The sequence below is a fragment of the Quercus lobata genome, chromosome 7 (genome assembly GCF_001633185.2).
Source record: "Quercus lobata isolate SW786 chromosome 7, ValleyOak3.0 Primary Assembly, whole genome shotgun sequence".
NCBI lineage: Eukaryota > Viridiplantae > Streptophyta > Magnoliopsida > Fagales > Fagaceae > Quercus > Quercus lobata.
This window is the reverse complement of record NC_044910.1, coordinates 34,205,143-34,317,493: the sequence shown is the minus strand read 5'-3', so window position 1 is coordinate 34,317,493 and position 112,351 is coordinate 34,205,143. Positions and strand designations below refer to the sequence as shown.

Here is a 112,351-nt window from a genome sequence, read left to right as displayed (position 1 = left end):
AGTCTGTGGACAATGAACTCGGGATCTACGCCGGGCACTTCATACGGGCTCCACGCAAAAACGTCCACGTTTTGCAATAAGAACAGCAACATATCTGCCCTTTCCCGGTCGTTCATGCTTGTACCTATCTGGAAATACTTGTCAGCATCTGGGAGAATCCTTACCTTCAGCACCTCCTCGGCCACGTCCGCCCCAGCTTCCCCCTGGGGTTTCTGTAATTGCTATGAATTTTCTTTCTCGTTCTCCTCAGTTCGACCGAGCTGTTCGTTCTCCCACCGGACCGCGGCGACGAGGCACTGCCTCGCCACCTGCTGATTCCCCCTTACCACGGCAACTCCATTCTCGGTAGGAAATTTCACTTTTACGTGAAGGGTGGACGGGACAGCCCCCATTGCGTGAATCCACGGCCTTCCCAGGATTGCGGTGTATGGTGCGAATGATCGGACCACTATAAATGTAACTATAACTGTCTTGCCTTCCATGTTCACTGGGAGAGAGATCTGCCCCTCGGGAATTACAACCCTCCCATCAAACGAGACCAACGGCGTGTCATACTTCGCCAAATCCTGGGTCTTTAACCCTAGCCCTTCAAAGAGATCCGGGTACATGACGTCGGCTCCGCTTCCTTGATCAATCATCACCCTCTTTACCAGGAATCCGCCTATCCGGGCTGTCACCACCAAAGCATCGTCGTGGGGTTGGACCGTCCCCTCGAAATCATCTTCTCCGAACGAGATGGTCGGCCGTCCACCTTTTTTCTTCTTTTTGGATGATTCTCCTTCCGCGCAGGCTACTGTCAGTATCCTTTTAGCCGCTGCTGCCCTTCTTGGTGCGGCATGGATGACTTCGATTACCCCCAGGGGTGGTGGAAGGGGATTCCTTTTCTGTTGGGATCCCTGCCCGGTTTCTCGGTTAACGGAATCTGTTACAAACTCTTTTAAGTACCCGGCCCTTGCTAGCTGTCCGAGATGATCTTTTAATACCCGGCACTGTTCAGTCGTGTGCCCCTTGTCTCTGTGATAGGTGTAGTATAAGTTTTGGTTCCTCCGAGATGGGTCGCCCCCCATTTTGTTCGGCCACCTGAAGAATGGCTCGTCTTTGATCCGTTCCAGGATCTTGTGAACTGGCTCTTTAAACACCACATTGACCCCGTCGATCTGCCCCTCTGGTCCCTGCATTCTGAAGTCTCGTTTCGGTTTTGCCGGCAAAACGTTTTGCCGAGATCTCCCCACTAACGGAGCTTTCCCCCTGCTTTGCAACCGGTCATCTTCCAGGCGTTTGTACTCCTCTATGCGTCTCATCAGTTGCCTCATGTCCTCGGGGGGTCTTCTCGTCAGTGACTCCCGTAATTCAGAATCCTCAGGGAGCCCCATTCTGAAGGTGCTTGCCGCAATTTTCTCATTTCCTCCACCAATCTCGTTATAGAGTTCCCAGTATCGGCTGGCATAACTCCGAAGGGTTTCCCCAATCCTCATCTTCATGGAAAGTAGTGCGTCAACCGGCTGTTGCACCCGGCTACATGTCACGAACCTGCTGCCGAATTCCTGAATCAGCTCGGCAAAGCTGTGTATGGAGCCCTTCCGCAAACCATTGAACCATCTTAGTGCCGTGGAACCGAGACTAGAGGGAAAAACCTTACACATTAATGCATCGTTGTGCGCATGCAAAGACATCATGTGGATGTAATGGCTAACATGCTCCACAGGGTCTGTCCTTCCCTCATACGAATTGAATGGTGGTCGTGTGAATCTGCTCGGCATAGGGGCCCGTTCAATTTCATCGGAAAACGGTGACCGGGCAGCCATCCGTAGAGCCCGGCTCATTGCGTCCATGGAGGCATTGTGGTGTAGACGTTCTTCCGGTGATTCTGATCCTTGGTGATCATAACCGTGCGACCGTGAGCGGTTCCGTCGATTGCGTGGTTCCCGTGATTGCCGGTGCGACTCTTGGGAGCGCGACCGGTCTCGGGACCGATGCGTATTAGACCGGCTGGAGGCCTCACCCTGGTTTCTCCTTTGCTGGGAGTTGCGATTCCTTTCATCTCGCCGAACCCTTGCTTCCAGCTCTAGGTCCATTACCAGTCTGCGTAACCGTTCCAGCTCTCGGTCCCTTTCGTCATGCCGCCGATGCGCCGAGACGTCCGAAACCGTCCAGTGTGTCTGAGCCGATCCTTCTCCTTGTCCGGACCCTTCCTCCCTTCTTGAGTGCTCCCTATCTTCCCGCCTTTTTTGCCTTCTCTCCCTCCATGTTGACCCCCGAGAAGATCCCATGGAGCCGCTTGGTGCACGCTCCTCAGACATCCTCGTCGTTTGAGTCCCAGTCGAACTACAGCTTTGTAGGAGGGCCCCACGGTGGGCGCCAATTGTGAGAACCAAGTACGAGGCCTATGGGCCTTGGATTATTATGGGCTCACAATCTATTTGTAGTGGGCTTGAAGATTTCCTACTATGGGTCGTTCTCGGCAGAGACTCAAAGCAACGCCCAGTTTGATGTTCACTCTTTCACTCTTTTCTCTCCCAAAAAAAAATCCCATTCTTCTCCCATCTTTCTTCTATTTATAGCCAAGGTTAGTGGGAAGATCATGATTACAGCCACCGTTTGTGCCATTGAAGGTCCAATATCATTTGATTTAAGTGGATGTTTAGGTGAGAGGGCGGTGCTGCATTTATGATCTTGGAACTTGATTCCATCTGGACCTGCTCGGCAGCACCGTCTCCCGTGCATACCACATTTTCCCGGGAATGACTCATGTACATGACCGGAAACGTTTGACCGAGCCCACCTTGGAACTTAATACCCTACACCTGTTTGTTATTTATGAATCCCCGGGAATGGCGTAGGACGACTGGACCTTTCGGCTGGGCCTGTGGCCAAAACCAGTACGGGACAAGGCCCAGGGCCTGTATGGGCCTGGGATCACCGCACTGTACAATTGGGGCAGGGCCCGGGGTCTGTATGGGCCTAAGGTCTTGGTGCCGTACAATATATATAAAAAATTAAAAATTAAAAAATGTGTCTTAGAATTTAGAAGTGGATTCTAGTAAAATTAGATTTATTGGAACTTTTGCTTTCTCACTTATTTTGTATGCTCACTTATTTTCAGCAAGTAATTTCAATATATTATTTTGGACGAAAGATTCACTTAGAATCTCAAAGGCTAGTAGAAGGTTTAGAGCTGTAATATTTCTAAACAGTTTCATCTTTTCTACTTGGAGGTAATGGGGCAATGATAGGTAACAATGTGAAAGAGTTTTGCACTTGTTCTGTGAGAATCCGTCAATGTTTGGGTATTTGATGAGTTACCATTGGCCTTGATCATTCAAGTCGTAACTGCAATAGGAAACTTCTGTATTTGCTCAATTGCCATTGGGCTGGTAATAGGTAATAGAAATCATTGTCATATATGGGATTCATCACAGGGGGCATCTCAATTTCTATGCCAACAGTTCTTTCTGTTACAAGTTAACTATGGGCAAGTCACAAGAATATGATAAAGGTGGTATTTCCAATCCTTTTATTATTATTATTTCCTTGACTGACATGACCATAATTATGTAAGTAGGTTGCTTATGGGAAATTGCTTAGGTCACCAATGTTGATGACTTTCATGTTGCACTCTTATGGCTATGCTCTATATCTGCAATTCCCTTGTTTAAAGATTTCATAGAAAGGTACAATATCTTATGAAAAAGATGTTTTTGTGCTAAACAGTTCCGAGTGGGCCCTTAATGCATAAACAATATCTCATCTAATATCCTTCTCAATTGTTGGGTATGTTACTAGATAAAACATTTTGTAGTTTGTGTCATAATGGTTACTCCTGCTTAGTTGGGTCTTCTTCAATTCCATCTTTGCTGCCACCACATCCAAGCTCACCACCGGCATATCCAGATTTATATGGCAAGCTCTGAGAAATGGTCAAGGTTCAAGTACTTAAAAGAGAGATCTGCTAAGGTCAATTTACTAGATAAAACATTTTGTAGTTTGTGTGCTAATGGTTACTCCTACTTAGTTGGGTAGTTCTTCTTCGGTACAATCTCTACTGCCACTACATCCAAGGTCACCATTGGCTTATCTAGATTTGTCAGATTTGTACAGCAGGCTTAGTGTACAAGAATTTTAAGTGTACTATTCAACAAATATTTTGTGTAGCATGTAGTGATTCCTATTTCAAATTTAAGAATGTAAATGGCAATAAGCAAAGTAGTTGAGTTGTGTTGATTTGTACAGTTTGTTTTATCTCATTAAAAGAGTAGTTTATTGACTGTTGTAATTCAATTTGGAATTGCACAATTATGTTTATGTTTATATTTTGAATTAGACTATTAAATTTTGATCAATGTGGAAGAGTGCATCCAATTTTTTTTTTTTTTTTTTTTTAAGAAAATGCCTATTTCAACGTTTGCAAACCATTGAAATCTATCTCAAGATACCCATACTTCGACATATATTAACCATCGATAAAAGTATAACATTTTTTTCAACAATTGCATAGGCCGTAGAAAAACATTTTCGACATAATTTTTAATGGTGGTTCTTGACGGTCATTTCAACCGTTGAATATTTTCAATGGTTTCAACCATTGAAAATAGCCAAATTTCTTGTAGTAGTGGATGATTCTAATTTTTAGGATTACTTCAATTTGTTGTAGAAATAATTCTAGAAATTGTTGAACAAGAAGAATAAAACATGAAATAAAGTTAGATGAAAAAAATAAGTAAATAATTAATATGAAAATTATTATTAACATGTGTAAAATATTCAATCTACTCAATAGTCAATATTAGCAATAGATCTAACATTTAAAATATTCATATTTGAGAATCTCGTCTCAAAGTTATATCGTCTGTATTTGCATCTATAATATTTTAATTTAATATAAATTATGTATACAATGAAATCAGGTCAATAAAAAAAAAATTAAAACCTAAATTTTTAGAGCTATAATCTATATCAAGTAAAAATTAAAGTTAGAATAACCAAAATTAAACAAGTTGAGATCAATCAAAATCAAACAATAATTGAATAATTCGGTGACAAAAAGGAACAAATACATGGAAAAGAGATAAAATAAATAAATAAATAAATAATTATGAAAAATGTGAAGAAAAATGTATACAACATTGGAAGTACTCTTCAATTTTATTGGAGATGCTGGTTAAAAGGAATATCACAGATATATAGCATATAATTCTATACCAAAAAAACATAAGCACCCTTAATTATATTCTTAACCTAAATCTCAAATATGCAATAGCCGATTTAGCCTTAATTATTAGGGCTTTTGGATGATAAATTAAAATTACTGTCAAGTTCACTGATAGCTAAATGCAATGGGAGATCATAGGTGCGATCCTGACAGAGGGAGATGGAAGCATAAATTGTGTCCTTGAACTACTAATAAGTGAGATTGAAGATCTAAAATCAGAAAATTAGCCACGGAGGAAAAAAGGAAAGATGAACGTTCTCAAAAAAGATTGAGAAGTGAATGGAAGAACATTTGTTGTGTAAAAGAGAAAATGTAAGATTTAAGGGCTAAAAAAAAGACATTTTCTCAAAAAATATGAGTTGACTTTTTTTTCTTTTCTTTTTTTTTCTTTTTTTTTTCATATACAGCTCTCTCTCTCTCTCTCTCTCTCTCTCTCTCTCTCTCTCTCTCTCTCTCCTTAGTAATGGTTATATCTAACCACGGTTAATACTTAATAGTATAGTTAGTTTATTTATAGTAATGTTTTTTAAAAAGCGAATATTCTGTTAGAAGATTTAACAGGGTTTAAGTGCGGGGATGTATTTATAATGCTTATGAAGGAAATATCATTTCCAAAAAAGACTGGAGGGGAGAGAGAAAGTCCTTTTCTTAGATGTTAAGAAAATTTTATGGTAATATAATTTTTTTTGCTAAGCAAGAACAACATTTCTCATATTATTTGGAAACCCTACCTATGGCACCACTTGCTAAACAAAATTAAAAGTACATACTAGAGTACAAATTCATTATTCCAAACAGTGATATTTTAGATTTCAGAATTATAGACAAATAATTGGTATTTTTTTTTTTTGGGTCTAATTTACATTATAGAATTTTTTATTTTTTATTTATTTCAAGTTTGATACGTACATTTACTAAATTATGTGTAACCCAAAAGTGGTTGAATGGTTTAAAATAAAAAATTATTATTATTATTATAATTAAGAAAGAATTAATGTGATTCGGCCTTATCTTTTTACACGTAAGCATAATATCGTAAATGGCTACTTCTTTATTATTCAGTTTTATATTATTATAATAAATATGGTTATGTCATTACTTTTTTTTTTTATTGTTTTTGGTAAAAAACATATTTACCCTTCAATTCTTTTTATTATGGCTACATCTTTATTTTTTTATAAATAAAAATAAAAATAAAAATACATCTTTACCATTCAGCTCTATGTTTTACAATGTGTCCATGATAAAAAATAAAAATAATAATAATAATATTACTAGGCTAATCTTATATTAAACAAATGATTTAATATTTTGGACTAGAACTACTAGTACAGTAATTCAGCATGCATGCATCAAAATTATGCACATAAGATGTAAGCAAAGGTCTTCATCTTCACCTTAGCCTTGTTAAATTAACTCCTCCTAATTATCTAGGTAATGAAGAACTACCTTCTTAATAATATCAACTTATGACAATCTAAGTTTTGAGAGCAATATTAACAAATTATATGTATACAAGATTGAAGTTGGTATGACTTAAAATAGGATTTATTACTTATGACACAATTTAGGTAGCCAAGGTGTACCTTCTTGTTCAAGATATACTTACCATGTATTCCAGATGCTATTCAATGGGCTAACCTAACTAACCATATTTGGGGCACTCTGAGCATGGCTTATCTCCTGCTTGAAACTCCTATATAACTAAAGGGTCAAGCAAGCCTTAGAAACACAAGCAAAATACTGCTCTCTCATTCAGCTTTTCTCAAGGTGGGGCTGTGAATGTTATGCCTTTAGAAGGTTTTGTCCTTCATAATTATTATATGTGAGAAGCATATTCTTACTTTAGTTTTGGTTTGCCTTGCAGGTTGATTTTATAATGGAGAATTCTCAAATGCCGAAACATAAGAAAAGCTCTTCATCTCCATGCATCAACATGGAGGGCTTGAACCTGAATTCACAGCCTAAAACTCTACGTCTTGGGCACCGTCGATCAGCTAGTGATTCAGCACTTGCTTCACTACTGAAAACAATTAACTTTGAGCTAGGTCCTGGTAAAAGTTTCAGTGCTGAAAAGGCTGATCTGTCTACTACCGGTGTCCAAGAGTGTAGTCATTTCAATGCACCTAAGAAATCTCCACCGCCATCAAACAAGAACAAAAGCATAGAAGATGATGTGCCCCTTGTTGTCAATGATTCAACCAAATGCGAGTCTAGTACTGCTGCTTACCATCACAAATGGGATCGTAAAATCGATCCAGGCATGAACCCCAAGAAGATGAGACGGTTGTTTTGCATTCTATCATTCTTTTTTTCTCATTCTTTTTATAAGATATCATTAATCTATATCCTGCAAAAAGAGATCTTATTTATCCAATATATATATATATATATATATACACATCTTCCATTAGTCCCATAATTATATAAAATTCGTGCACTATGAGAACAAAAATATATATATTAGATGTATAAAATAATTATTATAAAATGCCAATTGCCCTCAACTTACACCTTGTTAATTTTTATCTCTCCCTTTATGAGGTAAAAAAGGGCTATACAATGAAATATCTTTGGGATAAATGCAAAGAATATTGTTATAGATGAACCAAGCTAAAGAAGATTAATTAGTTTGTTTGCTAGCCTACTTGCTAATAGATTTGTGTGTATATATATATATATATATATATATATATACATCTTCCGTTAATCTCATAAACATATAAAATCCATGCACTGTGAGAACGAAAATATATATTAAATGCATAAGATAATTATTATAAAATGTCAATTGCTCTCAACTTACACCTTGTTAATTTCTATATCTCCCTTTATGAAAAAAAAGGGCTATAAAATGAAATATCTTTGGGATAAATAAAAAGAATATTGTTATAGATGAACCAAGCTAAAGAAGATTAATTAGTTTGTTTTGTAGCCTGCTTGCTAATAGAGAGTCCGCCCAGAGATCCCGGCTTCGGAAGATAGAGTACATCGAGGCACTCGAAAGAGAAATAGAAAATGAGAAGGTACGTACTTATATTTCTTTAGTGCGTTAGTGTGTGCTATTCAATATTCGATTCTATTAGTGTTATTTCTCTGTAACATTAATCTTATTTTTTTGGGTTCATAAATACAGGCGAAGATATCCTTCTTGGCACCACAGGTCACCTACTATGAGATTCAGCACATGATTATGAGTGAGGAGAACCAAAAAATAAGGGAGATGCTGGAACTTCTGGAGATTGAGAAAGCTTATAAAGATGGTATGTTATCTCGCTCAGAGAAATGATACATATATTCAATGTATAAAATCATTAATAATTGTCACGATGCAACAGTTTCTTGTAAACTCTAATATTATCATAGAGTAATGGATTTGTTTGTTGCAGCTGAATATGTGGCGCTGAAGAAAGAGATGGAGTCACTGAAAAAGAGCTTTATGTAGCACCAAAAAGACGAGTAGAAGCAACAGCTTTTGGACCCTTTTTGAAGCTGTGCCAGATATGACTTTCAACATGAACTTCGAGCCTAGGACCTTGAATATTTAAGAAAATAAGAATAAAAACTTTGCATGTTTCCTTTAATTTTGGTTTAGTTGTGACTTGTTTCCATTTTGATATCTATATATGGACCATGATTTGTTTCTTGGACCTTTTTTGTATTGTACCTTTACCTAGTATGTCTTTCAATATGAATTTTGTGGCATTGGACCTTGAATATTTAAACAGATGAATAAAAAAATTGCATGTTTCCTTATATTTTTGGTTTAGTTGTGACTTGTTTCGATCTTGATATGTATATGTGGTCCATGAATGTATGTGAAAATTCAAAGATAATTATAATTAATGTGGGAATTGCAACTGCTGCTAAAGCTTGATTTGCAAATTAAGTAAATCTAAACGTAAGACATAGGTCCATTAATTAATCCACAAACATTCTTATATTGTCTCGGACGGGATAATATATTTCTAGATAAAGAATGCTTAATTTAAGGAATTATAAATATTTATCAACTAGATTCCACTAGATTCCAAGCGAATGATGCCATTTGCAAAGTAAATGAAGCATACTTTAGCGATGTTTTGGTCAAAGAAAACAGCTGATGTTGAAGCCGCTTCTTTGTATTCAAAATGAAGTCAAAGTGGCTTCTCTTGTCCAAGCGACTCATCTCAAATTAAATTAAACTAGTCTAATTAGTGATTATTTGAAATACTATTTTGGTCACTAAATTTTACCAAAAATATATTTTTTATTTTTAAACTTTAAAGAGTTCATTTTTTGTCCCCAAACTATTGAAAAGTTCATCCCTAAACTATTGTAAATTTTTTATTTATGTTTTTAAATTTTACCAAAAAAAAATTTTTTCATCTTGAAACTATTGAAAAAAAATTATTTTTTATAATTATTTTTTTCTCTTAACCATTGAAAAAAAAAATTAATAAAAATTTTAGAAATGAAAAAAATAATTTTTTTTTTTTTTTTTTTAAAGTTTAAGAATGAGAAGCAAACTTTTAGTAAAATTTAGAGACCAAAATAATATCCTTATCAATTTATATATATACAATTCAATAATTAGGAGATATGAGATTTGAACCATGGACAATTCCATTCAAAACATTTAAAAAAATGTCAAATTAAACTACAAGATGGGTATGATAAATAACTCAAAACTCACATAGTCACATATACACTAATGGGATAATAATAAAAGAAAAAGGGGGGGGGGGGGTGTTCTCAACCCACATTAAAATGGAATGCCAGTTAGACCATGATTAGCCTATTAGTTTGTGAGTATACTAATGGATCAAATCTATGGTCTCAAGTCACACTAAAAGATGGGATGCTAATTAGACTATAACCTATTAATAAAGTAAGACATTCGAATAGATTTTTTTTTTTTTTTTTTTTTAGAAATAATTACAATATATTGCTAACATTGTAACTCGAACTATTGAAAAAATTTAAACTCATATTCCATTGGTATTATAAATTAACTCACTCATATGTACACTAATTGGATCAAAAATACATTCTCAAGCCACACTAAAGATGCAAACTACAATCTCAAACCACATTGACGGCATCAAGCCACATTAAAGATGGAATGCCAGTTAATTAGACTACAACATATTAATAAAGTAAGACAGTGAGGGCCTAAGGGGATTTGAACTCCAGTCACATCATCCTCCACCTCGTACTTATGGTGATGGAGGTTCCTTTAATTGGCAAATCATATTTTGTTGTTATAACATAATTTTCAATTATCATAATAATTAGACAAATTTGAAGTTTCTCCTCATTTATATTAGTGTGAATATATAATTCCTCGTATAACATATATACCATGATGTTTGTGTCATTGTATGTAATATAATAGTTCGATTAAGAAAGGCACAAAATATTCTGCCCATTCAATCCATCTTGTCCACTCCACCCCATCCGAGTACATGAATGTGTCATGTGTGTGTGTATATATATTTATAATTCAATATTTTTATACATTTCCCAAAACACTTCTCTTTCTCAACAATTCATACCTGCCCCTCTGACCTCTCTCTTTCTATCTCACCCTTATCTCATCAATTTCAAGTCACCTTATTAGATGCGATGAATTTTCTTCATCCCGTCTCATTCTGGAAAGGGAGATGGGATGGGCCATCCATTATCTGATCCCGGCTCACTCCTTTTCCATTTCTAAACTCAATATTAGTTTATCAAAACTGATGAAACCAAGAAAATACTTGGGCGCTTACTTTTCCAACATAGTAATGGAATGAAATGATGACTATATGATTATGTATATTATAAAACTGATTCTAGCCTGATATAGGCATGCATATATTATTGAATATTACCAAAAAAAAAAAAAAAACTATTAGAACAACATGAAGAACAAACTTTATATTCCTGAAACTATTGGGTGAGCCCAACAAAAGCTATTAAATAGTATATATCGTACCTACTTTCATCAATGAATATCACAATAAAAGCTCCGTTAGTGGCTTGAGTAAGTCTTATATTTCTTCATCAGTTGAGTCTTGTAAAAATGATCCATCTCTAAAATTTTCCTCCAGTATTGAATGGTTAAGCAATACAAGAGTATATGAGAGGGTTAAGCATTCTTTTATAAAATGGGAACACTATTTATTAAGGATATGTTTGTTTCAGATGAAAAACATATACGGAAAATATTTTTTACACTCAACAGGTGTTTGGATGAACCGGAAAATATAATCAGTTTGACCATAAAATAAGAGTGGGTGAAGTGTAAATTGTTTTAAACTTTTAGTTTCCCTACAACCATTTTAAGAGAGAGAGAGAGAGCATCTAGCGTATTTTCTAGATTATATACATATTTTTCAAAAATAATTTTACATGCAAACCAAATACTGAAAACCATTTTTTGAGGTATTTTCTATAACACAATCAAACAATTGAAAATATTTTCCTTTCTAACAAATATTTTCACCTAATAGAATTTTACACTCAAAAAACATTTTATATCGAGCCAAACCCAACCTAAGTGACACGATTTTGGGGTAGTCATCATTTGATAGGTTTATTGCTAATTATTCTCAATGTACTTGTTCCAGAAATCTAATCAATGTTAAGTAGTGAAGGAACTGACATTATAGTCAATAATATGCATAAGAAATGAGCAAAATTTTCCATATAAAGCATCTATATATGAAACATGTTAAAAACACATTGCTTTCAAAAAGAAAATAAAATACCTAGGTTCTTATTCCCCATTTAATGCTAAAGACATAAAAAGACAGCATGTTTAATCTTTCAAGTACCCATGTAGCAAAACAAAGCATTGTAATATATATGGGACATCTGTTGATATATTTCATTGATACGCAGATTGAGCTAGCGATAAAAGAAAGTAAAAATTAAGTGGGGCCGACTAAAATTTTATACGATAGTACAAGACAATCATAAATTGAATTATTTGGAACAAGTACCTCAAGATCTCACTTAGAATTGTTGCATTCATATAGTCAGATCCAGAGTACTTGCGCATTTAGCTTGCTCTTTATTACCATCAACACGTCCGTCCTTCAAGCTAGAAAGACTTGATGATGATTGAGAATACAAAGACAGAGACAGATTACTATGATCAACTTTGTGGTCCACCAAGCTTCTTCTATGGTTGTCATCATTCCTCGACGACGTTAGCCTAAGAGATAGATCCAAATCGAGGTTGCAATCTGAGGCTTTCCTTTTCAAGGTCTTCCACTCTTGTAGATTACTTGTTTTGTTGAATTCTGAAGGGACATTGCTATTACTAGAACTTCTATGCTCTTGTAGTAGTACTTCTGCTTTTAGATGGGTTACCGGGTTAAGATCAATAGGAGTCAATCTTGGTTGATTGTGCAAGGATTCATGGTTGTGATGAAATGACTGGAAACCATCTTTGAGTTCATGGGTTCTCCAACCTGATTGTTCACCAAAAGTTGAAGCTCTCCTATGGAAATTGTAATTAGTCCAACTGTTATAGTTGCTGCCAAAGATCTTCTCACTCACTGTACCATAAAATCCAGCACCATAGTTGTTGGTTGAGCTACGACCCCTACAACTCATCAAGTTTTCATAAGCTTTACTCCAAGAAGAATCTCCATGTCCATATCTTGGGAAAAGAAAAAAAATGTTATTATAAAATCAAATTCTTTAAAGACCAAAAGTTGAGACTTAATTTTTTATTATCATGCTATATATAGAGGGAAAATTTGTAACAAAATTAATATATTATTTTTTTGGGGATAGTAAACAAAATTAATGTATTCAAATTATGGTTAAATCTCATACCGGAAATTGGAATTGTGGCTTGGATTGTATCCTTGAAGCATTGGAAGTTGGCTGAGGTTATAAATATTGCGATCTCCACTTTCCACAAGATGCCTATGATCGGCTAAAACTGTCATGTGAAATAAAAAAAAAAAATTTCATCAAGAACTAATAGAAAACCCTAACTATTTTGTGTTGATCAAAAGAAAAAAATTAACGAACAAACAAAATGGAAATTTTGGTGTACCTTGACCCGGATCATCCACCTTCTTGCTTCTATACATCTAGAGAAATAGAACAAAATATTTAGAATATAATATTAGAAAGAGCAAATTATGCCATGCTAGCCATAAAAAGAAAGAAAAAAAAAAAGCTTTGTATATATAAATCATTGAAAAATCATGGTTCTTTGAAGTCAAATTACCTGTAAATGGCTCTTGACATGAGCAATACTTAGTCCTTTGATGTTCATAAGCTGAAGAACCATCTTTGGTGTGGCTCCTGCACCAAAAGAAATAAGAACATATGATAATAAGAAAATCAATTAACTTCCATATTTAGACAAATTCATAAGATATATATATATAGGGTTAGACAAAGAAACTCACTATCTTGACCACCAAGTCTTTCAACAGCATGAATAAAACGAAGATGAAGATCAGGCGTCCACCGGAGCCTAGGCATCTTGGATCTAACATATGGCCTCACTGATGATGATTTCTTCTCGCTCTCTTCCACCGTGCTATTATTGCTCGAGCTCCCTCCATTTTTCGGCTTATAATCATCATCATTCTCCCCGCTTTCGCTTCCATCTTCATTTGGGTTGGAAGGGCTCATCTTTGAACACTCACAGCCACCACTTTCCTCCATCTTTGTTGCTATTTCTCCTTTCTTTGCTCCCTCTATGTACAGGGTTTATGGTATATAGATGAGACAAAATCAACACTGTGGCTTTTAGGAATACAAAATAATTTGAACACTATAGAAGCAATAATTAGGGATTAGGGCCTTTTGGTATCTAGCTCTGTAATGAATTGAGTTTGTCATCTATTTGCTGTCTTTCTGTTTTTTCCTCCCCCATGCTGGGACAGATCTTAGCAAGAAATTAATGTATCAAACTTACCAATACAGAGTTGGCTTCGAGAAAGACATAGCTAGAGCTCTATACAGTAGTCTATGGGTATGGGAATGCAAACCCTAGATCTTGACATAGAAGACTTCTGTCTCTCTCTCTTTCTCTTTCTCTCTCTCTTGTGCTTTTGTATGTGGATATGTATAAATGATATTTTACATTACATTGTTATGCATGCATGTCATATATGTATGTATTGTGTATGCATGTATAAATGTAATACAATGTAAGATATATATATATATATATATATATATATATATATATAATTCGGGTCATGTGAGTCCAAATCCTTTACGTGCCACCTAGAATAGAAAGGCATCTCTCGTGTAGAGCAATTTCTTGACCAAGAAAAAAAAAAGAGGGGGTGTTAGGGTGTAGTATTCCTCACCTTAAAATATTTGCCCACTCTATGTTAATTTACTCATAGAGTATACATCAGACAAATACGTTTTAATCACTATGATAATTAGAAGAGGTTAATAATATTTTAATCTTTCTAATTAAACTTGGTGAAAAAGCAGTTTTTTAACACTTGGTATGCATTTGGATTTTGATGAAAATTATTAATTATTTTACTATTCAGCTTATTTTTGATACTATTCATTGGTCCCACTGCACTTTTTGGTATTATATATGAACCCCAATGTATTATTTCAACTAACTTTTACTTTTATCTATCCTCAAAAAAAAAAATTACCTTTATCTACAGTATTTTCAGTAATAAGTTTTCAATTTTAACAAAATAAGTGGTATCCAAACAAACCAATGGTATCTCTCTCTCTCTCTCAATTGGATGGATCACCCTTATCTTATCCTATTTGATTTGTGAGTAGACACAACAAGTTATACAATCCATATTCCATGATCAGTACAATTCATAGGTCCCACTGTACTATTTCAACTAACTTTTACTTTTATCTATTCTTAAAAAAATAAAAAATAAAATAAAAAACTTTTACCTTTATCTACAGTATTTTCAGCAATAAATTTTCAATTTCAATAAAATAAGTGGTATCCAAACGGACCCTTAGTATCTCTCTCTCTCTCAGTCGGATGGATCACCCTTATCTTATCCTATTTGATTTGCGAGTAGACACAACACGTTATACAATCCATATTCCATGATCAGTACAACACAATTGATTAATAATTTAATACTTCACAAACATTTTGATTCAAAAGAAAATAAGTTTTTACCCCAAATATAAATAAATGGAAAGTGTTGGATACACATATATAACATTAGAACTCAATTACTATTTTGTATTAAAAAAAATTGTTTAACCAATAATATGATCATTGATAAGTAATAAACTTTTCTTTTTTTGGAGTAAATAATAAACTATTTTTTAACATAGCAATTTAGTAGCAAATTAAACACCCTAAAATAATTGAAAATTTGAAAGTGTAAAAAAAATATATGAAGGCTTTTAACTAATACAATTTTTTAATTACTCTATCCTCTTAGGTTCTAATATAATTTAGGACTTGGCACGTGTAGTTGGTTTGTAACTTTGTGTCTATATGTATATATTTGTTTGGAGAGGTTAGTATTTACAGTGAGACTTGATTATTGATGAGTTACTAATTAACACAGCAACTCGATAGGCTGGTTGATGCATGTGTACGTGTGTGATGCTTTGCTGTTTCTGATTCAGACCCAAACTCAATTATTAATGGTCCAATGAGATTTTCCTTTCGTCGGGAATCACGGGTTTTGCTCCTCGAAGATTTTTCAAGAGTTCAGGCCATGTCACCTTGCTGGGGTTATTATTACCAAATTAGCTGATGAGTTCGAATGTGACAAATGAGCTTATTTTTACTCAGTGCTAAAGAAAAAACATACATATATAACTGAAAGTGTGAGTGTATGGAGTGGTGATCATTGATGACAACCTATTAATGTTTGGTCTGTAATTAAATATATATAAATAAAAAGAAAATTTTTCTTGTCTTTTTAATAAATAAGTGACTGTAAAGGGATCTGAGATCCATTTTATAAGATGTAATTAATTGCATTAAAAGAGCAATTTCCTGATCTTCAATATCTAATATGTTGTGGAAAAATCAGTTTAAGCAAGATAGAAAAAAGAGAGAAGAGAGAAATTAACACGGAGAATTTTACATGATTTTGGTAGTGTGCTTACGTTCATGGGAGCAAATGGCTAATAATCCACAATATAAAAAAATAGGATTTCAATAGTGTTTATATATAACATATAACCCTATTTGGTCGAAATTACCGAAATATCTATGTATCGTACGTAAAGCCCTTTCGCCAATAGCCCAACAATGAATATGCGCCAGCACCAACAGCAAAAAAGAAAAGAAAAAACAAAGTCTAAAACAAGTTACAACTACAAAGGAATTGAAAAAAAACTTATAAGTAAATACCGAATATGATAGTTTCTAAAGGTTATATTAACTACTCAAGGCCAAGGGGTCTCTTTAAGGTGTTTCTCTCCCCCAACAATATATTGTAAAATCTTTTGTGATTATGTAATTAATTTGAAGAGAAAGGACTTATGTTTTTGGGGTTTTTTTTAAAAAAAAAATTTATTTAACTACATAATGGGAGAGGGGGAAGTGCATAGGATTTGAACAATAAATACGATACACTATAAATAATATCATTTCCACATAAATGAATTATATTTTGTTAGGGATTATGGTAATAGAAAGTTAGGTATTTCTCACTAATTATGTTTTACCTTAATTCTTTTTTCTTTTTCTTTATTTGATATATAATACTTTGAAATAATTAATGTATGTTCTTATTTAAATTTTATTTTGAAACAAACACGTCTTAGCTTTTTAGATATTAAAGGCTCGTTTGGTAAAGTAGTTTGAGTAATATTATTTGTATTCTTTTGAAATACGTGTAGGTAAAAAAGTATGTAAAAATACGTATAATGGTGTTTAAAAACTAAAAACATGTTGCTAAAATGCTCTACCAAACATGCCCTAAATGTGTTGGGCTATTTTGTTGAATTTTAATATTGCACTCAACATGTAGAGACCTAAACCGACATATCTAAGTCAAACCAATCCCACCCCTATTGTCAATTTTAGGGCGTGCATATGAAAAACAAACAATTTTTTTAATAATTTGATAATTACAATAGTAAATGAGAGTGACTTTGAACCATAACATCTGTTTGGATTGAAGATGGAATAGAGAAGAGTAGAATAAAATTAGTTGAAAATATGTCAATTTTGGACTAAATCTACTCTACTCTACTTTATTCCCCTTCATCCCCTCAATTCAAACAGACCATTAATTCTTATAATAAATGAGAGTACATTATGCAACTAAATAACAAGGCTCTTAGGGCCAAAAAAAAAAAAAAAAAATGACTTTCAATTTGTGAAAAATCTACCCCTAACCTGGCCAAACCGATGAATCCTAATGGGACACAAGGTCAAGAAAACCATGGTTTAGGGGAGACAAACCTACTAGTTACCTTCGTTATTCTCAATTCTTTAGTTATCAAAAAAAAATATGTGGCGCATCACGCATGTATTATATGTTATCATATAGAAACAACTCAAACAAGCAATTTATTTAGGGTTTTAAATATGAAGATTTAGAGAATCTTTATAAAGATTATGATTTCGGATATATGCTAAGAAAAACATAATCCCAAAAAAAAAATTAAAAAAAAGAGTTAAAATGGAATTTGAATTCGAAGGCATTGACTAATCCAAATTGGGGCACTCACTTGTTAAGGACCCAAGGGTCCCACGACACACCAAAAAAGTGCCCTACCCCGCATGCATTATATATATATATATATATATATATATATATATATATCAGATATCAGATTTATCAGCTGTGAAAATTAATAAGATCATACTTTTAATTAAGTAGGAAGAGAACCTTTTCATTCCACCCACGTGTATAACCTTGTTTTCCATAGAAAGTGATTGGTTACACCAGGAGTTCTTTTTTTCTTTTTAATCACGAAGTTCTTGAGAGCAGGTTATATATAGTTGTGCTGCGCTATACTTTTATTAAGTGCTACACCAGAATCACTCCTAGTAATTGCTCCATAATTATAATTAACCAATGTGCTTATACTTAAAGGTCTTAGTATCCTTTGTTTAAGTATGTTTTTATTGATATTTTCTTTAAATTTTACGTGCAAAATGATTAATTGAATATCTGTTGGGGAAATAAACATTTTGAAAATCTTCAATTAAGTAGTTAATATAATATATAAAGGTACCACTTTACTTAAAAGACTTGAACTTATAAATTTAAGCCCATATATATTATATTAATCACTCACTTATTTTATTATTAAAGATAAGACAAGATTAGTAAAACTCAACCCCGTCTCATCCCTTTTTTAAAATATAGAAACCTGGAATAGGCAGATCGAATGAGGAGGGTCATTTTTGTTATATATCCCTAACTACACGCATGCATGCCAACATATTAATTCGTATAGAATGCTTTTGCAAGTAACATAATTGTCCCCCAATGCATCTACTCTTATATGTTCATCAATATGAAATTCATGTGATATACAGCAATGGATGGCTTTTTTTTTGATAAACTAGCAATGGATGGCTTAGACCTTCGAAAAACACTACTTTTGATCCTAAAAGACAGACCTTTCAAAAGACACCAAAATTTTTACATTAAAAAACTTATAGGGTAGGTCTGAAAAAGATTCATCCACAACACCTAGCTTGTGAGGGTCAACGCCCAACAGTACTCCTGCTCTAATTTTCTTTACATTTATATATTTTATATCCAATTGTTTAAGCTGCATGAGAATACGTGAGCCTATTAATGCGGATCTAACGCATTATTTGAGAATGAGTATGTCTGTCGTCTTATTGAGGTCCTTCTGGTTATAATAAACAATTTTTCATAGCCGTGAATCATGCATATATAAACAACATGAATGCATGCATGCCATGCTATCTTATGCTTAATTTTCATGCATCATTATAAAAATAATAATAATAATACCTATATATATAATATGATAAAATAGAAGGACACTTTCAAATCTCGAAGAAGCTTCATGACTACTTCACCAATATGCTTCTTGTGGTAGATAAAAGGTATTCCCAATATAAACTATTGTATTAGTACAAGGGAGAATATGCCATGCAAATTTTTTATAAATTAATTAAGAAAACCCGTAAACTTAGAATATAGACTATAGAGTAAAAGACAGACTGATGTTTTTTTGTGTGAAAGTCCATGCTCTAGCTCCACTTACCGCTAGCTGAATGTGAATCACAAATATAAAAATATATATCCAAGAGGACTAGATCGATGTTTTCGAGAGATGTGAAACACAAAACTTGTCTCTGTGTCTCAATTTTCTTGGCTTCAACTTTGCAAAATTAATTTGTGGGTCCAAAATTTCCACCACAACGAACAAACTTGATGACTTAAGTCGCTCTTTTCTCCTTTTTCTTTTCTGTCTTTGTTTCCATTCCTTATATTTCAGCCACATATGCCCCTTCTAGCTCTTTTTGGCCATTACAGATTGATCAGTACCACACGCATGAATAGGATGACTATTTTTTCATGTGTTTTTAGCCTTTCATTCCACACACACCAATAATTAAAGGAAGGATTTTTGAAAATCTTTAATGTCTTTTTTATTTTATCCTTACGAAAATAACCATATTACCTAATTGAAAGTAATTTAACAATAAGACGAATTAAAGACATAAAAGTAAACTGAAAATTTTAAAATTTCCCATCAAATTCTACTCCTACTAACAGTCTAGTCCCCACACATAAAAAGTTAAGCTACATGTTTATAATTAAATTATAACTATTTATCACTGCTACTTAAAAATATTATGTTAAAAAAAAAAAAAAAAAAAAAAAAAAAAAAAAAAACTTTAATAAAGGCGTGTATAGCGCGTGTGAAAAGACTGATGAATATGAATTGTGACAATGGCATCATTTCTTCTTGATTGTTGAAGTTTCAATGTCACAAAATAGTATTCTATAATCCAAGGTCTATTCTTTCATATTCTACTTCATCTTTTCTTTTCTTTTGTGCGACACACACACATGAATATAAGAATCGTGCTAATTGCATCATCTATGATGAAGTTTTCTTTCCCTATTTTTGTTTTCTATGGTGATTATAATCAACTGTAGCTACACTCCATCTTATTCCAAACAAGCTAATCGATTACTGACATGGTTCATCACACCACATATACAAATGCAAAAGCATAATATCTGCTGCAGTTCTATTGATTGATGTTCTTGTCTCATTAGTTCAAATGGACTTCCAATACAAATTAATTAACAAGGTAAAACAAAAAACAAAATCATAAAATAATGATTATAGGTGTTTTTCCTTAGTTATAAAATATATATTACTCTCATATCTAACGTATATCTTATGCTTATTGTGTCAGCAAATGCATGGGGGTCATGCCTAATTTCTTCGCCTATAATACTTTTATATTGATGAGCTAGTGTTCAAATCAAGACGTATGCATGGTTGGCAAAGCACATATTAGTTAAGTATGGAATATATTTAATTCACGTCAAAGGTGCAAAATGTCTCATTTTCATACACCTATGCATCCAAAACCTTCGGGTCCCATGCAATGTTACATCTTACCAGTCCTTCCTATATATCATTTCATTTAAATTCCTAAATTCTTTACAAATTCTCCTCCCTATTATTATAATTATTATCATAATTATCATTTACAAACACTATTTTAATTAATTTATACATATTCCTTTATGCCATTATCAGTCTTAAGACACTATCACAGTCATATAAATTTATGAAATATACAAAATTTAAGTCACCTACATAGCTATTTGACTATTTCTTCTTCTCTCTCACTATTTTTATTTTTTATTTTGTTAAAACCACCAACCAATTTCCAAATTGCACTTATTTATTACAGCAGCCGGTTAGACTCGTTAGAGTAATAGGCCGATTCAACAAAGAGTGAAGCATTTGCCTACCGAGACATCAACTCTAGCTTTATTGTCATAACTCATAATGTCAGCAACAAATATTTATTAGTACTATTTTGAACCTCGAAGCTTCAGAGCAAGTATAACATGTCCAACTTTCAAGATACATGATGTTTAAGTGTGCTAATAATTATTTAGTGGCAACCAGCACGCACTTTTGGTGTAATGGTCACTCCACAAGTATTAAATACTTAAGGGCCGGAGTTCAAGTTTCCAGGAGAGAGTTTTACACACATATACATTAGATTATGTTAGAGTAGAATTTCTATCTTGTATAAAAAAAATTATTATTATTTAGTGGCAAGTAATTCTACTAATGACTCTTGATTTTTTTTTTTTTTTTAAGGTTTAAGTGTTACAAGAGTTTTATAATTCAATTAATTGACACATTTTAATATTTTAAAAACATTCAAGGTTCAAATTCTCCTCCATGTTATAACTATTGAATTATAAAACTAAAACAATCAAAATCAAGAGCGGCTCTACATAGAGTCCAGAGTGGTCACAGGACCACCCTGTCTTGGAAAAAAAATTATTATGTATAAATTTTAAAAATTTATGATTTTTTTATCCTTAAAAAAACTTTGTGACCACCCTAAATTTTTTTTAGGCCCAACATAATTAAATTTTGGACAAAATTTGGTAACAAGCTTAGTTGTAGACTAAGGCTACAACTCTATTCAATTTTTTTTTTTTTATTATTGAATGTGAATTTTAACAAATCCACCATTTAATTGCATTTTCTTCTTAAATCCTCCATGCTTGCAAAATTTCAAGAAGATAAAAGATCAATAGCTATGTCATTAATTAAATATTTAAATTTCAAGTTTTTGCAATCTAAAATTATATATATAATTTTATGGATCGAATGGTAAATAACATCCGATTGGCATGAAATTTTGACATGTTTTAAAAATATAGAAAACATGCAATTCATCGATTAGATTTTCAAAATATGTAACAATGTTAATTCATTTAGTAAGAGTGACTACAATTAAGTTTGTAGCCAAATTTTTTTCTTAAACTTTGATCCTTTTAACAATATATTAAGTCCTTGCAAATAAAAATAAAGAGTCCAAGAAAAATTTTATTTAACTAAACTTTTGAAAAGATGTAGTTTGTAACATTAATAATAAAACTATCATGTAACGATTTCAAAATAATAATAAAAATTGTAAAAGGAAATTGTAAAATTTTATTTATTTGCGTGTGTGTTTGTGTGTGCGCGTGTGTTTTTTTTTCTTGTGGTTAATGTATGAAGTTCTTTTTTTACTAAATTTTGTATAATTTAAGTTTCTTAATGACCACCCTCAAAAAAATTCCTGAAGCCGCCAATGATCAAGATCATGTCAATGACACTTTGTAAAGCTCAAATGTATTATTGTATTAACGAGTGGTGTCAGAATATTAAAATTTGGACTATAACTTAAATTAATGTAATTTGTGATGTACATTTTATTACATATTATTGTCTTACGATTGGGGCATGTACATTTTGCACACCAACACAAAATAAGAGTATAATATATATATATATATATGTGTGTGTGTGTGTGTGTAGTTTTCCAACTCAACAATCACGAGTACGGCATAATTATTTTATTCAATTTAGAAGTATCTCAACCATTTTTTAATATGGGCAATAATATTATAATATTAAAAATCAATATTGCAGACTTTAAGTAGGATTTGATTTTTTATTTTTTATTTTTTGTCAAGGATATTTCGAAAATGAGTGAGGATTTTTATGTTTTTTTATAAAATAAAAATAAATAAAATAAAAACTGAGGATTTGGGCATAGTTGGGCCCAAACTTTGCCCAGAAAACTCGACCAACTTTACCCTTACGTCCTGGAATTGGAAACCTTAATCAGACGCATCTGTCTAATTCGTCACCCAAAATGTCCGATTGGAAAATTATGGGGGTTGGCGTCAAATTCATATGGAATGATTGATCAATTAATATCACTCATTCCGTTTACTTTTATTGTTTTGTTGTAATTGTTTTTGTTAATGGCGGCCTTCCTCCCCCAGATTCCAACGACAATTTAATTGTAGTTTGCTATATGAAAACTATTTTCATTGACTTAATTGTTAGACAAACTATGGCTCATGTCACTGAAAATATAATTATAATTCCCTGGACATTTCACGTAGCTTTCTAATAAGTCAAATATCCTAGAACTAAACTTTTTTTTTTTTTTCTTTCTTTCTTTCTTTTTTCAACTTAAGATCCTCAAGGTTAAGAATGGCAACGGGATGGATCAAATTAGGGATGTTGGTCTCTCCTTTGAGATAGAGAAAACCCGCAAAGGGCGGGAGCAGGGAAGGTCAAGAACAAGATGGGTTTGAGGTATTTTGCCATCTTATGAGGTAGATTTGATATTAAAAGGTAAAGATGAAAAAGAAAAAAAAAATGGCAATTGAGAGAGAGCTAAAAGAGAGTGAAAGCAATTATTTTTGAGAAATGGTTATAAGATATTAGCCTCTGAGCACGCGTTCACGCGCGTGCTCAGAGGCTCTTCTATTTTTTTAGTAAATGTTAATGATATACATCCATTATAATTTGAGATTATTACATTTTTCAATCACAAAAAACTAGGGGTGTGATGAGTATTATTCATTTGCAAGTGAAATAATTTTTCATCACACCCCTAGATTTTTTTTATGATTAAAAAATGTAATAATCTCAAATTATAATAGATGCATATTATTAACCTTTACTAAAAAAAATAGTAGTTTTATAATAAAAATATAATATTTTAAACTATATCTACAGATAGTTAAAGTATAGAATGTTTATCCTATTTATGGAATTTGTTTTTTTTTTTTTTTTGCCATCACTTTTTAAATCTTTTTCTTTTGTACTTAATTTAGAGAATTTGAAAGGCTATTTATATAGGTTTGTAAATTGTAACTGGAATTAGAAACTTATAAACAATTTTAAATTTATAAATTTATCCTTTGGGTTTGTCTTATTATTAAATCACTCTTTCAATTAAATAAATGTATTTTTAAAATTATACAAAATTAAACCATCCAAAAAAAAAAAAAAAACTCCTTATTGCTCTCATCCAATTAAAAAGCAACATAAAGATTAATTTAGGTTTCTATTTAAACATTTTGACTTCAGTTCATTTAAAAACCCTAACAATTTTTTTTAACATCAAGGGAAATACATCAAACATTAGCATACAAAATACTACTTTACATGGAACCTAAGTCCAAATAAGTAACATACAAACAAAGATGCTTGTTTTGCCAATTTGATCCCTTTGTTCCCCTATTAGATAAGAAGGGATACAAAAAAGCTTGATACATTATTCTTCTATATTTTTCAAAGTGTTTCACCACCACCTTGTGTGTGTCCATCTTGGTCTTGTATGCTTTGCACGGAGTCAGATTGGCTACCTCTTTGCTCATGAATATAATACCATTCCTTCTCATGTCAAAAAGCCAAGTAGATAGAACCCTCAAAAATAACAATAAAGTAGTAGTCTTCCTTTGTACTTTTCATTTCTTTGACATGTCATGAAAATATTGCAACCGCCTCTATTATTCCTACATTAAAATGAAACATCAAAATATTTGTCTTTCTTATACTTTGAAGCTTTGATTAAGAATAATTTTTTTCACAAAATAGTTTTAAAAAAGTATCCTTCTCTTTTGAAAGGCACCTAATGGCTCTTTCTTCCTAATTCATATCCAAATGTAACATCAAATTTAACATCAAAATAATCTCTGTATCCACTTTAGTAAGTCAATTATACACCAAACTAAATGATTAATAAAATCTATTGGGTTTCGTATAATTGGTTGTGCCCCTAATACTTAAGGATTATAGTACAAAAAAAAAAAAAACAAAAAACAATAGAGGAGTACCATACAATACAATACTATTACTGTTAAATCTGCACCTACAATAAGACGATGACCTTAATTGCACAATATTTAAACAAATCCTTTAAAGTTTTTTTTTTAAAAAAAATTATATTGTGAAATGTGAAAGAAAGGGTTTTGTATTTTCTTTTTTCTTTTTCTTCAACAACAGTATAATAAAGCTTTTAAACTTTTAAAATTTTCAGATTGAACATACTATTGGAGGGGGAAACAAAGGTGTTGTGAATTTGCATGACCAAGGCAGTGCCTCGCTTGGACTTCTTTCCTCTAGAGCTGTTGGCTACTAAGTCGTCAATGGAGCCAACAAAGACGCTAGAGCTTGGTACACTGGTATGAAATCCTGATCAACTTCGTCGATTCTTGTTTCAGAAAGCATGTGTTTTCAAAGTTGTAAGTAAAAACTAAAACTAAAAACAAAAAAACCTAAACAATGGGAGACGTAGTAGAAAAGGATTCACCATTGGCTGTGTGTATTTGGAAACCGTTTGTGTCACCAAAATTGTAATGTTAGCCTTTTTGTAACACTAAAACAACTGAAAAAATCTATTTTTGTAGGGGAAGAAGATAAGAGAAGAGGCAGTATTGGATTCCTTTGATGCTAGAAAATAGGGGAAAGAAATTTTAAAATGAAACAACCACTTCAGATAAGAAATTTAAACGTGAGGAATTAGGTAAAAAAAAAAAAAAAAAAAAGAGAGAGAACGTTTGTGGAAAAAAAGAAGAAGCTTTTAAAAAAAAAAAAAATTTAAGAGGAAGTTGTAATAATTATTGACAACTACCGTTAGTGAGAAATGTAGAGGTGGGAGGAAAAACTATTTTTTAAAATTTAGTAAAAATTTAGGAGTTTTTAAATTACTAATTTTATATGTCTAACTCTATTGTTTAGGTTTAGTGGATTAGTGGATGTGAAGTTATTCTTTAGTGGGTTGTTTAGAAGTTAGTAATGCAATTTTACTGGATTGTCCTCCAAATTTGTCCAGGTGTAGGGGTATTTTGGAAAAAAAAAATCTGATCCAAACAAGTGCAGCTCTTTAAATAGTAGTATAGAAAACATTTAGAATTGGGCAAGACAAGGTAGAGCAAGTAACACTTGTACCCTATGTTTTAAAAACCGGACCGGCCGGTTCAACCGGTTCAACCGGGAACTGGATCTTAATCCAATCCGGTTACTAGTTAAAACCGGAAATGAAAGAAAAACCGAATGAACAGTGAAAACCGCCGGTTCAACCGGTATAACCGGAAACCGGTGCAGTTAAACCGGTTTTAGCATTTCTACCTAAATACTTCAGCTGTTAACCCAAAAAAAAAAATTTAAAAATTAAAAAGAGAGATATTATTTCAGATTTAAGAAGAGAGATTTTGATTTTGAAAATACTCTCTCAAGTATGAAGTGGTGAAGCCTAAGACACTTACATTAAACCAAAAATATCATATTTACTTTACTTACCTTTTGCTCAAAAGAAAATAAAAAAAATCAGATTTATTATATTATGTTGAGAAAGAATCAAAGAAGCCCAAAGATAAGCAGATTTGTAATGATCTGGCTGCTTCAGTTGAGGCTTATTTTTTGCTGCTCTTGCATCTTGCCTATCTGCTTCAGCTGAGGCTTATTTTGGCTTATTTTTTTCTGCTCTTGCGTCTTTCCTGTCTGCTTCAGCTGAGGCTTATTTTTTGCCGCTCTTGCATCTTGAACTGCACTTATTCACGCCAGAGAGAGAGAGAGAGAGAGAGAGAGAGAGAGAGAGGAAAAGCAAAAAGCAAAAAGTGAGGTGGGTACTATTGTTGTTTGTTGTACCAAAACGTGTGGATGTAATTTCAAAATGTGTGGTTGTTGGGAATCTTGGGATATGTAGAATCAAGAATGTGTGGAGGGGAAAAAATATCAAATGGGCAATGATATTGTTACTCATGGTGCACTTACTTTTTGTTATTTGAAAGGTTAAAAAATAACTAAAATATTTTATAGTAGACTTGTAGGCTATGAGTGTTTGTATATGTTTTTTTTTGTTGAATTGTGTTCAATGGTGTTTAAAAGTTGATAAGCCAAAGTTTAATGTTTTACTATTGTTTAATTTTTTAGTTAAAATGATTTGTTTTAAAATTATTTATTTATTTTTATAATTATTAATTAAATTATTTATGACGTCATCGGTTTGACCATCGATCGGACCTCGGTCCAACCAAAAAACCGATAATCAGTTTCTTTTTCGGTTCTTTCATCGTACTGGTTTTTAAAACCATGCTTGTACCTCTTTGTCTTTTCACCTTTTTTGGTTGGGAAAAACTCATGCGGGGTAGGATGAGTCAAGCAGAGTGGAAAATTTTTGTCATCCCATCCCAAGGGGAGGATTAAAAGGAAGGAACGTCTCAATTAAATTATTATAAATTATTACAACCTTAGAGTAGTCAATTTTCCATGTAAGCATTGTTGTATATATGGGAATATACAAATATAAGTTGTAATATATATATATATATATATATATATATTTATATTTATATGAATGATCTTACTTTGGAAGCAACAAAATAAAGAGAAAAATGAAAACTAAAAAACAAGGTTTTAGTGACTGAGGCCTAAGGCTCGCTTGGGCGAGGCCACGGTGCAACACAAAGTTTGTTCAGGAAACCAAATACATAGATTGAGAAATAGAACAATATTAAAAGGACTTTAGGGAGCCCATTTGAGTGAGGCTTGAGCAAATAATGAGTAGATTATATGTGCCATTACGAGCCAGAGTGAGATAGTAAGGCCACTAGAGCAAGATAGTTGTATAAAATGAGGGTATTGAGACTAGGGATAATAATTTTGTCTTACCCCGCTTGACCTGCTCCTTCTCGCTTCGCCCCACGCAAGTTTCCCTGCCCCGTAAAGGTGGTGGGGCGGGGATGGGGCAAGATTTTAGTCCCGCAATACAGGGCGGGGCGGAAATGGATTTAGACTTTTAAACCCAACCCACTCTGCCCCGCCCCACATTGATAAGAGTTAAATTGTAAATTTTTCATACCTTAAAACCTTATTATTTAAACAAATATATCATCAACTTATTTTATTCTACCCAACAAGGCTTTCTGCCTCTTTTTTTTTTCTTTTTCTTTTTTCCTCTAGTAAAGTTCGAAATAAGGTACCAATTTTAACATTTTCTTTTTTCTTTATTATAAACAAATTTATATACTATTGAATCATTAATTTTGTATTATGAGATTTTTTTTTTTTTGTGATATTATCTTATTAAACACTATAATAATATTATTCAATTTTTGCTAAAAATTAGTTTGATTTGATGGGATAAATTTATTTTTAATTTCAAGTATATTTTTATTAACAAAACAGATTTTATTAAAAACAATTGTAATAGTTGTGAACAAATTAACAAAAAGTAAAGTTTTACATGGTGGGGCAGGGCTTTGCGGGGCCCCAAGGGGCGGGGCAGGAATGGGGTAAAACTCCTGCTAATAGTTTGGCACGCTCTTTGTTGTTACTATGGGGTCCAGAAGCGTAAGGAGATTTTACTCGTTGGTGTCAATCAGGCAGTCTGTGGACTTTTGTTGCTCTCCACGACGCTTTCAGACTAATAGGTTTCATGTTACATCAATTTAAACTTGCTCAATCTGTTCAATTGTGACCTTATAATGCAATTGCATTCTCTGCTCCAATTGCTGTTGGAGACAACAAACAAAACAATTTTATTTTATTTTAATAATATTATAACAAATCTAACTTATTATAACTAATACTAAATTAAATAAAATAATAAATAAACAGAGTGCTCCTATTCAAAATGCCTTGAGATCTTCAACCAATTTTGTGCCTCAATCCAAGAACTTGTTTGGAAATACTGTAATGAAAGGATTGTCCAATTCCTATTGAACCTGTCACTAAAATACCCCTAGAGGGGGATAGGGCTAAGCAAAGCGAAAAGGATTTTCCATGAGATGGGAAATGAAAACTATTAGCCTTACATGATAATGTCGGGGAAGCCTGAAGAAAAGCACACACGATGCTCTCTTGATGGAACGAAAACTAAACTATTAGTTTCTGGTAGTAAACCTCGAATCCATAAGGAGTTCCCTGAATTTACAAGGAGAATAAAATTGGAATCCACTAAAAGAAAATTTGACAAAATGTCTTTGTTTATTGATAATAATCTGATTTACCTTTGACAGCTACAAAACATATAAATACTGAGAAAAACGTCTAAAACCCTAATTCGCACTAATTACGCGATTAGGTGACAAAAATACCAAATTTTACCAAAAAATGCAAAATTGAGTTAAATGCAGAATTATAAACTACTGACCTTAAGAGTCGTCCCAAAACAGACGAGATCTTATTCTTATTTTTAAACTAAAAGTTATTAAGAAAAAACAAATATTACTATAAATAGTAAAAACACTATTTTCGGGCCCTTAATAAAGGAATTCGCCTAAATTTTACATTCACGGCATCATGATTCTAAATTAGAATGCATTTTCCCTTCAAACTGTCAAATTTCATGCAATTTCGACACTGTCACCCCGATGGCTTGTACTGGCACCCTCTTTTGATCTTGCATTAAGACTTCTTGCGTCCCTACTGCTTCAGGAAGGCATGTGATGTCTGTTCTACATCACATAAGGTTTCACTAATATTTCAAATAGCTGTTCCGAATTCAAGTTGATTCCAAAACCATGCGGTGTGGGAGCGAAGACCCCATCCTTTAGACTTACTCCGCTCTATTGTCATCCCTAAATAAGACATTTTCTTATCTCTAACGGCTAGTAATAGTCAAGATAAGTGTTTTGAGGGCTTGTATTAACCAAAGGGACCATTCATTAATGCCCTTTCAAATAGGCCTCTTCCTTGTTTATTGGCTTCCATCTTTCTTTCTTTTTTTTTCTTTTTACATATTTTGCACATTTGAGAAAAATTCACATAATTCTTCAAGTTTGTTGCTAAAAGAGTTATAGCTTAGTTGTAATCTGGAGACAGATTTACCCATAGCTAATTAGCAAACTCTTTGAGTGGGAACAAATATTATCTTAAAAATAATGAATCATTTGTGCCTTTAAGTCATTCCATTGGGTTCATTTCCATTATTTTACTCCTATAATCCCCTAACAAGTGTGCCATACCAACAATTAGAAAGCTCTCTCTCTCTCTCTCTCTCATGCCTTTTTTTCATAAAACAAAATATGGTTAGTATATTTAGTTATTTACACTAAAACAAAAACAAAACAAAATACTAGTTGACTAATTATTTAATTTATAAAAAATTAGATATCATTAAAAAAGACTCCAATTATAAAGTACATGCTGTATTCCTAGGTCTTATCTAAATTGATAAAGAAGTGGCTCATGTACCAATCAATACCATCAACTTCCCATAAAAATAAAAATAAAATCAATACCATCAAATTAAATTTATTTTATTTTATTTTTTATGTATCTTTCATGTGGATTGCTACATCACACAAGTTATAAGGTTAAGGTGATGCCTGCCATGAAACCATCAGGAAGATATTTGTGCCCGAAGCTCATTGGAGGATGTTGCCAATTTTTGGGTCATTCGGTATTAATTTTAAACTGAGTAGCACTTGGAAATTGATTGGGATTGGGCAGGCCCATCCGTAGGAGTTGGGCATATATCATGCGAGTGAACCCATGGACAGCTTCGCTATAGTAAACCGCAACCCAGCTTGATTGGGTTTGCACTTTGCATTATAGCAAATGGATCCGGTAAACGGAGCTGGTTTTTTTTTTTTTTTTAATTATAATTTATTGGAATCAATAAGTTTTATTTATTTATTTTATAGATAACAATAAGCTTCTTCTAAGAGTTGCATAATGATTTTTTTCTTTAGAAGAGAGTCATGTAACATTCGGTTTATTTTATAAAATATGTTAATAGGTGTACAAGGACTTGGTTTAGATCCAGTGCATCTAGTGTACTAGATCCGGTCAGATGGTGACACCTGTCCAAAAGTAGACACATGTCATCATCTCAACAGGTCTAGTACTACTGGATACTAGACCTAAGCCTGATCTAGTGTACAAATGCACTCCTTTAAGGGAGAATCTAGCATATCTCATTGTACTAGAGGGAAGTATAAAAAGTAAATAAACAAAGAATTTTGTTAATGGGTATATTCGGGCATATGGGTCCACTACATTGGAAAGCAACAAAAGTAAATAAACAAATATTTATTATAAAAAATATATATATATTCAACCTTAAGCATTCATTAACCCGAATTATAAACAAATATCAATTTTGATAAGATTTCTTTTTTAGAGATAGTTTCAATCTTAACCAACACTTCCATGCTCCTTAATTGGACCCTTTGTTTATTGAGTAATGTTATCTACATAATAAATCTGACAATTTTTTTCATATATGTTGTGTTGACAAACTTTCACTAATTCCTGCCCATCAAGTATAAAAATCAAATAAACAAAGGATTTGGTTAATGAGTACATTTGTGCATATGGGTCCATTACATTAGAAAACAACTAAAATAATTTTTTTTTAAATTAATATAATAAAAAAAATCAACCTTAACTACTGCTTTTTAGCATTCATTAACCTAAATCATAAACAAATATCAATTGTGATAATTTTTTTTTAAGAGATAGTTTATCTTAACCAACACTTTGAGATAGTTTATCTTAACCAACACTTTCACACTCTTTAACTAGATACATAATAAATTTGACAACTTTTTTCATATATGTTGTGTTGACAAACTTTCACTGATTCCCACCCATCAAATATAAAATACAAATAAACAAAGGATTTGGTTAATGAGTATATTTGTGCATATGGTTGCATTACATTAGAAAACAACAAAATAAAATAAACAAATATTTAATATAATAAAAAAAAAATCAACCTTAGCCACTGCTTTTTAGCATTCATTAACTTGAATCATAAACAAATATCAATTGTGATAAGAATTTTTTTTAAGAGATAGTTTATCTTAACCAACACTTTCACTCTTTAACTAGATATATAATAAATTTGACAACTTTTTTCAAATATGTTAAGAGTCCGAGAACAGCTTATTTAGTTAAAACTGAAATTTTTTGCTAAAAGTACAGTAGATAAAGTTAAAAGGTAACTGAAATAGTAGGGTGGAACCCATGAATAGTATCAAAAAGTTCAATATGACCCATGAATAGTAGAAAAAAAAAAGAAAAAAAAAAAAAAGAGCAAAATAGTAAAAAAGGCTAACTTTTTAAGCTAATTCCAAACGCAACTTAAGTTGATAAATTTTTATTAATTTTCATTTAAATCCATCACTAATATCATTTATTTACATACCATTAATAATTTGTCACTACAACATACTTGTGTCCTTAGAATTTCTCTTGTTTATACCACTGCACACTCTTGGTGCGATGGTCACTACAACATACTTGTGTCCTTAGAATTTCTCTTGTTTCTCTTGTGTCCTTATACTTGTGGAGTGTGAGGTGTAAGGGCCGAAGTTCAAGCCCTTAAAAATAAACTTCACATACAAATATACTTAGATTAAGATAGAGTAAAATTTTTATATGGTATAAAAAATTATTTTTAAAAAAAAAAATCCTCTTGCTTATTACCTTTTGACTAGTTTTTAATATAGGGGCTAATAAGAATTTCTCTATGTTAGGGCTCGTTTGGATGGAAGAAAGAAGGGGAGTAGAATAAATCCCTCATTCTCCTCAATTCAAACGTAACCGTGAGTGGTACTTTAGAATTCAATTAATCATCTTAATTTTAATCTTATTAACTGTCTCTGTCTTACATCATGTTACGACAGTGTTGTACTTGGACGCATCCGCTAAAAGCTGAGTTGGTGGGTGGCTCAGTTTCCAACTCCAATTTTAACTTCAAATCGTGACTTTCAATAGAGTCTCTTCGGATAAACATGGCATCACCGTCGGATCACAAGGCCAACATTATCGACGGCAAAGCCATCGCTCAAACCATCCGCAATGAAATCGCCGCCGAAGTCCACCAACTATCGCAAAAACACGGCAAGGTGTGTACAATGTTTTTGCCTTCAAAAATTACTTAACTTTGATTTTGGAACTATATTTCTGTCTGGGATTTTGCCTTTTTTTATTTTTGTTTATCAAATTAGGAACCTTTAATGTACAGATTCGTTTATCTTTAATGAGACAGATGCAGTTTATATTTTTGGGATTTTTTTTTTTTGGGAGGGACTTATTTCCTTATGAAAGTTATGAATTAGTGCAATAAATATTATGCAAGATACTTGAACTTATGGGACAACCAAACAGGCCCTAAAGATTCTGACTTGCAAAAGCAAAACCCAGAATGGGCTTGTCTTCTATAAATCATGTATTGAAAGAGTTGAGGGAATTAGTTCAACTTTAAACTAGTCTAAATTTGTATGTGAATTGTCTAAAATCATTGATAATTGCGTATTAATCTGCTTATGGAAACATGTATACCTGGAAGCAGAGATGAGAGAATAAGAACAAGGTCTATATTTTACAGAATTTGACAAATACATTAAAATTTAAAACCTTTTATACTATTCATGGTTGGCCCAGTTCTATGGTTTGGCAGATACTCCTTAATGTTGTACTAGGATGAGTTTCTGTTGTAGTGTAGCATTTCATGACAGATTGGCCAAGTCTTGTAGCTCAACTAACACTTCTTAGTGTTTCGTTTCCAATAGAGACATTCATGGAACTATTGAATTATAGAAAGGCATTTCATGAGAGATTGTAAACTGGGATTTTGATAATTGATACTTCTCTTACTTGGTACGGTCAGGTCCCAGGGCTGGCTGTAGTGATTGTGGGCAACAGGAAGGATTCTCAAAGCTATGTGAATATGAAGAGAAAGGCGTGTGCTGAAGTTGGGATTAAGTCGTTTGACATAGACCTTCCGGATCAAGTTTCTGAAGCTGAGTTGATCGCTAAAGTTGATGAGTTAAATGCAAATCCTGATGTACATGGTTGGTCAGTTTTTAATGTATATACATGAATTTGATGTTAAATCATCTTGAACTTGGTGAAAATTTATTATTGATTTTGTTCAAGTTAAATATATGATCATTGAATTAGAGTCGATAGTGTTTGACTGAAAACTCTGATCTGGGGACCTTTTGTGATGACAACGTACAAATATACACAAACCAAGGAGAGAAAACCCATGTGTTCTTCTCTGCTATATTTTTTTTTTTTTTTTTTTTTTTTTTTTTTTTTTTTTTTTCAATTACTCTCATAGAAAAGGATATTGTAGGAAATCATAAAAATAAGCTTTTATATTTGAAACTAAGAATATGATAAATGGAATCATATATGTGTTTCAGAAAGGTACTAAGGTATACTAAAAATTATTTTTAAATCATTACTAGATTAGTTCTTGTTTCCTAGTGCACAAGAATGCATTAGGTGTTTCAACCAAACTATAAAACCAGTTAAGGATTGAATATTACTATGTATGTGGGCTCTTTGATTCATTAAATCTGTATATTTATCCTAGACACTTGGTTTGTTACATTGTCAGGAATATTGGTTCAACTCCCATTGCCAAAGCATATAAATGAAGAGAAAGTTCTGACTGAAATCAGCATTGAGAAGGATGTAGACGGCTTTCATCCGCTGAACATTGGCAAGCTTGCAATGAAAGGCAGAGATCCCTTGTTCCTTCCTTGCACCCCTAAGGCAATATACTTAATCTGAAAAAAAAAAAAAAAAATTAAAATGTTTAAACTTGATATCTTTTCTTTACCTTCTATGAAATAAGCAACACATTTGGTGAAGATATATTTTTTGTGCAGGGGTGTCTTGAACTTCTGTCACGAAGTGGTATAACTGTAAAGGGAAAAAAAGCAGTTGTGGTGGGTCGAAGTAACATAGTTGGATTGCCAGTTTCCCTGCTACTTCTGAAAGCAGATGCTACAGTTACCATAGTCCATTCACATTCTCAAGATCCTGAAAAAGTCATTCGTGAAGCAGACATCATTATTGCAGCAGCAGGGCAAGCAATGATGGTAACTAGAGACAGTTTATAGATCTGTTTTTCTTGCTTTAGAATAACTTAATCCCATTTATGTACTTGCATCATGTATAACCCTTTTCTGGCTTCCTTTGAAAGGAGAGCAATATCATAAAATTTAATGTCCTGACTTAAGCTTGTTCATGCACTCTAACTGTCATAAAATCTACTAGTTAAAAGAAACATGAAGGATTTGAGCTAGAGATTGTAAGGATCAGAGAATGTCAAAATGAATAAATCAGCATTAGCTTTTAAAAAATTGAAAATATAAATTAGAAATCCTTCCTGGGGACCTTGCTTTGCACATTAGTTGTAAGTTGTTACTCAAAGGCATCAATAGTTCTGCACATTTGGTATATTTATCTGGTCTATATTTTATATCATTTTCTAAGAAGCCATATAATTACACCATTGGCTTAAATCAATTTGCCTGTGGAACGAACACAGTTTTTGATTTGTAACAGTTCCTTGTATAGATTCAAATTGCTTGTTGGCCCTGTTGGGAGATATATTTTAATTTCATTTATTTACTTAATTTCCTGTGGTTGACCCTAATTAATTTTGTTAAGAATCCATAGCCGACCCCAAAAAGTTTGAGACTAAAGCTTTGTTGATGTTGTTGTATTTACTTAATTTTCAGGTCAAAGGTAGTTGGATCAAACCTGGTGCTGCAGTAATTGATGTTGGAACAAATGCTATCGATGACCCAAGTAAGAAGTCAGGCTATAGGCTAGTTGGAGATGTTCATTACCAGGAAGCATGTAAGGTAGCTGGATGGATAACTCCTGTTCCGGGTGGAGTGGGGCCAATGACTGTTGCAATGCTACTGAAGAATACTTTGGATGGTGCTAAGCGTGTAATTGAGCATTAAACCCATGTCTTTGTTCACTTTCAGAATAAGATGTTGCCTATGAGATACAGTTTTGAAACACATTTTATTCGTATCATCTAATAAGAATTTTGCTTTCCTGTTACAATTCACTGTTGTATTTTGGTTTTGCTGGTATGAATTTATAAAATCGCAAAGTTTTGTAAGTGTCAATGATGCAGGGAGCGTGAGTATGAAGACAAATTTATTTTAACTATTGATTTTAGTAGCAATTGTAAGACAAATTTATTCAAGTTTAATTTTTTATTAGCTAACTATAGGTTATTATAATTTTATTTAATTACTTAAAGTCTGGGATATTTGGTAAATTAAGTATTAGTCTTTGACCCAAGCCAATCAGGAATAGGTACATAAGCATGCTATCCACTTCTTTAGATGAAGCAGTCCTCACTTTTAATACTAGTTGCTAACCTTTGCATTAACGTAATAATACATATGCACTATAATACACATGCATTAAGTTAGGATTTTTCTGAAGGTGGCAAATTGTTATAGATGGGTAAAAAAAAGTGACAATAGTGATATGCCCAAATTAGAACAAGGATTTGTTGTGAATTGTTAGGGATAAAACATTTATCTCCATGTGCAGTATGAAAGGTGTTGACTGAAGTGGACCAAAATAGATCAAATGGATTGAATTGGACCGAATTAGATTAAATTGGACCGATATGTACTGAACTGGACCGATGTAGACGAAATTGGATTGAATAGATTAAAGTCCACCGAAGCTGACCAAATGGACCGAACTAAATTGGAATGGACCAAGGTGGATCAAATTAGACTGAAGAGTGTGCAAATGGACCGAACTGGATCGAATTGTCTGAATAGATCATAGTGAACCGAAATGCTACATTGATATAGCTCAATAAAAGTATAGCAATAATAAATAGCATTTAGATATTATATATATTTCTTCCTTTCATAATAATAATAATAATAAGTTTTTGATGAACAAAATTTCAATTGGAAATTTGTTGGGTGTATATAAACACAATTTTTCAAGTTTGTAAATCACACAATTAAAATTGATTCACAAATGTAAATTTATACCAATCAATGAGTGTGTACAATTCTCTATATTTATATTTTGTTAAAAAAAGAAAAAAATTCCTTTGATTCGATATTCTTAAGAAAGATCTTCAATTCAAGAATTGTGTCAATAAATAGTGAGAGTTGCTTATGTGATGATACATGTTCTTTTAAAATTATATGTTCACATAAAACAATGACATATAGAGATTAGTTGCTGCACTCAAAACCTATAGGAGGTTCCACATTGTTCAGGAGAAACTATATAGGGACTGTTTTTTTCCATATATAATCAAGTTTGTCAGTTTGTGGATTGGGCCTCTCTTGATTGGATAGGAATGTTAATGTCCCCCCAGCAGACCCACAAGGAAGTCTATCATCCTTCTACACGTCTCAAATTATGGAAGGCCTTGTAAGTTGTAAGATATATATGATTGAAATTAGACAAATTATCAGCCAATTATTCAGCCAAAACAATTATCAATCAAATTTCTCTCAGCAAATTACTTCTAATTGCATTTTTTTTTTTTTAAGGATTTCAACCTATGATGTCCTCTCGTAATAATAACTCTTTATTATTAGATCAAGATACCAATTAATTTTTTGTATAAGCAAAAATTGAATCCTAAATCTCTTATACAACCGCTAAAAACTTCATAATATCATGTACAAGGTAAAATGCTTAAAAATCAAACTCTCTAAAAATCAATTTTTTGCAAGTCAAAACTTGTCCCTTTTTCCCCTTTTTTATCACTTCTAAGAATATTTGCATACCACAAAATTGTAGGGAAAGAAACTCTGAGTCAGTGTCCACATAATTACACCACAAAATTGTAGGGTAAGAAACTCTGAGTCAGTGTCCACATAATTACACATTGTCTTTTGTGAATCACACACATAATTGCGTATCTGATCTGAAAAGCGCTTTAAGACTGTATAGTGGATATAGTCCAGTCCTTTTACTCACACAATCCGTGCTTAATTAATTATGAGACAGCTGAGCAGTCTTAATCCCAATTGTCCAATACTGTTTTCTCATGCCCATTTTTGTTTATTCATGTTTTCTCTTGTACTTCATAATGCGTGTCAAGCATGTGCAGTTGTGCACAGAATGTGCACTTCGACGTGGCTCGCTGAGAGCCTAATGCTTCTGCCGGCAAATTAACAAGTTTTGTAAGGCCATTTTGATTCAGATTACTCTGTATGATTTGGATTATGAGTCATATGAGATGACCCATCTACTTTTTAATGCATAGCTACTTTTTCTTTTTCTTTTTTTTCTTTCGGGAATTAGAAACAGAGGTGTGACTTGTGAGGACAACGCCTCTCGTAGTACATGTCCAAAACTAGCACATTAAAGAAAAATACAAATGTCTCGAGGGGGTTTATTAAAAACAACAAAGTCTTGTCTATGTGTTGTTTGTAATGATTAATTTTGTCAATTTATTTTACTATTTAATTTATTTTTGTTATTATTTATAAATTTTATTATATTTTTTAGTACTATTTATGAGTTTTATTATGTTATTTTAATTATCTTTTATTTTTATTTACAATATTTTTAACAAAAAAAAAATTCAATTTTAATAAAATAAACGATTTCAAACAGACCTAAGAGATATCATTTTCTTGCCATTATATTTGTGCACTGATTTGCCTCACGGACGCAGTGCTTTATCTTGACTTGCGGAATCTAGCTAAGAAGATTCTTGCGATTCATAATAAGAGTAGCATGATTTAAATTGTTGCTATAAGGTTTAGAAATCCAGTCAAAAACAACCTTAGCATCTATCTCAATTTCTACAACCAAAAGATTTTGATTAAAACACATTGATAAATCATCTCTTAGCGCCCAAAGACATTTATAGTTTCGTTCAAGCTTGCCACACAAGTCCAATGCTCGTGTTCCAATGGCAGGTTTGAACCTCTGTTTCAAACTAAAAAAAAAACTCTGTTTCAATGATGTTTACCGTCAAACGTCTTTTTTCTTTTTTCTTTTTTAAATCAAATGCAAATGGAACTAGGTTAAGCAATGATAGATACATAAAATTTTTTTTAAAGCCTTTAATTCTTTTATCTTATATATATATATATATATATATCTTATTATACGGTCTGACATTCCTTAAATACAGTTGAATGTAAGCAAAAAAAAAAAAATGTTGAAACTTCACAGTTTACTTTTATTAACATATAAGAATAATGATATATAAAAATATGGGTAAATTCCAGAAAACTACCCTGAGGTTTGGGGAAATACCACTCAGGTCCAACACATTTCAAATTTGACCAATTAGGTCCCTAAAAGACATATTAGTCCCTAATACCCTTAACACCGTTAAACCCTCCGTCATTTTTCTTTCCCTCACTCAGAATTCTGAGTCCCTTCTCTCTGGTTCCTCTCCCTCTTTCAATCCCAGCCAAAGCCATAACAAAAAAACCCAAATCTTACCACAAAACTCAAAGCCAAAAAGATATAGAAACCCTTTGAAGAAAAGAAGAAAACTCATTTTACACAATTCAAAGATCAATCATTTGCACACTTAAAAGCCAAAAATAAGATGCAAAAACAAAAACCCAGATCCAAAAACAGCTCCAAAACAAGAAACAACAAAAGATCCACTGATTATTCAAGCTGGGGTCACACAATGGGATTTGGGGTAAGATTTGGATAGCCATCAACGCCATCCAAACCATCAAGCGAGCTCACAAGTCCTCCTCCACCACACCCAATTACTCCCCCATCCTCTCTCGCCTCCTCAAATCCGACCTCCTCGCTACCCTACGTGAGCTCCTACGCCAAGACCACTGTGCCCTCGCTCTCCACGCCTTCTCCGCCGTCCGATCTAAATACAACAATCCGAACTTGTCCCTCTACGCCGACGTGGCCCTTGCTCTCGCCAGGAACAGAATGGTGGAAGATCTCAACCGTCTAATCTGTGACTTGGAGACAAATTGTGGTGGAGGTGGGATCCAATGTGACGATAAAAGGCTCATCGGGTTGATCAAGGCGGTGATTGGTGCTGATAGGAGGGAATCGACGGTCAGGATTTACGAGAGTGTAGAGACGATATAGTTTTGTGGTAAGATTTGGGTTTTTTGTTATGGCTTTGGCTGGGATTGAAAGAGGGAGAGGAACCAAAGAGAAGAGAGTAGAGAGAATTCTGAGTGAGGGAAAGAAAAATGACAGAGTGTTTAACAGTGTTAAGGGTATTAGGGACTAATATGTCTTTTAGGGACCTAATTGATCAATTTTGAAATGTGTTGGACTTGAGTGGTATTTCCCCAAATCTCAGGGTAGTTTTTTGGAATTTACCCTAAAAATATAGACATCATCAAGTGCCACACATGTTGATCCTTATGTCTAAAATAGTATTAAAAGAAGAGAATACTGACCTACGGTTTTCAATACGTTAGGTGGGCATGATTTGAAAATTTATGGTATGCCGATTAATCTTTATAATATTTTTTTCACTATTTTATTATCTGTAGCTTAAGTCTAGACTCTAGAGTTAGAGTTCTCCTATCAAAAAAAGAAAAAAGAAAAAAGAGTTAGAGTTCTCAATCAACAGTCTACACCCTTCATAACCATTGCCGAAAATTTCATGGAGACTAGGCATGGATACATGTTGTGATTTTATAGTTTTTGAGGAACTAGGCATAATGATAAATATTTTCCCATTAAAAAAAAAATGATAGATATTTTAGTTTGATATACTAACTACAAATGTCACGAAGCAGGGAGCCAAGGACCATAATTTTTTTATATTTTTTTAAGAATTAAGGCCCATAAATTTATTCAAACTCTGTGTTTGCAGAAGAAGAATTAGTCACAATAATTACATCACTAATATCCCTTGTTCATATAAAAAGAATAAGGGTAAAACTTATATAAAAATACCTTAGGTGTAGTAAATTAAATTCCTTAATTAAATTTGAACAAATAGATGCATTAAATCTAATTTCCTTAGAAAATTTTTATTGGTAATACAATCACGGGTTTAAATTTATTTATGGTATCTAATGCATGTATTGCATTTAAGGAATTGTTTCTCCGTGAGTTCCAGTTAGCTCAACTAGTAAAGTTTATTGTCATCAAATAAAAGATTTGAGATTCAATCCTCGATTACACAAAAAACCAATTGATATCTTAGTTTGATGATATGAACAATTATCAAAAATTTCTCCAATTCTTCCACTCCTAAGGGTTACTCTTTCTCCTCCTTAATTATGGTGGTGTCCCTTACTTTACAAGATTAATAATATTCCTCCTTAATTATTGGTAGTAAACACTTTAATACTTTAGCCTATGCCTTTAGGATTCCTATTATGTTTAACAGAAAAATTCAGTAATAAATAGATTCTTTAATCCACCAACAGCTTGAAATCATCCAATCAAGATCAAACGTATAACAAGCGTGGAACATTCAACAAATAGGTCGTTTTCACAACCAAAAATAAAATAATTTATGACATGAATACTACTTGTTGTATATAACCAAATTTTAATGTATTTATTACATATGCACAACATGTGCATGATTCAAATCTCTATTCCTCCAACTACGTTCTTATTTTGAATTCGATAAAAGCTGAGTTTATGTGATTTAATTTTCCACATAATTTAAAAATAATTTTGGTTATTTTATTTTTTACTATATATTTTTCCAGTTTTAATTTTACTACTGGAAAAGTTATTTAATTTATACACAAAATTTTGATTAATCATTCCATCACAAGAACATTATATTAAACGTAAAATAAATATTTTTTTCATGATTTCCTAAGATCTTTAGAGGAAGTCTCAAAAAATAACTAGAAACTCTCTTTATTTATTTATTATTTTTTTTAGAGGAGACTGGTCCAGCTCTTGACTTTAATCATGAGATGGGAAGGACAAGGGGTTCGTTTGGTAAGAAATTTCTAGTAATATTGTTTAAATATTGTAAAAATATGTGCAGATGAAAAAATATTGTAAAAATATGTATTATGGTGTTTAAACAACGAAAACTGTTGTCCAAACATCATATGGAGATAGACCCTGGACAACTGTGATCTATGAGGCATTCGCCATGCTGCCATGTAATCTTATCTGTTCTCCATTCGACACACTTATCCAAAATTATTATTATTTTTCTTTTAGAAAAAGTAGATTTCATTTATTTATTATACTATAATTGAATTGATATCATCCTGTACAAGAAAAGGGATGGCAGAAAGTGTAGAATTTCTCAATACGTTAAAAAAAAAAAAAAAGTTTAGATTCTTTAATATACAGTTCCACACTGACTTGGAGTTTTATTATTATTGATATGACTGATTTGGAGTTTTGAGTGAACATTTTATGCACAATCTAGTCAACAAATTGTGCAATATACATAAAATTTTCATAAAATTTGATTTGTATCTAAAAATGTTATTTTCTTTATTTTATTTTATATATAAATATAAAATTTGGTCATTATGATAACTATTAGTATTTGTGGGGGCCCAATAATTTGTGACCCTGGCCCATTTATTCATTGGGGCCCAAGGCCCGAGCCGAGGAAAACTATGACCCAGGCCCGGTAATACAAGTACAAAATAGTCCTGGGACACAGCCGAGGACGATTCAGTCATCGACATGTCCGATGCCTCACTGGAAGGAAGGGCAAAAACGGTATAGGAGCAGCTTGGAAAAAATCTAAAATATCTAGGTCAATAGAGAAGGATACGCCGGAAAGTATAAACGACCAGGGAAAGCTGCCCTTACTGCCATTCAATACTCTGCACCTGACAGAGCCATACTCTCCAGCTTTTACAACCACCCCCAACCACTCTAGATATTGGCTGATGGGACAAGTATCAGTCTTGGAAAAGTCGATCCTACGTGGACGAAGGATAAGGAACACATGAGAGTATAAAAGAAAAAGTAAGCAATCTGGAGAAGGGGCTGGGAAAAATGGCCAAAAACCAGAGTCTCCCAGCCCGCCTTCAGGAGAAAGACTCCTAGGGCGAACACGATTTAATTATGTATGACCACCACGGAAAACCACCGTTTTGTGACTGAGGCCTAGTCTTTCAAACCCACGCTCTACAAATGATATTGTTTGGGTATTTTTACGTGCGAACCCAACACTATTACGAGTCGTTACAAATCGTGTCCTTATAGTATTAATAGACATCTATTTTAAGTTTTTAGCTGTATTTTATAAGAAACTAGTTAAAGGCTCATGCGTTGCACGGTTTTATCAAAAACTTATAGAATATACATTTTATTTGATAAACAATAATCTCTCAAATAATTATTATAATAACAAATGGTAAAAAATGTTTTGGTATAATAACTATCAAATATAAAATCAAAACACCTAATAAAAAATTATTATTTTGTAACCTACTAATTGTGCTCTAATGAGAATTTTGTATTTTTGAGAGATTGTTGAATACCTCTTTGTACACTATGTTTTTAGTATATAATTGTTCTTGTTTGTCATTGTTATTTATTATAAAATTTTACAATTGATAAAAAATTACGTCAAACCATATTTAATGGTTGATAAAAAAAATATAAAAAAAAACTAAATGGATAGATTGACTTCTTTTATATATCAAAGTATACAATTCTAATAGTTAGCCAAAGCTATTTCAATTAGGGGAAAAAAATCAAATTGTTATGAACAATTTATAATCAAATTTATATCAAGACATGCTTAATAGTAAGCTAAAAAGAAGATTTTTCTCTAAATCAAAATTGAGAGGATGAAAGCAATATATCACCATCAGAACCAATGTCATAAAACAAAAAATAATTTAAAAAATCATGCCTAAGCATATTTAATCATATAAATTGTATAAAACATAAGCAAATTAGGTTTAAAAAAAATTAGAGTAAACAAATACATACTTGAAAGGTTGTAGGTAGAAGAAGAGAAGAATAAAGAAAAAGAACCGTATGGTACATATTCATCATGAATTATTTAGTATATATACACTCCACATTGAAGAAGTTGATATGAACAAAAAATCTAATGTTACTGCAATTTATGGCCAGAAAAGAACCAAAGAACTTAGTATTTTATTTAAATACTAAGAGTAGTTGCTGTTTTTTTTTACATGCACCACTTGCTTTTTTTGAAAGTGTACAACGTTGCTTTTTTTATTATTATTTTTATACGTGTAGTAATATAATTTAAATTAAAAATTAAGGATTAGTTGAAGATTTTGGATTGTAATCAAATTGATATTATTTATCAACTTATAAATTATAATAAGAAAATGATTAGATGAAGAACTTGGATTATAATCAAATTATCAACTTATAAATTATAGGAGAAGAAGATAAGAAAAAAAAAATATGTCTATTTTTTTTTAAATCTAACAAAATTTATGCAATTTGGTGGAGAGAGAGAGAGAGAGAGAGAGAGAGAGAGAGAGAGAGAATTTTCAATTGTGAGGAAATTAGATTTCTAATCATTTTAGGAATTATAAGAGAAGAAGAATTAACTTAGAATGTATGTTTATCCAAAAAAAAAAAAATCATATAAATTGAATGAAAAAAATTAGAAGTAATTATCTAAAAAAAAAAAGGCAAAAATGTCATATAGATTGAATATTGTAAGAACTCAATTTGTAACGATCCCAAATTGGTATTGGGTTTGTACGTTAAGGGTCCAAACAATAAAATTTGTAGAGCGTGGGCGTCCAAGAACTAGGTTAACTCTAAAAGAAAAACGATTAAACCTCACGTTTATAGATGGATTAGCACTAATATAACAATTGGTTTTTCTTTTGAACAAGTTCAGTACTTTGGTTTCTAAGGTTTTCTTCTGAGTACTCTTTGTTTCTTTTTGATGTTCCGATCCCCCTTTTCCGCAATATTTTCTTTCATATTATATACTGCCCTCTTGATATCATATTCACCACCCACGTGTAAGTTGGGTTCAGGGGATCTCTTTCTGTCCTATCTAACACCTTCTGGAATCTTCAACTAGTAACTGTAAGACTGGTTCATCACTGATCAGGCATCACTTCCACATTAATGCGGTCAGAGAGTTGGTTGAGAGACAATTAATGCGGTGGCAGCTATCGTTATATATATTTGTTTGCCTTTTCTTTCTTACTCTTAGTCCCGTATCCCGCTTTTAGTGGTAACGTAGCTCCAAAGTACGTTGGTAACAAGGTGGCATTCTAGTCATCCTCAGACTTATATTGCCGAGAAGGATTTTGTCCTTGGACGAATACTAAACTCACCTGACGTGATATCTACTCTTTCTTCTGTTTGGTTACCCTTACAATATGATATGGGCCTCCTCGGACAGCTTTACATCCTCGGATGGGCCACAGGCCCAATTAACTAGACTTTAATAATTTATTGATTAACCGGCCCCCACAAATATGTAGTTGAATATGTTGCTTTTCTTTTTTTAAATTTGTGTACTATGTTTCTTTGTTTTTGTTTTTACACATAGTAATATAATTCAAATAAAAATAAGGGATTAGATGAAAATTGTTGTATTTTTTTATTTTTATTATTATAAATTTTACGTGTACTATGTTGGTTTTTGTTACATGTGATAATATAATTTAAATAAAAAAAAGATTAGAGGAAGAGTTTGGATTATAATTAAATTAATATTTTTATCAACTTAGAAATTATAGAAGAAGAAGATAAGAACAACAAAAAAATTATATTTTTATTTTTTAAAAAATCTAAAAAAAATTCTGCAATTTTTTTTTTCATATAGATTGAATGAAAAAAAAAATTAGAAGTAATTATCTCAAAAAAAAAAAAAAAAGAAGCAAAAATGTCAAATAGATTGAATACGTTGCTTTTCTTTCTCTTGTGTCCTTTTTTTTTTTTACACATAGTAATATAATTCAAATAAAAATAAAGGATTAGATGAAAATTGTTGCAGATTTTTTTTTAAAAAATTTTACATGTAATATGTTCTTTTTTGTTACACTTGATAATATAATTAAAAAAAAAAAAAGATTAGATGAAGAGTTTGGATTGTAATTAAATTAGTATTTTTATCAACTTAGAAATTATTGGAGAAGAAGATAAGAACAAAAAAAATTATATTTATTTTTTGAGAAATCTACAAAAATTTCCTGTAATTTGGTGTAGCCACTTGGCGTAACCACCTCTTTTAAACCCAACTTTTATTATATAGTATATGATATATTAAATATTAAATATGAAATTTGATACTTATGGACTTATGGTACTATTTATTATTATGATTGTGTTGTTATATCATATATGGAACTATTAATTATATAATTATAGTAGTTGTAGGGACACGATTTGCAGCCCAAGCCCAAAATGTATGGATCTTAGCCCAATGAGCCCAATATAATAAATTTGTAGAGAATGGGTTGAAAAACTAGGCCCTAGCGAATTTAACAACGGCTAGTAGGGATTTGAAAGGTGATCGAGCAAGAACAAAGAAAATAAAGCTGAAACACTTCACTGTTCGAGGAGGCCACACTTATATAAATTGATCACAATGGGGTTCAAGAAAAATTTAGATTGCTACAGTGTTCTCTCTCCCTTTTTTCTCTTCCAACTCATGGAGGATCTCTAACATTATATAACTCCTTTCGGACCATCTTGATCCTACACTTGTTGATCATTTAAGCCCTTATTTGAGTACCTATCTCATTAGACACCCTCTTTGGCTTTTTGTGAGTTGTGGTAGTCAACGCAACATTGTTTAGAGGTCTTCTTCACATAAATGCAGCAAAAAAAGTAGCTGCAATGCATTTAATGCTGTGGTAACAGCTTTTCCTTGAACATTTTTAGGTTTCCTTCCTTCTTGTATGTTCATGAGGTACGTCCCTATCATTGGAGCTTCTTGAAGGGTCATTCTAATTGCTGAAATAGACATTTGAGCTGCATTCATCATATCCGAGGAGGAGTTCTTCATCGAACCACCTTTTATTCGTTCTTTATTCATGAGACTTCAAATTGGAACTCCTAATAACTATTTGTTCCTCTTCGGACTACTCAGTATCCTCGGAAAAAGCCCAATGCCCAATATACGATTCTAGACCCTTATCCCTACTGTGGTTATTAACAAATATTTATTATAATTGTGTTTTGATATGAAATATTAAATATGAAATATTATAATCATGGTATTTAATAATAGGTATTTATTATGATTATGTTTTTATATTGAAATATTTAATATATAATTATGGTAATTATTAATAGATATTTATTATGATTATTTTCCTATTTTATCTAGTCTAGTCATTAAAACTTCAACATAATGGGATTTTTTTTTAATATGAAATTTGATAATTATAGTAGTTATGAATATGAATTTATTTGAATTGTGTTTGTATAAGATTTTATATCTATTCTAGTCATTTTATTGAACTTAACAATAGCTTTGAATTCTTCCAAAAAAAAAAAAAAAAAAAAAGGCTTTGTAGACAACACTAGATGAAGTGATAAACTTGACAAATATGTAAAAGTTGAAGGACCATAATGGAAAAAAAAAAATTAAAGTTTAAGGGTGAAAATAATTTTCACCCAAACTGTTTTTATCAGCACACAAACTTAAAATTGTGTAATTTTAATTTTAACATTTTTTTTCCAACAATTATTCCACCCCTGACGGTTACTCTTTCTCCTCCTTAATTATGGTGGTGTCCCTTATTTTACAAGATTAATAATATTCCTCCTTAATTATTGTTAATAACGACTTTACTGCTTTACTACTTTAGCCTTTGCCTTTAGGATTCCTATTATATTTAACAAAAAAGTCAAACTTTCATTAGACATATTTTCAAGAATAATTTTCCTTTAGAGTTTATTAAAAAAAAAATCTAATAACATTGGATAAAATACTTATTATCAATAAATTAAAATATAAACTAGAGTAATAAATAGAAATCATAAACTTTAAGAACAATGGGACAAATCATAAAGTTTAAGGGTGAAAATTATAATTTACCCAAACTGTTTTTATCTGCCCACAAACTTAAAATTGTGTAATTTGAATTTTAACAATTTTTTTCAATAATTATTGAGATAATATGTTGAGATATGTAAAATTTAAAATAATACCACTAAAGTATGATGATAAAATATAGTTGATTGATGATATGCCATTGTCTACAAGTATCTATGAGAAGGTAATGAAAAACAAGATAATTGTCAAGATTATGTCGGGCGAAAACTCTATGATGATTAATTTAGCAAAGGGTTTTTTCAAAAACTAAATAAGAATGACGGTGTAAGGTAATAAGTTCATTAATTTTATAAAGACCTTAACCCTTGCCCCTTCCCTACTCCCTATATGCCTATTAGGAGAGTGAAATTCTTCATAATTGTAGTCTAAACCTTAATCAAAATTACAATATGTTTCAAATATGATCTTAAAATGGTGAAGATACTTAGAATTAAACACGTTTTATTATAGAAAATTAGTGGGCTCCAGTGTTTCCTATCCTAATGAGCTTAGTCATGTCATCGTGTCGAATTATCACGTCAACATCGTTAAGCTTGTTGTTACTAATATAACACATCATAATTTAACCCATCAATATATTTATGAAAAAATAATCCACAGTTTATCCTCATAAACAAAATTACCACCTTAACAAAGTTATACAAAACAAAATAAGAAAAAGTTGTTTCTATTAGGACAAACTATAAACTAACAAAGGCATAACCAATTAACCAAAAGACAAGCCACCAACAGTTGTTGTTGTCCATTTCCACGCGCAAGCTAGTTAGAAAGAAAACCTGGTACGAGTAGTAGCTGTAGTACTACTCAACAAAATCTTCATCTTCTCAATCTCTCCGATGGGTCCGCGAGATTCATGCGGGTTTTTAAAAAATTACCAAAAAAAAAACAAAAACAAAAAGCAGAAAAAGGAAAAAAAAAAAAAAAAAAAAACATGGCGTGAGAGAGTGAGACAAACCGCCTTTAGCGGTTCTCCTCTTTCACTTTTACCGGATTATTACACACACACACTAAACAAAGGAAGCGAGAAGAGAGAGAGAGAGAGAGAGAGAGAGAGAGAGAGAGAGAGACATCCTTAACCCTTTTACCAGAGATAGACACAAACACACACAAAAACACAAACACACTCTTTTATCGAAAAAATAATAATAATAATAATTATTAAAAAATATATACAATTATATATTCATTTTATTTATTGGGAAAAAAAATGAAAGAGAGCTAGAGTGGCCGTTGAAACGGCTTATAGCTCCACCTCACACTTCTCGTTGGCGATCAACGTGTTCATAGAGATCAATTCAAACCCAATTTCCCATTTTCTCCGCAAAAAAACCAAAACCCAACAAAAAAAAAAAAAACACACAGAATCCCAGAAAATCAAATCCACCCATTTCTAATTCTCTTTTCTTAGCCTGCACCACCACCACCACCACCCCTTCTTTCTTTTTCTTCACCCCATTCCCAAACGGTGGTGTTTGCACGGCTTAGGCAAACAAGGTACAAAATTTTCTTCTTTTTCTTATATATATATAGAATTTCATTCTCTGGATGTGTTTTTGGTTTTGAGTTTTTTATTTTTCAAAAGCAAAAAAAAAAGGGGAAATGCAACACAATTTATTTACAACAATGCGTAGTTTGAAAATCATGGAAGGGTGTAAAGGCACACAAGTCTATGCGTTAAACCCATCAAATCCACCTCCTCCTGGTGTAGGAGATAAACTTTTGCACCATCTTCAAGACCATTTAAGAGCCAATTCAATTCGATCCAAATCCAACCGAAATTACCCACCACCTAATATGACAGTCCCTAATGTTGTTGTTGTGTCCGAAAGTCTTTTACGATGTGGGCTTCCTGGGACGGATCTACTCGAGCCCCAGATTGAGCCTTGTCTTAAATCTGTTGATTTTGTGGAAGCCCTGGCTGATGTGCATCGTAGGATTGAGAGTTGTGACCAGTTTGAGAAATCAAGGTTGTATCTTGAGCAATGCGCGATGTTTAGGGGTTTGGCTGATTTGAAGCTGTTTAGAAGGAGTCTTAGGTCGGCTAGGCAACACGCGGTGGATGTGCATAATAAGGTGGTGATCGCGGCGTGGTTGAGGTATGAGAGGAGAGAGGATGAGTTGATTGGGTACTCCACCATGGATTGTTATGGCCGGAATGTTGAGTGTCCTAAGGCTAGTTTGGTTTCGGGTTATGATCCTGAGTCGGTGTATGATTCGTGTGATTGTTATCGGGGACGTAGGGAGGATGTTGAGAATGATGGGGTTTTGATTGAGGGTGAGGAAGAGTGTTCGACATCTGAGGAAGATTGTGATTTGTCTTTTTGTATTGGGGATGATGAGATTAGGTGTATACGGTACAAGATGGCTTTGTTATCAAGACCGTTTGGTGCAATGTTGTATGGTGAATTCAAGGAGTCAAGAAGGGAGAAGATAAATTTTTCACAGAATGGAATTTCTGCCGACGCAATGAGGGCTGCAGAAATTTTTAGCAGGACAAAAAGGTTAAGTTGGTTTAATGTGCATATTGTTTTGGAGCTACTTTCTTTGGCAAACAGGTTTTGTTGTGAGGAGATGAAGCATGCTTGTGATGTTCATTTGGCATCTTTGGTTAGTGACATGGAGGACGCGATGTTGTTGATTGAGTATGGATTGGAGGAGAACGCATATCTTCTAGTGGCAGCTTGCTTGCAGGTGTTCTTGAGAGAGCTCCCAAGTTCAATTCACAATCCTAATGTGATGAGATTTTTTTGTAGTTCAGAGGCTTGCGAAAAATTGGCTACAGTTGGGCATGCTTCTTTTGTTTTGTATTATTTCTTGAGCCAAATTGCCATGGAGGAAGACATGAAATCAAACATTACGGTGATGCTTCTGGAAAGGTTGCAAGAGTGTGCAGTTGAAGTTTGGGAGAAGCAGCTTGCATTTCACCAGTTGGGTGTTGTGATGATTGAGAGGAAAGAATATAAAGATGCACAATGTTGGTTTGAGGCAGCGGCTGAGGTGGGTCATATTTATTCATTAGTGGGTGTTGCAAGGGCTAAGTATAAGCGTGGCCACAAGTATTCAGCATACAAGCAGATGAACTCACTCATTTCAGATTATACACCAGTTGGATGGATGTATCAGGAGCGAGCTATGTATTGTGTTGGGAAGGAGAAGATGACTGATTTAAAAACTGCAACTGAATTGGATCCAACTCTCACTTATCCATACAAGTATCGGGCTGTTGCTCTGGCGGAGGAGAAGAAGATTGGAGCAGCAATCTCAGAAATCAATAAAATAATTGGATTCAAGGTCACACCTGATTGCCTTGAACTACGTGCCTGGTTTGCTATTGCTCAAGAAGATTATGATGGAGCTCTAAGAGACGTCCGGGCACTTTTGACATTGGAACCAAATTATATGATGTTTCATGGGAAAATGCATGGTGACCACTTAGTAGAGCTCCTCCGTCCTCATGTTCTGCAGTGGAGTCAGGCTGATTGCTGGATGCACCTATATGACCGATGGTCCTCTGTTGATGATATTGGCTCTCTATCTGTGGTACACCATATGTTGGCAAATGACCCCGGAAAGAGTCTCCTACGCTTTCGGCAGTCACTTCTTCTATTACGGTAAGTATTAAAAGTGGTACATAAGTTTTATCTCAGTTTTATACTGCTTTTTCTTAACAACAATGTTATAGTAATGGCTCTATTAGGCCACTCAACATCTTTCTTGAGCTCTGAACCTCTGACTAGTTTACTCATTTATAATGTTGTGTCCTGTCATTAACTTTCTGCTTTAAAATCTATCCATTTGCTGTGGAGCTGTAGCAGCCAAGGGTGACATCTTGACGTATACAGAGATGTTGGTTTCAATCTTTATTTAAAGAGTAGTACATATCTTATTTATCAAAAAGAAAAAGAAAAAGAGTAGTACATATCTTTCCCTACTGGTTCTTGGTTTCAATTTAATCTTATAGAAGATGAGCCAATTTTATAACTTTATGCTGCAGTAGTTATTACTGTTAAGATGGTGCAGCATGCATCTTCACTGAAGTGAACTAGCCATTAATAGTGGGACAATTGCTGGCATTCAGCCTCATTGAAGTGAACGTCAAAACTATGATAATTACCAATGGAAAATAATTATTGGTATGTGCATAAATGAGCTCCCTTGCCCCTCTCTGTTGTCTGTGTGCTTGTGTGTGTGTGTGTGTGTGAGAGAGAGAGAGAGAGAGAGAGAGAGAGAGAGAGGTAGAGGTGATGAGGTTACGATAACTGCTGAGAGCTCTGGGCTTAGCAGAGTCTTGTGTGTGATTTATCTAATAACATTTAATCTCTGTTTGTCCTTCAGTCAATTTAAAACTGAGCCAGACTTCAACTTCCCAACTTTCTTCTGTTCAAGTGAGAACCCAACATGGGGGTAGTTTTGGACAACCATTTTTGTCTTTAGTCAGTTGGTGAATATTTTTGTAACTGAAGTCATCTTGAAATTTTCTTGCAATCAAGGAAAATTTTTCCCACTTGGCATATTAGAACATTCAGTATTGGTTTGGATTCACAAGTTATTTTTATTACCATTAATGTAGGTCAACTTATGACTATTTGTTGTCATGAGTTGTGATATCTATTAGGTTTTTTATATGAAATTAGGAAATGCTAATTACACAATATGCTTCAGGTGTCAGGTCATAGATGAGGAATCTATCCACCTTATACAGTTATTTTACTTTTAGCAGACTTGTTCTATTTATCTAATATGAAAGTTTATTTTTTATTTATTTTTTATGTTTTTTATTATTGTAGCTTAAATTGTCAAAAGGCAGCTATGCGTAGCCTCCGGTTGGCTAGAAATCACTCTTCTACTGAGCATGAAAGGCTTGTCTATGAAGGATGGATACTATATGATACTGGCCATCGTGAAGAAGCATTAGCTAAGGCTGAGGAGTCCATTTCCATACAGAGATCCTTTGAAGCCTTCTTTCTTAAAGCATATGCTTTAGCAGACTCTAGTCTTGATCCAAAGTCTTCAATTTATGTGATCCAGCTTTTGGAGGAAGCTCTTAGATGCCCTTCAGATGGCCTTCGGAAAGGACAAGTAAGTTTCATCTTTAGAGCAATCCTAATAAATTGTCTTATGCACCGGAATAAAGTATTAAATTTTGGGTGATTCTGCTATTCTGCAGGCACTAAATAATCTAGGGAGTGTCTATGTAGACTGTGATAAGCTGGATCTTGCTGCTGACTGCTACACGAGTGCACTTAACATCAAACATACGCGAGCACATCAAGGTCTGGCACGTGTATATCATCTTAAAAATCAACGCAAAGCTGCTTATGATGAGATGACGAAGCTTGTAGAGAAGGCCCAAAACAATGCATCAGCTTATGAGAAACGTTCAGAATACTGTGACCGTGACATGGCAAAGAGTGATCTTAGTATGGCAACACAATTAGATCCCTTGAGGACATACCCTTACAGATATAGGGCGGCGGGTAAGTTCCATAATGAAGTTTCTGGTTTCTTATTACACTTTGTTTACAATTGGAAGTCATTCTCCATTTTTACTTATAAAGAAGAAGAGCAAAAATTTCAATTTCAAATGTTTCAAAATTTTCTGCAGCAAGGTGAACATTGTGTTGCACTCGTGATATTTCTGTTATTGTTAAGTTATAAAGACGTTTCAATCTGTAGACTTAAGTGGATGTTAGATCCCTGACTAGTTTGTTTAGGGTACATAGCTGACCCCAAATTTTGAGACTAAGGCTTTGCTATTGTTTTTGTTGTATAAGCGGATGTGAGATGTTGAAGGTCATTGTCAAGTTTAACTTTTGTTCAGCCCCACTTTTTGAGCTACCAATTTCGCCTTTTGACTCAAGTTAAATGAATCAACTAGCATCTTCTTGATCATGGCGATCATGTTACTCCTAAAACAATTTTTGTGTGGTTCCCAAAGAAAGACATGGGTTTCAATTTCTTTTATTCAAATAAATATGGAAGAAGTCTTCGTAATTGCTGCATTTCCCCTTTCTTTAGGAGGAAAAGATTGCCTTATGGACCAAAGGGTACTTCAATGACCAGGACATCCTGATGTAGGAAGATTAGGACTTTCTCCCTTTGCTTGTTATACTAGCTTATTGTACCAAAACTCTCTTTTCATACCTTGTTTCTGCCTTCTGTAACAATTTCCCTGCCAATCCTTTATATATAGATGCTTGTATGAATTTCAACTGAAAAACTTAAGCGGCACATGGGTTTCATCTGCTACCCCATTTACTAGCATCATCTTTGATCTACATCACTTATGACGCAACTGCTATAATTGTTGGGGCTGGAGCAGTTTTCTGGTGCATTATCTGTTGAGTTTAGATTCACACTGCAAATTCTTTCACTTAATTGTCTATGGTATATTGCAATTATTTTTTATATTCTTCAGTCATGAGATCATAAGTTGCACATTAAATTATGCATGTCTATTCCTTACCTTGTTGGCTAAGCCTTGTGATGTTTGTTTATGGTAAATGAGCCACAATACTGCGTGATTGCCTAGGTTGAAATTGCAATTAGTTGACTTGAAAAGAGTCATAGACCATGGACCTTGTAGCCATAGGATTAAATCCAGTCATCAGGTCTTTTTGAAATCTAAAATACATTTGATTTCTCCTCTGAAACATTTCATTTAAAAATGATTTACATGCCAATTTGTGTAATAATTAATTCTGGAAACTTTTGCTTTGCAACTTTGCATTGGTATGGATTGCTTTACAACTTTGCATTGGTATGGATTGGGTTGGCAATCAAGCCATTTAAAACATAAGGTAGAGCTGCTTCTGTTAATTGAGATTACTTGCATTGCATTACGTGCATCCAATTGCAAGTCTTGCTCCTGAATTAGAGAATGGAACCATATCTTTATCCTGTCCTTTATGGACCATAGGATTCTTGCAGAATATTGGTGATACTTACAGAAATAAGAGGAAAGACAACACCTGGATTTACAATTGACCAAACTTATAGTTAAAAGAAGGAAGTGGTTAGTTCAGTTTTCCACCCACTCCCCCATAGTTTTTGATATTTTGGTGGAATTTTCATTTTGTCGTTGGTTATCAGCTTCATATTTACACCATGAATCAAAAAAAGAAGCATATAGTTCAGTTTCCCCCATCCTCCTCACATACTTTGATATTCTGATGGAGTTTATCTCATTGTCAATGGCTATCAACTTCATACATATACAAAAGTGTATGCATGTGTAGACTGCTTTGTTAACTACTAACATGGGAGTTATGCTCAACCAGTTTTAATGGATGACCACAAAGAAGCTGACGCCATATCAGAGCTTACAAGGGCCATTACTTTCAAGCCCGACCTGCAGCTGCTACATCTTCGAGCGGCATTTCATGAATCAATGGGGGATTATGTCTCCACCATCCAAGACTGTGAAGCAGCCCTGTGTCTCGATCCAAACCATTCTGAAACTCTTGAACTCTATAACAAAGCAAAGGAGCGGGTTAATGAACATTGAATAACAAAGTGAAGATCAGAAATCTCTAATTGTGTTTCTTTTCTTCACTATATTTATGGGTGCAATCTTAGTCCTGCCACTGGTTCTTTTCTACAATAAGGCCAGCACTCTGTCAATGCAGCGCTACATATATTTTTCGATTTGTTTCAAGAAACATTCAACTACCAAATTTGGCATGGCCTTTGAGATAAAAGGAATTCAGGAGGAAAATGAGAATTTTGTTTTTTTTTTTTTTAAAGATGGAACATAGAGAAGCAAGATAGTATGTAAATATGTCAACTGGGTTATGGATTGGATCAAGTGGTGATACATGTGGTGCAGACTGCTGCTGCTGTTTAGTATACTCTTTTGGTTGAAATAGTTGTTAAATTACTGACGGTGGAAACAAACTTGTACATGAAATGGCAGCTTGTGGTTTAAGTTTGTTCAGTTTAGAGGCTTTACATTCATTGTTTCTTGGCTGAGGGATGATACATATCATAACATTTTTCAGATTGTTGTCTCAAATCTTGTATTAGCTTCACAGTTTTCCCTTGTGGGGAAAAAAAGTGTTTATTTTTCCCACAAAAACTTACATTTTAATTTCTTCTCTCTAAATTATTTTTCTTTCAATGGAGTGCTTTAAAACCTGAACTGAAGGAACCATGAAGCGGAATTCGAAATTGCATCTAGCCAATAGACATTCATCTGGATTTGAGGGTAGGTTTCAAGAAAGGAATTAAGCAATGCAAGAATAATGACACAATAGAAACTGTTATGCCAACTACCATGAACTTTTTTTTATTTGTTATTTTGCAGGATGTACCATTGACTTTAATAAGAAAACTAGCAAGGCTAAGAAAATGAAAATACACAATGACAAGTCACTATTGAAGACTGCTTGTCCTTTTGGCATCAAGTCTTTGATTCCCAGCTGCAAATAGATGATTCTCAAAATTGGACAGTCGTTTTCAAGCCTGAAATAAATAGATCAATCAAAACCCGATTTGATGTTGCAATCTTTATGGTTGATACCATCCTTTAAGAACTACATTATGCAAAGTCAATTGACTTCTATATTGTAATCCAAGTCAAAAGGGAAATCAAAAAAGCAATTGAGTTCGGTGCACCACTTGTTTCTTCATGCATGGTTGTTATTAGAGATAGTACAACTCCAGGGTCTTTTCACCTCACCTGTGACCATATCTAAAGAGAAATATCGGTTTTACTTTTAATGGATTGCACGAGAAACCCATAATTCCAACCGTTTTTAATAATTTCGCCCAACTGCCTCATAACATTTCTTCCCTTATCACTACCTAAATCTCAAGTTATCTTCCATCTTCATTTGCAAGATAGTCTGTATGGGAAATGAAGAAGCTATGAATTCAAAATATCCCAGAAAGCTGAACTTTAATGCACCGCTCCTTTCGATAAGGCGCAGTGGTGGTTACACTGATGAAGAACAGTCTTGTACGAATTCACAAGGCGTGTTGGCGAATGCAAGTGATGATAGGATCCCATTTTCATGGGAGCAAGCTCCAGGAAAGCCTAAGGACTTGGATAGAGGTGACACATCTGAGGTGGAAACGCCACGTCCGAGGCTCCCACCATGTCTTTGGCATCCTGATATAGAAGCAACGAGTAATGATTATCCTCATGATGCTAATGATGATGATGCAGTTGATGATCTTGATGACCTTGATGATGGTTGTGATGGTGATGTTGATGATGACTACGACGATGATGCTGCTTTCTCAGATGCTATGGATGTCTTCTCATTGTCTGAGGCAATTGACATTGTGACAAAAGCCGAGAAAGTTCAAGAATTTGATAGCTTGAAGTTAAAGCTTGCAGAGTCTAGAGGCAGTGAATCACCTAATTTCATAATTAGGCGCTTTCTTCCTGATGCCACAGCATTGGCTGCATCATCTGCTTTAGCTTTTTCCAAGAGTTTCAACAAGAGACCTCCTAAACAGTGCAACTGCCCTGAAGCTTGTGAGTTGCACCCAGTTACTGGGCAATCATATGCTACACCAAAGGCTTGTGGCCTGGAAATTCTCTTCCCTTGGCGCATGAAGCACAAGATTTGTGGTGTAAAGAGCCCTATCCGGAAAGACTCTATAAAAGTGCAACCTCAATGTGGGGAAAAGCCAAAGAAACATAGTTCATCCTCTAGTAAGCCTTTACCGATGTAGATAAAGATACTCGAGACTAATGATTTTTTTTTTCTTTTTTCTTTTTGCCTTCTCTTATTTTTGTTGTTTGAACTTCTTTAAGCAAATACAGTAATTGTGATTGGTGTCATTTAAGAATATAATAAATAAATGTTTGAATTACTTTTTAATGATTTGTGACACATCAATTTATAAGAATTATGTAGTGAAATTTATAACATCTTGGTATAACTTTTGTTTAAATGGTATAGCTGCATGAGTTAGGATTGGAGAGAGTTTCATCTTAGTAGTCTGAGATTCATAACCCATATGACTGTTGAGAATTAATATTGTCATGTTGGCACTTGTGGATGAATTGGTGCTTGGGCCATGAGAGATTGCAGAGGTACGATAGGCAGACATTAGAACATGCATACTGCATAGTTTTTGTTTTTGATGTTGTCTTTTGGTCCTGATGCAACCTGGGCTAGCTGGTTTTTGCAACCATTCCCTTTGTACTTATGCTCACACTGCTTTTCCAATTGGTAATGAAATGATGAGTTGGAGATCCCAAAAAAAGAAATATTGGTTCTTGTGCCCACAATAATGAAAACCATTTCCAAATTCATCAATTTTAGGATATAAACTGCCAACATAGAATTTTTGATTTGGTTGCTATTTACTTTACAAGGTAGAACATCAAGATTGAGGGAAACAACAGACTCAAAGTACTAACTAACCCCAAAAACAAAAACAAAAACAAAAACAAAGCTCATCAAGTTAATCTTATGCTCATTCTCAAAAAAAGAGAAGAAGAAGAAGAAGAAAGTTAATCTTATGCTGCCCGGCAGCTCGTAACCACAAGTTGTCGTTGGTAGGTTCATATTTGTAGATATTTTACTTATTTGTCATGTTTCTTTTATGTGTGTGAATGAAGTGGAAAGCTTGCTCTTCATTTTTGCCTTATTTCTTTAGGATGTTCATATATCGAGTAGCTGTCTTATAAAAACAAAATTGGTCTCAGTTTCATATAAACCACTTTATATTGGGTTTTCACCTCAAATTTGATAATTATGACTTAGACAACCAGTTTATATTGAGTTTCACCTCAAATTTGATAATTATGATTTATGGCTTAGACAACTAATAGAACTTTAAAATCTAACTTTGTGCTTACTAATGGAATTTTAAATTATCATCCAAAATTTCATGTATGACTCGGGTAGCAACTAGGAGATAGAATATGGAATAACTTGTAGACCATGATTGCAAACCTAGATATATAAACTTGATTGAGAGAGAGCTGTTGTTCAATCCTCTCTCTCTCGGGTTGGTTTTTATTTTATTTTTTTACATGTGTCACATTAGTGGGCGTTAATTGATTTAACTGCATACTAACAAATGAATCAATTTGACAAATGTGTGAAATTCATAGAATAAATTGATTAAAATAAAGTTCAAGAGATGTAATAACTACTGCCTCCAAAATTAGGGAGTATCAGAGCATTTTTTCCATAAATAAAATAATTAATTTAAAAAATGAATCAAACAAAAGATAAATTATTAGGTCCACCAAAAGGATTGCTGATATGGTCCTCCTTGACCTCCCAACTAATAAAATGATGTTATTTATGCAAATATGACATCACTTGGTAATTATTTATTTATTTTTTATTCCTTGTGCTGATTAGGAAGTTCACTAATACATTTGCATAGATAATATCGTCTTATTGCTTGGGAGGACTACGTCAGCAGTCCTCTTCACTTGGTAATTATTTATTTATTTTTTATTCCTTGTGCTGATTAGGAAGTTCACTAATACATTTGCATAGATAATATCGTCTTATTGCTTGGGTGGACTACGTCAGCAGTCCTCTCGATAGACCTAATAATTTTTCCAAACAAAAAGGGCCAAAATGAAAAAAATAAATAAAAAAAAATATTAAATGTAAAAGCCTAGAATAAAAGTAACCCCAAACTTTATGAATGAAAAATGTACTTTTATTCTTTATTTCTTTTTTAGGAGATTGGTCTTTGAATTTCTAAGCGTGAAAATATATTTATTCTTTTTAAAGAATAAAGGTACCATAAAAGGATTTAAGAGTTAAAAGGGGCCTCTTATTGTGAAAAAGCATGAATTTTGGAAATATTTAGAGAAAAAAAGCACCAAGTCAAACTTATTTAGTTATGTAGCATGTTTTTTGGAACTCGAGTTTGTCAAACTCAAGTTCCAAGCATTATGGCAATTTGATTAAACATGATGCTTGGAACTCAAATGTCAAACTCGAGTTCCAAAAATGTGCTACATAACTAAATAAGTTTGATTAGGGATTATTTAGCAAATTTTTCCTAAAATTATACTCCCTTGTCCCAATTTGTTTGTCATATTTGAAAAGTTAAATTTTTTAAGGGACCATCATTTATTATCTTATCTATTTTATAAAAATATATAAGTTTACAAAATTACCCTTAAATAAATTTATTAACTTTTTTTTTAAAAGAGTTATTCTTAATGAGGCAACTAAAAAAGTGTCCCAGTTAAATTGATTTTTTTAAATATTTATTAGTTTTCTTTTCAAATAATTTTGAAAATAAAATAGGGGTATAATAAGAATATTACTAAATTAATGAATTTTATTTTTAGAAATAGGATAATATTTTGAAACATCCTAAAATAAAATAGATGACAAACAAATGGAGACATTGGGAATACATTTTAGCAAAAATTTCCGAGTTAAGAGATAAGAGCAAACAAGATTTTATTAGGGGAATGGGCCGGAACTCACTGGTGATATATGAGCTTCGAAGCCCAACAAAACAATTCAAACGGATAAGGGCAAAAACCAACGGTCCGATTCACACGTACGAATTCCCACACACGTGGGAGATTTCAAACTAAAAATCAACTAGGGTTTTTTTTTTTCCGAGGCGGTGATCCCGGGCAGTCTCGGGCAGCCAAAAAAAAAAGGGAAAAAAACCCTGCCCGTTATTTTTACACAACAAAACACTTTTTATTTTATTTCCAAATTTTTAATTTAATTTCTCACAACACTCTCTCTCCCTCTCTCTCCCGCTTCTTTCTTAGCATTCGAAATACACAGAGAGAGTCACCAAAGACTCCTCAATTATAAATAAAAACTCTCTCTCACTATATATATATAAACACCCAAACACTCACACAAATCAAATTATTTCTCGTTTTCTCTTTCTCTCAGAGCTCAGAGTTTAAGAAGCCGATTCTCCAAGTGAGAGAGTGTGTGAAACCCTAGCTTTGTATTTAGGGTTTTGGAGGCTCTTGCCGATTTAAGGTACTTGTACTTGCTCTCTCATCTACGGTTTATACGAATAGATCTATGAGTTTTGTGGCTTTGTTTTCTGTGTTTTTGACTGAGTTCGGTGTTTTAGGGTTTTTTTGCATTTTGTTTTTGTGATTATGCCTTGTTTTTAGGGTTTTTTTTGCTGGTTCTGCTTGGATCTGAGGTTTAATTTGTTCGTACCGGTTTTAATTTTTGAATTGTGCATCGGATTGTTGCGGATTGTGTGGTTTTGGTTAGAGTGTGTATTTTTAGGGTTTAAGCTTCGGTTTGAAATGATTGAGTTTGGAGGTGAACGAGTTGATTAGGAAAAGAAATTGTGTGTTTGGTTGGTAAGGAATTCTGGGAGGACCTTGTGAGAATTTAGAAATCTGATTCTTTGGTTGAGAAATGTATACAGAATGGAGTAATTTTGAATAATTTATGCATCTATGATGAAAATTTTGCATGTCAGAGGGCAAAAAGTTCCTTCTGAAATATTGGTACCTGATACTGTCACAAATTTTGATGGGAATTGCTGTTTGGTTCTTCAGTTTTTGGTTTCAACAAACTGGTTGTTCTTCGTGTGAATTGCTGGTATTTTCATGGATATAAACCTGCAAACTAAAGTTGTAAATCATAATCCATAGCCCGCTATATGTTTGTATGGTTCAATGTCAATATCACACATGTACGTGAAGTAATTTGTGCACAGAATAGATTGCATGCACCTATCCACTAACCATTGTCTTGTTTATTGAGTTTTCAAAAGCCTTGTTTAATTATAATTTAATGCTGTGTAAAGGTCAACCAGTTTTTATTCAAAAACTTTTTAATTTGTTTAGGCATGGCTCAATATCAATATCACACATGTAGACGAAGTATTTTGTGCAAGGAATATTACATTTGCTTATTCCCTAACCATTCTCTTGTTTATTAAGTTTCCAAAAGCCTTGTTTAATTACAATCTATTGGGTGTAAAGGTCAACCAGTTTTTATTAAGTCACTTTTAAAAAATTTTAATGTGCTCTTTTATTGCAATTTGGACAGAATGGCTTTGGAGATCACCCAGTTCCTACTGTCTGCTCAGTCACCTGATGCAAATGTCCGTACTGAAGCAGAGGCCAATCTTACACGATTTCAAGAGCAGAACCTTCCTTCCTTTCTTCTCTCCTTGTCAGTTGAGCTTGCGAACGATGAGAAACCAATTGAATCCCGTAGACTTGCTGGTATTGTGCTTAAGAACTCATTAGATGCTAAAGATGCTGTTAGAAAGGAGCATCTTGTTCAAAAATGGATGGAAATTGACATTTCCATTAAATCCCAAATCAAAGATTTGCTCTTGAGAACTCTTGGGTCAGCTGCAACAGAGGCAAGGCACACTTCTGCACAAGTGATTGCTAAAATTGCTTCTATTGAAATTCCAAAGAAGCTGTGGCCTGAGCTAATTGCATCCTTGCTTACCAATATGACTCATCAAGATAGGCCGGCCAGTTTGAAACAGGCAACATTGGAAACTCTTGGATATGTGTGTGAGGAGATATCCCATGAGGATCTTGTGCAAGATGAAGTAAATTCTGTGCTCACTGCTGTAGTGCAAGGGATGAACCTTGCTGAGCACAGTCCTGAAGTCCGTCTTGCAGCAACAAAGGCTCTATATAACGCTCTAGATTTTGCGCAGACCAACTTTGAAAATGATATGGAGCGGAGTTACATCATGAAAATGGTCTGTGAGACGGCCATTTCCAAGGAGGTGGAGATCCGGCAGGTTGCTTTTGAGTGTCTTGTTTCGATAGCATCAACATACTATGAGAAGCTTGAGCCTTACATGCAGGCTCTCTTTGAGCTTACATCCAATGCAGTAAAAGGAGATGAAGAGGCTGTAGCCCTCCAAGCAATCGAGTTCTGGAGTTCCATTTGTGATGAAGAGATAGAGCTTCAAGAGTATGAGAATCCTGAGAGTGGGGACTCCGAGCCTCCTAATTCCCATTTCATTGAGAAGGCTTTGTCGTCTTTAGTTCCTATGTTGTTAGAAACTTTACTGAAGCAGGAAGAAGACCAGGATCAGGATGACAGCATTTGGAATTTATCCATGGCTGGTGGGACTTGTCTTGGTCTTGTTGCAAGAACTGTTGGGGATGCTATTGTGCCCCTTGTGATGCCTTTTATCGAGGCTAACATATCAAAGCCGGATTGGCATTGTCGTGAGGCAGCTACATATGCCTTTGGCTCAATCCTTGAAGGCCCAACCATTGACAAGCTCACTCCCTTGGTCCATGCAGGTCTGGATTTTATGCTTAAGGCAATGAAGGATGAAAACAACCATGTCAGAGACACTACTGCTTGGACTCTCAGTCGTATTTTTGAGTTATTACACTGTCCAGCTAGTGGATTTTCTGTGATTTCTTCTGAGAACATTAGACAGGTTCTTTCAGTATTGATGGAAAGTATTAATGACACTCCAAATGTAGCAGAAAAGGTCTGTGGGGCAATTTATTACCTTGCCCAGGGATATGAGGATGCTGTACCAAGTTCCTCTCTTCTTACACCATTCCTTACAGAGATCATCACTTACCTTATTAGGACTGCTGATCGTACGGATGGTGGTGACTCTAAGCTCAGGTCATCTGCATATGAAACCTTGAATGAAGTGATCAGGTGTTCAAATGTTGCAGAGACATCTCGCATCATAGAACACCTGCTCCCTGTCATTATGAATAAGTTGGAGCAGACTCTACAGCTTCAGATTGTCTCAACAGATGATAGGGAAAAGCAAGGTGACTTGCAAGCTTCTCTTTGTGGTGTTCTTCAGGTCATTATCCAGAAACTTAGCAGTACAGATGAAACCAAGTCCATAATACTACAGGAAGCAGATAAGATTATGACATTGTTCTTGAGGGTGTTTGCTTGTCGTAGCTCTACAGTGCATGAGGAAGCAATGCTTGCAATTGGTGCGCTTGCTTATGCCTGTGGACCAAATTTCGAGAACTATATGCATGAGTTCTACCCATATTTGGAGATGGGACTGCAGAATTTTGAGGAATACCAGGTTTGCTCCATCACTGTTGGGGTGGTTGGTGACATTTGTCGTGCATTGGATGACAAGGTCTTGCAGTTCTGTGATGGGATCATGAAACACCTTCTTAATGATCTCGGCAGTAATGAACTGCACCGGTCTGTCAAGCCTCCCATATTCTCTTGCTTTGGGGACATTGCACTTGCCATAGGAGAGCATTTTGAGAGATATGTCTCTTATGCAGTAACAGCAATGCAGCAAGCTTCCCAAATCTGTGCGCAGATTGATCTCAATGATGAAGAGTTTATGGAGTATGGTAACCAGCTCAGGCGTAGCATCTTTGAAGCTTACTCCGGTATTCTCCAAGGTTTTAAGAACTCAAAGCCTGAGGTGATGTTGCCATATGCTGCACATCTCTTGCAGTTTATAGAACTGGTCTTCTTGGACAGACAGAGGTATTATTTCTTTCTTTTCATTCCTTTTTGTCTCTGTTCTTCCTACATTTTTTTCTTTAAAAGTCTCATTGTTTTGCTTTCATATTTTGCAGAGACGAGAGTGTGACAAAGGCTGCAGTTGCCGTGATGGGTGATCTTGCAGATGCACTTGGTCCGAACACAAAGCTCCTGTTTAGAGATCGCGCATTCTATATTGAATTTTTGGGCGAGTGTCTTCAATCCGATGATGAACAGCTCAAGGAGACTGCAACTTGGACCCAGGGGATGATTGGACGTGTCATGGTTTCATGAGATGAAGCCAAGCCGGCCGTGTTTGCAAGTAGAGAGGTAGTCTGTTAAGTAGTGTTTTTAAATATTTCTCCTTCTAAATGGGTCTATTTTTTCCTAGTCATGGGTAAAGTAAAGCTTAAGCGAACTTGAACGAAGTTGAGTTCATCAATGTGTCCTGCGTATTGCGGATTTTTGAATTGTGAGAAACTTCGAAAATCCGCTGTCAGTGGGGTTAGGGAGGGAACGTTGTTAATTCCATACTAGATGGGTGGCCTGCGACTGTGTTATTGAACGTTGGTTTAGTTCAATGCGTCCACTGATCGGTGGTTTGTTGAGTTATTTTCATGTATTCCATCCTTTTTTTTTAAGTGCTTTTCTAATTCCCCATTCAACTGCCTCATGAGTCATCTCTACAAAAAATTATATCTTGTTTGGGGTGTATATGCCTTCTCTCTCACAACAGGTGGGTCCCACACACCCACCAACTGTGAGAGAGAAGGCATATACACCCCAAACAGGGTATAACATCTCCATCGTTACACAACTTTATGACGTGATAATATTTTGTTATCAGTGGTGACTGAACGGTAAACACTAGAGGTACGAATAATATGCATGTATTGCTGATCTTTGCGGTCCCATTTTCTTGTCAACCAAAACGGGTACTTTCAGATGCATAAAAAAATTTCCAATGTCAAAGGAATATATTTACTTCAAAATTTAAATGGTCTTTTGGGTAATGAATGAATATAATGGTGGAATTCTGTGAAGTATTTTTCAGTTCATGATTATAATAATCATCATGCAAAAGCCAGGACAAGACTTTGCTGTTCCTAGTCCAAATAATGGGGGATTAATCAAGTCGTGCAAATCTGTGAAGTTGTTTTCGGTTTCCCATAATATCTATCATCATGCATGAAGCCGAGACAAGACTTTACTGTTCTTAGTCCAAATAATTGAGAATTAACCTAATGGAGTGCATTTCTGTGGAGTTGTTTGATTATCATCATGCATAATGCCGAAACAAGAAGTACTGTTCTTAGTCTAAATAATTGGGGACAACTGAACTGAGGGATTAATGTAATAAAATCTATAGTCAATGTAGAATGATGAGTTTGTTACAAATGAATTTCAAACTTGGGGTTGAAGGGATACTTTAAGAGCAAAACTAAGTATAGTATTTAGCTGTTGTTTTTTAGGTTTCTTTAAGATATTGTACTTAAATTTTGTCTCTCCTATTTTCCTGTCTTAGAAAATAGGAAATTTTGAACATAAGCAGACTGGAAGATTTGATTACTCCAGGATGTACAAGCTGATATACCTCAAAAAATGGAAAGTTTTGAAGCTCCTTACTATCTACCAGCGTCTATAGAACTGGAAGTGATGTCTCCAATGCTCGATGAATGATACGAAGTTGTGGTCATATAACCAGAAATTACTGCTAAATTTCTCGAGTTCATTTCACCGCCACTGTGAAAGTCAACCGAGCCCCAGTCAACCACGGCAGGAAGTGGGTCATCCCCACTAAGATACCGAGTCACTTGTCTCATGGTAGGCCTAGCTTCTGGTTTGTGATGAGAACAAAGTAAACCCAATTCCAAAACCAACTCGGCCTCATCAACCATGTAATTTGAGTTCAACTTTGGATCAAGTGCATCTAGAATTTGACCCAATTGATGACATTCCATAATCCAGTCAACCAAAACGAAATTGCTCGAGCCAATTGGTCTTCTCCCAGTAGCCACTTCAAGGAGCAAAATCCCATAAGCAAACACATCAGAACTTGTAGATACCTTACCCGTGCGAGCCAATTCTGGGGCAATGTATCCAATTGTGCCAACAACATTGGTGGTGTGTGACAATTTGTCATGATCAAATAGCCTGGCAAGACCAAAGTCACCTAGCCTTGCATTCAGTTCAGCATCTATCAAAACATTGCTGGACTTCACGTCTCTGTGGATCACAACTTGCTCCCATTCTTCATGCAGATACAGTAATCCTGCAGCAATGCCTTTGAGGATATTGTACCTTGCGTCCCAAGTCAACACAAAGTTGTTTTTGGGTTTGAAAATCAGAGAGTCTAGGCTACCATTTGGAATATAATCGTAGACTATAAGGAGATCATTTTTACGCTTGCACCATCCTTGGAGATTGACCAGGTTCTTGTGTCTTAACCTTCCCAAGCTTTCAATCTCTGCTGCAAATTCTCTCATTCCTTGGATTGAGTTATGCATTATCTTCTTTACAGCAACTTCGCTTCCAGTGGCTGGTACAATACCTGTTAGAATATGATTAAATAATTAAATTCATATTTATAATAAATAAAATTTTTGGGAGAATTGGTAATCATCAATATAAATATATATATAAAAGCATAGACCTTATGCGGGAGAGCATGAGGTTTTGCCAATTGGCACTCTCTTTGAAAAGATAATTGTTTGTTTTTTTTTTTTTTTTTGATATAAAATACATCATTCTTAATTTATTGCACTTATTAGATGCCACATTAGTTATTTACTAAACTAAATAGATTTTAATTAGTAATAAATAAGACTAATGGACAAGATAGAGGGATGTTAATCATCAAAAACTCTTTGCTTCCTTATTCCTCTGTCCAAAGGTTTTCTTATGTTTATGCCTACTCCTCTTCCCTTATAACTAAATACCTACTCTTCCTAAACCACTACATGCCTTCTCTTATGCCTATGTTGCTAAATTACCAATTCTATGTTCTATAATTTGCACAAACTGAAATAGCATTCAAATTATTTAAGAACACATGAAATCATATAAAAATCACCAAATTAGAGTTTAAAATTATAATTAAATTTTTAAAAGAAATCTAGGCACATTTGCACAAAAATTCCATGTAACTAAGTCACACTTAAGGAATATTGGACCATTTTTCCTTTGTATAAATAGAAGGGTCCCAATGGGATGAGGGGGCTAACAATTTTCTCTCCAAAACATTTATTGTAGGAACACAAGTTTTCCACTGTAGACTTTTCACGATTAAAGAACATGACTTGCCAACTAATCAAACTAGATTTCTTAGTACCTACAACAATTTCACAACATCAAGAACAAACCCCAGTGTATACAATGTCAAATTCCATTGTCTCATGTTACATCAAATGAGTGTTTAATGTTTCTTGCAAAGTATTGAATAGTAAAGCTTATGGGCCATAGTCTCAATTACAACTTTCAATCATGTTGGACTAAAATGACACCTATCAACAATGTATCATTATGAGATGCCTAAAAAATTTGGAGTGTACACAACGTTTAGTGTGGATAGGAAGAAATTTCATCCTATTCCAATTTAATGATCCTGGAATTTTGTATACAAGTAATAATCAAGAAAACTTCCACCTAAAATAAGTCGGACTTTTGGGCCATAGTCTCAATTACAACTTTCAATCATGTTGGACTTGGATGACACCTATCAACAACGTATCATTATGAAATGCCGAAAAAATTTGGAGTGTACACAACGTTTAGTGTGGATGAGAAAAAATTTCATCCTATTCCAATTGGTTAGGTTAGTAAGGGACCTATTCCAATTTAATGATCCTGAAATTTTGTATACAAGTAATAATCAAGGAAACTTCCACCTAAAATAAGTCGGACTTTTGGCAAGAGAGAAAATTGATGTCTAGACAAATCAAGCTAAGGCTAACCAAAATGGACCATATTCTTAATTTCTTATCTCTATTTGTTTCATGTACAAGACTTGTAGTCAATGCTTGGCATATAAAAGTTGAACATCTTATCTAAAGTCCATCCTCTGAAAGCTTGAGAAAAATTCATTTAAACCAACACAATATATAAATTATAAAGGAATCAAAGAAAAATTGTCAAAAATAATGAAAATTTAATCTATGCTTGAATTCTTATAAGGATGAACACAATAGCAATATCCTTTAAAAAAAAAAAAAAGAGATAAAAAAATCTATACTTATTTTATACGAATGATAAAGTCTTATCACAAAGTTTTTTGAGACTCATGTTGATTAGTGATTAGAAGTTATAAAGGAATTATCATCAATATATATATATATATATATATATATATATAAGCAGAGATCGCATACGGGAGTGCGTGAGGTCTTGCCAAGTGATGCTCTAATTTTGCATTTAACATTTTTTTACCTCTTTCATTAAATTTTTTTTACTATTACCCAAAAGTTTACATTAACTTATTTTACTGTTATCTCATTAGTCTCTCATTAATTGCCTAAGCTTACATCACACATTTCTCTCTTTTTCATGTCTTTTAGCATATCCACCATTTTAATACTTTAAAAAAAGCAAAAATATAATAATTAAGGACTAATAGTAATAACTAACCAGATAAAGCCTTGTAGAGAGATAGAGAGACATAAAAATGTTGTGGATTGTTAAATAAAACACATTGTTTCACTATAAAAAGACTTGAGACTGACAAAACATTTGAAAAAGAGAGAAAAAGAAATCTAAGGGGACGTTGCCTCCATCATATTAGCCTTCCCCCACCATCAAGACGTTGAAACCCCTACGAGTATTATTTTTTCTTTTTAAATTAGGAGATTAAATATGATTTAGGTTTGGGTAATTTGGTTAGATAGTTTTTGTTTTGGGTATATAAGTAAAGAGAATATTTGATACGCAATGTAAAGCCATATTCTACCATGGTTTTAAATCATCTATAAAAACACGTGCATACACACTTGCCCACACCATGTTTTAATGTCACACTATCAATGAGTGGAAGACAGTGAGAGAGTTGGACATACTTTTATTTCATAGTATTAAATATGTGAACACAACACAAATTATTTGATTTTCATGGTCTTGTTACTCTTTTACATTTATTTTTTGTTTCATGATTTAAAAAAAAATAAATAATAATCTTACCTTTTTTTATTTTTTTATTTTTTATTTTAAGGGTGAAAAATTAATCTTACCTTGAGAAGACTATAAATATGCAGTGAAACAACTTTCATTGTTACCTCTTTCACTGATTTTTTATTTTTTTTTTATTGTTATCCAAAAGTTCATATTATCTTATTTAACTGTTATCTCATTAATATCTCATTAATTGCCTAAGTTTACACCACACCTTTCATTATTCTTCATGTCATTTAGCATACCCACTATTTTAGTAATTTTTTTTTTTTAAAAGTAAGAGCAAATAGTAATAACTAACGAGATAAGACTCTAAAGAGAGATAGAGAGACACAAAAATATTGTGGATTGTTAAATAAAAGACACTATTTCACTATATATTATCAAAATAAAATACCTGAGACTAACAAAACAATTGAAAGAGAGAGAAAGAGGAATCTAAGGGGTCACCACCTCCGTTATGCTAACCTCCCACCACCATCAAGACACCAAAACCGCTATGGGTAATCTTTTTTTCTTTATAAATTAGGGGCTTAAATATGATTTAGGTTAGGTAATTTGGTTAGTTAGTTTTTGTTTTAGGTATATAAGTAGAGGGAATATTTGGTGCGTAATGTAAAGTCATATTCTACCATGGTTTAATTTTAAATCATCTATAAGACACATGCATACACACTTGCCCACACCATGTCTTAATGTCGTACTATCGATGAGTGGAAGATAATTAGAGAGTTGGGTTTACTTTTATTTCATAGTATGAAATATGTGAATACAACATAAATTAGTTTATTTCATGGTCCCATTACTCTTTTGCATTTATTTTTGGTTTCATGATTTAAAAAAATAATAATCTTACCTTAAGAAGGCTACAAATATGCAGTGAAACTACTAAACCAATTTTTAATATCTCAAAATATATATGTTTCTTTATTCTAATTTAGTTTACTTTTTCTTTATAATTTATGTACAACATTATTCAAAACTATTTATATAAAATATCATAAAATTATCCATGCATTGCACGGGCAACTTACTAGTTTATTATAATATGAGAGTAGGTGGTATCGAGTTTGATGTTTGTCTCCCCTCTTCCTCCCATTTAAAAAGTTAAAAAAATCCCACATGTTGGGTCCTAGTTATTAAGTGAGAGTCTAGATCCACGCATAAGGAGAGTGTGATAGTGAAAAAAGAAAATAGTATATAAGACTTTGTAAGTATTAATCCCAAACCCTTCTTAAAAGGGACCATAAGGGTACCAAAATGGAAAAAAAGTGGGCCACAATGGACTGAATTGACGGAAATGTTGTGCTAATATGGCCCAACAAGAGTATAACAATAATAAATATTAGGCTTAACAATTAGATATTATATACTTTTTCCATCCCAAATTGTTTGGCCTTTATTCTATTTTGGGATGTCACAAAATTATGTTCTGTTTGACAAACACCATTAATTTACTAACATCCCCTTTATACCCTTAATTTATTTGTAGGAGCATTTTTTTTAAATTAAAAACCTAAATTTTGAAAACCACTATACATGACATCTTTATTCAAATTTAAAGATTAAAAAAAAACCTTCAACAAAGAAAAACAAATTTGTTTAAGGGTAATTTAGGAAATTTCTAACATTTTTCAAAGAGATAAGGTAGTTAATGATATTTCCCTAAATAATTGGGTTTTTCTAACTAGGTCAAACAATTTGGGACAGAGGGAATAGATTAGTAATTCATTCATACCTTTGTAGACTGCACCAAAGCCTCCAACTCCAATAACTCCAGTCTCTTTGAAACCCTTTGTTGCTGCATAAAGATCCTTGTATTGAAACCTGTGAGGACAATCCAACTCCCAGTCCTCAAGACTGTGATGCTGCACCATCTTTTTGAAACATGTAAAAAAGAACAGAATCCCCAACAGAATGAGTGTGATAGCAGATAGACTGGCAATCACAACCTTCAATTGGGGTTTGTAAGCCGATGAACTATTCTCCATTGGAGGTGGCAAAGGAAGTTGAGAAATATTGAGTGAAGGAGCAGTTATATTCATTGAAAAACTCCATCCTAAAATGTAATGAAAGCTTGTTTTTTGGCCTGTTGCAGCAGAGAAGCCAACATACATAGTCTTATTAAGAATTGGTGTCAAGTCTATGGGATGGGAAATGAGGGGTTTAGTTGGTTTGTGTTCCTCTTCCAAGAAAGGAGATATTGTAACATTCACAACTTTTTTCACACCATCATATTGAATCCAGGCACGAATAGGATCACCGCTCTCTAAAGTCAGTTCATTGAAATTTGCATCATTGTCCTTATCATACTCATAATAACCAGCAGCCCAAGATATAATTGAATCCACGCTATTGTTGTTGACTCCCACATGGTTTCCTTCTTTGTCTGAGTTCTCTTTGTACCCTTTGACCGTATCGAATTCAACTGCAAAGACATGGTTTGAAGCATTTCCATCATTGGAGGAGTTGAAAATTCCAAGGTAATGCTCAGGCTGAGCTCCAGGGAATTGCTTGGAGGGTGACAAAGTGAAAGCAAGGCCATAGCCACCTGGGCTAGAGGTTGATGGTTTTATTGCAAAAACAAATGATGTGCTGAAAGAAGACGCATTTGGGTCCAAAGAAGAGTTACTGTACATATCAATGGGGTTTGTATAGAACGCATGGCCAATAACATTGTTTGATGCATTAGTGAGCTTAAGTGCACCACTAGGCTTGACAATAGAGGCTCCCTCTAGGCTGATGCGAGACATTTCACTGCCATTGAATCCATTAAAAATGAATTCAGTAGCTTGAGATTGAACAACAATAGGAAAGAAGAGAAGGAAAGCAAAAGACATTGCTAAGACCATTATGGGATTTTTGAGAGTTGACAAATTGTAATAAGAGGAACGCAAACAAGAACAAAGATAAGAGCTTTAATAAGAGAAAGTTGAGGGGCTCTTAACCGAGTGATTTGAGATGGTAGACTTAGTCAGTCCAAAACACCTTAGAGAACTGGGCAAGACAAAAACGAATTGGTCCTTGAGAGTTGGGAGTCACAATCCAAGACCTGTGTCTAATATTAATATATGTCATATTCATCACAGCAAGACCGGCGAAGGAAGTGATATTTATTTAATTTTCGTCCTCATTATCTTCTTGCCGTGGTGGAGAGGAAATTTGAATTTTCAGTTCATTTCCAGGGCTATAGTTGGTTCGGTATTGACCAATTGATCATGTTGTCAAAGAAACAAGAGCCACAATCATTTCCCAAGTCTCCCCAATTTTGTATGTGGAATGTTAATTCTGTACCTATAAGACCGGTGTGTGTTTTTTTTTTTTTTTTTTTTTTAAAAAAAAAAAAAATTTATCAGAAGGCCTTAATTGGTGGCTACCTTTGGAAATAAATGAGCCATTTGTGGCGAATTTGCAGCAAATCTTTCGCTACATAGGTTCATGCATGGAAACTTCTAACAGTAGGCCAAAGACGACGAGATAATTGTCGTTTACCATCAGATTAAGAAGAAACCAATAAGAATTTTTTTTTTTGTAGACAAAAATTGATCACGTCTCAACAATAAAATATGTTATTAGCTAAACTAAGCGGAACTTCGCGAGACTCCATATGACATCAGGGGAGTGCAACATAGCAGTCAAACTTTTGGATCTATTTATTTCATTCTTGCAACTTATTTTCTTTGTGAAAAGGTTAATGTTCACAATCAGAGCCTTTCCCTATCCAAACTTGGGCTTCCATTCTATCTTTAGATTTTTCTTCTTCTTTTTGTTTTTGTGCGTGTGCTCTGGGGTTGTGTTTAACTGATAACTTAAGTTACAATCCATATAGTTATCAATTCTGAAAAATATTGTATACTTAATTTTTTAAAGAAATTTTTTAAAAATCCATACCCAATAGATAAAATAGTACAAGGCTGGGAGACCAATTTATTTTTATTAGGTTTTATCCATCATTTTATGTTAAGATATATATATATATATATATATATATATATATAGCCTTCTTATTTTTATCATCTATTGGCCATTATTGACTTTGACCCAGAGAACAATCAATTACAATTAGGTCTTGTGAGGAAGCTCAAATGGTAGAAGAATAAGTAAAGTTAGAGAGACACAACAAAATTTCAAAAATAATTTCACAATATTTAAATTATCATATCAACTCATTCATTGACTCACTACAACTTTTAATTTAAAATTTTTGGTATGCTAATTTAAAAATGTTGTGAAATTAATGATTTGATAATAAAAAACTGTTAGGTTCTAAAAGTTTAGAACAATTGGCAAATCGTGAACACAAACTTGTCTAAATATAGATCTTAGAGTCTATAGGTATTATTAGACAATGCTCAAGGTGATTCAAGTCAAGATTCAAGAACAAGTAAGCCGCAGAAAGAAGAATTCAGAAACTGCCTGGTTCGATCGTTCAAAGAACAGGCTCAACCGATCGAGAATCGTATCTGCAGAATTTGAATTAAGCCCAAACAACAGTTCAAACCCATTAAGGATTAAGGTTTCAGATCTAATTCTTCTAGTATATAAAAGAAACCCTAAGCACGTTTTTAAAAGGCTTTTTAGAGAGAGAAGAGTATGCCTCTTTTGTAGATCTAGGGTTTTGTACCCAAAAGTTCTCTAAGGTCTTTATTAAGTTGTGTGTTGAATCTTTTGTGAAATCTGAGAGATGTTTACCTTCGTACACACACACATAGAGCTATCAAGATCAAGATTTGCATCAAGAACTTGATGGTGGTCTCAATTGTTGCATAAAGAATTTTTAAGAAGATTCAAAACCTTTGAGTGGAGTCTCAAAGTCACAAGTAGGAGAACTTGTAGTTGTTGTAGATCAAAGAAAGAAGTAGTCCGTGGATTCGGAGCTGTCACGTGGTCATGGTAGTAAGTTTTCTACTCGAGATAGCGATAGGATATTAGTGGTTTAAGTTCTATTGTAAAAATTTCAATTCTTTCATAATGGATCTGTTTTACCTTGAGGATAGTTAGGTTAAATCATCCTTAGATTTTTTACCGATTAGGTTTTCCTGAGTTATCATATTGTTGTGTTCTTTATATTTTTGCTTTATTTACATAATATGATTGTTTTGTTTTAACCTAGATCTGAATAATAAACTTAAGTATTCACTTGGCTAATTAATTATGTTAAACAATCTAGTTTAAGGGATCTAAAAACGTACAAAAACAACACCAACAACAACATTATTAAAAAAAAAAAAAATCAACAACAATAACTAATTTAGGATTCAGTTATGAATTCGATAGACTAATCAAAGTCGATTGCGCACCTATATCATTCTACCATATCTAAAATCAAAGAAAATTAAATAATACAACACATGAAAAGTCACTTATTTTGCAGTTTTATATTCTGTCTGTATGTCAATGTTTTATAGTTTGATCCTCTCAATTCAATAATACTAATGGAGTAATGGTTGCCTGCCTATATCCTTTTTTCCTCAACTTCCTTATAAATTCTCTTATACTTTATAGTTTCATTGTTGGAGTTTTGTCTATAAAAATGATGTTCATAGAACCTGTTTAATGGTCATTATTTCAATTTCTACAACAATTAAGTTAACATAATTGTCATTCGTGTAAGTCAATATTGAAATTAAGAAGGAAAAACAAAAGCATTATTTAATATTGAAACTGGAAAAAGGAAAACGGACTTTTGGGCCTTTGGCTGCCCCATCATTTAAGTCAATATTGAAATTAGCAAGAATAATTGGGCCTTTAATGGGACGAGATTAAAGATTTTGCAATATTATTACTATATATTTTTTTATATATAGAAAAAGCATTAGGATGTTTTTGAGCCTCAGGTTTGAAGCCTGCAGTGTTAGAAAAAAAAAAAAAAGGTTTGAAGCATGTTTAGGGATGCGTTATCTTAGGTGAAAACAATACCAAATTTGTGCTTGTAGCCTGTAGGCATATAGAAATTTGAGATACACAGAGAATTTCAAAAGGCCAAAAAAGGTTTTTATTTTATTTTATATATTCAAAATAGCTATAGAGGCTACATTCTTATGGATATTTATGACTTAAAACGTACAGAACCTTTTGGGAATGAATAATAATGGATCAGCATCATGCAATACATAATTTTCATGTTCAAAAACAATTAAAATGTACACGTTATAAAAAGTCGACTTAATAATATTGACAATTCGTCTATCGAGGAAAATCATATTTTCGTTCCTACATTTTCACGCGATTCTCACTTTGGTCCTTAACTTTTTTTTTTCCCACCGTTTTTAGTCCCTATCTTGGAAAACGCATCTTGTTTTTGTCCCTACCGTTACATCAGAAACGGAAATTGCACAGATGACAATCGGAGTGCATTATTGACACACTAAAAGCTAACGTGGCCATTAAAATAATAATAATAAATATTATTTGACATAAAAAAAATGTCACGTCGGCATCTAAATTAAAAAAATTAATTTTAATTAAATAAAAAAATAAAAACGGAATTAAAAATAAAAATTTACATGAATTTAGATCTAAAAGTATTTTGAACAACATCATCAACCCAGATTTAAGAACTCAAAACTAAAAACCAAAAATCACACTCAGAAAATAAGAACACAAAAGTAAACATCAGATCCACAAAGTTAAACAACAGCCTTAGCAGTCTCAAGATCCTCATCAAAGAACACCAAGAACACCAACCCAGACTTAAGACCTCAAAATTGAAAACCAAAAACCACAGATTGCACAAAAACTACCGCTCCACCATGGCTGAAGCTCAATCAAATTCACACACAGCCTCCATCACTCCCTCTCACACAACCTCTCTCACTCTCACGTCTCAAGATCTCTCACTCTCCACAACGCCAATCGTCGCCACGCCGAGCTCCGATCCACAATTCTCTTGTTTTTTCTGCTCTTCGTCTTTTTATCTCACTCCTTCTACCTTCCTGGTGTTGCTCCTCGCGATTTCCAAAGTATGTTCCCTTATAATCCAAACCCACTTCTCAAAATCTGTGCTTTATTTCATTCTTTCACCTCTCATTGTTTGCTTTTTCACCTCTCATTGAGTTCTCTTTGCTTTGTGTGGAGTAGTATTGGATCTGCGTTTTTGAGTTTGATATAATTTTATATTGTTGTGGATATGTGGGATTGTTTTTGAGCTTTTTTTGGATTATGGGTTTTGTTCGGATTTGGGTTCCTCTTTTTTTTTTTTTTTTGGTAATGAATTTATGGGTTTCTCATTGAATGGGGTTTAATGGATTTTTGGAATTTGATTTTGATGAGGGTTGAATTCGTGTGAAGAATTTGAGTGGGCTGGAGAAATTGTGCAATCTGTGGAGTTTGGCAAAAGTTTTGGTGGATGTTTGGCAAAGATTTTGTGGCAGTGGCGGTAGTTTTTGTGCAATCTGTGGTTTTTGGTTTTCAATTTTGAGATCCTAAGTCTGGGTTGGTGTTCTTGGTGTTTTTGTTCAAGATACTTTTAGATCTTAATTCATGTGAATTTTGATTTTTATTTCTGTTTTGATTTTTTTTATTTAGTTAAAATTAATTTTTTTAATTTAGATGTTGACGTAACATTTTTTAATGTCAAATAACATTTATTATTATTATTTTAATGGCCATGTCAGCTTATAGTGTGCCAACAGTGCATTCCGTTTGCCACCTATGCAATTTCCGTCTCTAATGTAACGGTAGGGACAAAAATGAGACACATTTTCCAAGATAGGGATTAAAAGCGGTGGAAAAAAAAGTTCGGGACCAAAGTGGAATCGCGTGAAAATGTAAGAACGAAAATGTTGTTTTCGCCTTGACTTAATAATATTGACTTAATAAAATGTACAGTGGAGTTCCTACATCTTTAAGAAAAATATTATGGCATGATATTCATTCCACAGTTACAAAGTTTATATAGGGTGTAAGAGGGGCAAGGGTTGGGGTTCAAGTAAGGGAGTCAATCTCGTACTGGAGGCCGTACCGATTTGGCTAGTGGAATGATATATTTCGATATTGATTAATACCGGTATATGGTTTTGGGTTTACCACCATATATATAAATATATATATATATATATAATGTTGTTTAAGTATTGTAGAAATACATATGGGTGAAAAAGTATTATGAGAATACGTGTTATGTTGTTTAAACAATAAAAATTGTTGTTTAAATAACACAACCAAACAGCCCCTAAGTTGTACAACATGCTCACATGAACAATACTTTTTCACCCATATGTATTTTTACAATTCTTAAACAACATTACCAAACGGGCCCTTAATTATTAATAATAATAATAATATAAAAAACACACAAAAGTTACTTTTATTGATAACAGCAAACCAAACATTAAAGTAAATGCTTTGAATTTCAAACACTTTGTTCATGTGAGCAATCAGAGTCTTGAAAACACAAGAAACAAAGAGACAAAAAGAAGGTAAAGAAAAATAGATTTGAGACCACAGAACAAAAGAGGAAGACAAAGCAACAGCGGGCCAGTGGCAAAATCAAAGAGATATACGAACTAAACAGAAAAAATGACTAGGAGGAGAAGGGGAGATGACCAGCGATTTAGAGGTTGTGGCGATGGAGCAAAGTGGGCTGTCTGTCAATACTTTTCTTCTTTTTTCTTATTTTTTTCTGTACGGGCCGATTCATGTTTTCCAGCCAAGATGCCTGATATTCGCCAGTACATCCAATATTGTCCGATATAGGTTAGTATTTTGAGCGGTACAAATCAAAGGGATTTCTATACCAGTTAGCTCGCTAGAACGATAAATTTCGGCCATACGGTATTCACTCCCTTGCTTTATACCTATTCAATTAGATTAGGTTAAAGCTATCTTGTATAAAAAAAAATAAAAAATAAAACATTAATCAATGTAATGTAATAAAACTTAATTGATAAAAGATAAATTTGGTGCGGTAGTCACTCCAAAAGTATAAATTTTTGTGGGGTGTGGGGGCAAGGGCCTGGTTCAAGTCTTTAGGATGGAGTTTTACACACATATAAACTTAGATTAGACTAAACAAGAAATTCTATATTGTATAAGAAAAAAATTTTAAGTTATTTAATTAAATATAATCATGTGATTGCTTTAATCAACAGATTACATTGCTGAATTTAATTGTCTTTTGTAGTGGGCCTTTTTGTAATGTTGGGCTGGGCTGTCTCCTGCCGTACTGGACCCAAGTGTTTTGAGTATGGGAGTTGAGACCGGTCCAACTGCAACTCACTTTGGTCTGGCTTGTGCACAAACTATACCTCTTTTTGCCAAACTTTGATCACATGCCCATGGCAGGCACAGCCGCTATGGGGAAGTTTTGGTAGGCAAATATAATAAAAATAACACAAGAAATACTAGACAAAATAAATAAAAGGGAGCTACAAGAAGCACCCCGTCCCTGTATACGAACAGTAAATAAGTAAATGGGGGAATAATAATAATAGGCTTGTTTGGATCAAAGAGGGGAAAATCAGTCTGCTATGCCAAGTAATGTTGCGGAGCTGAAACCAAGAAGGGAAACCACTCCCTTAATGCGAATAATCTCCCCAGGAAAAGAAATTAATTTCTTTAAGGGAATGGGCCTGAATGGTTTATGTCCAATAAGGATCCTTCATTTTTGATAGAGAGCAGGGCTTTAGAGGAAGAGAGAGGACAACCTATTGGTGCATGCCTGCTATTCTATATTCTTCCTAGTTTTTCCTTTCTTTCTTTTCTCTTCCTTTTCTTTCTCAATGTTTACTTATTTGTTGTGATTCTTACTTAGAGGTTGCTATTACCGTGTTCGTGATTGTGATCCCCCTTTCTACGCACGGTAAGGGTCCTTTATATAGTGCCTGCTATGACCGAATTTTACCATTTTAGCCTTTAACAACATTTGTCTGGTCCGAGTGTCCTTACCGACCATTTGCCAGTCGCTTAGCCACCACCACTTACCTATGATGGCCATGGCACCGAACAAAGAAGACTATTTTATTTGTTTGCTTGCCGTGACACTCTTATCTGCTACAATGTGGGTGCTTTCTCTCTCTTCCTATCCCTCATGGCATGCACCTAGTGGTCCTGGCTCATCCTTGCTTCCTTTGGGTGATATGTCATCCCAGTAGGACATTTCCTCCAAAAGAGCCTGAGCAGGAACCCCAGAATAGGTTTTCCCCTTTCCCCACCACCAGCTCATGCCCTCTTACCTTTGACCCATGACCTCACCACCTCCTGTATTAGTTGAGTACAGGCTGATGATGTCTGGGCCTTGCATGTGCTTCACTTCCATGTATGTCTAAAATCTGCCTGCTACTTATGCGTTAGCCGTGGTCTGGAGGCTTACTGCACATTCTGCCGCCCATCCTTGGCTTCTTATGGTGTGAGCCATTTTTTGGCTTCTCATTCTTTAGGGCCTGCTCCCTTCGGGGGCTGAGCTTTTGCTTGATTGTGGGCTTTTCCTCCTTCAGTCCATTCTCTTGCTCTTTTCTGCGGTCTTTGCATTACCCACTATACCGCTCTGCTATTCCTGCTATGGTGTTATTTGACCTAAGCCTGTTGGGCCTCTTTGGGCTTGTTGCTTATTCTTCTCTCAATGACTTAGTATAGTCACTTGGGCTTTTTGGTTACATTGCTTGCGAGCTCCTGTGTCCCATTTTCCTTTTGGGCATCTTTGGCCCATTTACTTTCCTTGGGCATCCTCGACCCTTTCAAATCCTGTGTTCCCATGGACTTTTACTAACTTCTTTGGGCTTCCCTAGTCTAATTGCTTTATCCCTCATCCTTGGGGCTTATGGAATTTCCATCAACCCCTTACTTTCTTTACTTTCTTTACTTCGGATCTGTTGTGGCCTATTCTCACTTTTCTACATCACACACTGCCCATGGGTTTGCCACTTCTCTCTCTCTGGGCTCTTTTAGGCCCATTTGCTTCCGTAATGCCCATTTATTTATTTCATAGGCTTGTGATCCATTATTCTTGCCACTTAGGCTTAATGGTTTTTCTATCCATTTACTAACTCTTTTCTGCCCATGTTGTTGGGCTTCTTCTTTCTGTTGGGCTTCCTAAAATGATCATCAACATCTTTAAAAATGATAATAAAATTTTACTATACATTAAGGAGTCTAATGTTAAACAATTAAAGAAGTGTACATAAATTTAGCCTATATACAAAATATCATGCACATATCAAATATTAGGGTCTTATCTGAAATACTGAATAATAGCTAGCAGTACTAACCACTAAGGGAACATCGAGTGCAAATATAACGGGGAGAAAAAAATGCAAATGAAACAATGACTAAGAAGAGGAAATGTTACATGGTTTGTTCACAACATGAAACCAATAATTCTAAGTTTGTGAAAATTTTATATTACTAGTTGGGGCAGCACATGTAAGGCACATGCTTGCCATAGAAAAAGAATAGTAATTAAGGTCAATTCTTTTTTAAAGTACATAGAGATTTACATTAATCAAAAGAGACATTAATTTTAAGAATTTTTATAATTGTCATAAACAGTTAATCTCATTCGTATAAGAATTTTGATCAACCACAAAGTTATGGTATCTATTTAACATATAAATATCTGTTTTACTGTAATAGTTTTTTAGTACTTATTGGCTAAAGGCAATATATCCACCCACTAAAAACTTATAAGAATGATAATGAATATCATCATCTTCCAACAATAAACAACTGAGTTTTGCTAAGAAAATTAAAAAAAGAAAAAAAGAAAAAAAAGAAGAAGATAAAAAATGGCATGTGTTATCAAATTTTCCATTAGATAAATTATAAGTTTCAAAAATTTAAACCTAGAAAATCAATGTTCTTTATATAACAAATAAAATACCTTATATCATCATTCCAACTTTTCAAGAATTACTACCATCTAAAACTCAAAATACGTGAAGAAAATTTCTGAAATGTTAAAATTTAGTGAGAGTATTTTAGACATTACACAATAAAATATTTTAAGAATCATAAGTTTTCATTAGGGTTTAATGAGAGAATAACAATAAGACTATTTGTTAATTGTCAAAATATTAAGGGAACAATTTCTTGATTTTAAAGTTTAAGGAGGAATTGTAAAATACCCCAAACATAAAGGATGAAAAGTGTTTTTATTCTAAGTTTTTGTTTTTGTTTTTGTGTGTAAGACTATGTGTTTTTACTTAAAATGGTGCGCAAAAAAAAAAAAATACAAAAAAGTTAATCCAAGAAAATTGTATGTAAAATAGTGAATTTTGGCTCAACAAAGCTTACTAAACCAACAAAAAATTTATAAAAACACAATGGAATGACACAAAATTTTCATAATACCATTATAATTTTGTTATATTTTATTTTGACTTGTAAAGAATTGATAGTTTAGCAGTTTTGAAAATATTGTGACGACAACAAGATGTCTTAACATTTTCACAAAAATATGTTATGTCCACGACATTTTTACAACAAATTATAAGTGGTAGGTTGTTATAGGTTGTTATTGGTGGGCAAAAAAGTAGTTTTATTGGTAAGTTAAAATTAGAACTAGTAAAAATTTACTACGTATGATTTGTTATGAAAGTGTTGTGAAAAATATTGTATATGTATTATATATTTTTTCACAATACCTTTATTTTTAGTTGTGGTTGGTTCCAGTATAATATTTTATTATTTTATTTTGACTTATAAGAAAATAACACCTTAACAATTGTGAAAATATTGTGTCATTTGTTGTGCTAATATTTTATTACAATGTGAAATAGTACAAATTGGACAAACCAAAAATAATGTAGCAAATCTACTGCAGCTTTACACGTTTACCAAAAAAGAAAGAAAAAGCTGCCAACGAAATAGTGAAAATTGAATAAACCAAATTTACTATAGCGAAACTACTATAACTTTTCCCATTCACACTTTTTATATATAGATTTATCTTTTTTTTTTTTTTTTTTTTTTTTTTTTTTTTTTGCAATTATGTATAATATTTGTCACTTTTTGTATGTCTACAACATAAGCTTACAAAGTAAACATATAAAGACCCTTTTCTAGCAAAAATATCCTTAAAAAAAAAAAAAAAAAAAAAAAAAAAAAAAAAGCTCAAACTGAACTGGTGTACTTGAAGGGAAAAAAGAAAAAGAAAAAGTGCAACTCAACAATTGAATAAACCAAAGACATTATTTATGAGCTATTGACTCTTTTTATATAGTTAATAGATATATAAAGAGGACAACTTTTTTTATAATTTGATAATTACAATAAACTAATAAAGAGGGTAATATTTGAACCCAATATCTCTTTATAAAAGAGAATAGGTAATGGTATTGAGTTATAATTTTTTTTTTTTTTGGGCAATTTTTATATACTAACACGTGGTATGCAGTCAAAACATGTTTTATTTATTTATTTTTTAAAGTTGAAGGATGTGAACATTTTCTACATGCCACCTGTGGGCTCCATATGTGGGCCCCACATCATTGGGAGGGCTAGGCAAGAGTAGACATGACAAAACGGGTTAGAATTTTCTGACTCAACCCGAAAAATACCTGACCTAAACCCGATTTTTTTGACCCGAAGCTAAAACGAGTTGACCTATGACCTGACCCGATTTTTTTACAGGTCAATCAGACCTGACCCAAATAACCTATGACCTAACCTGTTAAAAAAAATTCGCTAAAAAAAATATTTAAACTACATCCTGATACTTTGTGCTTTATGCACAAAGCACCAGAACCAAACCAATAGCAATAATCAATAAATTACAAGACAAGACAATAGCTTTTCACGTGTAATTTGACTATTTGAGGGCTTCACGAATCACAACCAATAAAGGCTATAAAACTTCAGCTTTGCCTCCACAGTCCACAGACGTGACATGAGAAGAGAATGAGACAAGACTTAGAGTCTGTAGTGGGCCTTTATTGCAATGTTGGGCAGGGCTACCTCCTGCGGCATTTGGCCTAAATGTTCTGAATAAGGGAGTTGGGACCGGTCCAATTGTAAATCACTTTGGTTCGGCTTGTGCACAAACTATGCCCCGTTCGCTAGACTTTAATCACATACCCATGGCAGGTAGAATCACTGTGAGTAAGTTATGCCAGGTAGATATAATAAAGATGATATAGGAAACACAATCACTACTTTTAACCACAATAAATAAAAGTGAGCAACAAAAGGCTCTTTGTATACAGAATAAGTTAAGTGAAGAATAAAAAGAGTTAGCAAAATCAAAGCGTTAGTTTGCCACGCTAAGTAATACACGGAGTTTAAACCAAGAAGGGAAAAACCGTTCCCTCAACGCGAGTAATCTCAGAGAAGAAATTAATTGTTTTGAGAAAACAGGCCTAAATGGTTCGCGCTCAAATACAGATCTTTTGCCTTTTATAGAGAGCAAGGCTATTGAGGGAGAGAGGAAATCAACCTATTGGTGCATGCCTGCCGTTTTAAACTCTCTGTTTTTATTTTCCTCTCCTTCCCACTTCCTAGTTTTCTTTTTCTTTCGTTTTACTCCCTTTCCTTCTTAATGCTTACTTCTGGGTTATGTTTTTCTCTAGAAATTTCTATTACTGTGATTTTTCCTTCTCCTTGTCAGTGCATAGTAAGGGGTCCTTTATAGAGCCTGTCGTGATTGGTATTTATTGTTTTAGCCCTTAACTGCCTTTGTCTGGTGTGGGTATCCTTGCCTACCACTTATTGGTAGTCAGTGGTTTAGCCACCACCACTTACCTGTGCTGGCTGTGCCGCTCCCCTCTGCCAGACAAAAAAGGTTATTTTGTTTGTTTGCTTATTGTGGCTTTTTCTACCCGTTACAATGTGTGTGCTCTCTCTCTATTCCTCATGATATGCACCTGGTGGTTCCAACTCATCCTTACTTCTTTTAGGTGGCATGTCATCCCAGCAAGACATTTCCCCCAAAAGAGCCTAAGCAAGAACCCCAGAATAGATTTTTTCCCTCTCCCTACTGCCAGACCATGCCCTTTGACCCATGACCCACCACTTCCTATATTGGCTAGGTACAGGCTGGTGGTGCCTAGGTCTCGCGCGTGCTTCACCTTCCTTACCCGCTACTCATGTACTTGCCGTGTTTTGGAGATTGTTCTGTACGTTCTGCCATGCACTTTTGGCTTCTTATGGCATGGGTTGTTTTCTGATCTGCCATTCTTAATGACTTGCTTCTTTTGGGGATTGGGCCTTGTTGGATCATGGGCCTTTCTTCCCCCGGCCTATTCTGTGTTCATTCCATGGCCTTGTTCCCATGCTCCTGCTGTACCACTCTACTATTCTTGCTGTAATGTTGTTTGACTCAATCCTGTTGGGCCTCTTTGGGCTTGCTGTTTATTTCCCTCCTAGTGACTCAGTGTGTTCACTGGGCCTTTTCTTACACTATTTGCGGGCTTTTGTGTCCCATTTCCCTCTTGGGCTTCCTCAACCCTTTTCCAATCCTGCTTTCCCATGAGCCTTTACTAACTCTCTTTGGGCTTCCCTGACCCAATTACTTTATACATCATCCTTAGGGCTGATGGGTCTTCCATTAGCCTCTTACTTTCTTTGCTTATATTACTTTGGGCCTGTTGTGGCCCATTCTCGCTTTTCTACATACTGCCCATGGGTTTGTTTCCTCTCTCTTTCCGAGCCCATTCAGGCCCGTTTGCTTCTTCAGGACCCACTTTATGAGCCTGTGAGCCATTCATTTCTGCCACTTGGGCTCAATGGCTTTTTCTTGCTAGCTAACTTTGGTCTGCCCATGTTGCTAGGCCTTTTCTCTTACTGGGCTTGCCAAAAATGAGCCTCAACAGAGTCTTAGACAACACAACCATTAAAAAAAAAAAGAAAAAAAATCTAATTTGACTAGCTTAGCTTAGTTGTAGTCCAAAGCCAAAATTGTGATTCACAAACATGAAAGACAGAAAGAGTGAAACAAAATGTGACAACCACATCCACAAGGGCCAAAGAGGTAAAGCTCCCTTTGCCTTCTTTTCTTTTCACACTTCCACACTTTTTTCAGTTTCAAGCTTGCACCTCTCTACCTCTACACTTTCAACTTGAGCTACAATTTGCAAGTATGAATATATACAGTGCTGAATCTACTACTAACGTTGAGTAGATTGAGATTGAGGTGTAATTCTTATAAAATATTTACTTATTCTTCTTTACACTTTACTTAATATGTTATGTTTATTTTTAAATCTTTTTTTGTTTAATTTATCTTTCTAAGTAATCTAACTTTACTATTATTTTAAATGCAACAGGAACATGTGCACTTAAGAAGACCGAGAACTTGCTACTTTGCTGGCTTACTTGTTTTATTTGTTTTAAGATCTATCTCTTTTTGAAATTGTAAACTTTTTCCATCATGAATTTATGACTTTAAATAATTTTTGTCATGCTCAAAAGTCAAAACTGTCAAAATTGGAAGGATATTGACAAGTGGCATTAAGTGAAATTCATTTGCTTAATTGATTTTATTCATTCTCTCTAAATAGGTTGTCATTGATTTGTTTTGTAATTGAAAAAAAAAAAAAAAACCTTGTTTGAAAAATACGAGTCAACCCGACCCAACCCGCAATACGATTAACCCATTTAAAAATGACCTGTTTTGACCCGCGACCCGTTTGACCCGTAAACCCGATTGACCCAACCTGACCTCGACCTGACTCGCCCGTTTTGCCACGTCTAGGCAGGAGATGCCAACTCTTCTGGATCTGAGGTCTGTCCAAATGCTAATTTCTGGCATTTTTTTCATTTGTTTAAAAAAAAATGATCACTTTTCTTTTCTTTTTTTTCATTTTCTTTGAAATGTCACTTTTTAATTTTAGATAAGGGGATAGATAAGGGATAGACCTAGGAATTCGAGTTAAGGAGGGTTAGAGTATAAGTAAAAACAAAATCATGAAATTTCAAATAAGTATCTATTTAGTATTAACAAACTATCAATAAGGATAATACACAAAATCATTGTTTCGTAGTACATTATAATGCAATCATATATTAACAAAGACACAAAATACAATTGTTTTTTACTACATTAGAGCATTTGCATCAGCTCATACAAAAATTTATTTCTATTTTAGCATAATAACTTACTTTTTTTTTTATATATTCACTTTTTAAAATATCCCATATCAGATTATTAATTTTATACTACATTTCATTATACTACTATTTCCTAATCAATTTTTTATTATTATCTCTAATCATCTCTCTCTTCCTAAGCAAAAACCATTGCCTTCAATCTAAATAATTTCTAAAACATTCATTTGCATATCAACAGTAATTATGTAAATTTTCCCAATCAACCCAAAATATACTTGTATCAGTCTATATATCATTGTACAAAAATACATTTGTGCTATATAGTAATTATGTTTGCAAAAATACATTTGTGCTATAGTAATTGTATAAATTTACACAATTACTGTAGCACAAATATATTTTTGCACATGTACATAGACTGACATGGGTGTATTTTGTGGGTGGTTGGACAAATTTTGGGTTTTATGCTATTTTACAACTGAATTAATTGCTATTACAATAAAATTGTAAGAGAGAGGACCTAAAGTTTTTGAAAAAATGGATCCAAATATAAAATTAAAAAAAAATACTTATATATATACATTTTTTTTTCTTTTTTTATTAAGATGTACCAAGGGGGTCAAGCCCCCTTGGACCCTCACCTAGGTCTGTCCCTAGATAAGATCGACTATTTAGGCATCCTAATTAACATCACGTGGGAGTTGTCACCTTCATCGACCAATAGATTGTCTTGTCGAATAATATGGGCATACAGGCTGAGAAATATCAGGGGTCACTAAAAAAAAAAAGTTTCAGGGGTTTTTTTGAAATTCTGAATAATAGTTAGTAGTACTAACTACTAAGGGAACTTCGACTGCAAACATAACGGGGAGAAAAAATTGCAACTGGAAAAAACGACCAAGAATAGGTAATGTTACATGCATGGTTTGTTCACAACATGAAACCAATAATTCCAAGTTTGTGAAAATTTTATATTATAAAGATTAAAGACAACAACATTCTTTTTATAATTCAATAAATACACTAATAAAGAGGGCAGATCTGAACTTTATATCTTTTTATAAAAATAATATATTATGGCAATGTTTGGGTAGCGTTGCGTTTTTGCTGAGTTGCGTTTCTTTTTTTTTTTGTTTTTTTTTTTTTCACGCATTTTTCTCACAAGTGGTTACTGTTCATACAACAGTAGCCGCAACTTTTGACTAGTCTTTCATGAACAGTGCATCCCTGCACTGTTTATGGACTCACAAATTTCATTTTTTATCAACTTTTTCATTAAAAATTGGTCCTACGGTACTATTCATACATTTAAAAATTATTTTGCTACAATTTTTTCAGTTTTCAGTTTTAATAAAATAAGTTCTATCTAAACAAACCTTATAGCATTGAGTTATAAGCCTCTTGGCAACTTTTATACGTGGACACATAACACACCGTCAAAACATGATTAATTTTATAAAAGACATAAGTCAGAGGATGTGAACATTGTTGCACCATGTGTGGGTCCCGCATCATTGGGAGAGGTAGGCAAGAGATACCAACTCTTGACGATCATTTAGGTTAGTCCAAATGCTAAAATTTCTGCCATTTTCATCTGGTAAATAAAAAAAAATATCACTTTTCAAAAAAAAAAAATTTCCCTAAAATGTCACTTTTCAATTGTACATAAGGGGATGCAGGGGCAGTGCCACCTTAAGGCCAGGGTAGTCCGAAGACCACACTAACCTGAAATTATTTTTTATATATATATATATATAATAATTTAAAAAAATTTATTTGTCTACCCTTCAAAAAAAAATTATGAACACCCTCAGTTTTTTTATGCCAATAAAATTAAATTTTGCTCTATAATTTATTCTACATTCAATAGATGAATGATTACTTGGTCGTGTACATTGAAAGAGATGTAGTTTGTAGCATTGATAATGAGACTATCATGAAACGATTTTAAAATATGAAAAATCGTAGAAGACAATTATAAACTTTATGTATTTGTGTGTTTTTTTATTGTTGTTGTTATCAATATATTAATTTCTTTTTTTATTAAATTGAATAATTTATGCTTATTAAGGAACACCCTGAAAAAATTCCTAAAGCCGCCAGGATAGGATCGATTATTTAGCCAGCCTAATTAATATCACATGGGGGTTGTCATCGTCATCGATCAATAGATTATCTTGTCAAATAATGGGCATACAGGCTGAGAAAGTCTAGACTGTATAATCTTTTCTGCCATGAATACAATAGATTTGAATCTGCATAAGTGCTTTAAACAAAAATAAAAAAATAAAAAGAAAAAAGAAGAAGAAGATCTTGAAATGATTGTGTGGAGCCAGCTAGGGTGAGGGTCTCTTTGAAGTACAATAAGCGTCTATGTCTTATGACTGAAAAATGTTGACCAAAGTTATGACTCTATATTCCTCCTTAGAACCTCTTCTTGAAGAATAAAGGAAAGGAAATAGTCAAATATCCATACCAATGTCTGCTTTATATTTGGCGTGGAAATGAATTCTAACTCATTAATACCATTGCCATAACAGTATTATCCTGTTCCAGATGTCAACATGGTTTATGTCTTCAGATGTTAAAAAATTTATTGAGAAATAATTTTGCTTTCATGCAAATGTTTTCAAACACGATAAGTCTAATAAACACAATAAATTTTACCCTTTTTTTTATGATTTGTTAATTTAGCATGTTATGATTAGCGTACAATAAAACTTGTATGAGGTGAATTTATAAGAAAATAATGTTGCAACATCATTATTTGTCCCTTAAATAAAATATCAAAAAAATAATGAAAGTTATTGGGCATGTAGCGTTACTGACTTACTGTTTCAAACACGACGATTATTTTGACGTGTTGATTCATGGTTTGGCATTTTATATTGATCATTTATCTACGAAACATTATTGTACGAACCGAACTTTATATTAACACACATTATTTAGTATGAGAATGACCATTCTGTTCTTGATTATAAATTTTAGGTTAAAATTGCGATCCATCACGACAAGTCAATACTCAATACAGTTTGTTAGGTAGGATTATCTTAAGAACAATTTATAATATCAAAAGATTAAAGAACAAGGGGAAAAGTTCTTGAATGAGCGGTTGACACAACTTAATAAAAATTTAATTATGTTGCTGAAATTTTGTCTTCTAATAGCATGCTATCAAATCCAAATTTCAAGATATATTCCAACCCTTTTGGACGGGGAAGTTGAATATAAGACCAACGGTATTTGTAATAATATAATTGGAGGGCGACACCTTTGAGAAATAGGATCCTTTCCATTTCATTGAAAATGGAAAATTAAGAAAGTTTATTTTACAATTAAAATAATTTTATTCCTTGGATCTAATAATATATAGAGTGTTTCATTATTTACATTTTATACATCTTTAAATTTGTAATATTTAATTTGAACAACGAAATAGATCTATTTCAAATGAAAATTTTCTTTACCCGCAAGAGAAACTTTAAAGCACTGGTTTTAGTTCTTAGAGGAGAAAAGAATAAGAAATATATAAGCATGGTTTTGAAATGTTAAAAATGTTTTCTTCATCGACTAATTTCACTGTTTAATAATTAATTTAAATTTATTAATAACATAACAATATTGGAACATAACAATGGAGAGGATTTAGTACTAATATACCTTGTGGTCCTGTAAAAAAATACCAATATATATATATATATATATATATACACCTTGCGTGCAAAATCTAAAGATTTAGATAAGGTGCTATTTAATTAATTTATACTAAATGTTTAAGCTGCGTTTAACCAAACGCAGCTCCAGACATGTAGAAGTTGTGTTTAATCAAATGCAGCTCTATAAATGTCTAAGCCGCGTTTGTTAAACGCAGCTCTAGACATGTTTAAGTTGTATTTAATCAAACATAGCTCTAAGCATACCTTGAGCTGCATTTATTAAACGCAGCTCCAAACATATTCAAAAAAAAAAAAAAAAAAAGGGATGGGTTTGTAGCCGAGTTTTTAAAACGCAACTTAAGTCCTACCCCAAAAATGCAACCTCACCATTGGAAAACGCGGCTTCAGAGCTGGTCTATAGCCACGTTTACTAAACGCGGCTATATGTCCAGGGTGGAGCCGCGTTTTTCATAAACGTAGCTCAAAGTCTCACCTGTAGCCGTGTTTTACAAAAACGCATTTTTTGTAGTGTGAGGTGATAAATAAAAATTTATGATTAATCTATATATATATATATATATATAACTGAAGCCTTTGAAACTCCCACAATTTTCCACATCAGCATTTTTTATTTATATTTTTTAATTTGATTTAGGACTTTTAAGATGTAGTCAAAGGCAAACACCTCCTCTCTCATATAGTTTTCTATTTTGTTTTGGACTCTTCCTTATCTCCTTCTCTAATTCTCTGGTCACTACATCACTATTAGGGTTTATTAAGAATTAAATTGAATACTACCACACGGTCCACACGATAGACTCACGCTTACTCCTCAACTTGTCAGTCGCCAAACCAAACCACAATCACTAGATCACATCGGTGGTATCATGCTGGCATGAATATGTGTTTCGTAATATATGAGATATAGGATCTGCTGTCGTGTTCAATCCTCTATTAATTTTACTTCGGTGTTAATTTGTGTTTTAGTACAATACTGATTTAGAGGCACTGCGATTATTTTTATATGAGTTTTTTCTAAATATTCATATCATATGTGATTGGATATGCGTGCTATCAATCCTTTTGAGTATTGTGGGCTAGATCTGTTTTGGTGTTGCTTTTCTGCTTGATTTCATAGTGGTGTGCCAATAAGTCTTTACTTTTTCGTTTTATTTTCACATGACGTGATTGTTAGAGTGATGATTTTGTGTTGATACAAAAATTTTTTTTTTTTTTTTTTTAAATGTTTGTTTTGTTAAATCTAATGGACAATTGATGCTGTGAGTAAAATTGTCAAAACAAAAATAAATTGACTTTATAAAGTTTAAACTTTAAACTACAATCAGTAACCAATTAGATATTTAGAACTATGAATTTATGATTGCTAAGAAGTGTTTTTGTTAATAAGAATTGTCAATTTTTTCTGTTATGTAGTCATATTTTTTTACTTTTTACTTTTGTTTTTATTTGCAGCTTTCCGGGGCATTGCACAAACAGCATGAAAATAACTATCAATGCATTGTAATATGAAACAAAACGTTCTACGGATTTGTCAAGATGGTATGAAATAATCAATAAAGTTCATATCTACCACACTTGAATATAAGATTGCTTTATTTTTGCACTTTCTTATGGTGTTTTTCTTAGCTTTTACTTTTTTGTATGGTGTGGCAAAAGAAATCAAGATGGTATTTTTGCACTGATTCTTTGCTCTTTCTTTTGGCTTTTTAGAAGTTTTAACATCTAAATTTTGGGTTCATGTTTTGCAATGTATTAGGAGCATTCCAAGTGCTTCTTAGATTGGTCGTCTTCAATCTCAATTAAAAGCCTTTCAACTGGTACATCCTTCTTCTTCTTTTTACATTCATATATTCTGAAATCTATTCTTTCCAATGCATTTATTTGACTTCATTCTCTAACGAAGTCAATTTATTCATCTGATACTCCTTTTTGATGTTGTTCTTTTACATGTTAAAATATTATAACTATTGCCTATAACACTAAATTAGCTTTTCCAATTCTCAAAAAAAAAAAAAAAAAAAAAAAAAAATTCCAAAACCTATTGCTCTAATGACTCTTTTTGAGTGTCAGTTTCATTTCTGAGTGTAAATAATTACTGTTTTCTATATAAAAACTTCTATAGTTTTTATTTTCTTATTTTTGGGTTTTTTGGTTGCATTCTATATGACAAGAAAAAACATAGGATTTTGCTAACAAATTGAGCAATGGGAGGGATTATATTATATTAAAAAAATGATCGAGGCTTTAATTTTCATTAAAGAAAGAATGCCATTGATAATAGAAATGACATGCCTAACATTATTGGTGTTAGTATTTTTTTTTCCCCCTCCTAAATTGTAACTTTTTTTTTTCAAATTATCATAACTTTAAGCTAATTTAAAATTTGAAATTTTTCTTCAACTAATCCATGCATCGCACGGGTTAGCGACTAGTATAATATTATTTTTATTGCTGTTATCATGGACATTAGGTTTATTGTACACTAATCAAAGCCTCTAATTTCAAAAATTATTAATAATATTGTAAAATTTACTGTGTCACTAGACTTATTAATTTTTTATTATAGCTCTCAAACAACTAATGGCTAATAATCCCCAACGAAAACTTCTGACAAGCGTATATGTACGAGCTACAAGCCTTCATGTCCAATAGATGAATGAGGCTATTAATTTAAGCGACAATACCTCGTCATAATACTTGTAACTCGATTAACACTATTTAATGTTTTTAATGGAAACGTCCTATCTCTCAAAAAGATAAATTGGTTAGTTTGGTAATAACTCCGTAGATGTCCTTAAAAGCAAATATCAATTAATTTTCACAAGCAACTAATGTTTACAACTCAACGAAACGGAGTTTTTGATCAGTGAAGTAAAACCATCAATTTTTATTTTTTAGGACAAATTATGGTACTGATACATTTACAAGATATATATATATATATACACACTCAGTGTGCAAAAAAGAAAAAAAAAAATTTCTATCAAAGTTATACTGAACAATCATTTTTCATGGAGTAAAATTTAATTATCACCTCAATAATGAAATTCTTAGCAACTTTTGTTCATATGAATTACTAAATTTTCTACTTTATTGACTATTTGGCTCCATAGGCAATACAGATTACTACGGGTCCGTTTGAATACTGCTTATTTTACTGAAAATTGAAAACACTGTAACAAAATAATTTTTAAATATGTGAATAGTACCGTGAAATCCATTTTTAATGAAAAAGTGGTTGAAAAGTGAGGTTTGTGACATGGAACTCACTAACAATGCCATTTTAGACCAATGTGTAAATGTTCAAAGTGCCACTGATAGATTTGTGTCCCACATGAAACCAACTTCTAGCAAAAAAACAAACAAAAAAAACAAAACGTGAACGCAGAACGCAAACCAAACACACACTGCGTATCTCTAAATTGGGGTCTATGGGACAACTTTTTTTTTGGGGGGAAGCTCCATTTTTTGGGGCCAAATTTCTAATACATGTATTAATTATTAAAATTTCAGGGACTATATCATTAAAAAGGTATTCTCCCAAGTTTGTGCTAAGTTTAACTTTTCATCAATAGGAAAATTCGAAAACTAATCTACGGGTATTATAACCATCTCTGCATGTGCTCAGCACAACTGAGGAGCTGGGACCCGGGTTAATGAGATAAAGTTTTCTCTAGGGTTCCAGGAAAACTCCCTTTTGACTGTAGAACCATTTGTTCCTGTTGGGGGGAGTCACTGTATCTTAAGTAAAATTTATTTTGCTTGGAGATTGTTTGACGTTGGCACTCTGTTGCAATTTTTTTACTTTTATCCCCTAGTTCCTTGGGGCTGGAGAGATATGAGAGCACTCTCTTTGAGGTGTCTTAGAACATGGAAAACCTTACTAAACATTGGCAAAGTCTGTCACTGAATGCCAGGGAAGATGAAGAACTGGGGTTGGACGATGAGCTCTCAACCAAAAACTTCACAATAGCAGCAAAATTTCTTACTAAAAGGGCACTAAATGTGGAGGCAGTGACCAAAACTTTCAGTCCGTTGTGGCGATCGGTAAAGGGGTTTGAGGTTCGAAAAATTAGTGACCATGTTATGCTATTCACGTTTGAAAAAAAGGAGGAGGTGGAGAGGATAATGAGCAATTCCCCCTGGAGTTTTGATAAGCATCTTGTTGTGCTTCAGTGGTATGATAAGGAAGTTCCACTCCGAGCCCTAGAGTTCAACAAGATTCCGATATGGGTCCAAATACACGATGTCCCGATCAGATTTATGAACAAAACAGTGGCGGAGAAGCTCTGTGAAGTTGTAGGGGAGGTGTGTAAGAACATTGATGAGGGAGAGACGGATGGAGGGAGTTTTTTAAGAATGAAGGTCACTATAGATATAAGCAAACCCCTGTGCAGGGGAAGAAGGATATCTCTGTCACAAGGCGAGCAAAGTTGGGTGTCTTTCAAATATGAAAGACTTCCCAACATATGCTACTAGTGTGGGTGTCTGAATCATGTGGATAGAGACTGTGACTTGTGGATAGAAAGTGAAGGGAAGCTTACAAAGGAGAATCAAGCCTACGGTGCATGGATTCGTGCAACATCCTTTGGGAAGGGAAGAAGTTCAGTCTTAAAAGTGCCAGGATTCTATGCAGCAAAGAAAGCCCAGAAAAAACAGGATGTTAGAGGTGAGAGTGTGGTGGAGCCGGTGGTTGTTCAGGCCAATGATCAACCTCCTGTGGCGGAGCTGGTGCAGACAGAGGAAGGAGGTACTTTCCAGGGTGCATTAAATGCGAAACACATGGTGTCAGGAGAGGAAGACTTGAACTCTGATGTTGCTGTGATGGAAAGCCGTGAATCAGGGAAAAGCTTTGAGGACAGGCTAGGCGAGATTGACAAGGAGCTGGTGAGATTTGACAAGAAGAGTGGCGTGACTGAAGGAGTTTCTATAGAAGGAAAGTATGAGGGAAATAAGGAAGCTAGTACAGCAAGGAGGGCTGAGTTTATACTAGGGGCAGTGGAAAGTGTTGAAGCAAAAGTAGTGGAGGAGATGGTGACCACACATGCACGTGAAGAGGAGGGCAACTTGGTAAGTGTACCTATCACCCAATCAGCTTTATGTGACATCTCTAATGTTATTGGCTCTAGGAAAAGTAGTGCTAGGGTGGAAAAAGTCAAAAGAATTAGGAAAAAAGATTGTGCACGGCTAGTTGAGAATATTATTCCTCGGGTAGTTAAAAAAAAATGCTAAAAGACTAGCTTCTGAGGGGGATCACAGTGAGTTACCAAATAAAAAGAGATTGGTTTCATACTCTGGTCAAGAACTTGATTATTTAATGGTGGAGGCTGTGGTGCAGCCCCGCCAACAGCAATGAATATCTTAAGTTGGAACTATCGAGGACTTGGGAACCCTCAGACAGAGCAGGAGCTTGGGGATTTAATACGAGCTCATTCTCCCTCAATCGTGTTTGTGGCCGAAACATGGTTGAAAAAAGCTAGGCTAATTTACTTACATGACAAGTGGAAGTTTGATGGGATGATTGAATTTTCTAAAGAGGGGAGGGGTGGAGGGGTGGTGGTTTTTTGGAAAGAAGAAGTGGATTTCTCGGTGGATACTTATTCGCCAAATCATATTGATGCGGTCATTAATAAAGGAAAGGAGGGTGAGTGGAGATTTACGGGTTTCTACGGTGAACCCGAAACAAACAATCATTGCATCTCATGGGCTACTTTGAGAAGACTAAATTCAAAATTTTCATTACCTTGGTTATGTGCAGGTGATTTCAATGAAATTATACGAGCCCATAAGAAATTGGCGGGGGGGCGGCATAGACCAAATAGGAAAATGGAGGAGTTTAGGGATGTGTTGGATGAATGTGGGTTCCAAGACTTAGGCTATTGTGGGAACAAATTCACTTGGTGCAATGGGCATGAGGAGGGGCATACGGTGTGGGAAAGACTCGATAGAGCGGTTGGTACGGCGGAGTGGCTCTCCATGTTCCCGGCCACAAAAGTGGTTCATTTGGAGTGTGGCACATCGAATCACAAACCGATTATGATTCACTTATTAGGGATTCCAAAGCGAATAAATAAACCTAGAGGTTTGAACAAATGTGGATGAAGGATAAGGGTTGTAGAGAAGTAATTGAGGATGCATGGTCCTATGTTCATCAAGGCAACCCGATGAGTAGAGTGGAAGGGAAAGTGGATAGGTGCCGCAATAATTGGAAGTGGTGGAGCAAAGTGGCTTTTGGTAATGTGACCTGAAGCCTTAGGAAGAAGAAGGAGTTACTAAGGTTAGCCAAGGTAGAGGCAATAAGGGGTGGAAGTTTTTCTCGTGTTCAAAGATTGAAAAAAGAGATTTCAAAGCTATTGGTGTCGGAAGAGCAAATGTGGAAGCAACGATCTTGAACCCTATGGCTGCAAGAGGGAGACAACAACACAAAGTACTTTCATAGTAGAGCCTCTCATCGGTTTAGAAGAAATCGAATTGATGCCATTAAGGATTCTATGGGGGAGATGTGCACGGATGAGGAGGGGATTTCTCAAACATTGGTAAGTTATTACCAACTCCTTTTTATCTCTTCTATTCCGAGTAGGATGGAGGAAGTCGTGGCGGATATGCCTTGTTCGGTAACTAAGGAGATGAATAATGTGCTCTTGGGCGAGTTCTCCAAGGAAGAAGTGATCACGGCCCTGAATCAAATGGCCCCTTTGAAGGCTCCGGGACCGGATGGTCTCCCCCCCCTCTTTTTCCAGCATTATTAGTCGTCAGTGGGTGAAGATGTGACTGAAGCGGTGTTGAGCTGCCTCACCTCGGGTGTTATCCCTTCATCCATAAACCGAACTTTCATCACCCTTATCCCAAAGGTAAAAAGTCCTACAAAAGTCTCTGAATATCGTCCTATTTCTTTATGTAATATAATTTATAAGCTTGTATCAAAGGTGATAGCAAATAGGCTTAAAAGGGTGTTACCAGAGATTATTTCGGAATCTCAAAGTGCCTTCCAATCGGACAAGGCAATATCCGATAACATACTTGTAGCTTTTGAGACTTTACATCACATGAAGAACCAAAAATCAAAAAAAGGGGGTTTCATGGCCTTGAAGCTCGACATGAGTAAGGCTTATGATAGGGTGGAGTGGAATTTCTTGGAGGCAACAATGTTGAAGATGGGCTTTAATGCAAGTTGGGTGGCTTTGATAATGAGTTGCATAACTTCGGCGTCCTACTCAATCCTAATGAATGGAGTTCCTAAGGGTGATATCCGGCCAACTAGGGGTATTAGGCAAGGAGATCCTCTCTCTCCTTACCTATTCTTAATTTGTTCTGAAGCTTTAAATTGCCAATTGCAATAGGCAGCCAAGTCCGAAGCCATTAAGGGATTCTCACTATGCAAAAATGGCCCAAAGATTTCTCATTTATTCTTTGCCGACGACACTCTACTATTTTGCCGAGCAAATAAGGGTGATTTGGATGTTATTCAAGGTATTTTGGTGTTGTATGAGAAAGCCTCCGGTCAAAAGCTTAATAGAGAAAAAACCACCGTGTTCTTTAGTAAGGCTACTTCAGAGGAGAAGAAGCTTGAGATAATCGAAGCTTTGGGATTAAGCGAAGTGAAGGAATATGAGAAGTATCTTGGTCTTCCGGCGGTTGTTGGGAGAAATAAAAAGGCGAGCCTCAATTTCATCAAAGAGAGAGTTTGGAATAAGCTTCAAGGTCAGAAGGAAAAATTCCTTTCTCAAGCGGGTAAGGAGGTGCTCCTAAAAGCGGTAGTTCAAGCTATACCCACCTTTGCGATGGGTTGCTTCAAACTCCCATCCGAACTTCTAAACAATATTGAGATGATGATTAGGAAATTTTGGTGGGGTCAATGGGGAAACCAACGTAAGATTCATTGGAAGAATTGGGAAACTTTGTGCAAACCAAAGGCATTAGGAGGTATGGGCTTCAAGGATTTGGAAAAATTTAATGAGGCTATGCTCGCAAAGCAAGTGTGGAGGCTATTAGTAGATCACTCTTCCCTCTTTTACCGGGTTTTTAGTGCCAAGTACTTCCCAAGTGGGTCAATTTTCGATGCAAAGGTAGTTTCGGGGTTGTATGTGTGGCAAAGCATTGTTAAGGCTAGTAAGCTTGTCCAATCAGGCTTGCTATGGCGAGTGGGGAATGGCACAAAGATCAATATCTACAATGATAGGTGGCTGCCTGGGGAGGCTTCGGCTTGTGTTGTTTCACCAAAAATTGAGGAGGCGAAAAATTGGGTAGTTGCAAATCTGCTAGAGCCGATGGGAGGAGGTTGGAATGAGCAGCTTATGGATGACCTTTTTCTGCCCTTTGAAGCTCAAAGAATTAAGAGCATTCCTTTGTGTGTTACGGACCAAGATGACTGCTTATCATGGCCAAGGTGCAGGTCGGGGTCATACTCAGTCAAAACAGGTTACCAACTGCTGTGCGAAAAGGAAATGAGCTCACTGCCTTCTAGCTCCGACTTTGATGGGGTAAGAAGTTTTTGGAAATTCATCTGGCACTTGAAGGTTCCTAACAAGGTGAAGGTGTTCATTTGGCAGGCTTGCTCAAGAGCGCTTCCAACAAAGGAAAATCTGGAAAAAAAAAAAAAAAAAAAAAAAAAAAAAAAAAAAAAAAAAAAAAAAAAAAAAAAAAAAAAAAAAAAAAAAAAAAAAAAAAAAAAAAAAAAAGAGGTCCATGCCATTTGGGACTGTGTGCAGGTCCGTGAGGTGTGGGAGTATTCCTATGCTGATGTGAGGAATAAGTACCTAACTATGAAGAATATGTGGGACCTCGTGAGTATTATGAAGGCTGAAGGTAAAAATATGGAGGTGTTTGTGATGTCGGCTTGGCTTATTTGGATGCGAAGAAACAAGTTGCGCTCAAATGAAGCTACTCAGCCATGTTCGAAAATCACTCAGTTAGCCTCATCCCTGTTGGCTGAGTTTCAGCAAGGAAAACAGAGGCGAGTTGCAAAGAAGCAAGTTGGCCTAGTGCGATGGCAGCCCTCGGCGGAGAACTCCATTAAAGCTAACTTTGATGGGGCGGTATTCGGGGAGGAGCAGGAAGCCGGTATCGGGGTGGTGCTACACGACAGTGAAGGGCAGGTGTTGGCGGCATTGTCGGAAAAGGTTAGGCTGCCAGCAATAGTTGAGGTCCTCGAGATGATGGCGGCACGAGGAGCAGCTCTGTTTGCAAGGGAACTTGGCTTTAGTCGGGTTTGTTTTGAAGGGGATGCGGAGTTAGTGGTGAAATGCTTGCAGTCGAGGTCGGCATCAAATGCATTTGACAGGCAACTTAGTAAAAGATTTTATATCTATAAAGGGGTATTTTCAGTCCTCCTCTATCATCCATGTAAGGCGACAGGGCAATCATGTAGCCCATGCGCTAGCTAGGGATGCTAGGTTTTCTTTTCTTTTAAGAGTTTGGATGGAGGAAGTGCCTCCAAATATTTTCAGTTTTGTTGTAAAAGATTTGCAGTAATTATGTTATTTTCTCCCTTCCTAAGAAGGGAGGTTTCTCACCAAAAAAAAAAAAAAAAAAAAGTTTCATGAAAGTTTATGAACTCTTTATGTTTGTCCCTTTCTAAATAGAAAATATTACTTTTGACCACAAAACCAGCTAACTAGAGGTCAATTTTGATTGAATTATTTTTATTTTTTAAATAATATTTACACAACTAAATGTAATTGAATTAACGGGTCGCGAGGGGTTAGTCTTTTTCTACCACTGAAAACTTTTGTCACGTAGAAGACCAAATTGATAGACATATCATTTTTAAAATAAAAAATATATAAAATATATTAGGGATATTATAAATTTCGATGTATAGATTTTACAAATAAATATAACATCTTTTAAAAAATGCAACATATAAAAAAAAATTACTGAACTTATTTATAATAATATAATTGATAAAGTTCCAATCACGTTAATTACCACGGTAATTTATAAATTTTTTATAATAAAATTCGTAAATTTTTAATACATAATGTTAAATTTCTTAGGGAATGAAAGGAAATTACAATGAAATGACGTGAAAGTTTAATTTATTCAATGAATCTCATGAATAAGATATGGCTGAAAATAGTGATTGTATGCATGAGGCAACATAAGCCAGCTCCAACCAAGAAGCTGCCAAGAAAAGAATTAGAGTTCAGATGGGAACCTTGCAAGAAAAGAATCATAGGGGTTAGGACCATTTGGTACCTTTTTATATTCTGTTTTCACCAATTATTTTTTATTAACCTATCTATAGTCTATACATTGTTCAACTTCTATATATATATACATTTATATGTTTAGGCTTGCCATAAAACTAAACTAATCCCAACACAAAGTTCCCTTAATTAGCCTGTAGAAATAATCAGAAAGATGTTTCAGCCTGAGCTAACCATGGATTCAATCTTTGACCAGATTGAACACCATGACTTCAACATGGATGCTCTTGTTGATTTCTGTACTTTGATCAGTTCCCTACACTCTTCACCACAACAGAGGACAATTCGGAGCTTCCTTCACTCCAGGTTTCACCACCCAGGTTCCCACAACTGAGGAATCTGAATTTTCTTCAATCCCATGTCCCATTTATGATGTTTCCCAGCAAATCTTTTTGAATGATGAGATAGAGAGTATGTATGGAGGTTTGGAAGACATTTCCCTCACAGAAGTGGGAATTTTGTTCCCTGGACAAGACCCTTATTTTAATGGAGGAATTTTCCCTTTGCAACCCTTGCCTAGTGAAGGAGAAGGTAGTTTCAGTCCTAGCCAGTCCATGAATTCTGAATCAGTATTAACAGATGTAATGTCTGTTCAATCATCTCTAACATTGCTAGGAGAAGACATGGAAATAGATAACCAATTGGGCCTTTTTCATCTACTTAAGGCTTATGGGGAAGCCTTGGAGAAGGATCAAAGAGAGCTTGGGCAAGTTAATTTGAGACGCGTCAGTGAGAAAGGTAGTCCAGTTGGCAAAACATTGGAGCGCCTTGCTTTCTATTTATCTCAAGACAGTGAGATTAATCAAGCTGAAAATTTGAAACAAGAGTCCTCGAAGAACTTCAAGGCTGCATTTCAGGCACTCTACCAAGCCTTACCTGATGGGAAGTTTGCTCACTTTGCTGCAAACTCTGCGATTCTTGAAGCTATTCCAGATGATGCAGAGACAATACACATAGTGGACTTTGACATGGGAGAAGGTGTTCAATGGCCTCCAATGATTGAGGCCATTGCACACCAGCACAAAACATTAAAATTGACATCAATGAGATGGGAAGAGGAGGATTGTAATGATGCTCCATTGTGGAGGTTTGAGGAGACAAAAAGGCGGCTCTATGATCAAGCAAGAGCTTTTGGCCTAAAGTTGAAAGTGGAAGAGATGGGAATTGATGATTTAGTAAGTGAACTAAAGACGAAAGGGGGTGGAAGGAGAGAATGGTTGGTCTTTAATTGCATGGTCGGGCTTCCACACATGGGGAGGGGTAGAAGTAGAAGCCTTGTCATGGAGTTTCTAAGGTTGGCTAAGGAATTGATAGCTAATTCTGTCAATTGTAGTACTATTCACAAGGGTATTATAACTGAAAAATTGCTCAGATTTTGGGTCTTTCTTTGAGGGATATTTGGTGCATTACAAAGCCTTGTTAGAATCTTTGGAAATGAATTTGCCACTTCATTTTACAGAAGCAAGAATAGCCCTGGAATGCCTCTTTGTAGCACCTTATATATCTTCTCTTGCTTGGTTCCAAAGATGGAAGGAGATAAAGGGGGGGGGGGGGGGGGGGTTGTGGTGGGGGTTGTCATCTTGAGGCAGGGCTCGGGCTGATGGGTAGGCGACTGAGCAAAGAAATATTCATGGAAGCAAGAGAAATGGTGGAAGAAGGGGAAAATAAATATGGGATAAGGATTGAGGGGCAGATTGGAAATGAGATGGTCTTAGAATGGAAACGAAATACAATAGTAAGAGTTTCAACCTGGACAAACCATAGCTAAGGAGAAGACACTTAAAGACAGTCTTTTTTTTTCTCCTCCAGTCTGTATAATTGTAATTGTATAAGATTATTTAAGCCAATACAGCAAAAAAAGAATATTGGTTAACTGACATATTAATATTATACCATGTTCCGAGAGTTGCATTACATACAGTTGCTATCACTATTATGTTTTACTTAGTTGTCCCAACTCCTAAGTCATTGTCTTAAAACTTAGAAGTCAAGTAACATTGCTCCCACTTTGCATTACTTGCACATGAATTTATATTGGTTCCAATAGCAAGAATTTAATTCAGGAACCCACTGATTTAACTTGCCTCCATTGAGAGATTGGCTGGCGAGCGACCAATAAGTTGATTGCCACCACCCCTATGAATAGTCCTTTATAATCATTCAACCATTGTCTTTATTTGGTTCATTGTTATCATAGTGCAATATTTATGGAATATGAAATGATTAAAGAAGAGAAAATGGTCATTATCGCGGCTTAAATGGGATCACATTTCAAGCATGAGCTCTTGTACAAATGTTTTCTGAGCAAAAAATAAATCCAGAAATGGGGCAAGTATTCTGCCCCAAATGCTTGATACTAATAAGTAATTGGATAAGGCAGTCTTGAGAGAATTCGTACCAAGCGGTAAACATAGTCAGGAACAAGATAAAGCAATAAAAACAGGAATCACATTCACGTAGAAATATTATAATTATTATTTAATCACAATTCTAACACTCACAACAATTTTAATGTTCTCCCTCATGTACGAGCCCAAACTCCCTTTAATAAGTGAGACTCAATAAGTGAAAAATTTAACATTTTAAATGCTCTAATACCTTGTTGAATTACTAATTGTCCCAAAAATTTAAAATATTAGAAAATTATGAATTTTATCATTTAACCAAGATTCTAACAATAACTAGGGAATTAAATTCCCCAGGTCAATCCCTAATTGGCATAAAACATGACCTCCAGAGCAGAAAGTATCACTTGCAATCCCATGAGGCCATGACTAGTCCATCCCATTATTCTTTGAAAGCACCATGCATCTCATGAAACTCGCCAATTTGATTGGATATCAGAGAGAAATTGCAATTATTTTTCTATCTCATGAAAGTCGCTAATTTGAATGAGATCCCAGATCAAATTTGCAATTTGTTTTTTCTTTATGTTGTTTTTCCCTGCCCTTGTTTTTCTAGATCGATTGCCATGCCATTGGCCCAGTACATGGCGTCTAATTAACTGTAACAATCCAGACACCCAACCACAAGATTAGAAAGAATGTCCCACTAATGCATTTAGAAAACTATTACTCAAACTCGTTTTCTGGTCTACCCTCCTCTCGAAAATCAATCTTTCCAGTTAGATTAATGACACAAGGAATCAACCACAAAACCATGGCTCAACCTAAAAAGCAAAGCAACACCAATATTGGTAATATTGGTATTGAACAATAATCGATACTTAACACCATCGGTATATGTGCAGAAAAGGAGTTACTATAACATACATCCCATGCGTTAAACTGGAGTTCTAATTAAGATAGGGTCCCATCCTAAGACAGCATTCTCTTTTCTTTTCTTTCTTTTCTTTTTTTTACTGTCAAAATGCCTACCTGAAGTAAACCGAAACCTGAGGGATATCGATATCATTGTCATCGTCATCCTCACAAGCCACTACCACATCAAGGTGACGTCGATATGGAGGTAGATCTGCCTTGGCCACTTCCCTAGCCAAATCCACTAACTTCTTATCCATGCGCTCTCGATGCTTTGGGAAGATGCTATTATAAAGTAGGCAACTCCCATAAGAGATGCTGTAAGCATTCAAGTCCTTGTCTTTCAGCCATTGAAGAAGCTCCCTCAATGTTGGATTGTCCTTCAAAATCCATCTGTCCCACACAGTCCAGTTCAAGTCCTTGTGCTTAATCAATTTAGGAGGAACTGGCTCAGCTATTGAGAAAAGAGGGAGAGCTAAGTTCGCAAAGGTGTTTCGGTAATCCTCTAATTTATGCCCTCCATCTATAACCTTGTACAGCTCCAAGCAGACAAGACCTGTCGCCATGGCAGTGGCGGTTGCAATTGCCGGGATGATCCTCCCTGCAATGAACTTGGCCTTAAGCTTATCAACTTCAGGGATACCATAATTCCTTGCCCTCATGTTCGCAAGTCCAGCTATTAGGTCCATATGATAGTTTGTGTCATCATCCTGAGCATAAAGAAAATAAGTTAAAAAAAAGCCTTAGTCCCAAAAATTTGGAATCAGCTATGGATCCTTAACAAACTAGTCATGGTCGGCCATCTAGAAAATATGTTTAAGTGCACTCAAAACTTCTCCCTCCCCTTCAGGCCAATACTTATAAAAATGGTAGATGCATGATTCTAACATAGAATCTAACTTAACACCAATTAACAGAATTCAGTATTTGAAATTCCAAATGAAACACATACTGAAATGAGATTGTCTCATGTATGGAGTGAATTCTATAAGAATAACCATGGTGTCAGTGTCGTACGATTTCAGAAGCAACACTAGTGTGGGATGAACAAGTCTAAACATAGCGACCTATTTATGAACAATGTTGAAGAATGTAAAAGTCCATTTCCTGATTTTGGAGACCTTTAAAAATGGTTTGGCAAAAGGCCCCTATCATCATGTGAACCAGCACCTTGCTTGGTGCACAATCTTCTCATAGGCCACTCATGGATACAATTTTAAAGAACACTCAAAAGACCTTGACCTAAATTTGTGAAGATTTGAAAGGTAAAAGCTACCTCTTTTCATCCATAACCAAACAAATGACCCAACCCACCATAAAAATGAACCTCCAGAAGAAGGTGAAAAGGCCACAACATAAAAATCAATTATTTAGAGCTAACTGTAACAAATGACTATATATATATAAGAATTGTAACACATGATAGTAAAGTCCAAAACGATTTACTACAAATCAGCATTCTAAACACCTCCAGGAGGGAAAAGGGAAAGTGTACAGATGAGAGAATAAGAAGAGAAAACAGGAGACTAACCTTCTCAAACTGAATTGGATTCATCTTGAAACCTTGGGGCAACTGATTCTGGCATTCTTCTAACTTCATGATCAACTCATCAATAACAGCAGCATCATCAATTGATGAAGCGGAAAGGGTGTTAGCTTTTTCATCTGTCTCAATTTTAACGCCTTTCCTGGGCTGGAAATCAGGGACTATCACTTTGTTAACAGCATCAGCCATCTTGCTAGGGGACTTGACCCAATCAGGAATTGGGATGCCAAATGTCTCTGCACGTAGTACCGATGCTGCCATAATAAAATAGAGGTGACTGAGATCATCAACTGAGAACTGCAGTGGGCGAGGAAAGCGCTTGGGAGCAGACCAGAATGGTGTCCCATTACTGGTTGTAGCATCCTCGGGAAAAGTGTATGTTAACTGCTTCACACGGTTGGCAAAGTAATCTTCGAACCTGGTTCCGTTAATACAAGCCATTAGACACTGAGTTAAAGATGTGATCCTATATTGTAAACTAAATAAATGTAATTATTAAATAAAATAAGTACTTCAGACGAGCCCATTCTATGCAATCTTGGAATGCTTCACATTTCTCCTTGTCAAGGCATTCAAGAACACGTTCCAAGTTGTCCCTGGCCTGAGCATCGCCAGCATTCTTCATTGCAGATGTGTATTCATTTGGGTTGATTAGATAAGCATTCACTTCAGCTGGTGTCTTCTCAAGCAAACCCTCAAACTCAGATCGAGCCCATGTCAAGCAGTGGTCAATATTGTGAGGGAATGAATGAACTGTGCACATGGGTGCTTGCTTTTCAGGTGGATCTCGAGAGGCACCATAATTTTCGGTAAGGTGAGGAATAACCATCTGAGTGTTGCACTTGGTACCTAGGGTCCCTGATTCCAATAATGGCTTCTGGAAATATAAGCATCTCTGATCAATGTAAAGCCTAGCATTCACATTGTCCAGAGCATTGATTACAACATTCAGGTTTTCCCAGAATGTGTCATCAAATACATTCTCTGTCTCAGGGGCTGCGCGGTTCTGCAGTGCTTCAATGTTGAGGCAAGGGTTTATCAAACCAGCAGCTGAAGCAGCGACTGTTGACTTAGCCTGCCCAATGTTCCAGTCCCTGAAGAGAAACTGCCTGCTGAGGTTACTTTTCTCAATAACATCATCATCTGTAATTGTTAATTTCCCTTGTTTATTACAAGAAACCCCCATCAGCGCTAAATTCTTCAAGAACTCACACCCCAGTGCACCAGATCCCACAATAAATACTTTTGCATCCTCAAGTTTCTTCTGGAGTTTGGATCCAAACACTGAAATTTGTGCATCATAACGACTGTTTAAGGGTTTCAGATCACTAGGATGCAAGGGTTCCGTGGGAAGGGACTCAACTGAGTCGAAGTAGAAAAACTGTGCCAAAAAAGAAACATAAAATATCAGAACTTCAACAACATTGGATAAAATTTCATAATATTTGAGTTGATGGGAAACTCAAGACAGCAGAAAAAACACTGGAGTTCACTCAATCAGTTGAGCACCCCAATCCATAGTCTAGACAAAGCTTAAGCTTCAACTAGACCAAATTATCAATCTATCAAGTTTCCAGATCCACTCAGAACCAATCCCCGACTAATGTGACTGACCTGGAAAAGAGGATGAAACTTCCCAGAGCAAGCCTTCATAACTTCCTGTCCAACAATACCACCAAACATTGCAGCCATGGGATTCAGCACAGCCCTAGCACCAGATGCAAAATGACGAAGAAGGTTTTGGTCAATTGCCTCAAGCCTCCCATCTGATAAGGTATCATTGATGCCAATGACCAGAGAAATGAACTTCTGAGCATCATCCTCTGATCCAGCAACTGGAAAGCGTCCAAACTCCAATATAAATTTATCAAGAGCTTGAAATGCCAGGTGAAGGAGGGGTGGACGATCAAACTTGGAGAAGTCACTTAGAAGGAAATCACCAGGATCCCTTAGTGCTTCTTGCAACGGCTTAAAGTTTAACACCTTAGGTTGCTTCACCTGTGTGACAATGCCACCTCTCACATATGCAGCATACTGTGTGGTGTCCTCCTCAATGGCAAACGAGTAGGGTCTTGCATTCTTAACCTTCCTTGGCTTTCCATCATTTAGTTCTGTCATTCCATTGACTTCAGAGAACACAACCAGGTCCCCATCCTGAAACTCAAGCCTCTCATCATCAACGCAGGATACAAGAGCGGGGTTGTCATTGCTAATAGACGCAATTATGCCTGTATGTGGATCCTCACCATCCACATCAAATACCGTAAACTCAGGGCCAAAGTCACAAAACACGCTACCGAAAAGGCCTCGTACTTCAGATTTTATAAAGGAAATTGGAGGTTGATGATTACGGCAGTAATCATCAAACTCAATTGCTTTCTTCAAGCTAATATCTGTAAAAACTACCACCTGTAGAAATTCAAATGCCAAAGACAGGCATAGTATTTGTCAGAATCAAAGCACATACATCTCTCTTAAGATTCGAATTACTTTTTGTGCAAATAATGTTGAAAAAAAAACATGCAGCTGCTACGTCCATCTAGGAGTTAAAGAACAAACATAAATTCATTTCACATACTCATAAGCAAACACACTAACACAACTATTACAAGTAGCACTAACCTGATGAAAGAATAATCTCAGATGCTACAGATAACAAGCAAATTTTACAAGCTAGAACATTTATCTGGCTGATATAAATATCTAGAAAGAGCTGAAACACTACTTGACATGTCCACATTTCCCCCTCTTTAACTGTGGTCTGTCATTTCCAACGTAATTGACTCCAAGAATCATTGAACTTATAGTTTTTAAAACCAGACTAGACATCACCTCGGACAAGGACCAAGGAAATACCTGACCAGTTCTAGTCAATTGTTTGGCCTATGGTTCATGTATTCTAAACATTTATTCAATGAAAGTTATTTATTGGAGAATTTTAAATCTATTTATCCACGTGCCCAACCCTAACTAATTTGTTGAGGATCCATAACCAACCCTAAAAATTTGGGACTAAAGCTTTGTTGTTGTTGTTGTTGAAGCCATTACCACTTGCAGCTTAGTGGTAGTAGTTTCATACATATGATGTCTGTGTAATTGGTTTGAACTCTCCTGCCCTTGCTGTTTGCATCTCATAACTAGAAAGATATGTTCAAGAGAAGTTATTTTTCTCACCAGGGCTGGGTCAAGTTTAGTAGTGCCTATTAAGTCACTGACTCTATTTGTTTATAATCCTCTTTGAATTCATTGACCTTATTTTCAAGACACTTTATGTTGACTTATGTTACAGATAATACATATTGAAAAATGAAACAACAAAGACTGAAAGATGGATATGTCAAAAAATGGTTAATTCCTATCGATGTTAGCTGAACTCTCTTTCTACCATCCATCCATCTACATGCACATATAATTCTGTAAGGAATGGTTTTAATTTTTTAAAGGTACCAACCCAAGGATGGAACAATAAAAGAATTTGTACCCAGTGCTCAATGTTCTTGCTTCTGCAGGATCTAGGAAACGTGGCTTTTAGGTACCCACAATACATCAATTGAACAGAGGGCACTTGCCATCACACTTAGGTCCAACCTCTCTAAGGATGGAATAATATTATGAGAAATAAGCTATGACCATAATGAATCAAATGTCTTACCAAGTTTCATACTCTGTAATGTTAGCATATTATGTGGTGTGAATTCTCTTGGCATGATTTTTTTATTAATCAATGCTACAATTTTAATTATAATTTTCTTGTTTCTTAACATATTAACTTAATTTTCTTTACTGCATCAACGCATACCACTAAACCATTTTTTATAACGTTCCAGACATGAGGTACTAGCAATGAAAGCTAAGCATCCCATTCATACACAATTTCCTTAACCAACAAGTGTTTAAATAACTCAAATGCATTACCTGAAAATCTGAAAGTTGTTCCTTAGTCAATTCACTTGTCAAAGTAGAAATGACAACTGCGTTATTCAACTCTTGCAATTTCTGGACAGACGCAAGGGCACGATTCTTCCCCACGTCATCCTCAGAAAAAATGAAATTTCCAGACAAATCCCACAACTCCACAACGCCATCATCATGCAACGTCACAGACTTCACACCAGCAAGAACAAGGTTCTTCGCTGCAACATTCATAAACCCCAATTTTTATAATGCCCACGCAATATCATAACTATTATTTTCATTTAAATATATATAGTTTACAACTTTACATCATCGTAACATAGTCAAAAACTAACACTACTAATAAGCATCCTCAACCGTGAACTCGAAGATTGAGAGTAAACTAAACCCCGTTCTTTTACATACCAATCTCAGCACGGAGACCCTACATCCTGGAAAACAAAGTTCTTTGCTGCAACATTCATAAACCCCATTTTTATGACACGTGCAATATCAGAACCATTATTATCATTGTATGCCATTTTGATAATTTGATAGTTTGGGGAGAGGGATTTGAACCCTGAATGTATCCAGTGAAAACATAAGGAGATGCTCATCAATTGAGCTACAAGGCTCTTGGAATTAGTATCATTGTATGTCATTGAAATATATAGAACACTACTAAAAATATCAGCTACCGCATATTTAAAGATGGATTTTAAACTAAAATTTGTTAATTTTACATGCCAACCTCAGCACCAAGACCCTGCATCCCTCCCAAAAAACAAATTTCGTTTTTATGATGACCACATAATATCACAACCATCACTGTTGTTGCATGCCAATCAAATATACTTTATGTCATTGTAAAATAGCCTAATACTAACACAAAGCATCAGCGACAATGAATTTAAAGATCAATATTAAACTAAACTCCGTCAATTTTACGTACCAATCTTGACACAGAGACCCTGCATCCCAGAACAAGTTTCTTTGCTGCAACATTCATAAACCTCAGTTTTCATGATAGTTTATGTAAATCTAACATAGCCTAATATTAACACAACTAATAAGCACTGGCAACCATGAATAACATAGCCTAATACTAACACTACAAAGCACTAGCAACCATTGAATTCAAACATTGAGATTAAACTATAATCCGTTAACTTTTACATACCAATCTCGGCGCCGAGGCCCTGCATGCCGGAAACAAGAACATTAGATGCAAATAGCCGCCGCATCGTCTCGCGTCCATAAACCGCGAGCTGCCGACTGTGGAGATCCTCATCGATATCAGTCGAAGCTCCATTGCCTAAAGCCATGATGGAAGGTTCGTCAGGAGCCGATGCCGATGTGTCGCCGCTTTCGTTGATCGCTTTGTTGTTGTTGTTGTTGTTGTTGTCGTCGTCGTTTCCCTTAGTGTTGTTCCTCTCTGTGGTGGTGGTGGTGGTGGTGGTGGTGGTCGCCGCAACAGCGCAATGCTTCTTCGTCAAGGTCGTCTCGATGGAAATGATCTGATGCGACGTCGTCGTTTCAACTCCTTCTCCTTCTCCTTCTTGCTTCGTTTCGACCTCTCCTCCCACACCTCTCTTTCTAGGAAGCATATAGTTTGAACTGCCCGCACACAAATTCATATTCATTATAACAAAAGCAAATCAAATTTTCTCGGGAAAAATCGTCGATTTTTCTCGGAAAATAAACACAGAACCTTGATCCAATAGCCAAACAGGTTAAAAACTATATAAACATTTTTTTGAAAATAAATAAATAAATAAATAATAGAAGAAGAAAAGATAGAGAAGGAAGCAAAGAAGATACCTAGTGGACTGTGAGGTAGCGATCGTTGAGGGATTCTTTGGCGTGCAGTGTTGGATTTTGGTTTTGGTTAGGGTTTCACGGCTCTCTGGATTCTGAGCTAAGATGCGATGATGTTGTTCAGTTCCGTTTTCATTTCTCTTTGGTGTGAGAGAAGAGAAAGTTTGAGATATAAGAGAGAGAGAGAGTTAAGTGGGGGCGTGAAAAAAGTGATGATATTCGTTGTTTGGGTGTTTGGAGCATTTCAGTCTAGTTTAGTGTGTTATTTTTCGTTTTTTTTTTTTTTTTAAGACTAAAATACAAATTACACATTTTAAATTTAATTGAAATTTATTTCAGTCTTTTAATTTTATTTTTATTTAATTTAATATTTTAAATTTCAAATTTATTCTTTCCAAAAAAAGTTTCAAATTTATTTGATTCAAATCAATTTCATGATAAAATTACTATTAAGAAAATAGTTTTTCTTATATGAGAACTTTTTTTTTCAAATTTTTTTATTAGTTAATTATATACTTAGCGATAATTTTTTTTAATAGAATTGGAAAAAATGTCTAAATTGAATCAATTTGAAATCAAGATAATTCAATTGAACAAAAGTATAGTTAGATAACTGAGTTACTTGCTATTTAATTTAATTTTCTTTTTGTGAGATACTTTTATTAAAAAAAAAACTGAGTTACTTACTATTTAACTTAACTTTCTTTTTCTTGAAAAATTGATGTCAATGCTCAATATTAACCTATCTTTTTCTTAATTCGATGGGGACATTTTCCTAACATTGTGTTTGGGTCCGAGGAAAAGGAGGAGGGACAATTGACATCTTCCTTTTACTTGTTGGATAAAAACTTGAAGAGTGCAGTAGTCATTTTCCCTCTAGGTTCACTATTTTGTTTCGTCGTAAATTAAGGGTGTGTTTGGATACTACTTATTTTATTAAAACTAAAAAATTATTACAAAAAATACTGTGAATAAAGGTAAAAGTTAGTTAAAATACTATAGTGAGATCCATAAATAGTGTCAAAAAGTGTTATGAGACTCATAAATAGTAACAAAAATAAACTGAATAGTGAAATAATTTTAATTTTTTATTTTTACCCAAACAGAAGCTAAGAGCAAGTTGAATAATGATTAGAGGTAATAATTGTGTTTAGGTTTTTTACTTTTTGAATGCTGTAAAGCCCACCATGAAGACTTTTTTTTTTTTTTTTGGCTATGATTTCCTCCAAACAATTATCTTAAAAGAAAAAAAAATGTTTCTTTCTTCCTATTCCTCTTTCATTTTCTATTTCTTTCTTCCTCGTGAAATCAATCATAGTTAGAACCAATGGAGTACAAAAGAAAAGGATACTCATTTTGACGTACATTAAGATGTAATGTACATGTTCATAACATATTGAGATTTTGCCTTTTTGTTATTTGTAAATAATATTTGCATCCAGTGGATTTTGAACCAAATACCTCATCCCTCCCCTTCTTCTTATAAA

At 34.3% G+C, this 112,351-nt stretch overlaps 9 protein-coding genes across 10 annotated transcripts; 6 read left to right on the top strand and 3 right to left on the bottom strand.

The window, feature by feature from the left end:
• The first annotated feature begins 6,948 nt into the window (after nucleotides 1-6,948).
• LOC115951947 (basic leucine zipper 34-like) lies at nucleotides 6,949-8,654 on the top strand. Its single transcript, XM_031069061.1, has 5 exons — nucleotides 6,949-6,979; nucleotides 7,077-7,495; nucleotides 8,145-8,235; nucleotides 8,346-8,472; nucleotides 8,599-8,654. Exons 2-5 carry the CDS (start codon nucleotides 7,089-7,091, stop codon nucleotides 8,652-8,654), a joined length of 681 nt encoding a protein of 226 aa, XP_030924921.1. The 5' UTR covers nucleotides 6,949-6,979; nucleotides 7,077-7,088.
• A 3,501-nt stretch (nucleotides 8,655-12,155) lies between these two features.
• Nucleotides 12,156-14,286, bottom strand: LOC115953694 (two-component response regulator ARR10). Of its 2 annotated transcripts, XM_031071454.1 has the most exons (6): nucleotides 14,124-14,286; nucleotides 13,609-13,902; nucleotides 13,425-13,501; nucleotides 13,248-13,284; nucleotides 13,022-13,130; nucleotides 12,156-12,842 (listed from the first exon to the last, which is right to left on the bottom strand). In XM_031071454.1, exons 2-6 carry the CDS (start codon nucleotides 13,868-13,870, stop codon nucleotides 12,206-12,208), a joined length of 1,122 nt encoding a protein of 373 aa, XP_030927314.1. In that variant the 5' UTR covers nucleotides 13,871-13,902; nucleotides 14,124-14,286; the 3' UTR covers nucleotides 12,156-12,205. The 2 variants fall into 2 exon arrangements, with proteins under 2 accessions (XP_030927314.1, XP_030927313.1); XM_031071453.1 differs by having other exon boundaries at nucleotides 13,609-14,286.
• An 18,530-nt stretch (nucleotides 14,287-32,816) lies between these two features.
• On the top strand, nucleotides 32,817-36,065 carry LOC115953997 (bifunctional protein FolD 2-like). Its single transcript, XM_031071848.1, has 5 exons — nucleotides 32,817-33,033; nucleotides 33,798-33,981; nucleotides 34,536-34,693; nucleotides 34,810-35,022; nucleotides 35,668-36,065. Exons 1-5 carry the CDS (start codon nucleotides 32,920-32,922, stop codon nucleotides 35,896-35,898), a joined length of 900 nt encoding a protein of 299 aa, XP_030927708.1. The 5' UTR covers nucleotides 32,817-32,919; the 3' UTR covers nucleotides 35,899-36,065.
• A 13,047-nt stretch (nucleotides 36,066-49,112) lies between these two features.
• Nucleotides 49,113-55,911, top strand: LOC115952637 (ethylene-overproduction protein 1). The gene is made up of 4 exons (XM_031069818.1): nucleotides 49,113-51,523; nucleotides 52,700-52,991; nucleotides 53,080-53,389; nucleotides 55,193-55,911. Exons 1-4 carry the CDS (start codon nucleotides 49,512-49,514, stop codon nucleotides 55,417-55,419), a joined length of 2,841 nt encoding a protein of 946 aa, XP_030925678.1. The 5' UTR covers nucleotides 49,113-49,511; the 3' UTR covers nucleotides 55,420-55,911.
• Nucleotides 55,912-55,987: 76 nt separating this feature from the next.
• On the top strand, nucleotides 55,988-57,745 carry LOC115952638. Its single transcript, XM_031069819.1, has 2 exons — nucleotides 55,988-56,118; nucleotides 56,218-57,745. Exon 2 carries the CDS (start codon nucleotides 56,763-56,765, stop codon nucleotides 57,594-57,596), a length of 834 nt encoding a protein of 277 aa, XP_030925679.1. The 5' UTR covers nucleotides 55,988-56,118; nucleotides 56,218-56,762; the 3' UTR covers nucleotides 57,597-57,745.
• Nucleotides 57,746-60,580: 2,835 nt separating this feature from the next.
• On the top strand, nucleotides 60,581-64,956 carry LOC115952690 (importin subunit beta-1-like). The gene is made up of 3 exons (XM_031069897.1): nucleotides 60,581-60,862; nucleotides 61,898-64,318; nucleotides 64,411-64,956. Exons 2-3 carry the CDS (start codon nucleotides 61,899-61,901, stop codon nucleotides 64,607-64,609), a joined length of 2,619 nt encoding a protein of 872 aa, XP_030925757.1. The 5' UTR covers nucleotides 60,581-60,862; nucleotide 61,898; the 3' UTR covers nucleotides 64,610-64,956.
• A 689-nt stretch (nucleotides 64,957-65,645) lies between these two features.
• LOC115952691 (lectin-domain containing receptor kinase VI.3-like) lies at nucleotides 65,646-72,492 on the bottom strand. Its single transcript, XM_031069898.1, has 2 exons — nucleotides 71,214-72,492; nucleotides 65,646-66,866 (listed from the first exon to the last, which is right to left on the bottom strand). Exons 1-2 carry the CDS (start codon nucleotides 72,325-72,327, stop codon nucleotides 65,941-65,943), a joined length of 2,040 nt encoding a protein of 679 aa, XP_030925758.1. The 5' UTR covers nucleotides 72,328-72,492; the 3' UTR covers nucleotides 65,646-65,940.
• Nucleotides 72,493-100,461: 27,969 nt separating this feature from the next.
• On the top strand, nucleotides 100,462-101,785 carry LOC115951269 (nodulation-signaling pathway 2 protein-like). The gene has a single exon (XM_031068454.1). The coding sequence runs from the start codon at nucleotides 100,760-100,762 to the stop codon at nucleotides 101,735-101,737; it is 978 nt and encodes a 325-aa protein (XP_030924314.1). The 5' UTR covers nucleotides 100,462-100,759; the 3' UTR covers nucleotides 101,738-101,785.
• Nucleotides 101,786-103,448: 1,663 nt separating this feature from the next.
• On the bottom strand, nucleotides 103,449-111,098 carry LOC115952479 (ubiquitin-activating enzyme E1 1-like). Its single transcript, XM_031069661.1, has 7 exons — nucleotides 110,868-111,098; nucleotides 110,227-110,663; nucleotides 109,068-109,285; nucleotides 106,767-107,561; nucleotides 105,665-106,533; nucleotides 105,138-105,570; nucleotides 103,449-104,316 (listed from the first exon to the last, which is right to left on the bottom strand). The coding sequence occupies exons 2-7, from the start codon at nucleotides 110,651-110,653 to the stop codon at nucleotides 103,720-103,722; spliced, it is 3,339 nt and encodes a 1,112-aa protein (XP_030925521.1). The 5' UTR covers nucleotides 110,654-110,663; nucleotides 110,868-111,098; the 3' UTR covers nucleotides 103,449-103,719.
• Between the last annotated feature and the right edge of the window lie 1,253 nt (nucleotides 111,099-112,351).

What these genes read in the sequence shown, in the direction of transcription:
- LOC115951947 (XM_031069061.1), top strand. Translation starts at nt 7,089, where the DNA reads ATGGAGAATTCTCAAATGCCGAAACATAAGAAAAGCTCTTCATCTCCA. An exon ending in AACCCCAAGAAGATGAGACG is followed by an intron (nt 7,496 to 8,144) that starts GTTGTTTTGCAT and finishes TTTGTTTTGTAG; the next exon opens with CCTGCTTGCTAATAGAGAGT. An exon ending in GAGAAATAGAAAATGAGAAG is followed by an intron (nt 8,236 to 8,345) that starts GTACGTACTTAT and finishes TCATAAATACAG; the next exon opens with GCGAAGATATCCTTCTTGGC.
- LOC115952479 (XM_031069661.1), bottom strand. Translation starts at nt 110,653, where the DNA reads ATGCTTCCTAGAAAGAGAGGTGTGGGAGGAGAGGTCGAAACGAAGCAA. An exon ending in AGTTTCATCCTCTTTTCCAG is followed by an intron (nt 106,534 to 106,766) that starts GTCAGTCACATT and finishes TTTTTGGCACAG; the next exon opens with TTTTTCTACTTCGACTCAGT. An exon ending in ATCCAATTCAGTTTGAGAAG is followed by an intron (nt 104,317 to 105,137) that starts GTTAGTCTCCTG and finishes CTTTATGCTCAG; the next exon opens with GATGATGACACAAACTATCA.
- LOC115952690 (XM_031069897.1), top strand. Translation starts at nt 61,899, where the DNA reads ATGGCTTTGGAGATCACCCAGTTCCTACTGTCTGCTCAGTCACCTGAT. An exon ending in GTCTTCTTGGACAGACAGAG is followed by an intron (nt 64,319 to 64,410) that starts GTATTATTTCTT and finishes CATATTTTGCAG; the next exon opens with AGACGAGAGTGTGACAAAGG.
- LOC115952637 (XM_031069818.1), top strand. Translation starts at nt 49,512, where the DNA reads ATGCAACACAATTTATTTACAACAATGCGTAGTTTGAAAATCATGGAA. An exon ending in ATGGCCTTCGGAAAGGACAA is followed by an intron (nt 52,992 to 53,079) that starts GTAAGTTTCATC and finishes GCTATTCTGCAG; the next exon opens with GCACTAAATAATCTAGGGAG. An exon ending in TTACAGATATAGGGCGGCGG is followed by an intron (nt 53,390 to 55,192) that starts GTAAGTTCCATA and finishes ATGCTCAACCAG; the next exon opens with TTTTAATGGATGACCACAAA.
- LOC115951269 (XM_031068454.1), top strand. Translation starts at nt 100,760, where the DNA reads ATGTATGGAGGTTTGGAAGACATTTCCCTCACAGAAGTGGGAATTTTG.
- LOC115953997 (XM_031071848.1), top strand. Translation starts at nt 32,920, where the DNA reads ATGGCATCACCGTCGGATCACAAGGCCAACATTATCGACGGCAAAGCC. An exon ending in TGCAAATCCTGATGTACATG is followed by an intron (nt 33,982 to 34,535) that starts GTTGGTCAGTTT and finishes TTACATTGTCAG; the next exon opens with GAATATTGGTTCAACTCCCA. An exon ending in TCCTTCCTTGCACCCCTAAG is followed by an intron (nt 34,694 to 34,809) that starts GCAATATACTTA and finishes TTTTTTGTGCAG; the next exon opens with GGGTGTCTTGAACTTCTGTC.
- LOC115953694 (XM_031071453.1), bottom strand. Translation starts at nt 13,870, where the DNA reads ATGGAGGAAAGTGGTGGCTGTGAGTGTTCAAAGATGAGCCCTTCCAAC. An exon ending in GGTGGATGATCCGGGTCAAG is followed by an intron (nt 13,131 to 13,247) that starts GTACACCAAAAT and finishes TTCACATGACAG; the next exon opens with TTTTAGCCGATCATAGGCAT. An exon ending in AGCCACAATTCCAATTTCCG is followed by an intron (nt 12,843 to 13,021) that starts GTATGAGATTTA and finishes TCTTTTCCCAAG; the next exon opens with ATATGGACATGGAGATTCTT.
- LOC115952638 (XM_031069819.1), top strand. Translation starts at nt 56,763, where the DNA reads ATGGGAAATGAAGAAGCTATGAATTCAAAATATCCCAGAAAGCTGAAC.
- LOC115952691 (XM_031069898.1), bottom strand. Translation starts at nt 72,327, where the DNA reads ATGGTCTTAGCAATGTCTTTTGCTTTCCTTCTCTTCTTTCCTATTGTT. An exon ending in CTTTGGTGCAGTCTACAAAG is followed by an intron (nt 66,867 to 71,213) that starts GTATGAATGAAT and finishes ATATTCTAACAG; the next exon opens with GTATTGTACCAGCCACTGGA.